We start from the raw sequence: 128846 nt of genomic DNA, 5'->3' as shown, positions 1-128846 counted from the left end.
GTCCCTCTTGAGTGTCAACCAGGGGTCCTATGGGCAGCAAAGACTGGAGTCATATAGGAAAGCAAAGAAACTGCTCTGGGATGGTGGCTGAGACTCTCTTCCCCCACATCCCATTACTAGACATTTCTGTGTTGGAGTTACACAGGAACTTGTGGCGGATGCTGTATGTGTTATTATGAACCCCACACCCTCCCTGCCACTGGGTCTGCACCCTGAGGTGCAGTGCATGGGTCAGAGGGGAGGCAAAGGCTTGGCTTAAATAGCTTCTACCAAGCAATTTCCCAAACCCTGCTGATGTCCACTGCACCAGGGAGTCCCCCTCGCTCATCCCTGCTGTGTTAATCCTTCCAGGTTCAATGTGATGGTTTTGCTGGGTCTTCATTTGCATCTCCCTGATAAGAGGCTGCCTATGGGTCATTTGACTGCCTTCTGCTATTCAACAGTTATTCAAATCTTTGCCTGCTTCCAATTTTCTCTTTCCCTTAGAGTTTTCACCAAAGATGAGTCCTTCTCCCTCGTCTGGCTCACCTCTGACCTGGCTCAGGTAGCTTTTGAATAGAGTTGTTTGTGTATGTGTTTGTAAAGTATAAGCACAAGTATGCACGTGTGTGTTTTTTGAGTCAGGATTGCTCACCAAACCAGGAGTTCACTGATTAGCTAGTCTGTCTGGCCAGAACTCTGAGGATCTACCTGTGTTGTCTCTCACTACCAGGATTATGGGCACATGCACTGTACTCCTTATTCTTACTGACGCTGGGGGCCTGAACACGTCCTCAAACTTACAGAGCAAGCATTTAATTGAGAGCCATTTTCCCATCCCAGAACAGCATCTTCAGTCTAAGGCAGTTCCTTTTAAGAGGTATGCTGTTTGGAAGCCTTTACTTAGCTTGAGACCATAAATACAATCTCTTATGTTTTCTGCTAGAAGCTTGAGTTTCTTGACATTGTGGGGGCTTGGGTGACACTACTGGCTGCCATCAGCCTAGTGAGTGTCTGTGTGACAGGCCTGGGATTCTTTCTTTGGTTTCTGTGTACACAGTGGACCAGGGCCACACTGACTTTTCTCCATGTGGATATTGAGTCCCTAGCAAGGTCACTTCAGGGACCCATCCTTCCTCATACCAAGTTCCATGGTGGCTTGGCTGGGTAGCAGGTGCCTCCTTCTGTTTTCTCTCCTGTTCTCTAGTCTCTCCTGTGTTTTTCTGTCTTAGTTTCAACAGCTTATAGCTATCTGCTGGTATAGTGTGTGTGTGTGTGTGTGTGTGTGTGTGTGTGTGTGTGTGTGTGTTTATCTGTATGTCTGTGTCTGTAAGGGACCACATACATGTTAACAAACAAAAGGAGGTCAGAGGACAGCCTCAGCTGTACCATAACTTTGTGTTTCAAAGACAGGGTCTCATGTAGCCCTGGTTGGCTTCAAACTCCCTGTGAAGTTGAGGATGACAGATCTTCCTGGCTCTATTTCCCAAGTGCTAAGATTATAAGGCACAACACCATGTCTAGTTCATGCAGTCTTGAGGCTTGAACCCAGAACTTAACCTAGGCTAGGCAAGAACTCTACCAGTGGAATCACATCGCTTGCACTACCTTGATTTTATGAGACAGGCTCTCTTATTGGCCTGGAACTTCTTGAGTGGCTAGGCTAGCTGACCCAGCATGCTTCAGCGATCTGCCCATCTCTGCCTCCTCAACTAGAATCACAAGCATACATTGCTACTCCTAACTTTAAAAAAAAATAAGTTCTAGGGCTTGAAATCATGTCCTGGAGCTTGCCCAGCAAACACTTGGCCATCTCTGCCGTCTACCCCCGCCATGGGATTTTTAATGATGTCCTAGATGCCTCTAGGGGCATCAGACGGAACTCCCTTTCAGGGAGGAAAGATCTCCACTCTGCATGTGTGTGCATCATGGCTCTCTGGAGACTTTTGAGCTTTCTTCCATGCCTGCTCAGTCCAGCTCTCCCGAGGGATGTTCCGTCTAAAGCACTAAGGGCAACACATGCCCAGATCAGAGTGAGGCCTCTGCCTGTGTGGCAGATATGCCAGGCCAGGACAAGCTGATGATTCCACCCTGGAGGTTCCTGCAGAGACAGAGGTAGAGAAGGATGCTCTAGAGAAAACTGTGTGCAACTAGGAAAGCAGAAGGTCAAAGATGTGTTTCCAATTTCTGTAATCCCTTGATCATGCTTTCACTTTCCTGTGGGCTGCAAGACTTCTCATGAGCTATTCTGGCACCCACAGTTTCACCTGGAGAACTCCTATTCACCCTTCAGAACCCAGCTAAAGAATGCCCCATCTTTGAAGCAACCCTCAACTCTCCAGACAGGCTCAAGAGATTAGTTATCGCCTTTACCCTCTTGGAGTTTCTTTCCAACCCCACTATGTGCCCTTCTGTTCTCCTATACACTCCCCAGGATCAGAGCTTTGAATCCAGGACTGGAATGTTAAATGTTCTGAGAGCCTTTGTGGGGTCTACCTAGAAAAGCCAAGGAGGAGGGGAGAGAGCCTGGGGATTCTTTGTGACCCCCTCCGCCCCTGCACAAAACAGTCCTGTGAGGCCAGTGATTCTAAGCCATCAGTTTATAGCAATGACCCTAGACGGACAATTATTTGCATCTTTGTAGCCCCCGATGGTCACCTGGTCCAAACCTTGGGCCATACTCTATATGTGTTTGGCAGCAGCCTCCTGGTCTCCTAATGGAAGAGGTTGTTCTTACCTCTGCTGAGGCCTCTGAGAACTGCCTGTCTTTAGCCATTCTCCATGCAGCCTAAACCTTAGTGGTTTAGGCTTCTGACCCAAGACTCTCCCTGCATGTGTCCTGTGGGAGTTTGGCCTGGAGCATAGAGAGTGTCTGGAAGAGTCGGGCAGGTGTGGCCATGGGACTCACACAGGCCTCACCCTGTCATTAGTGGGCAGGGTTTTTCCCTCCCAAAGCCATGGTATAGTTGCAGATTCTGGGTCAGCACCTGACTCAGTCACTCTCAGTCTCCACCTCTGCAGCCCCTGCCAAGGTGAGACCACCAGCGCTGGCCATGAGCTGTTGTCTAAGGAGCCCAACTTCAGCATGTGCAGACTGTATGCTGCTTCTGATTCCAGCATACGTGTCCCCAGGCAGGCCTCGTCTCTGGGGGCAGGGGCTTGGCTGGCTCAAGGCTCTTCCTGCTGAGGGCTCCGAGTCTCAAGTTCCCTGTTACCAACAGCCTCAATGATTGGGGTCATGACCACAGCAGTTCACAGCTGAAGAGTTTCTGGATAAACATTCTGGATTGCTGCTTGCTCGCATGGAGATGAGAGTCACATCTTCCAGGGTCACAGTAGCTACTAGGAATCATCATTTTTTGGGAAAGGAATATCCAGTGAATCCACTGTATACCGTAGCTCATTAGCAGAATTGGAAATTGACCTGTGGAGCTACTGCTTTTCCTAACCAGGACCACTGGTTTTGGAAGGTGCTGACATCATCTCGTCTGACTCTGGAAGTGAGAACAGTAGGAAGAAGAATTTTATTATTTTATTTTAAACGTTTATAATTTAACTCCCGAGGAATATGCAATCTGGGAAATGCAGAAAAACTAAAAAGGAACAAAGTCCAAGCATCATGTCATCACATATGTGACAGAAACACAAAGTCACTTTCTGAAGTGACTCCAAACACTGGCACATCAGTTCCTGTTAGACTTTGTCTCATTGCTGTGACAGGGAACCTGACAAGAACAGCTTAAGGAAGGAAGTGTTTATTCTGGCTCACAGTCTGAGGGTCCCGTCCATGGTGGAAGAGCAGCTACAACAACGGGAGGCAGCTGCTCCCATGGAAACTGGAAGATGAACTGGAGCCTCTTTCTTACTCTCCTTTCCTTCAGTCTAGGACCTCAGTCCACTAAAGGCTAATGGCCCACACTTAGGGTGGATCTTGAATGAATCACCTGAATGAATCTAAAGCAGTGCCCTGCACAGATCTGTTTCCATGGTGAGTCTACATCCCTTCGACTAGACAGTCAAGATCAGCCATTTGAGGTCTTTGGTTCATCACTCCAACAGGAAGGATGGACGGATCTGGTTATCTGCTCATCCATTCTCAGACCACTCCTCTAAAGGATCGTCACGGGTTGCTGCAGATCAGAGCTGATGACTAACATGAAGCATAGCTAAATAAAGAGTGAAGGCGCCGTGCGGTGGTGGCGCACGCCTTTAATCCCAGCACTTGGGAGGCAGAGGCAGGAGGATTTCTGAGTTCGAGGCCAGCCTGGTCTACAAAGTGAGTTCCAGGACAGCCAGGGCTATACAGAGAAACCCTGTCTCCAAAAAAAAAAATAATAAAATAAGGTGAAGGAATGACCCTCTACCCGCACTGCTCTCATCCCTTAAAATGGAGGACAAAGGTGATTGAGGGGTTGACATTTCAATATCATCAAAGGCGGGTCCCCCTGTTGACTCTCCCAATCTCCAGACAGTGATTGAGAAACTTAAAAAAAAAAAAATAGAAAGAAAGTTGCAAAAGGTATGAGTGGCCTGTGTTGAGGTAGCTCCCGCCCAGGGGGCGTGGTCTGCACATATCTCCTCCTCGCTGTGGTTAGGCTCCAGAGGTGGGAGATGAGGAGGATCCTTCAGGGGAAGTGGTGTGGCCACTGCTCCTGGAAGCCCATTGACTGACTCCAGCAGCTTCAATTGGCCACACTCTGCCTCTTCAGGAGGCCCTGGAGGTATAAATAACAAAACAAACCAGGCAGGCCCGTTTGGCCCTGTGGATGGCGCCTGGACCCACTGTGAGTATGCAACCCCTTCTGGAAAGATGTAGAGTTTCTAGTCTATAGCTCATGAGGACAACTCCAGGATAAAAGGCAGAAGGATTTCTAATGTGTGTAAGAGCAGCCCCTGGGGGTGTGCTGGGCAGGTACAGTGGGGGCTCGGTTCGTTTCCATGGATACTTACTTCTGAGAAATTTTTAGAAGAAAACTGCACAGGGTGGGGAAAGGGAGAGAAGGGAGCTCTTCAGAAGCAAGGCCGTCCTCGCTGCCCTCTGCTTGCCCCAGTCGGCCTCCGTAGCTGTTTGCTTCCTTCCAGTTGAGCTGCTGAGCCAGGAAGTTTCTATCAACTTACAAGTTCATGGGGGAAAACACTCTCTCTCTCTCTCTCTCTCTCTCTCTCTCTCTGACAAGGTTTTAATATGTAGCCCAGGCTACCCTTCTGCCTTGGCCTCCTGAGTGTTGTTGATATTACATTCAGCACTTAAAAACTATGTTCGAAAAGAATGCAAAGGAAATTCTGCAGGACAAATTAGTAAGGGAAGCCATTCCGGCCTCTGTTCTCCAAGAAGTGAGCATTAGAGTTCTCTTGTGGGGCAGATGTCTTTCCATTTAGTTTTAAACTTGCTTTGAAAAATAATGTCATTTTCATTGCCTCTAGATAATTCTATCTTAAAACATCACCAGTCCCTTAAAACAGGTGAGTCCTAAAGTGTATCCAGGATGCCTTTGCTTCTCTCTTGCAGCACTTTGTTACATCTCTGAGAAGGGTCTCAGCTCCAGAGAGCTCTAGACAGATCCAAGTGTTGCATACTGACAATCTCCAGGAAGGATCTGAGGGAAGCTGAGGCCCCAGAGAGCGCAGCGTCCTTTGGGTATGGAAGGAAAGGTGCTTGGTGTAGGCAGCCAACCTGGGATGTCCCCCACAGGACGGGGAGCTCTGTGGTTGCTTAAAGTTCAAGATAGCATGGGTGGAAACTCGTCAGAAACAGCCATATGCATTGGTCTCACTGGCTAGAGAAGGGCTAGATGGCCAGTGGCTTTGTCAAGGAGGAAAGAGGTGGCACTGTTAGGAGAGAGGTGGGCGTGGGACCCCTTTTCCGAAGTGAATGATTCTAAATCTCTGCCCAGAGAATAGATTGTCTTTACTCAGTGTATTCTGGTTATTACTGACTTCTCTAGCCAACTGCTATTAACCAGAGAAGCATCGTGCAACCCCACCAGTACCATAGTTGGTCCCTGTCCCCACAGGCACCATACCCACAGACATGACCTTCTCTGGGTCAGCAAATGTTTGCAGACAACATTTACACAGGCAGTGAATATGCAGAGTCCTTTTTCCATCCTTGTATTGTGTAAGCTTACCAGTGTGATGGTGATTGCCAGAGAATCGGCATTGTATAGTGACTATCAGCAATGTGGTGATGATTTGAAATGCATAGAGGATGTACGGAGGTTGTGGGTCAGCACCATATCATCTTATAAACAGGAACTGAACCCACCAGGATGCCAAAAGAAGGGTTATACATTCATTTATATGCATACATGGGCACACACACACACTCCAGGTGTCACTGTGGAAGGATAGTCCCTTCCGCAAGGACTGACCACATGCAGGCTTGATGCTAGCAGTGTAACTTGTTCCAGTGGCTTCTTCTCGCAGCTAGGGGTAAATAGGAGGTGAAATTATTCATAGGAAGAAAGAACTGTTTTCTTAAATAATGTGGGATGCAAAGGACCAGGGAATCACAACGCTGTCTCTTGTGTGCCCCACAGCCTTTGGCATCGACTTTCTTTTTCGTGGTTTTATTTTTATATGCGTGATTTGTGTGAGGAACAAATACACACTCATACACACAGAGACACAGAGAGAGCCATGTGCACACTCCAGCCTGCAACCCAATAAGCTCTTGCTCAATTCAAAAGATCTGACCCATCAATTTATTGGGAAATAACCAGTTGCTCTACTATTTTAATTGCCAGAATTAAAAAAAAAAAAGCCTACTTCAGTATCTCACCCATCTGACAAATTTGGGTCAGTTTGGGGGCTGTGGAAATAGGTGGAAGCATGGAATTAGTGTGGGCTGTTTTGGAGTAAAAAGCCAAAGGCGGGCCTGGCCAGGGAAGGGCAGGAGGCCTGAAGTGAGCGTTAGAAATCACAGTGGCAGTGCCACAGGCTTATAGAGGTGGAAGGTGTGGTCCATGGCCGTGTCCTGAGTGGGTGGAGCCTCGGCTGGGCAAGAGCATCTGGTGGGGAAGAGACCAAATTGTGGCCCTTACCCAAGCAGTTTTACACATGAAGATGCCGCTATCCCAAGGGTTTACAGAACACACAGATAAGAGAGGGGGGCTCAGTATCCCAGTGTGAGATCCCCTCCCAGCCCTCACTGCTGTGACCCGGCACTGTAGAGCCCTATAGGGCTGGAAGTGGAGCTCCACAGAGAGCCCTGCGGTGAGAGGGAATGTCAGTCGGGCTCCTGGGGCCCAGCAGCCTGCCAGCAGTTGGCTTCCCCCCACCCCCTGCCTGGTTCAGGCTTCTGGCCTGCCTGCTCTGACTTGCACACAGCTTCCACGTGGCCCTGACTCCCAGGGAGGTTGGCAGATTGTCTGTGGAGAACTTTGTGTCGGCTGTGTGAGTGACGTGGCCTGGCTTAACTTTTCCATTCCTGAGCGTTGGGAAATGGCCCAGGGTGGCAGTCTGCTTTGAGCAATGCAAGCTTCTATTTTAATCCAGGGTGCCTGTGGCAACAGTCCCGCCCACAGAAGCTAGCGCTCCAGTTTTGTTTTGTTTTGTTTTGTTTTGTTTTGTTTTGTTTTGTTTTGTTTTGTTTTGTTTTGTTTTGTTTTGTTTTGTTTTTCAGACAGGGCTCCTCTGCGTGGTCCTGGCTGTCTTGGAGCTCACTCTGTAGACCAGGCTGGTGGTCTCAGACAGAGATCCGCCTGCCTCTGTCTCCTGAGTGCTGAGATTAAAGGTGTGAATCACCATCAATTCAGCTGAGTTCTTTTTCCTTTACTTTATCTAAAGCATCTTTATAGATTCTAGCATTTCTCTCCCATAATCTATTTTTGCCCAGGCCATCACTAATAGCAAGTTAATTTTAATTGTTACTAAATGGGATTCCAGAATGGGTAACGTGTTTGGGGGAAAAAAAAGACTCAGGGAAAACAGGACAGTACCAAATGTATGCCAACAAACAGGTCTGAGGTTCACCTTCCTAAACAAAAATGCTTCAGAAAATTACATCATAGATACAATGTTACATAAAATGGGAGTTACAGAAGGATGTCGATATTAAGTTCAAAGCAGTGTTTCATTCTACAAGCTCATTATAAGTTCAAAGCCACAGTTTCACATGGCCTTGCTTGATCATAGTGCGCACCTGTGGCCTCATCCTTGGACCTGATCTAGAATGAATGTTTTCCCTTGAACACAAATTTGTCCCAAGCCTATTTCTCTTTTTAGTGTAATTATGAAAGCTTATTGCATTTCTTATTATGAAGCCTTTACTTACTGTTATGAAGAGTGGACACATTCTAGTCGTGATTCTAACATTAGTCCATCTTTCTAGCAAACAACTCAAGCCATCTCTTAAAACTCTCTTCCTAAGATCAAACCAGGAATTCTATAAAAATCCTTAATTCATCTAAACAGCATTTATCAGTGAAAGCTCATCTTTATGTTGATCTGCAGGAAGTCTGCTCCATGGGGTGGGCTAATGTGCAGGAATCCTCAGGCTCTGTAAGGAGACAGGAAAAGGCATATCAGCTGCAAGAAGCATTCCTGAGATAAATTCTCTTGGGACCTTGCCTTTCAGAGCTTACCCATCTTGGGACATGCAACAAGGTGGGCCACCTCCAAGAAGGTCACCTGCTAACCTTAGCCTTTCCTAAATGGCTCCTGACACTGGTTAAAAGGAGCCAATTGTCTCAGAAACTTATAAGTCACATCCTGAATCCCAGAGAAGGACAACACCCACCCATCAACTAATTCTGCCCAAAGGGTCAGAACCTCTTAAGATCCTGCTTGGGGACCAGACCAAGGCTGGCTGGCACCTGAATGCCACCCTTGTTCTGCTCCCTCCACACATACTGGTTCCCTTATTTACCCATAGGCTCTCGCTTTAAGATGGCTCTCAGCTGAGTCCTGCCCCCAGCTTCATGCTAGGGCCTTTACTGTTGTGTTGTTTACCATTTCCTATGGGCCATGAACTGGGAAATGGAAATTACAGGGAACAGATGGTGGCATAAGAGATACACATAGAGGCATGGTTTTGCTCTACATAGGAATAGCCCAGAAAATTACTGAATGCCATGTTCTTGGCAGCTCTATGGACCTGCAGAGTCAGAGACAAAGGGAAAACAGTGAATGGCATTGTCTTTAAGAGTTCTCTGAGCCACTGGGAGGTGCAGCATCTGAGAAGTCAGGCCCAGAGCCAGCCAGGCTTGGCTTTTGTCTTCACTGACACTACCCTTTCCCCTTTCCTGAAGAGGCTGAACAAAGGGCTACCAAAGACTGGGGTTTCTCTCTGGAGGACACTAATTTCCTATAGATCATGGGGTCCTCTATAGAAGGCTTGATCTCTGAGAATTAGTCAAGAAAACCAAAGCCAGCTCAAGCCAGCCAACCCCAAGGTGGAAATAAATTGGCTTGGTTTTGGAAAAGTGGAGGCAGGTGGGTACCAAAGAAAGGCTGATTCAGGGACTTAAGATGTCATTAGATGTGACTCTTCATTTCTCTTTATCGCTGTTTTTCTTCTTGCCATGTACATGTGGGAGAGGTGGCTAGCTCTTTAGGTTTGAAGCTATGTCATTAAAGCAATCATACTTAATGGGACTCCCATTAAGTACATCCCTCAGGAAAATCACTGACTGACTGCAGTTGAGTTCCACTCTCACCCATGAAACAGTGGTAACAAGAGGATGAAGTGTTATTCTGGCATGTTCTCAGTCAAGTGTCCACTCTGCAATATTCTGTTATTGTGGGGGCTGGTGGTAGAATGTCCTCAAAGATGTTGAGACACTGCTATCTTAAGATAAAGGAGGGGCTGAGGCTATAGATCAGTGGGCAAAGCACTTGCTATGCAAGCAGAAGGGCCTGAGTTTGGATCCTCAGAACCCACAGAAAGCCAGGAACAGTTGCAAACATCTTTAACCTTAGTGTCCTGTGGCAAAATGCCAGGCAGACATGGTAGAATCTCCAGAAAATCCTGGACAGCTAGTCTGGCCTATACAACAGTGAGCAACAAGAGACCTTGTCTCAAACAAACTGGAAGGCAAGGACTGACTGACTCCAAAGGTTGCCCTGTTCTATAATTGTGCATGCACACACACACACACACACACATGCACGCACGCACATATGCACATGTTCATGTGTATCACATATATGTATGTATGTGTGTATGTGTTCATTCATAAACACAAAGATCAGAGAGAAGAGCTCAAAAGCAAGAGTGGTAGACTAGCAAGATAGCTTAGCCAGTAAAGGCACTTGCTATCAAGTTTGACCTAAGTTTGAACCCCAGGACCACATGGTGGAAGGAGGGAACTAACTCCTTCAAATTGTCCTTTGATCTTCACATATGTGCTGGGGTGGGGGGTGCACACATGCATGAGTGCATACATGCACATGTGTTCTCAAAGCAATAAATAAATAATTGTGAACACACTTTAAAGCAAGAAAGGTGTTGTATGCTCAGGCTTCTCACTTTGGACATGGGAAAAGTAAAGTCTAGCCCCCGAGGAGATGACAAAGATTCGATGCCATCAAGTCTCTCAAATCACTCGGCTGTGGTGTTCAGCACCCTACAGCCGCTGTCTTCTCCCATGGGTCTTCCTGGTGGCTAAGATAGGAGGGAGCCATGGGGTTCTTCTCTTCTCGCTTTAACCTCAGATCTGCTGCTCAACAGGATAATCCCCAAGGACAATGACACGCATGCTGGACCTGGGCCTGTTTCTGGCAGGCCTCCTCACTGTGAAAGGTCTCCTGCAGTACAGAGATGCTCTAGATATGTATAACTCTCCAGTCAGGGTCCAAGAGTGGAGGGGCAAGAAGGATGCCCGGCAGCTTGCTCGACACAACATGGAATTTGGCTTCAAACTACTGCAGAGGCTGGCCAGCAATAGCCCTCGGGGAAACATCTTCCTATCCCCACTGAGCATCTCCACTGCCTTCTCCATGCTGTCTCTCGGGGCCCAGAACTCCACACTGGAGGAAATCCGGGAGGGCTTCAACTTCAAAGAGATGACAGACAGGGACGTCCACGTGGCTTTCCACTACCTTCTCCACAAGCTCAACCAGGAGACGGAGGACACAAAGATGAGCTTAGGCAATGCTTTATTTATGGACCAGAAGCTGAGGCCCCAACAGAGGTTCCTGAACCTGGCTAGGAATGTGTATGATGCAGACATGGTGCTCACTAACTTCCAGGACTTAGAAAACACTCAGAAGGATATCAACAGATACATCAGTCGGAAAACCCACAGCAGAATCAAAAACATGGTAAAAAGCATAGACCCAGGCACCGTGATGATTCTCACAAATTATATTTACTTTCGAGGTAAGGCTAGGGGCATGTTGGTGTGGGGAAGGTAGAGGGATTTGGGTTAGAAACTTGACCCAGTCCTTTGCTTACTCTGAATCTAAATCCTTGTGTCAGGAACAGTCCAGACTCTGCCCTCTCTGGCTGGAAAGTAAATGCCAAGAAGCATAACCCACCAAGGAGCTGAATCCCCCAAGGGATTCATAGGGGGGATGTCAGGGGAGATGAGCATTGCGAACCCCAGATTCCCGTGTGTGTGCTTTCATTGTGGTGGATTATCCTCATTTGCTTTGGTTTAGAAGTTGGAGTCTCTGCTTCCTAGATAAGAGAGAAAGTGAAAGTTGGGGAGGGTTACTCCAAGGTCTAAAACTATTCATTCAGGGCCAGAACCCACTTCTCTAGGGCTTAATGCTATACACCTTGCTTTATAGTGCAAGGTCACCTGGGACAATTGAATGATGGTGGTGGTGGTGGTGGTGGTAGCAGCGGTGGCAGCAGCGCGGCCATTTTGACTGGTGGTGGCGGCCATTTTGGCTGGTGCCTTCGTCCCTTATTGATCTTCAGAGATTTCCTCAGTATAAAGGAGATACTGAAAAAGTATATGGAAGAGTGTTCTCCAACATCTGTACTCACACAACAAACACATATACACAGGTTTTGGAAAAGTAGAAAAAAATGAAGAAGAAAAAAAGAAAAGAAAACCAGAGGCTCACACTCTCCAGTCCCAGCAAGGCCATCACTTGGCTCAGTAATGGTCCCACATAGGGACGCAACATAGGAAGATTGATGACTGCTGAGGGAAAGGGAGACAAGAATGGCAGCCTGAATCACAGAGGGATATGGGGTAATCCAGGCTAGCTCAGCATCTCCATTAGGAGCAGGCACAACAACAGTGCAGACGAAAGGAGCACTCACTCAACAAGGAGCACTCACTCAATAAGGAGCACTCACTCAATACACACTAGACAGACTCCATCTGCTTCATCCCGTAAGTCACCAAGACACTCTCTGACATGCCTGCCACATCCCCACTCTATACATTAGGGACTGAAGTTTAAACACTTGTTCAAAACCATCCTTACAGAGCAGTGAAGCCAGGATTGGGACTTAGGGAGTCTTCCCCCAAGGCTCTGAGAACAGCAAGTTAGAAATGATACAACTGCGAGTTTATGGGCAATGTCAGGGCCTTCTCTAACTAAAGACAGCAGAAGCCTGAGGCTGAGGAGATGGCTCAGGTGGGGAAATGGCCTGTGTCGCAAGGATGAGGACCTGAGTTCAGACTCCCAGCATAGGTATTGAAATCCGGGCAAGTTGGTACAGATTTGTAACCCCAGCCCCGCAGGGTAAGGGGACAGAGACAGGAGCTCTCTGGCTAGTCCATCTAGACAATCCCTGAGCTTCTGGCTCAATGAGGGAGTCCTGACTCAAAAACAAGGTGGGGATTGATAGATAACACAGCATTAACCTCTGACTGTAACACTTGCATGCCCATGTGCGCATGCACACACACACACCCCATCAGTCAATCAATCAATCAATCAATCAATCAATCAATCAATCAAAGGGAGTTTGCAGACAGAGCTCTGCAGCACCGTGTCCCTGTGGTTTTCTTATGCCCACAGGAGAGGGGCGGCAGAATACCAAGGGAAGTATTTTCACTCTCACAAAGCCAAACAGCCTCAGGAACCACAATCCAGCCCTCTGTTAAGATACAAGCTATGGCCATCTGAGCATCAGGGGCCTTAGGGTCATGTACTCTGCTACCTCCCAGCCCTGCAATACTAGTGCCAGGCTCTTTTTGACTGGGTCCCTGGGCCTGTGTGCTTCCCACAGACATCTAGGCATGAAGAAGAACATAGCATCACTGCCCCTGAATCTGGTGGACGGTGGCCAGGGATCAGCGGGGTCAGGCCTCCTCCTTTTCTTCCAGACACCTTTGCCATTTTGTCCGCCTCTACTCCTCAGGCAGGTGGCAGTATGAATTCGACCCAAAACAAACCAAGGAGGAGGACTTCTTCATAGAGGAAGGCAAGACCGTGAAGGTGCCCATGATGTTCCAAAGGGGCTTGTTCGACATGGCCTATGACAGCCAGCTCTCCTGCACCATCTTGGAAATCCCCTACCGGGGAAACATCACAGCCACATTTGTCCTTCCTGACAATGGCAAGCTGAAGCTGCTGGAGCAGGGGTTGCAGGCAGACATCTTTGCCAAGTGGAAAAGCCTTCTCTCAAAAAGGTAAAGTCAGAGCCTTGTCCACAGAGACCCTTGTCTTTCCCCTCTTCCCTCACACTCTCCTCATTTCTTCTCCCCCTAGTCCACAGCCAGGCTCTCTCTGGGGGCTCTGTAAAGGTGGGCAGGAGACTGGAACACATCTAGGAGTTGGTGAGGAGTGGCTATTTGAAGTTTATGCATTGAACTTATGGGAGTGTGGGGGTTCCAGTCTCGCTGGAAGGGGGTGGTCAGGGAAAGCTTCACAGAGGAGGTGGCATTTAAGGTACAGCTTGCAGGCTGTAGGGAAGAAAGAGAAGTCATGGATTCTTAGGCAGAGGAAACTTTAAGGACACTCCGCTCCTCTGAGCAGAGATGCATCTTGTCTCCCAGCCCCCTCTCTCGGCCTGGATTAGCCAAAACCAGGAGTGTCCACCGCTTTTCTAGGAGACTTCCATCTCTCTCTAGGCTGGGGACTTGCCCTCATATGCTAACGGGAAACTTTCACTTCATCACAGTACACGTGATGAGCCAATATCCCTACTTCCCAAGCCCACTTGGGCTCGCTGGTAGTAGTGAAGTTCTTTTGAAGTATACATAGGGAGCCAAGCCTAGACATAGTCAACCCCCTTTATTGGGCAATTTCAGAGGAGAAGGGAAAGAAGGAAGAGGAGATGGGCTATTCTTTCTGAAGCCCCTTCCACCATGGAAGAACTAGGGGAGGCTGAAGGGCTACACCATTTTCCACATCAACAGATAATGCTCCGGGGTACTGGTTAATTCATATTGTTGTTCCACCTATAGGGTTGCAGATCCCTTTAGCTCCTTGGGTACTTTCTCTAGCTCCTCCATTGGGGGCCCTGTGATCCATCCAATAGCTGACTGTGAGCATCCACTTCAGTGTTCTTGACTCTAGCTGCATATGTATCAAAAGATGGCCTAGTCGGCCATCAATGGAAAGAGAGGTCCATTGGACATGCAAACTTTATATGCCCCAGTACAGGGGAACACCAGGGCCAAAAAGTGGGAGTGGGTGGGTAGGGGAGTGGGGGGGAGGGCATGGGGGACTTTTGGGATAGCATTGGAAATGTAAATGAGGAAAATACCTAATAAAAAATATTAAAATAAAAAACAGATAATGCCTAACCTTTCCCTCTTACACCCCAGATTTCCAAGCATGTAGAACACGTCAGAATTCAGGCACCAGGGTCCTCCAACCTGGCTTGTGTAGTGAAGGCAGAGTCTTCACACAGTTTGAAAGCTGTTGCCCAGAGTTCCAGAGCAAAAGCTCGGGGTCTCCTCAGAGGAGACAAAGCTTCCTCTGTGAGAGGCACAAAGCTGCCAGGCTTTTGAAAAAGCTACCTTTCCATCAGTCAGCTTCAAGGGCCCACGCCTTCCTTGGGCTCCCTGCCTCACCGTGCCAGTGGCTTGGGGACCATCTGTCATGCAGTAGCCTGAAGTTTTTTTTTTTTTTTCAATTTTAAAATTCTTATTCATAAATTCTATAGAGAGTGAATGATGTTGAAATAGTTTTTTTTAATATTTGGTCTAAAACACTGCTTCTTTATGTTTTAATTTTAAACATAAAATTTCATTTGGAAAATTTAAGCTAATTTTTTAGTCAACGTGCAAGATGATGGATTCCATGATGATATTTTCCTATACATAAAAAAATCTATGTATGTGTATATATACACATATATGTGTATACATGCATCTCTGTGTATATATGTATGAATATATATATGCATGTATACATGTGTATTCACACATATATGTGTGTGTGTGTATATATATATATATATATACACACACACACACATATACATATGTGTGTGTCTATTTGTGCACTGGTCCCTTCTTCCCCACATAGTGCCATGATATCATGTCACATATGTATTATGCCTGTTAGTGTATCTATGTGAATCTACATTCCATATTTGAAGAAAATTTGCTATTTTGTTTTTCCTTTCTCCATTACCCTCTCTTATTCTCCCTTCTGCTCTCTGCTCTCTTTGAACCCAATCTCCACTGTCTTCTTCTAAATCACAAATTACGTGTGTGTGTGTGTGTGTGTGTGTGTGTGTGTGTGTGTGCGTGTGTACATATTTAAGTCTATATCCACATACACAAGAAGACATTTAATATTTGAATCTTTCTCCTCCTTTCTCTGTTTCTGTTTGTTTTGACAGAGTACCCTGTAACCCAGGCTAGCCCTGAACTCCTCACGTAGCCAAGGATGACACTGAAGCCCCAAATCTCCTGCCCGTGCATCCTGAGTGCTGGGATTACAGGCGCACATAACCGTACTTGGTTTAGATGCTTGCCTTTCTGAGTTTGGCTTTTTTTATTCATTTTCTTGCAAATGTAGTACTCTCTAAAGCTAAGTAAAATTCCACTCTGTGTGTGTGTGTGTGTGTGTGTGTGTGTGTGTGTGTGTGTGTCCATTTTCTGTATCTGTTCGTCTGTTGATGCGGCCTGTGTCTTCTGCGTGTCATCCACGAGAGCTGAAGCCTTGCCACGTTTGTACCATCTCCATATTTGTACACAGACACTGTGCCCTTTCATTCCCCCAGGGACATCATTTGCTTTTTGCTTCCTGACATCAGCAACGTCTGAGCTCTCTTTAGAGCTGACACCAGCAACCAGGTCATTATTACACTTCTTGTCATGCAGTCATCTCATGGAGGTTAGAATAACGGACAGCACACTGTCGTGACAAATCCACAGCAGTCATGAGGCACACATGTCCCCCCACCCCACCCCATGCTGGTAGGTCTGTGCGCGTGGGGGAAACCCCTGATGTTATTAACCACTCTCAGCTACTCAGTTCCCTTCCCCTCTGCTGGTGAGCGATCTGAAACACTTGCCTTTACTTCCTGGCCGGCCTTCTACCTCAAACTCACTTGGCCAGATGTTTGTGCTGTTCTCTTCTCGAAGACTATAGTGACTGAGGGGCCATGCTGCAGAGTCCAGGGTTAGCACCTGGACTCTTTCCTATGGGCCAGCCATACCTTCTCCTTCTGGAGTTCTGCTTGCCCCTCTCCTTTGCTGGCTCCCTTCTCTTGTCCCTGTGTTAGAGCTCAATGCCACAGGGCTCAGTCTGGATCTCTCTGCTATCTAGATTTTCCATCTGGTGACTACAACAGGCAGAAATCTTTCAATACTGTGTCAACCATGAGGCTGTTCCTGCCCTCAGCCTCAGTTCCCTGCCTCCCAATGCCAGAGTCCTGTTAACTCAGGATATCTGATGGGATCATAGTCTCTGTGTGCTCAGCACACACACACACACACACACATACACACACACACACACACACACACACACACACACACACAGAGAGAGAGAGAGAGAGAGAGAGAGAGAGAGAGAGCTCCTGCCCAGGCCCACTTTTCGCCTTTCTCAGTTTTTGGCAATTCCTCTCCATTAAACCAAGCTTGATCCACTGGGCCATGGTTGATCCATTTCTCCCAACCATTCCCACGTGTGTCAGGAAGCTCTATTAACCTCACACTGAAACAAATTGGGTCTCAGCCTCTTCCCTCTGTCTCTGAGGTTCCCACACCAACTGCCTGTCAGTGGTCTATCACCTAGCAACAATGCCTATCCCAAGCATCAGATGCTAAGGGTATATTTTAAGCAGAACTACAGAGCTATTCTGAATCTTAATAAGACCACAGCCTCTGCTCATTCAGAATTTGACCATGGCTCCCTGTTGACTCAGGGAGAAAAATCGATCTTGTCCAACTCCCTTCCTTCCTCAGGGTTGACCCAAACCTCTTGTTTGACCCCTATCATTCCTGATTCCCACAAGTTAATCTATTTATTTTGTTATTGTTGTTCACACTTACTGCCCCCTTACACACTACCAGTATCTGTGAGTGTGACACACTATACTTTTCTGAGCATTGGTTTCATTATCTGCCTTCCTGCCAAGACACAAGTCAAATGCAAGGCTTTTCCTGTCCATCCCCATCAGGTAGATGCTACATGCTTAAAAACTATTTTGTTTTTAAAGAAAGAAAGAATAAAGAAGTAGAAAGGATAGTTTGGTGATTATCAGGCTAGCAAGAGTATCAAGTAACGAGATTTAGTGAAAATCTGGAATGAGCCAGAAGTAAAGGCAGAGAGGAGGCCCAAGGCCACAAGTGTAGTTCTCCTTTGCATGGCTCAGAAGACCAATGTCCTTTGCCCCAGTTGTGAGGCTTCTCGAGTGGGTTTGACCCCAGCTCTGACTGACTCCAGGTTTTAAGCTCTGCTGTCTCTAGCAGCAGGCTTTCAGGGGTCTAATCTGCCTCAGGCTACAGCCCAACCCAGTCTGCTCTGGGGAGATCATAAACACAGGGAAGAATCTGAGACTGTTTCCAGTGTATGTGTGCTCTGGGGAAAGCTGGGCAGGAAGCAGGATGTAGTGAGAGAATATGAGGTGTCTTGAATCCCAGAGTCGAGACTCTCTTATTCCGAGGACAGAAACCCTGTGAGCCTTGATACAGGGGCGATAAAAGCCTCATCCACCATTTTTCTAGGACCCCAGCCTAGATGATCAGAGAGCACTTCCCATCACCCCTGTCCTTCTCTCCTCCACAGAGTGGTGGATGTGTGGGTGCCCAAGCTCCGCATCTCGTCTACTTATAACATGAAGACGGTTCTGTCCCGCCTGGGCATCAGCAAAATCTTTGAGGAGAATGGTGACCTCACCCGGATCTCATCTCATCGAAGCCTGAAGGTGGGAGAGGTAAGCTCTCCTGGCTGGACTGCTGTCTCCTACTCAGGAGTCCTCCTGCAGCCTCAGCCCGAGCTGTGGTCAGAGCTCTGTGATCCCAGGCAAACCACGTCTCAGCCTCTGATTCCAGTCTTTAAAGTAGAATTGTCGCTCACATGGTTTATACTGGGCATGCCCTGAATCTTGATCAAGTGCTGGGACATCTGTCAGACCCATAGCCAGTCTGGATCTGTCCGGAACCTTCTCTCTGGGAAGGAAGGAGGGAGCTGCACCATTGAGACAGGCAGGCAGAGGCTCTGCAGCTGAGTAGCGACCCGTTAATGAGGGCAGGAGAAGAGAGCTATGTGGACGGCATCTTCAGACTTAGCGGACACAATATAAGACTCTCGGTTAAATTTAAATTTCAGAGCATAACACGCAACTATTTCATAACATAAGTATGTTCAGAATATTGCAGGGGAACCTATTCATACTTGGACATAACCATTGCTTATCATGAATGAAAATTTAACTAGGTATTTTATATATTTAGCAACCCAATTTGGGGGTTCAAAGGGCAGAAACAGAGAAGTACAGTGGGTATTAGGCACTGTTCTGCTGCAGTGATAGAACCATAGCCAAAAGCAACTTACAGAAGAGTTTACTGTGGTCTGTGGTTCCTGGGGAACGGTCCTTAAAAGGGAAGGCATAACAGCAGACAGCCAGAACTGGAAGCTGGCTGATCACATTTTGCCTACATACAGAAATACAGAGTGAAAACAGGCAGCGGGGTGAGACTCTAAACTCTCAAAGCCCAGCCCCAGTGACATGTTTCCTCCAACAAGGCTGCACCCCCCAAACCTCTCCAAACAGTGCCACCCACCAGGGACCAAGTGTTTAAATTCAGGAGCCTATGACTACATTTCTCATTCAAACCACCACTTAAGCGGAGTGCCCATCTGAGGGGGTGTGGTCAATGTGGGAGGTGGTGGAATTGTCTGGTGTTGAGTATAGTAAAGGGAGGGGGTCATGCTGTTCTGGGAGAGAACTGTGGTGGGGGATTGTGGGAGGATAGCAGCCCCCACTGCATCTCCTCTCCCCCCATCCCCACAGTCCACTATAACACCATCCTCATGACTATGCTGGCCAGATTGACTATGTGGCCAGATTGTCTCCCTCTCTGGGCTTCCCGCTCTTAGCCTGACATACCCATCCCCCGACCAACCTCTGCAGCCCCAGACTCAGCAGCCACTGACTGTCTCTTGGTTCTGCAGGCTGTGCACAAGGCTGAACTGAAGATGGATGAGAAAGGCACGGAAGGGGCTGCAGGCTCTGGAGCCCAGACACTGCCCATGGAGACCCCACGACATATGAAGCTAGACAGACCCTTCCTCATGATGATCTATGAGAATTTCATGCCTTCCATGGTCTTCTTGGCAAGAATTTATGACCCTAGTGAGTAATAAAGGAGCATTCCCTGTTGGCTTCAGACCCCACCCATTTCCAAGGGTTACACCTCCAAACCCTCTCCAAACAATGCCACCCACCAGGGACCAAGTGTTATGGAGTCCCAACACGGCCCAGCAGCCCAGCTTCCTCTAGGGACTTTGTGCTCTGTACCCATTTATAGCCTCTCCCAAGCCATCAGCACTCCTGGACCAAATGCCAACCTTTACCTCCACTATGCCCACATCTCCTTCATCCCTGCAGGCAGGGAGTGTCTGTGATGTGATAAACTCCACCTCCCCTGACCCATCTGCTAGAGTCAGGTAGATGCTCAGAGGGAAATGGGAACCACAGACAGTGAACCGAGCCTGGGTAGACGAAGGCATTGCTAGGAAAGCCACGGGTTTCATTTTGGAACCTCTCTGCCTCCCTTTCTGACGTGAGGATTGCCCTGCTCCTTGATGAGGCGTTGAGGAAATCAGTGCCAATTCCTTGCAGAATTCATTTTCCATTGTGAGTCCCAGGCTGAGAACTCTGGTATGTGTGCTACATGGCTCGCCTCCCAGAGTGTCCAGGTAGGGTTGTTGCTAGCCCATCCAGACCTCCAGAACACGGTGGAAGTGACCCAGCAAGAAGAGTGCCTTGGGGTGAAGCTGGGGATCGCTGCCAGATTTGTTCATTTCTTTCTGTCACAGGAGGAAGGTTCTGTGGTTCCTCGGGCCTTTGGTCAAAGGCGGGTTCTACTATTGAACCTTTGGAAAACTGGCCCTGTGGTGTCAACTTACGGCCACTAGGGGGCACCAAGGGCCAGGCCAATGGTGTGGGTCTGGCGCGCAGAGGGATGCCTTTATCCCTCTAGCTGTGAATAGCCTGTGTTGGGGGAGGGACACTCAGATGGGCTTGGTACCTTTAAAGCAGCAATTGTCACTTCTTGCCTAGCAGTTCTCGGAACACAGTGACCTTCGTACTTTGGTCACTAAAGCTCAATAGGCAACCAGAATGAGCAAGCCTTGTGGCGGAAATGAAGCTTAGAGTGGCGACGCGGCTTCCCTTGGCATTAGAGTAAGCCTAGCATAGCAGTATTGGAGTTTGTGGTAGGAAGCTCTCTCTGTTGCTATGCATCTCTTCTCCAGCCAATGAGAGGCCAGCAATTGCCTCTTTCCCCCATCCTACCCCTGTGGGATGAGGATCCTCAGAGGCCAGGCCTATGGAGAGGTCTGGGAACGGAACCACTGGGTGAGCAGAAAGTTTCAGAGTCGGCTGCTTCTCTGGGTGGGGGTAGGAGTTGGGGAGAAACCAGTGGATCAGAGGCTGAGCTCCCCTTGAGCAATTTACTACATCACGGTTTATAAGTCGTGGTGCTGCTAATGAGGCACGACCACGTTAGCCACTAATCCGCTGGGTGGCCTAGCTGGAGCCAGAGCCAAGGCATGTACTGAGGGAATAGTGATGGATGGCTCCGGGGACCAGGTAGACTAGAAGAGTTCCGTGAGATTCTACCTTAAGACCCTGGTTACTGTCTTCTGTCACCTCCTCCAGCCTGAGATGGCCAGCGGCTTCCTACGGATATCAACTCTAAATATTTAGCTCCTCTACCCTCCCGCACAGTCCGGTGGGAATGCCCTCCTTCTCCTGATGAGTCCCTACTCGCCCTCCACTCTTACCTCTTCACAGGCTTCCATCCTCTTCCTCGGTATCACCCAAGCAGCCTTTCTTCCAGGAAATGGCCCACTTACAAGTTCATTAGTGGCTGATGGGTCTGAGTGTCCATCCCCCCCTCCTTCCACTTGAGCTGCAGTCAGTCAGTGCTACTAGGTCTCTCTGAGCTGCACACCATGGGCCGGCAGCTGAGGCACATAGGCCGGGCTCCTGGCCCCACGGAGTTACTGTCCAGTCGTTGGGGAACTAGCCACAACCATATCGTGTACCCACGTACAGTTAAGCTCATGTCTACAGTCTCCACTAACCATAGAAACGGCTCCCTGAGGTACAGGAAAGCACATGACAGGGCAGTCAGATCCTATTTCAGGACCCCAGAAAGGGAACCAATACAGTTATAACCACTAATTCCAATTATAGGGCTCAGTTAGATAGTGCTTGCCCAGTATGTGTGAAGCCATGGGTACAAAAATATCATCTTAAAAATGAAGGAAAAAAAAAGGAAGAACTTAAAAGTACAATATTTTCCCAGGATAGTTAATAAGAGACAAAATACAAACTTTGTCTTCCAAACAGAAATTGGACATAAGTCCTAACTTTTAAAAATGACTGTTGCTTATCATAAATATTTCCCAATATGGTTCCTGACCTTCACAACCACATGTTCAATCCTCACTATAAAAATCATATATCTGCATTTTTTTTCCAAAAAGGAAACTAAGGAGGATATGAGGGATCCACACAAATATCAAGAATGGCATGTGCAAAGGCCCTGCGGTCAGCAGCATGAACGAGGAACTAAAATGGTATTTTAGTAGCTAGAGCAATGAAATAAGGGGGGAGTTAGGCTGGAACAATGGACAGGGCCTTATTTCCCACAGAGGAGAACAATTCTAGCAAACTTGTGGCCAGAAGGTGACCCTCTAACAGATCACTATACAGCCTTGCATCTAAGTGCCCAGACTAGTACATGCAACAAAGTGTGTGCTCGGTATGTGGTGTCAAGATGAGATTTCCACACAACCACTCATTTGCAGATAGCTGGTCATCACTCAGTCTCCCCTGTTTTCTGGTGGGCAGGCCTGCTAGCATGGTAGGCGTATCTCTTGGGAAATAGCCAGCCCTACTACTTCACAGCATTTGCAGCTCCACCTCCGTGTGCCTACTCAGGCCGTCCCACCCTGTCTGGGCGCTGCTCACTGCCACCACTGCCTTGCTGAGCTTCAGTCATCTTTCCAGGAAACGCCGGCTCCTCCCGTTCCAAGGCTTCCCAGCCCACCTGGCTGTGGACTGGCTGACCTCGTGAGTGAGTGAGCAAATGAATCCACGGGCTTGACTTTGATGTAACCCACACCTCTTAGTCACTTCTTGACGCCTACACTGCACGGGTGTGTTCATCATTCCTCAAACTCATCAACCTCCATGGTGAAATCATTCCATGTTACTGATAGAAAAAAAAAAAAAAACACACCCAAGCTTAAGGAAACCACATAACCCGCCCAAAAATGCAGAACTAGAAAATGATGAGGCTAGGATCAGATAGAAGTCCTGTGAGCATCCTCACTGTACAATGGTTCACTAATCCATCTACCCACTCATTTTCCTATCCATCCATCTACCCAACCATCCATGTTCTGACCCACCCATTCTTCTACCTATACACCAACCTTTCTAGCCCACTGGCCCATCCATTCATCCATCCTTCATTCAGCCATCCATTCACTGCTCCTTCTACATACCTACACAGCTATGTATCTACCTATGTATGTATTGTGTATGTATGTATGTATGTATGCATATATGTATATATGTATCTATCTATGTATCTATCTACCTATCTATCTTTCCATCTACCTATTCACCTCACTAACCTGTCCATTCACTAGTCTACACACCTGTCTGTCTGTCTGTCTGTCTATCTTAGTCAGGGTTTCTAGTCCTGCACAAAACACCATGACCAAGAAGCAAGTTTGGGGAGGAAAGGGTTTATTCAGCTTATACTTCCCATATTGCTGTTGATCACCAAAGGATGTCAGGACTGGAACTCAACCAGGTCAGGAAGCAGGAGCTGATGCAGAGGCCATGGAGGAATGTTACTTAATGGCTTGCTTCCCCTAGCTTGCTCAGCTTGCTGTCTTATAGAACCCAGGACTACCAGCCCAGGGATGGCACCACCCACAAAGGGCCCTCCCATTCTTGATCACTAATTAAGAAAGTGCCCCACAGCTGGATCTCATGGAGGCATTTCCTCAAGGAGACTCCTTTCTCTGTGATAACTCCAGCTTGTGTCAAGTTGACACACAAAACTAGCTAGCACTTTGCCTGCCTGCCTGCCTGCCTACCTGTCTATCTTTCCAGCCACCTGTTCATCTCACTGATCTGTCCATCCTTCCACCCATCAATCCACTCAGCCATCATGCACCCACACACCTGTCCATCCTACTGGCCCATTCTTCTATTCACCTGCCCAACTCATTGACTAATCCATCCACACGCGTACTTACCCGCTCATGCATCTCTCTGTCCATCCACTGACCCACCATCTTCCCACTAATCCGTCCATCCATCTGCCCACTATGTGTCATAGATTGTCCCAGGAACTTCAGTTATACCAGCTAACAAAATCTACAAAGACTTCACCTTCATGGAGGTTTTAGTCAGTTTGGAGAGGCATAAAATAAACAAGGTATGCAATAAAGAAGACGTTTAACAGCAGGCAAGAGTGGCTGGCTGGAAGTGTTGGTGTCATATGTTTGTGGTGGTGGTCGAGGGGGTCATGAGCCAGCCCTAGGAGCAGGGGATGCTCATTTCATATTGCAAAGTCTGTTGCACTGCTGGACCTAGGTACTGGTGACACGAGTATATGCTGCATATTGCTGCCCTGGACAGAAAAGTCCTTAGAATGTACATACCTGACATCAGAATCCCAGCAAGAGAGGCCCCTTTGATGCTATCCAGCAGGCTTTCCATTGGGATGCAGGAAGCCATGGCACAGCTTTTAAGTGTCTCTTAAACACACAGGTGCCAGGCCGGGACTCCAGCTTCCTGTTGGTGTCAGCCTAGCCCATAGCTCCACCTGCCCGCTGAGGTCATTTCTGTGGGATGCACCAGGAATGGCAGGCCGATGCATTGGCAGGGAGGATCACCAGTGGGAAGTCCCAGTGCTCTGCCCTACTTTTTCCAGACACTCTCTGTGTGGCTTGAGCCTGGGCTCCCATTCTCCATCTGTGAAGCTACAGGGTGGCATCAGAAGATTCCTCCCACCTGCAAGCAACCATTCTTCCAAACGTGATAGGGAATGAGCAGCCGTAACTGACCATGTACTATGAACCAAGACGACGTCCCAGACATAGCAAAACCAGAAGTGAGGGAACCTGACCAAGCACAGCCCTGGAGGAGATTACTACATGGCCCTCCTCCTCTGCAGCTCCTAATGTTCTACTCAGGACCAAGGAGAGAGCTCCCAGTCCTGCTGGTCACCAGAGCAGTGCCAAGGCAGCTTTTGTTTGTTCTTTGGGATGCCTGTATTCCATTCACATGGTTTCCCAACTTTCATTCCTCTCTGACCTACAGGCACAGTTATGGCTGAGCCACCTCCTCTTTTGTGTTAGTGGAGTTTTATACCCATGAGCCCACCTCAAGTGGAAGATATCTGATATCTAGCCATTTGAGCACCACAGCTCAGGAACCCATAACCCCAAAGAGTAAAGGCTGCTTCCTTTTACTGCAGAAGTGTTGGGAGCCATGATACAGACCAGATGTTATCATCCTAGGAAAAAGAACAAGATTTGGAATTTGACAGATAATTGTTTGCCTCTTCATAGAGTACAGAACAGCCTAAGCCTAACCAACTGTATTATTTGGTCAAGTTCTACCTTTAAAATGGCTAATGTTAAAAAATAAAATTGGGACCGACAAGCTGGCTCAGCAGATAAAGACAGTTGCCATCAGATCTGGGGCCCCAGGACCTAAATCATAGAAGGAAAAATGACCCATCCAGCAGGTCCAGTTATTCGAGGGTCTCCAGAGGACCTTCTCCTAAGAACCAAATGGGGGAGGGAGAGACGGACACCAAATGGGAGGAAGGACACAGAACCAGTTTGAGCAGCATCAAGGTGTCACTGTATTCAGCAAGGCTCAAGGCTTAAATGCACAGGCAAAAGGGGAAGCACTTCTCAGCAGGAGGGATGGGGCAGCAAAAAAAGAGGAAGTACTTCTCAGCAGGAGGGATGGGGCAGCAGAAATGCACAAGCAAAAGAGGGAGTACTTCTCAGCAGGAGGGATGGGGCAGCAGAAATGCACAAGCAAAAGAGGAAGCACTTCTCAGCAGGAGGGATGGGGCAGCAGAAATGCACAAGCAAAAGAGGAAGTACTTCTCAGCAGGAGAGATGGGGCAGCAGAAATTTTTCTTTTGGCCACTACACGGGGAAGCAGGAACTTGGTGGTATCAGGGTACATCTTGTGGTCAGGACATCCGGCGCTGACTTAGGGCTGGAACATTCTGTGGTTGTTCTCGGAGCGGCGTGTCAGTGGCTCACTTTTGACCCCCTTTTCTTCTCGGGGGGGGGGGGGGGGAGAGGCCCAATTCAGAGATCAAGACAATAGAGTTGTCTTAATAGCTTCAACAGAAAAAGAATGAGCTGTCATAAGCTGTCCTCTGACTGAGAGAAGGTGACGTCCGAATCCAGCTACTGCTCAGGCGACAGTACCTAAGCAGCCCCTCCTGTCTCACAGATGCCAACAGGTGCCCCACGGAGACTCTGTTTATGAGTCTGCAGCTAACAGACTTCCATGAGCCAGGGTTTCTCACTTAAGGAAGAGGGTTTTGTCAGTGGCTATTGGTGGCCACATATCCTGTTCCCTACCCACTCCTTTCCTCCTACCTGGCGATCAGAGAACCAGGCTGCAGGTTTGTGCTATGAAATCTCCCTCCCTGTCTTCAGAAAGGCATTAGAAGAGACCCCACTTCTGCCAGCTGAGCCCTGATTCTTCTCTTCAGAGCCCTGCCCTCTGCCATGTCGTCTCTCTAGTGCTCGGGCCTGAATTCTGTCAGTCCTCATATCCCCAGACATGTTGCTCTCTCTCTGTCCAGAGCCTTAGTAACTCTTCTGCTATCTCCCCCTAGTATTCCCCAATAATCCCCAATATTCCTCTTGAACACTTATCAAGCGCTTTTAAAATATTTATTTTTATTACTTCTAAAAATTCTATGTGTGTCTCATGTGGGAATGAGCATGTGAGTACAGCTGTCTGTGGAGGCAGAGGCACTGGATTCCCCTGAGCTGACATTACATATGGCTATGCACCATCAATACTTCTCCCTGACTTGCGTGTGCATGCGGTGATGAGCCCCAATCACTCCCCTCCAACAAAGGTAGTAAAACCTAAAAGAAAGAAATAAAATCAATTAAAGAGAAAAAAACATAATTATATATAGAAAAAAAGTAAAATTACCACAGGCAGAAAGTAATTAGGTGAACAGTGGCAGTATAAGTGTGGACCTGCGAGGAAGGGAGACCTGTGGTGTCCCTCTGGAGGGTTACCACGCTAAAACAATAGTACACTGTAATGCAAGGAATTGCGACTTCTCTAGGCAACCCAGAGAAAGGCTGAGCCAATAGCACCAGCTGGGGAGGGGGTGGGGTGGGGTGGGGCTTATACATCAACAGTCAGCTGAATTAATGCCCCGGCTTCCGATTCATTGTCTTGTACAAAATCGTAACTCTGCTTCTGAGAGGACTGAGAGAAGTGGGGAGTCTCTCTCCCCGATTCAGACAAACCGGAACTAACCTGCTCTCCTTTACCAATCTGTTTCCTAATTGTGTCTAAAACCGTGAGGCAGTTTATGAACCTCCATGAACTGGGTAAGAAGGTAGGCTAGGCCACCCATCCTCAGTCTGCCAGTTAAATAAGCAATGATGAAAAGCAGGAAAAAAAGAGAGAGATTCACTCAATATGGCCATATTAGGAAGAGCGACAAGGAGATTAAGAACCCTCCCAATGGGGGCTGGCAAGATGGCTCAGTGGTTAAGAGCACCAACTACTCTTCCGAAGGTCCTGAGTTCAAACCCAGCAACCACATGGTGGCTCACAACCATCCGTAACGAAATCTGATGCCCTCTTCTGGAGTATCTGAGGACAGCTACAGTGTACTTACATATAATAAATAAATAAATAAATAAATAAATGATAGATAGATAGATAGATAGATAGATAGATAGATAGATAGATAGATAAAGAAAGGAGCCCTCAGCCGGGCGGTGGTGGCGCACGCCTTTAATCCCAGCACTCGGGAGGCAGAGGCAGGCGGATTTCTGAGTTCGAGGCCAGCCTGGTCTACAAAGTGAGTTCCAGGACAGCCAGGGCTACACAGAGAAACCCTGTCTCAAAAAAAAAAAAAAAGAAAGGAGCCCTCCCAAAGTCTGTCTTTGGGGTCCTGACAGGAGGCTCTGGCTTAAATCTAGGGCAAGATATATATATATACATATACATATACATATATATACATATATACATATACATGTATATATATACACATATATATAACTAAACAGCTGCAGTAAAGGTATGACCCTGCCTATCACTGATCAGCCATTGTCCAGGTTCCAGTCTGTCCTCTGAGGTGGTTTTCTGATAGGTTTTCAGAACTGTCAATCTCTCCAGCCTCCTCCAGCTGGCACCAGGCTTCAGCCTTTTCCTTCTCTCCTGGGCCATGGTAATGTCTTGGGGTCCACTGCTTCAGTAGTCTGATACCCAAAGAAAGGGGACAAGAATCTACAGAGAACCCCTTCATTTATGCCAATTACAGAATGACAGCAGAGTGTGTCCAGATTAACCCCAGTGAGTCAACATGGTGGGTCTAGCCTGGGAAAGCTCTCCGGAACATAGTAAGTCCATCACCACCCTAGGCTGAGCCCTCTGCCTTGAGGAAATCACAGAAGCGCATGGTCACAGAGATCCATGGTCACAGGGCTCCATGGGCAGAAACTGTTAGGTTTTAGGCTGGGGGAGGGGTGAGGTTTGAGTGAGCCATTCAGAGCGGAAATGTCCTTCAATATGGGCTGGTGGAATGTGAAGGACAAAGAGCTTCAGTCTGGCCAGGGAAAGCAGATCCAGCTTGTGCAATGATTCTCATGAGGGGAGAGAAGAGGGGAGACATGTTTTGTAGAGGTCAGCTGGGATCACCAAACTAGACTAAGAGGCACTGTGTTTGCTTGTATTTCTGGCAGAGGTAGGTATTTGGGGACATGTCTGGAAGACATGTCTGGAAGAACAACAGGCCTGGCTAGTTTGTGAAGGACAGTGGTAGCCAGTCTTGTCTGTAGCCCTTCTCCATTTAGGGATTTGACTTCTGGAAGAGCCTGCTCCAACAGAAAAGCTATGTATAGGCAACAGGTTCCCTACTTATGGGACCTGAGAGAAACAACAGGAGAATCCTAGTTCTAGAGGTCAAAGGTGGACCCTGTGCCTGGACCTTGAGTCAAGGCAGAAATATTTTTCTCACTTATGTACCTGACTATTTAGCTTCATTTGGTTAACTTTTATTTGTATATTTAATCTTTGGCAGTTCTAGGGCTTGAACCCAGTGCCTTGCTCGCATTAAGTAAGTAAGTACTCTACCACCTTAGATACGGTCTTAAGTTTTGGGATTGTTTTGGGTTTACAGTCCTCTGATATCATATTCCATAGCCACTGAACACTAGTCACAGCAATGGAGTAAACACTAGTACCAGGCCAGTGAGGGAACTGTCAATGTTATTGGAAAACCGCCAGTTTCATAGTTAGCATCCTTCCTCCTGCTCCAGGATCCCATCCAGGGAGTGTGACATCCTGGATGACACCCACAAGAGTGTCTCCAGGGCTGTGAAGAGGCTGAAGGTGATGGGGATGCACCAGAGTCACATAGGGTGAAGCTGAACTCATAGGGGGAGCATCTGTTTGGTTTGGGGTGCTCAGCAAGTCCTATGATTAAGTCAGTGCTTTCTGAGAGGTGGGGATCTAGTGTCCACTAGGCAGGGACCTGAAAGGGGGATCAGGTGGCATGCTGATTGTTAGGACCTAGGTAAAATGTAAAGGCCCAGGTGACAATTACCTGGCTAGGCTGCCATTATAAGGAAACTTTCTTATGTTTCTGCTGTTACCAGGAAACTTTCTAATACCAAGATTGATCACATATTCTGTTATGTTCTGACTTTGGAAACCAATCCCAATAGAAGTCAGTAGAAATGTTTTGTTTAGTTGCCCACTCTACTGACTGGTTTTGTGTCAACTTGATACAGCTGGAGTTATCACAGAGAAAGGAGCCTCCCTTGAGGAAATGCTTCCATGAGATCCAGCTGTAAGGCATTTTCTCAATTAGGGATCAAGGGTACGAGGGTCCCTTGTGGGTGGTGCCATCCCTGGGCTGGTAGTCTTGGGTTCTCTAAGAAAGCAGGCTGAGCAAGCCAAGGGAAGCAAGCCATTAAGTAACATTCCTCCATGGTCTCTGCATCAGCTCCTGCCTTTGAGTTCCTGCCCTGTGTGAGTTCCAGTCCTGACTTCCTTTGGCGATGAACAACAATGTGGAAATGTAAGCTGAATAAACCCTTTCCTCCCCAACTTGCTTCTTGGTCATGATGTTTGTGCAGGAATAGAAACCCTGACTAAAACACCCACTGTGGTTTCACATTCCACCTTGTCACTGGGGTATGGGAACTCCACTGGACAGATGAAGTGGGGAAGGCCAGGCTGCATTTACCCTATGCTGCCATCACCATCGGGTGCTGGGCTCTTGGGAAGCACTATACACTGCTCAGAGGATGGGAAAACAGAGCCTGAGGGGTGGGGACCTCAGTCCAAGTGAGAAACGGCACAGGATGAGTCCGAAGAGTCACAGGTTCCCAAACTCCCTGGCATTCATACACCACTGAAAACCGAATAGATGATTTGGGAACAGAGGGGGCTCATGGGCCTTCAAAGATGAGCGAGCCCAGGGCTCGGGAGGGGGAACTCTGGCTTATCTTAGCAGTGCAACTGTCCAGGGACATGGAGGGGCCTTCTGCAAGAAACTTAGGCGACTATCCTGTAGACAAAGGCTTCCTCCATGGCCCCAACAGTGGTTCTTGATAAAAGAAGACAGTCCATGCTTATCCATACTGTTCATTGATCCATGAAAAATGGGTGCATGCCACTTCTGCAGGGTATACCAGAGATTAAATACCTTTTGCAGGAAGGAATGTTCGGGAAGGGAATTTTATTGACCAAACTCTCAGGGCCCATCTAGATACCTCATTAGCATGGAAAACTCTGTTCTGTGCAATGTGACTACTAGTCGCATACTTTATGTGGGGAGCTGTGGTCACATGTTCCAGGCCAGGAATCTGGCCAGAGGTGGGTGCAGTGCCTACTATCCTCATGTAAGAGGTGCTGGGGCTTCCAAACCTACTCAGCTTTACAAAGTTTCTTGTCTTAGTCCATGGCCCCACAACTCACAATAAGCTTGGACTGGAACCAACCATCCAACAGCAATTCTTGCACCCATGTATAAGCTTTTATGGTATAAGCTGCCCCTGGAATAGACCCCAACATAAGAGAGACACCTGCACCAATATAAGTAACTATTTGGAATAAGACTTCCCTTTTGGGTAGTGGTTGAGTAAAGTTTAAGTTCCCAAGGCCTCCCTAGAAACTGACATCCTACTTGAAAGAGACGTGTATGTAGGTAACTGACATCCTCATTGGCAAAGTTAAGACATAAATATTAGGCAAGTCCCATACGGGTAGACAAGTTAGGACATGAATATTAAACAAAGCAAGTCCCTTGCCACAGTTGAATCCCCCACCCACAGAAGCAGGATAGATGTACACAAAGACGTGTTCCTAAGGAAATTTTCTAGCCCTAAATCCTGACTGACAAAATAACTTGGCACAGATGTTTGTGGATTTGGGGCTTAAAAACCCTGTAGGATCTTAAGTCAGGGCCATGGTTCAGTTCCCAAACCTGGACCATGGCCCTAGTAGACCTCAGGCCTGAGGTGTTTGTTCCATAAACTATTCGGTCTTACTGAGATGGGTGTTCATGTGTTTTGTGAGGCAATTCTTGGACCCCCAACTCTGATTCCACATCCCCACAATGCCTGTTTAGTCTCAGTGCCCATCAGGACTGTTCCAAGGCCTCTTCGTCTCACACAGAGAGAGCTGGGTGTTTTGTTTGCCACAGAGTCCTGTACAGATCCCTGTAAGTATCCTTCTAGGATGAAGGTCATCTCAGAAGAGAAATCCCCTCTGTTCCATCACTCACAACAGGTGGAATTCCTCAGGACCTGGGGTCTATTGAGACCCAAACCTTACCTCATCTCACCTTCGGTTTGTCCCCAGTTGTTAAGGTGAGGTGACTGCTGGGAAGACTAAAGAGCTGCACTGAAGAAAGAGGTCACCAGACGCTCTGGGGAGCACCTCACACTGGGCAGCTCCACAGTGGGGACAGTGGCCTCGGGTGCAGAGCTCAGCAACCATCCGACATGAGGCTTCTGGTTGAGTGGTGTTCTGGTTGAGTGGTGTTCAGGTTCAGTCTTGAGGCAATGATCTGCTCCCCTGTTGGCGAGGAAGGAAAGGTGAAATACAGATACTAAACAGAAATGTATAAACATAGTAGCCCAACCTAACTATATTTACTATGTTTATTCATGTGTGTGTGTGTGTGTGTGTGTGTGTGTGTGTGTTGGGCACACAAATACCATAATGTGCATGGAGAGATCAGAAGACAACTTTCGGGAACCAGTTCTCTCCTTCCATATTGGGCCCAGGGATTGAATATAGGTCATCAAATTTGCCAGCTAACATCTTTACCTGTTATGTCACCAGCCCATAGGCATATTTGATCATTTATTTACTTTTAAAATTGTACATTTTTACATTCTTTGGGACAGAATCTCTCTATTATATGGACCTGGCTCTCCTGAAATGTGCTATGTAGATCAAGCTGACTTCGAATTTACAGATATCCACCTGCCTCTACGTAATGACTTCGAGAATTGTGCCACCATTAAAGGTGTGTGCTACCATGACTGGCTGCTACAGCCACATTTTAGGGCTATGAAGCCAGAAAGAAAGACATATAAAGGAGACAAAAAGCCAAGTTTACTTCAGACATTCGTAAGAAGGAGCAGAGTATGTGATCCTGAAAGACTGCAGTGAGAGGGGCTGAGTTGTAGCTAGTGGATGGAAAGGCAGATGTCAGGTGAGGAGACAGGGAGGGTAGTCTAATAGAATCATGAAAAATCACATGGAGCAAGAAAGAAATGACAGAGCTGCCTTCTTTGTATTGATTACATGTATTGTCTTTATTTTTTTTAAAACACAGATTGCCAAGCATTCGGTTTTCTACCAAACCATACATATTTGTTTTTCATTCTCTGTCCCCCTTCCTTTCATGTCCAGTATTCCAATTACACATGTTAGCAATTCCTATTTCCCCTCAAGATCACCTTAGCACTTTTCTTGTTTGCTTGTTTGTTTTCTTGTTTGCTTGTTTGTTTTCTTGTTTTCTTGTTTGTTTAGTTAGGCAGCTGTCTTCACTTTGGTATGGTCCTCTGGTACATTTTGTTTCCTTTTTAAAAAGTTTTCTTTTACTTTTTATTTAAGTCTATGAGTATATCCCACTGTGTATATGCGCCCATGAGTGCAAGTCTCAAGGAGGCCAGTAGAGGGCACCAAATCACCTGGAGCTAGAGTTACAGACTGCTCTGAGCTGTCTTGTGACCCTGGGGACTAAACTCTGGTCCTTTGCAAGAATAGAAAGTACTTTTAACTATTGAGCCTTTCTTCAGACCCATCTTCAAGCTGATTGATCTTTTCTCCTGCTGTTTTGGTTTCACAGTATACATTTTTTTCTCAGATATCAAATTTATCCTCTCAAGAGGATAATAGTTCAAGTTGATTATGTTTTGCATTTTCCCTTCTGCTATAATAACATATTCCATGTTTAAGCATATTTTTAACAGTGAGTGGGGCTAGAAAAAAATATCTTGAATGAATTCCAGACCCCAATAGACCAGTAATATGGTATGTATGGATGTTAGCTTTTGGTTTCTGACAACCAAGGTATAATTCATATAACCACAGAGGTTAGGTAATAGAGTAAGGGACTAGGGGAAGTAAAGGACTCCTCAGGGGAGGGGAAATGGAATATATAGTTATGCAGAAACAGAGGTGAGGGTGATGGACAGAGACTGGAATGGGAGAATCAAATGGAGAGGAAGAAGGAAGAGGGGGTAAGTTAGAAATAGGTAAAACTAAGGGTCAGTTGAGGGGTTACATGGACACCTGGTACAGTAGAAGCCTCTTAAAATATATACATATAAGGAAAAAATCTAAATGGAATCACCAACTAACAGCGGAAACAAAGCCCCAACTAGACATCTCTCACCATGAGCTGAAGCCTCCAGTGCCAGAAATAGATTACATCTAATTGAGTTGTTGGCCAAAGGGGCCTCAAACAACCCAGACTATTGCCAATGTTATCAATCACTGTCCACAAAGTGATAGTAAGGCTCTACCTAGAGCCTTCACCCCTACTGACTAGTGTTCATGATACTCAAAGGTACTCCTGACTGCTACCAGAGGAGAAAGGTAAACACCAACCCAGCTACAAATCCTTGAGTCTACAATGGTGACCAGCCTGCATGATAAGCTGGTCCAACAAAAGTCATGGAAGTAAGCAACGATATCTGATTAGATTTAAGGCTCACTCCCGGAGATGGAGCCCATGCCTGATACTGCTAGGCAGCCAAGAACCTAAGAGTAGATGGGGACCTAAGGGAAAACCAAGCCCGTCACCACTTACCACAACCCACTTACCACTGTTCCACTAAGTGAAGATACAAATAAAATGACTCCTGATGTCATTCTCCTAGCCTCATAGATCAGTGCCTCTCCCAGCCATCATCAGAGATGCCTCCTCTTACAATAGATAGGGGCAAATACGGAGACCCACAGTTGAAACATGAGCAGAGAGAGAGCTTGAAGCACTCAGTCTGAAATACAATGGGCTCTTCAGAAGAGGTAAGAGTGATTGCAAGAGCCAATGAGGATGGAAGACCCCAGGGCAGCAAGGCCTTCTAGTCACAACAGGAGTGACACACATGAACTCACAAAGACTATGGCGGCATGCTCATGGCCTGCAGAGCTCTAAGCCAGACAGGGTCCTAGAACCAAGAAGGGAAGTAGACACAAGCCCACACCCCTGCTCAGAAGCTATCTCCAATGGACAACCACTGGCAAAAGAACAAAACTTTAGTTTTCCCCATTGGAGTCTCACTGGATATAGAAACCACAGTTAAGGGCAGGGCCGATGCCAGGCAGTAAATGGCCAACACAAAATGAACTCAGTGGTATTTTTAGAGGTGTTTTTGTTTTTATTGGGGGGGGGTGTTTGTTGGTTTTTTGTTTTATTGTTGTTTCTTGGTCTCATGATGGTTTCTCTCTCCCCCCTTACAGATCTCTTGTTTATATGTTATGTTTCCTAAGTTATAGTTTTTATGTGATGTCTCTGTGTGTGAATGTGTGTATCTCTGCATCTGCATTTTCCTTCTATTTCCTTTGGCTTTTTTTCTCTGTTTATTTGTTTTATTCTATTCTGATTTGTTTGGTTTTATCTTAACATATTTTATCTTTTTTTAAAAAAAGAGTGCCTGTTTGTTTTATAAAGAGAGAGAAAAGGAAAGAGTGTGGACTTGGGTGGTTGGGGAAGTAGGAAGATTCTGGGGAGGAGTTGGGGAAGGGGAGAGTGTAATCAAAATATATTGTTAAATAATTATTTTCAAGAAAAAACGTTATAGTACACTTTAACAGACTGCTTTAAAATCCTGCCTGTGAACGCCTTACTATCAGCCATGACTGGGTCTATTCCTCTTAACCTCATTTTTGATTCTACAAGCAATTTATCATCTTCCTGTTGTGAACCAGAGATCTGTGGGAAAGCCACAGCGTATCCCAGTGCTTGACTTGGGATGGCTAAAATCTCACAGTTGTGAAGAAATGAAATGCTGTGGATCAAGAACCAATGTTATCTCCAACTCCCTATAGACCTCCTCATAGGCACTTATCGTCAGCCTCCGTATCCTGTTAACGACTCAGCTGGAACGCACGGTGAAGCTTGCCAGACTTCTCAACCTTTACCAACCCCAAAGCAAGACTGGGACTTCCCCACCTTATAGCTTGGCTGAGGCTCCCACAAGGTCACTGGTACAGGAACTGATCTGTGACTTTCTTTCCCTATGTGACAATTACATGTAGCCTGGTCCATGGTGATGGATGCCATTAAGGGTCATTTGGATTTGTCTTTTCTGGCCATGGCTAAGGATAAGTGATTTTCATATTTCCTCTAAAGCACAGATTGTTATTTTATGCCAACAGTATTCTTTGAATGTCTAGAGATTTGGGGTTGGATGTTGGACATTAGAACACTCTCACTGTCTAACTTTCAGAAGACCTTTACAGTCTTCTGGTACTCACTTTGAAACACACCTAAGTTACTTGCAGATCTGCTTGGCCCTGTCAGGGCATGCATTTGAACTCTAGGACTCGTTCAGTATGACTTTAAACCAAAATTAGTTCAGTTCCAAAGGCAGGATGTGACTGACATTGGGCTCTCGACCTTAAATATGCAATTTTCTATGTCTCATTGGTTCCATACATTTTCATCTATTTACTTGGGGGTTGGAGGTGGGTCTGTTTATGCAAATGTATATGGCCAATCTCCATCCCTCTGTTTTGGATGAAAGTGTAACCCAAACTTCACACATGCATTTCCTGTAACACTGGAACTTTGATGTAGCCAGAGTTTTCATCATTCTGGCCTGGAGCTCTTCCTGCCCATTTCCAGTCATCACCACTCCTCAGAGGCAAGCTGCTCATTTAACTCAATTTTACTTCAGTCACCCGTTCAACAAACACTCACAGAACACTTAGTGTTGGCCTTACAGTGGGTATGCAGGGAGGACAAGACAGGCAAGAGCCCTGACTCATGCGGTGTTCAATACCACACAGAGATGTGAAATCACAACAGTGGTAATTGTTTTGCCAACAGGCTGAAGGTGACATAGAAACATCCACAGACAGCCATTTCCCTCCCATGGGTCATCAGAGACAGCTTCCTTGAGGCAGTGATGTGACTTAGGATCTAAACAACAAATTGGAGTTCACTGGGAGAAAAGTTGAAAAAAATACACTCCAGGGATAGGGTTCAAACAAAATTAAAGTGACTATCCTAAAATAGAATTCAAGGAGTCAAGATTCAGGAGTTCTGGACTGTGCAATGGTGATGGTGTTGAAGAGGCCCCATTGTGGCAGTTGAAAGACAGGTCAGAGCATGGGGGTGGGGGTAGGCAGGGGAGTTAGTGAGACTCTTTTGGGAGACAGTACCACCTAACAAGAGTTATAGCAGAACCTTTATCTGCATCTGCATTGGTACTGCCACCAGTCTACCTGAGATGCAACTGTGCGTAGACTCTTCCTCATTCTTCACGTCTTAGCTTGAGGTAAATTGACCAGGCTGATGATGGATGACACTGGGAATGAGGGAGAGGCAGAGCAAGGATGGTCCTGAGGCTCAGGGAGTCTGGTGGATGGGTACCACTGATGCAGATGCTGATAAAGGTTTGTCTGCAACTCTCATCAGGAAGCCGACTGGGAAAGTTGATTCCAGTTTGGTCTACTGTGCTGGACCTGGTTTTTAGCATCAGGAGGCACTGGCAGATAGGCAGTTAGCAGCACTGAGAGTTCAGAGAGAAGGGACCTGGTTGCAGATGAAAAATGTTCATCATTTGCATTGTTTCATAATGAAGCTGTGGGTGGGGTGAGATCTGTCGGAGAGAGGTGAGAGCTGCCAGCCAGATGCTGAGGCCTGCTGGCTTACAAGGATGAGCTGGAGGACAGGACCCCATTAAGGGGAGGAGGAAAAGGAGGAGGAGCACAGGTTTGAACAAAATCCAGCTGCCTAAGGGCTGAGCGGAGCAGGAGCTGAGGTCGCCCTTGTTGTCCTACAGGGAAGTCAGGTGAGGTGAGCACTCAGACACACTCTATGGCTGTACATCTGGATCTGTTTTTCTGTGGTTAAGAGCCAGACTGTGAGTTAAAAGTGACGGTTCAGGGTTAGGGACACTTGCGGACAGACAAGGTGGCAGCAGAACAGACAAAAGGGGGGAGGTGGCTTTTGATTGTGGGTTCGTTCTTATGGCTACTCTCAAGCTTGTTTAAAGCCAATATCCATGCTGGTGAGGAGAAGGAGTTTTGAGGACAGAAGATGGAATGGGAGGTTCTGGGATGGTGACAAGGGGGATGGAGAGAAAGCATCCTCTCCTGTAGGAGGCTGAAGATGGTCTGTCTATGATGTGAGGTGGGAAGAAAGGCTGGCTGAGGGTGATCACGTGTGTGTGTGTGTGTGTGTGTGTGTGTGTGTGTGTGTGTGTGTGTATAATGGCTGCATGTGTCCTATGTCTGGGTGCAAGTCTATTGGAGAGATGTCTTCCTTCAATCAGTAGGAAAGTAACTTGACCAGGGATGAAGGCAATGTCCCCAGGTGTGCTGGACAAAGAGGAGGCACACAAATGGGCTCTGCCAGGCTAAGCACCACCAGGGTAGGGCATCTTACAAAAGCTGGGTCGTCAGGTGGGAAAGGGTATGTATTGTTGGATGGAATGTTCTGTACCCAAGCCAGGTCAGGAGCTACCCGAAGCTGGGAATTGTGGTCACCTAGAGGAGAACAGAGTAGCCAAGAACCTGCAGGTGATACTGGGTACAGTGGAAAAGGGAGCGTACATGATGGGAGTCTGCCTGTCTCTCCTGAGCTCTGAGAGAACTCTGAGGAACTAGGGAGGGACATGGCAGCTCCACATCAGGAAGCTGGCCTGTCAGTAGTGTGACGAGTGACAGAAGAGCAGGATTTGGGTAATAGCCCTGAGAGACAATAGAGGGAGGGGTAAAAGCCAGGCTAATGGGAGGGATGGGCCCCCACTGGGCAAGCCCAGGAAAGACGGGGCCCCTGTCACCCCAACAGGTGGAGCTCACTGGCAGGGTGCACACATACAGCTGTGCTACAACTGGGCAGGGAAGAGGGAAGGCTTGGCAGGCCTAGGAGAGAGACAAGAGTTGGGACTGCCCTGGGAATGCTGGATCTGTCCTCTGGACAAGTGAGGAGGGAGTGGGGATGGGTTTGAACCTTGACAGAATGAGCCTTGGCAGGAGTTCTTTTCAGAGACTATAATACCCCAGGTTCTTGGGGAATTCTATACTTTTCAGGAAGGGTCTCTTGATTTCCTTCCTCTGAGCTCTACACTGTGTGGCAGCTTGCCTGAGGGCAGGGGGCAGAGACAGCCTCTTTCCAGGTATACACCAAAACTCTTTCTTTAGCTTCAGCCCCTCTCTAATGGTTACCAATAGTAAGGGACAATCTTTTTTGTTGCTTCCAAGTACAAAGCAAGAAGCAGCTACTTCAGCTACTCAATATAGCATTGAGTGCTATGCAGACATCACCTTGCTTTCCATTAGAGAGACCCTCTGTGTCCAATGGGGGACAGTGGGGTGATGGGGAGGTGAACTGGTACTGCTGGGCAGGGGGAATGGCAAGAGGCTAATGGGAGGGAACTCACAGTAGAAGGTTATTACTGTCAAGTATGGGCGAATGGGTGGGCAGCTCTGAGCATCGGGACTGAAGGTAGAGGGCAAGGCCAACCATTGGAGGGTGTTTGCCTACACTGACAAGAGGCTCTGAAGGCAGAGATGGTCAAGATTCTGGGGAATGTTCCATTGAAGGGCACACAGTCAGAGAGAGACAGAGTCAGAGAGATCATGAGAGTGCAGGAGAGAAGGAGGAGAAGAGAGAAAAGAGTGGGCTCTGGAGCTCAGTTTGCAGCTGGGCTGTCACCCTGTAGTGTGGTCTCTGGGACGGAAGAGACAAAGCTCTCATGGTCACCATAAGCTCAGCCCAGAGCAGACTGATAAGAAGCCAGGAAGTGAGGTCTATAAGTATGGCTTAGAGACATCCCCAGTTCCAGACAGGCCTATGCAAGGCTGCAAAGCCAAATCAGAAGTTTGGAAAAGGATTCTCCATGTAGATCTTGTAAGTTGTATCACATCAGATGCTGCAGGGAGTGTTTGGCTATCCCATGAGGTCAGGTGTGGCACGGACAAGGAACTATGTGGATATCTTTGTAACTCTGAACACAGGGGCTCCTATCATTTCTCTTCCCCACATCTGATGAAATAATTCTATCACTTGTTCTAGAAAAGTTTTACAAGCTCATGACTTTGCTGGGACATGTACTGTTTCCTTTTCCCCTTTATCTTGGCCCAGATCCCACACTGCCTTTCAGCCCACTATCTTCATCCTTCACAGAACCTCAGAGTCAAGACACAGGGCCAGAGCACCTCCTTAAAAGTATGTTAAGGCAGAAACCTTACAGATGGTGTAGGGGTGATTTGGAAACTGGACAGGGTTGGGAGGCCTAGAATGATGGCTGCACAAAATTGTCCTAAATCAAATTGTCAGTGTCAGTTAAAGCAGTAGTAACAGTGAAAGCCATGCATTGAACACCTACTGGGCCACTCTCAATCAGTCAACATGTAAGCTGGACTCCTGTTTACAAAACCAAACCTGAGGACTGATTCCTTGAGGGACAGGTTCCTTGCTCATGATGCATGTCAGAGCTGATGTAGACCTAGCCCTGTTCTACTGGAGTTTCTTACTGTCGCTCAGCTATGTAGACTTGTTGAAAGAGAAGATGGCAACAGATCAAGTTGTTTTTTCATATTCTCTCTCTCTCTCTCTCTCTCTCTCTCTCTCTCTCTCTCTCTCTCTCTCTCTCTGTGTGTGTGTGTGTGTGTGTGTGTGTGTGTGTGTGTGTGTGTGTGTGTGTTCCCATGCATGGGAAGGTCAGAGGACAATCTTGGTTATCACCTCATGAGTGGTACCATCCACCTTACTTTTGAAACAGTGTCTGTTGCTGATACTGAGTCCATCAGGGAGGGTAGACTGGTTGACCAGCAAGCCCCGGGATTCTGCGAGTCTCTCTCTCTCTGTCTTTCTGAAGTAGGGATTACAAGGTCACATCAATATGCCAGGCTTTTTAAGCCTGGCATGGGAATTGAACTCAGGTCCTCCTGTTTGCAAGGCAAACACTTTCCTGGCCAAGCCCTAGGTTTGCAGATCTTTACCTGCTTTATAATAAGAGGATGAGGCAGCAGTCTGAGATCAGAAGTCATTCAGAGTTCTACAGCTACAAGTCATGGTGGTACCTACCTATAATCTCAGCCCCTGGAAGGTGGAGGTAGAAGGGCTGCTAAGAACTCCAGGCAAGCCTGAGCTCCATAGTCAGATTCGGTCTCAAACTAAGAGAAGGGAGGGAAGAAAAGGAGAGGGAAGGGAAGGGGTTGAGATGGGAAACACAGAACAGATAGCTCCTGAAAGTTGGAGATTCCTGGTGTTTTGAGCAGCTGGCCCCAGCAGGGGCTGCTCAATCCACCCCCAAGCCTCCACTAGGAAGACCTTGGAGTGTCTTTCTAGGGGGGACAGTCAAGGAGTGGGGGTCAAAGTGTTAAAAGGAATTAAGTTTGGCCTAAATGTTTTTCCATACAGAGTGCTCTGTAACTCAACTTGTTATGTAAACAAACTGTAACCCATCAGTGTAACAATCAGGAGTGGCCAACCACAGATGGCCAACTGTTCAAAACACTGTAAGATAAGGTGCTCACAAGCCAGCTAGGCTGTCCACAGCTCACTTGTATTTTCTATAGGTCACCTGCTGTCACTGTGAGTTAAACCTGTCCATGTCCTTTATTTGCTTTATTTGTATTCTTTGCTTTCGGACTCCCCGTATGTAGCCAGCTTGGCATGAACTCATGATCCTTAGCATCTCCACCCCCATCCCAGTTCTGGGGTACAGGCCTACCCTATCACATATGTCTGTTTCTTGCTCAGACAAAGTCTAACTATATAATTTTGGCTGGCCTGGAACTCGCTTTGTAGACCAGGTTGGCCTCAACTTCACAGAGATCCACTTGCTTCTGCTTCTAGCTCCTGGGTGCTGGAACTACAAGCTGGCCTTCTGTCTTTTGGGGGAAACAAGGTCTCATGGAGCCTAGGCTGGATTTGAACCCCTAGGTAGTGAAGGATAACCTTGAATTTCTGATCTTCCTACTTCTACCGCCCAGCAATGCTTGGGTTGCAGGTGTTTGCCACCATGCTCAGCTTACGTGGTGCTGAGATAGAACCCCAAGGCTTAGTGCAGGCTAGGTAAACATCCTACCAACTGAAATGCAGCCCCAAGCTCTGATTTCCATGTTTTCAGAGGCATGTATATGATGGAAATGCACATCGGTGGGAACAGATGGGTAGATCGAAAGGCTGGAAGCCACTTCTGACTTTGAGGATCAGGATTGTGGTCCTCGTGACTGCAAGACAACACGCTTTCTCGTTCCTCATAGTTTTAAGCATACATGGAGGAAATCAGAAGTCATAAAAAGCCCAGGGGTCGGAACAGAGCCCTGGCTGGTATCCCAGTTAGCATCAGCCTCACCTGTGACCCATGCCAAGTTACACAACCACACCTTCATGAGACCTTATTGCTCATTGTAGGATCAGAACATACACACTACTGCTTCGCGGAGTTTCTGTGAGGCTCAAGGGAGACTCCAGAGAAGAATGGGAGGTCCCCCACCTGGTCCCTGAGCTTACCTCCTGACAATGGGTCCCTTCTATTTTACAGATTCCCTTCCTTCCAAATGGGCACTTCTTCCTTTTACCGAGTTCTCCTATTGGTTGGCTTCTGTGCTCCAATATTCTGCATGTTGTCATCCAATCCCTACAACCGAGAGTCCTCCCACCTTCCCTCTATGAAGAAAAACCCGGCCTCCCAGGTGTCTCCCAGCAACACCAGATTCGCCTTCCTCCTGTACCAGAGGCTGGCTCAGGAAAACCCAGGTCAGAATATCCTCTTTTCTCCTGTGAGTATCTCTACCTCCCTGGCCATGCTGTCCCTGGGGGCCCGCTCAGCCACCAAGACACAGATCCTCCGGACTCTCGGCTTCAACTTCACGTGGGTTCCGGAGCCCACCATCCACCTGGGCTTTGAGTATCTCGTCCGCTTGCTGAACGAGTGCCACCAAGGCCGAGAATTGAGGATGGGCAGCGTCCTCTTCATCAGGAAGGAGCTACAGCTGCAGGCCATGTTTCTGGACAGGGTCAAGAAGCTTTATGGGGCAAAAGTCTTTTCTGAAGACTTCTCAAATGCTGTCACTGCCCAGGCCCAGATCAACAGTTACGTGGAAAAGGAGACCAAAGGGAAGGTGGTGGATGTAATCCAAGACCTTGACTCTCAGACAGCCATGGTCCTGGTGAACCACATCTTCTTTAAAGGTGAGGCTGATTTGTCCTTCTCTTTCTCTTTCCTTCATTTCTCTTTTCTGTTTTTTAACCCTTTCCTTCCCTTTTTATGTACTTGGATCTCTTTGGTTTGATTGTTTGTTGAGTAGGGTCTTAATGCATTTCAAGATGGCCTCCATCAAGCTACGCAGCCGAGGATGGCCTTGAACTTCTGATTCTCCTGCCTCCATCTCCTTAGAGCTGGGGTTCTAAGTGTGTTCACCATATCCCATCGACGCAGTGGGGACTGAACCCAGGGCTTTGTGCAAGCTACACACCTCTGCCACCAACAGAGACACGACCCCAGCCCACCCCTGATTTACATTTCTTTTCCTTTTGGTGTTGTGTAGTTAAGGAAACGGGTGTGTACAACAGATGTGTGTAGACAGCAGGGTGTGTCTGACTCCTCATCAGCGTTGCAAGTAGCTACCTGTACATTCTTGGCTGTCTTCTTTTCCTTCTTTCTAGCTGCCATTCATCAATTAATATGGGACCTCGTTTATCTCTGTGTTAGCATGAAGCAAGGGGCTGTCCTAAAGAGCTCTGCTAAGCAAGGAGGGCCTCAAACTGTCCTCTGGAACTATTGAGAAAGAAAGAACTTGTATTTTGGCATTGACCATTATACTACTTCCTGGACATTTCACAGCAGTGACTTTAAAATGCCCTGTCTGGTCATTTTAAAATTCCAGCCAATGGTGAGAATAGTTTTAAAGATTTGGAAGTGTAGACAAACTGCTCTGTCACTCACTGTTTAGAGCTTTGCTGTTACAAAGCCATTGTCATGAAGGACACTGATCTGAAGCCGAATGTGTATCAGCTTTGAAGGCACACAACTCTGAGTTTGGGGTCTACCTCTGCCCCCTTCTTGTTCCACAGTCCTAAGTGTGTTTCTGAGAAAGATCTGCCAAGGGCTAAGTGTCCACTCTGGGCCGGTCTCTGCCTCTTGCCTGGGCAATCACTAAGCACACACAGCCTCACAGGACCATGCCTGGAGTTGAGTGCCTGGTCTTCAGAGCTGTGTGTGCCACTGTGTCATGGTTCCTTCCTTCCCTCCATCCTCCCATCTTCCCAACCTCCAGTCCATCCAATCAGCTATTCACCCACACATCCATTTTCCTATTAACCAATCCAGTCCATCAATCTGTCTAGCCATCTACCCACGCATCCTCCAAACACAAAATAAGAGGGCAAGGAAACTGACCTGCTTTCCTTTGTTGATGAGATACCTTCATTTGCTATATATTATCCTGTTTTGGTTTATTTCTAAAGTCATATGCACAGCATAAGGCTGTTTTAAAGTGTCCAAGTGTTAAAGGGTCTTCAGTTTTGCTGGCATCTTCAACAAGGCTACACTGTGATTGGAAGCATAGACAAGCTGATGACTGTTACGCATGTCTGTCTAGAGCAGAGGTCCTCAACTTCTGAGTTACAACCTCTTTGGGGGTATCAAATGACCCTTTCATAGGAGTTGCATATTAGATACCCTGCATGTCAATATCTACATTACGATTCATAACAGTAGCAAAATTACAGTTGTGAAGTAGCAGTGAAGTAACTGTATGACCAGGGCTCACCACAGCATGAGGAATGGTATTACAGGGTAGCACCATCAGGAAGGTTGAGAACCACGGGGCTAATCCTCGGCTGTTTGCTAGGATGGTGTATTAAAGAACACTGTTCTGAGCCCAGATGAGCCTCAGATTTGAAGGTGGATTTCTGTAATTCCACAGCTCATTTTCCTCCTCAGAAGGAAGACTCCATCTCCTCAAGAAAATGAGCTCCCTCCCACAATCCCTGCTCTTCCCCACTGTAGACCAGTAATCGACTCTGTGCCTCTGCAACCTGCCTATGTTAGACAATTCACATGTCTAAGTGGCAACTGAGATAGGATTCCAGGCCATGTCATCCCCTGCTTTTGTGTGTAGCTAAGGTTCATCCATACTGTCTAACATTTATCAGAAGTCACTCTTTTTCTAGCCAGTTTCTGTTTTCTGTACTTTCCCTTTCTTTTCTATTCTTCGTTCTCGTTGCTAAATGCTAATTTGACACCGTGAACGGAAGCTAGACATTGCTCCTACAAGGCTTGGATCCAAACATGTGAGCTAGCTCCCATCTCTCCTTCATAATAGCAGAAAAATAGTTATCTGGACAGACAATACTGTGTGTCAGATGGTAGGTATGCAGGCTGATTTTACTTCAGGCTACTGTGAATACCTTACTGTGACATTAGTGAACACTCATTTTGTGTGGATGTTGTTTTGCGCCTTTCTAGTGTGCATCCAGGAGAAAGACTGCTTGGTCATATGGTAATTCCACTCTCGACTTTAAGAAGCTGGGAGCTGTGTCTGCAGAGCTGACAGCAACAGTGGCTCAGGAATCCAGTCTTTTTCATGTTCTCACTGCTATTGCTTTCTTTTCTAAATTTTAGTTTATTTATTTAGTATGTGTGTGTGTGCGTGAGTGCACATGCGCGCGTGTGTGTGTGTGTGTGTGTGTGTGTGTGTGTGTGTGTGTGCGTGCATACGTGTGCGTGCGTGCGTGTATCAAAAGACAACATATAGGAGTAGTTCTCTTCGTCCATCACCAAGGACTGAACTCAGGTTGTTCGGCTTGGCCAGAGGCACCTTTGTCTAGTGAGCCATCACACCAGCCCTAGTATTTCTTATTATCCATCTGTCTGATGACAGCCATGGTGCTGAGCAGTGGTAACTCATTATGGCTTCGCTCTGCATTCCCTAATGACTAATGGTGTTTTCCCTCTTGCCTCGGGCTTATTGGCTCTGTAAACAGTCTATCTCTGGGCAGTAAAATTTTAAGCTCGTTCTTTCCATCTCAGCTTTCGGTTGCATAGCTGAATATATTCATACAGAAGATAGGGTACACCTCACTGGTTGTCACTTCACTGTTAGTGTCTGTTTATCTTCTCTGCTTTTCTTTCTCTGTGTCTCCATAATGCCATTCTTTCTGTTGAAATATTTTCGAGTTTACATTTTCCAAGCTTTTAATTCATTTTTCTTTCACTCTCACTTTACTTTCCTAGGGTTGACCTGGGGATGGCAATTGGCATGGGATTTTAATGTAGTTCATGTTGACACCAATCATGATTCCAATAGTTGTAAATTTTTAAATCAGTGGTTACATTTCTTCCTTCTCTCTAATGTCATTGTCATAAATCTTACTTCTGCACATGTGTGCTCAACAATATAGATTTATTATGATCAATTAATTTTGTTTTAAAAGGAATTTGTTTTATGTTATGTGCATGAGTGTTTGTCTGCATGTATGTGTACCACAGTGTGCTGTGCCTGTAGAAGCCAGAAAGGGGCGCCAGATCCCATAGAACTGGAGTTATATTCAGTCATGAGGTGTCATGTAGGTGCTGGGAACAGAACCCAGGTCCTCAGCAAGAGCAATCAATGTTCTGGACAGCTGAGCCATCTCTCCAGCCTCAGAGAGGACAACATAACAGGAAAACCTGTTTGTCTAGATTTCTTCTTTATTTAGGGGCAATGTCTCACTCTATAGTCAAGAACTTGCCTTCTCCATCAAACTGGACTTGAACTTACAGCAAGCTCTCGGCCTCTGCCCCCAAGTGTTGGAATTGTAGTGTGTACCACTACATCTACCTCCCACTCACGCTGTCTCCCATGTTTCACATCATTTCTTTTCTGGAGTGAATCCCAGTTACTGTCCCATCCCAACCACAGAGGCCTCTAGCACTGGCAAAAGCTCACTTGCTTTGGTTTGGTCCTGCTGCTGTTCAAGACTTGTATTTTCTGATAAGAAGCCATCTGCTCATGGTGTTGAGGTCGTCTCACATGTGAAGTTTCTTCTTTGCCTTTTGACTGATTAAGATACCTCTAAGTATGGAATCCTTAACTGCGTCGGAAAGTTTCTATAAACTGAGTTTTGGGAGCTTCTGAATGGTTGCTTCTTCCCGTGACCACCCTCCCTCCCTCATTCCTTTCTTCTGCTTTTGGGAGTTCCACGATGTGTATATTGCTCTGCCTGAGGGTATATCCCAGCTTTTCACCTTCCTCCATCTTTGTCTCAGTATCCCTCATCTTACAGACTTATTGATACATTTTCTAGCTCAGTGTTTATTGTCTTCTGTTAGCTCTCATCTGCTGCTGAGTCTCTCAAGTGAAACGTTCATTTCTGCTACCATATCTTCTAATTCTACTCGATGACTTCGAATCATTTCTCTAACTGCAAGCAAAAGCTTATTAAATACAGTTTTTTAAAAAGCTCCTTGAGGATGTTCAAAATAGCTGCTTTGGCACGTTTGATTAATGAGGCCCATATCTGGCTCTCCTTAGAAACACGTGCTCCCCACCCCCTAAAGTTTGGGGCATATGTTCTTGTTTCTTTTCATATCGGATTTTATTTTGTTTGCTTTCTTTAAAACATTTAAATTATTTATTTTAGCTGTGTGTAAGCACATGTGTGTCGTGTGTTGAGTATTTATGGCTGCCTATGGAAGGGGACATCAGATCCCCTGGAACTGGAGCTACAGGCAGTTGTAATCCGGGACCTGAACTGGGTCCTCTGTAAGAGCAGTGAGGGTTCCTAACCTTAGAGCCATCTCTCTAGACCCTTCGTATGTTGTTAATAATGTAAATCTATTCTAGACATGAACTACTTCCCCTTCAGAGGGTTAGTCGCTGTTGTTCGTTGGAGCAACCTGTAGCTTCCTGTTTCTTCAGAATAGATTCTTTAAAGTCACAGACGTCTTCTTAGCTGGCAGATCTCCCAATCTTTGTAGAGGATCACTGTGTGTATTACGACTTGCCATCCACACTCTGCTCGCAGTCTGTAATTTTGACTCACCCTTTATTTTCTGTCTGTGCACCCCGAGGCCAGCTGTCAGTGAGAGCTCTGAATCGCCCAGATAGTTTCGAAGGTGCCTACAGCTTTACTCATGTCTGGGGCCTCTTTGTGTTGAGATATGGGGGAGGTGTCCAAATCTCCTGTAAACATTTGATTCTTTAGATGTTTATTTATCTCTCTGCCATCTTATCTATTACCCATCCTCCAGCCAGGAAGTGAGGACACTTGTTGCATATGAAATACACTCCCACACCTCTGGGTAGAAGACAGTAGGCACCGAGTGTACCTCAATCAGTTGTGAGGGGAGGCTCCCCGTTACGATTCAGCCATTTGCCTTGAATGGCCTCTCCTTGGGTCACCACAGCTGACTGGGACCATGTTTAGAGAAGGGTGGCTATGCAGAGGGACTTGCTTTGTCAATTTTGCTGACAGGACCTTCCTCCTGTTTTCTGTTTGCCCTCCTAAGCAGTGCGGTTAGTGCATCATTTGTCTTGACTGTTAAGCATTGCTGGAGGTGTTTCAGAGTTCCACCTGCTTGTCTTGGCACATGTCCTCGGGGAGATGATATTTGCCTTGGCTGAAGCCCAAGTCAGATTAAATACTGGCGGCTTTTATAAGTCATTCTCCTGGTGTTGCAGGAGGCAGGTCAGATAAAGACAATTCCTTGAGAATGAGTCTAGGACTGTTTTTGTTTTGAGAATATGTTTTCTCTGTGTAGCCTAAGATAGTCTCACACTCACAATCTTCCAGGCTTGGCCTCCCGTGTTCTGGGATTGCAAGTGTGAGCCACTATGTATGGCCTGAGAATGAGTCTTTAGAGTATTACAGCCCCATCTGGATATCACTGTAAATGTGGGCTGTGATTTTTCCAGACCATACAGAAGGAAGAATGAGGTGTGGTACTCAAGCCTGTTGGAATGCCACAAACTTTACCACTTCTAACGAGACCCAGTTTATTTTCTTTAATATCTTGTTTCTCAGCTGTAAGAATCAGAGGATTTTCAGAGTTCTAAAGGAATTGATTTTGACCACTGTTGGCAGGAATGTGTGTGTGTGAGTGTGTGTGTATGTATGTATGTATGTATGTATTATGCAAGTGTGTGTATGGTATGAATGTAGTGTTTGGTGTGTATGTATGCATATGTGGTATAATATTTATTGTATATGTGCAAGTGTATATGGTCTGTGGGGGTATACATAGTATGTTATATATGTGAAAGTCCATGTAGTAGTGGGGATATGTGGTATGTATGGTATATTTGAGAGGGTATGCAAGTACATATATGGTATGTGTTTATGTGTTTGTGTGTGCAGGTGGTATATGTGTATGGTATGTATATGTATGTAGTGTATGTGTGTTATGTATATGTGAGGAGTGAATGTGTGATATATGTGATGCACATGTTTGTCTCCCTCTCCTTCTCTATGTGTAGTGTATTGTATAGTGTGAACATGTGTTATGTATACATATATACATATATACATATATGCACACATACACATATACATATATACATATGTGTATTATGTGTGGTATAGAGTGTGTGTATGGTATGGTGTGTGTGTAAAGGGTTTGTGCATTGTGTATGTGTGTTATAGGTATGTGCATGGCGTATGTGAGATGTATATTATGTACATATGTGTGTGTTGGGGGATGTATGGTGTAGTATGTGTGGTAATTTACATATGTGTGTTTGGGATCAAAGTCTGTGCCTTGCAAAGCTAGTTATCGTGGTTTTTATGGAAAATTGAGTGTTTATAGGTCCTCATCTGCCTGTTTTTACCTCGCAGCTTTCAGGGTTGTAAAGCCCCCTCTTCTTCTGCATTGACTTAAGCCCTCCCTTCCTTTGCAATGATGTAAACCCTCTCTTCTTTCTCCATGCTAGCCAACTGGACCCAGCCTTTTAGTACTGCAAACACAAACAAGAGCTTCCCATTCCTCCTGAGCAAGGGCACCACTGTACACGTTCCCATGATGCACCAGACCGAGTCGTTTGCTTTCGGAGTGGACAAGGAGCTGGGCTGCTCTATTCTGCAGATGGACTACAGGGGAGATGCTGTGGCCTTCTTTGTCCTCCCTGGCAAGGGCAAGATGCGGCAGCTGGAGAAGAGTCTGTCTGCCAGGAGGCTAAGGAAGTGGAGCCGCTCACTCCAGAAAAGGTAAGCATCGCTGTCAGCTTGTAGGGAGCTGTTCATCCGAGGATGGGGAATGTGCTGGTAGCTGTTCAGTGAAAGCTCCTGTGTACCAAGCCTCCTCTGCCTGCCGGATGATGATGTTGGTACTGTGTCCACACAGCACCACATGAACATCACCGTCACCTGGTACACACACAGTTTCCTCATCCTCTTCTTCCATCTTCCCAGATGGAAACAGACACTGGTAACTTCTCTGTCACTGGGACAAAGCACCAACCAAAGGCAACTTAAGGAGGAAAGAACTTACTTTGACTTACATGCCCAGAGGATGAAAGTCCGCCATGGCATAGAGTGTAGGCTCAAAGTAGTAGGCATGGTGACCGGAACAGGAAGCTGAGGGATAACCCCTTTCACTACAAGCATGAAGCAGAGAGTGAACCAGGAGTGGGGCAAAGCTGCAAACCTCACCCCGGTGAAGTACTTCCTCCAGCAAGGCTGTACTTGTCATAACCTCTCCAAGTGACGCCACCAACTGAGGACCGAGGATTCTGATGTCTCTGTGAGAGACATTTCTCATTCAAACCACCACAGTGAATCACCCAGGCCGCACACGCAAAGCTTTTAAGTCCAAGCAGAGTTCACTCCAGAAACCAAGTCTTACTGAATCCCCTGAAACTGTTTTTATAAAAGCAAGTGAGCAAACCAACTGAAATCTTGGTGCTCATTTGTAGACAGAGGAGCACAATGCTGCTAAGTCACTGAAGGTAGAGGTTGCTGAGTCACTGAAGGTAGAGGTTGCTGAGTCACTGAAGGTAGAGGTTGCTGAGTCACTGAAGGTAGAGGTTGCTGAGTCACTGAAGGCAAAGGTTCCTGAGTCACTGAAGGCAGAGGTTGCCGAGTCACTGAAGGCAGAGGTTGCCGAGTCACTGAAGGCAGAGGTTGCCGAGTCACTGAAGGTAGAGGTTGCCGAGTCACTGAAGGTAGAGGTTGCCGAGTCACTGAAGGTAGAGGTTGCCGAGTCACTGAAGGTAGAGGTTGCTGAGTCATTGAAGTAGAGGTTGCTGAGTAACTGAAGGTAGAGGTTGCTGAAGCTGCATTACTCCCTAGAAAGTGGTAGGGAGTACCTGGGAGGTAGCAAGTGCCTAATAACAGCCATGTTGTTAGCACTGTAAATATTGTAGCGAGTACAAGGAGATTGATCATGTGATATGGAAGATTATTGAATATTTATTTTTAGTCTCTTCACATGACTCCGTGGCATCTTCATCCTCCTCCGTGTTTGTCAGCTAAGTGGAAAGGAAAGATGAGGTTTAGAGCAGTAGTCATTTAAGGAAGATGAGGACCAATGCCTGGGAAGGGCAGGTAAAGTACCCAGGAGCTTGTGAACAGAGGAAGCCTGCTTTCATCTGCGGAATACATCAAGGGTGCAGCGATGACACCAGCCACGGGCATGGACATGGAAGATGGGCTGGGTATTTCCAGGCTCCTGGCTTTTTATTCCAATGGGATACAAGACAAAACAGATTTCAAAACAGCAAAAAAAAACTTCTTCCAAGGCAAAATGATAATGCAGATCAAAAAGAAACGGGGTGGCAAGATTACTAATGGACCACACAAGTGAGGCTTCTCCAGGTCCCCAATTCTTGTTTGGGGCTCCCTTTTATGAGGCTCAAGAGGAGGAGGTTGGGTACTAAGGGCATCGCAAGGGTGGTTCTCTGTTTTGATTGATAGGTGAGGTCGGGTCATCAGTCATCTGTTTGCTGCTCACGTCCTTCTCATCATGCATCTTGTTGTGACCATATGCACACTCAGTGATGCACAGAATAAGATGGCAAATACGGAGTTCTCCCTAAAAGCTCACATAATTTGCCTTAGTGCACCCGAAGCAGTCTCAGCCAGATGGTCCATTGCCCACACACAATTCCTGACTGTGTTCTAGGACACGTTACCAAGGAGTTTTTAAGGGAAGTAAATTACTCCATCAATTAACGCAAGTACGTGTGCATCTTTGTGCAGCTTGGGGTTCCCAGGTGGCCAACATTGTCTGGAGGGGTAGTGTGCACAGCTCAGATCAAATGGATTCCAAGCTGTTTTCTTTGTGTTACCTGCCTCAGGGGGAACATGAAGACATAGAGGCTGTGGTGGTGGTGGTGGGGGAGTGCTTCTGATAGAGGCACAGCGCTGACAGAGGCAGAAGAAGGTGGAGACTCAAGAGGCTTGCAGCCTTGTCAGGGTTTCTTCTCCTCTCCCGCTGCACTGGTACCGGGTGAAGGAGAAAGACAAGGCCTTTGGGAAGTCGCAGGAAGGCAGAACACAGAGGGAGCCAGCAAACCCTGAGGTGCCCAGGAGAGCAGGAAAGGAGTTGTCTGGGGTACTAAATGTCGGGGAGTTTTGTCAGATGAGGACTGAGGTATCTCTCCGGGGTCTTGGGCTTTTCTTTCTATGAGCAACTGAGCAAATAAACATTGGCAAAGCACTACAGTTAAGCCTAACCATCTTTAAAAAATAGGAGAAATGCTATTGAATGTGCCCAGGAGAGCAGCCCATGGTAACTGCTCAATAGATGAGAGGCGTTTGCTCTGGGGTAGGAAAGCCATGACAGAGGAAGAAAACATGCCAAGCTGTAGGTTTGTGCTGACCAATGTGGTAGCCTCTGGCCACAAGTAGTCTTCCATATTTAAATTTAGTAAAATGGAATAAAATTAAGAACAGTGAGATGGCTCAGTGGGTACAGATTCTGCCTTCCAAGCCAGACAACCTGAGTTTGAACCTTAGGATCCACAATTTAGAAGGAGAAGACTGACTCCCAAAGGTTGTCCACCACACAAACACACATTCACACACACATACACAAACACAAATGCATACACATAGACACACACACCCTACACACACCTAGAGACACACACACACTACACACACAAACATATACACACATCCTTGCACACATGTGACACTGAGCCTCATCAATCAATCAGTATAACAAATGAATTAATTAAAATAAGAGTTCGACTCATTGTTTTCTATAGGCAAGTGTCAAATTATTCAGTAGCACAGTGGCAAGCATATTGGACAGGGTATATGTAGGTATATTCCCAGCATGGTACAACACTCTGTGGGGTTTTGTCACCCTGAGAGATTATTAAGAAGTCCTTCTAGGCAGGACCAGGTGATGTGGCTGCTACCATCACTTCCTGATGTCCCCACTGGTGTCTGCTGTGGTACCCATGCTGATCGATCATCTCACCTCCGGTCCTTACTTGATTATAGGATCCCTATGTTTTATTCCGATCCCCAGAGATGAGCTTGCTTACCTGAGAGGCTCAGAGACAGAGCAGCCTGGTGCTTTGGGACTGGGGTCAGTGGACTTCTCTGGCACTCAGTAACAGGGCTGGAGAAAGCACCCTCCAGTAGTGCCACATGGAAGTAGAGATCGGGGATATCCTAACCTTGTCTCTTCCCTTTTTATTCTCCATAGATGGATCAAGGTGTTCATTCCAAAATTTTCTATCTCTGCTTCCTACAACCTGGAAACCATCCTCCCCAAGATGGGAATCCGCGATGCCTTTAACTCAAACGCTGACTTCTCCGGAATTACAAAGACACACTTCCTGCAGGTTTCTAAGGTAAACTGATGGAGATGTGTGCGAGAAAGTCCACACCAGAAGGCACAGCTAAGGAAGGACTCCCATCTTACTGCGAAGGTCACAGTCTGGAGAGGGTGAGGTGTTTAACAGCCAAAGGAAAGGCCAAGTCTTGTGGCTGCCAGGCCTGGGACACCTGACTCACAGATACACATAATCCCTCTTCAAGAAAATAATCTGTGCTTCTTTTAAAAGCAGGTCTGTTCCTAGCAAGCAACACAGTTGCCACATGCCTGAATTGGAAGAACAGATAGGCATCTAACATCTCTTCCTTCCCCACCATCATTGAATTCCCAAACAGCTGTTAGGCAGCTGCTGCCCAGGTGTCTTTTGTACCTGTGGATGTGGCTTTTGTCCTAAAGGGGGAGGGACGGAGCTAAAAGCCAGATATTTTGGTCCTCGTGAGAAATTATTGAATTCAATTCCCGAGTGATACAGCAATTGTTGCATCTGAAATCGCTTAGTCTGGTAGTCTAAATCGGTGTCCCATGTCCTCATGACCCACAGAAAGTCTCTTCATTTACTGGGTTGTCTGTCTAGCCTCTATCCACATCCAAGTCCATACTCATCAGGTTTTTTATCTGGTTAATTTATGTTTACTTATGTGTTAATTTGACAATGGTGGTCAGATATTGTTCTGAGGACATTTTTGTCATTGGTCACCAGGGAAAAAAGACTGAGAGGTCCCCCATGGGACATAATGAGCCCAATAGAACTTTACCCACTGGGAACACTCCTATGCACCTGAAAAGCTGTCCTCAAGGCAGTTCCCAGCCCATGGTGTATCTTTGACGTTGGTCATAGGCTGAGAGCCTCTTCCCTAGAAGAGAAAGCAGTATCAGCCTTTGGTAGCAGAAGGCTCAGGACACAGTTTCTCTGGGACCCACTGACACCTGTCCTCCCATTTACAGGCTGCTCACAAGGCTGTGCTGGACGTCAGCGAGGAGGGGACAGAAGCCGCAGCAGCCACCACCACCAAACTTATAGTCCGCTCAAGGGACACCCCATCTTCTATCATTGCCTTCAAGGAACCCTTCCTGATTCTACTTCTAGATAAAAACACAGAATCCGTTCTCTTTCTAGGGAAAGTTGAAAACCCCAGGAAAATGTAGGTTGGCGATGAACTGTTGGCTGGTCTCACACTGATCATGCCCAAGAAATAGGTGTGTGTTGGAAGACGCTTACAGGGTGATATCAAGTCTCGCTTCCTTACTTGAGGCCCCCTTGACCCCAACAGGAGCCTGTTGGCCCTCAGGATTAGCACACTGGGGCCCAATCATAGAAGAGACAGCAGGGCCTGGTCACCCTGCCAGTGGCCCCTCCCACCTGTTTTCCCATAAAGCCTTTTCCTGGAATGTGGCAGGTCAGGCAGGGCTCCATTCTAAGAGTTCCAGGGAGCTCTTAGAAATGATGACACACAGGAATCAGTACCTTTGCTTTTATGGCTGGCTCCCAGCACTGCATTCAATAAACCTAAAATGTGGACTCAGTGGTAACAGACCCCCCCTTCCTCCCCCATCACCAGGGCCCTAAGCTGAAAATGAGGGATTGCCCACTTCTGAGTGGCTGGGTGACATTCAGTGGTGACGTTGCGGTAGCTATGTGGTGGGTTCATTCTCTCATTTGCTCAATTGAGCTCTTCAGTGGCTCCTGGCATGCTGGGTCTAGGAGAGAGAGAGAGAGAGCATTCAATATCGAGGAAATGTGCACAAAGAGGTTGCAACAAATTAGGGTAAGTGTCAAAAAAGCTGTGTAGGATAGTGGGGACACTCATAGGAGAGGCATGGGAGGGGCAGTGGGAAGACCCTGTGGTTGGAACAATGTGTGTTATAGGCGTGCATTTACCTAAATGGAGAGAGGGTGACACAGGAACACACACTGCCTGGGAAGCCGCCTAGGTCAGGTAAGGGATGGGAATGGGAACCTCACTGGGTTTCTTAAGCAGGAACATACCAAGTGTCAGTGCAGAATGGGTTGAAAAGACCTCTCCAATGTGGCCACCTTTCTGGCCCCAAGACTGTGGCTGTTTATATTGACAACAGCTTGGCATATCCTGAAAACCACACTGAATGCCCCCCGGGGCCCTGGAGGTAGAGGCAGCTCCCTGCCTTCACCTCCACTGTCTCTTCAGCCCCGCCCCCACTGCCAGGTGTCCTGTGCAGGCTCCTGGCCACTTCATTTCACAGCACTGGCAAGTCCCCTGCAACCTTTAGCAAAGCTCAGGTTCCTTTTCTGAAGGCACTGGTGTCCCCCATCCCCACCTCCCACCCCCCACCCCCCACCCTCCACTCCCATCCCAAAATGCTGGATTTACCAGGCTGTTACATAGGGAAAAAAAAAAAAATCAAACCAGAGAGATGTATGCAGGCTTACAGAAGAAAGTTGGGTGGCAGCGCCCTCTGCTGGGCAGCAAGCAAAGTGCAGGTTGGAGGGCTGGAATGTTGTTTGTGAGGTGTGAATGGGAAAACCTTGTCCCCATGGGCTGGTCCATGAGTTCAAAATCATCGGTAGCAGAACACCAAGATTGACTAAGCTTGGCATGACTGTCCTACCAAATTTGACTAACAGGTATTCTAAAGGCAGATAGAGCTAATAGAAATCAGGATGACATCATCTCCAAAAGGCATCTCAGTGAACAGTCAAACAATAGATTCCCAGTACTGAACCCAGAGTACCAGGCTCTAGGCTGTTCATGCAGTTCCAGAGTCACTTGTCCGATGTCTCTAGCTGTGATGGTCAGGATTGACTGTCAGCTCTACAGAGAGCATTCGTTACTCTCGCCTTTGTGTCTACGTATGCAGTGCGACCAGCTGCCTCAAGCTCCGGCCACCGAGACTTCTCTGCACTGTACCCTTTGCTTTCTTACGCTGGTTTTTCCAGGTTGTTTATTGGTCAGGACCACAAGACGAGTAACTATTATTCTAGCCAGCCTCAAGCTCCAGCCACCGAGACTTCTCTGCACTGTACCCTTTGCTTTCTTACGCTGGTTTTTCCAGGTTGTTTATTGGTCAGGACCACAAGACGAGTAACTATTATTCTAGCCAAGCTCTATGTCCTACACATCAGACATCTCCTCGATGAGCCGTCCTTCTTTGTTTAAACCTTTTGCTGTCCCCACTTCCTGTATATTCTGCTTGAGCAGGGTGTGCAGAACATGGTCTCTTCTGTGTTAACCAGCCTTCAGGATGCAGAGCTGAGCTGGCTCCGTGGCAGCTACCAAAGCAGCTTAGAATGTAAATAAAACAATGGCTGCCCATTCCTGTCTGTGTAGGAATATTTTAAATATTGTAAACCATGCGGGGTACCCTGGCTAGGGCACGGGGCATTCGGAATTTCTAAGTGGATGTTGAATCAATCTGCAGGCCTTGAACTGAACTGAGTACCTACTATGCGCAGAAACAGTCCTGAGGCTGGGGTGTGGTCAAGAATCACTCCCACATTGTGGAGTTTACAGTGAGGTAGGAGGAAAGGGGAAGAGTTAACACTTGCTGAGACGAAGGCTGCTCACATGGGCTGAAAGCACTTGTGTAAATACCAGCATTGGGAAGACCACCGCGTGCACCGTTATGGCTTCAGCTTGTGTCTCTGTCCTACAGGGCACAAGACACCGGTAAGAGCTGCTTCTGGGGTCTGACACTGGGGACCTCATGAGCAAGATAGTACCCAGCATGCAGGCAAGATGCAGAAGGGACCAAGCTCAGGAAAAAGGGCTACAGTTCAGGCTCTTTGAGACAGAATGGAAAGGCAGCCCTGCCCCATGTCGACTGTGCATCCTTTAGGACTCTGTTTAATCTCCATGTGCTTTGTCCCTACTCTAAAGAGCCCACACCTCACCCCACCCAGCCCCATGTCATCAAGTTGCCCAATGAGCAAGCACACTGAGAATGCTAAGGAAGACTGGTCCCAGATCACCAGTGCTCAGGGAGCACTGTCCATGTACTGGTGCGCTTACGGAGGCTTTTGTCTAGAAGATGGGGAGCAAGGATGGTTCTGATAAGCTGGGAGCTGTGGAGAACAGTGGGCATTTATGCAGACTGTCTTCCACCCACCTCCCCACACCCCACACTCCCATTCTCAGAGGCACCCATGACACCTGATACCCACCATCTACCATCCTTCCTGGAGCTAAGAATGGGCTACAGAAGAGCCTGCTCAATGGTGTGAGCTTGCTTCCGGGTGATAGCACGCCTCTTCTCTGCAGCCTGAAGGAGCCCACATATAATGGCAACATCACTTGCTTTGTGATAGCTGTGAAGATTGGCGTGATAACATGAAGCAGGCATTTGGCCCAGGACCTAACGTGTGGGGTGGCCAGTGTTCAAAATCATAAGCCACTTGTTCAGAACTGGCCTATTCATCACATTTCCTTTCTCTGCTGTTGTGGTTAGCCATACCATACTGACAGAGAGTGGGGGTCTCTTTTACTATTAATAAGGTCTGTTCTTAGACAACTTTATCCATGTATGCAATGCATTCTGGTTACTCTCTCCTGCCTTCTCACAGCCCCTTCTCTTCCTTACAAGTATTTCTCCATAATTACTAGTTTTTGTTTTGTTTCATATTTCATGGAGTTTAAATAAAGCCATCTGTGTGACCCTGCCTGGTACTCTCAGCAGTGGGTACTTAGCTGGGTCACATGTCACCTCCTCTTCCAGAATCTGTTCATTACCAATTGGTCATCAATGTGACGAAGTAAGTTTCTGTGTAGCAAATGTGTGTATCTGCAGCACACCCATGTGCCTGCCCTGTGCCAACACAACAGGCACCAGCACCAACTGTGTGGGTTATTGCCACAAAGATCCCACAGACCAAAAGCATTCTGCAAGCCAGCTTGAGAAGAGTGTGATGACACACTGTGTTACAAGCATGCCCAGAGTAAGTGACACAGCCTGGGGCAGAGATAGATGGAGGGGGTGGTTTTCTGAAGTAGGCACTGGCGTCTGTCTGAGAAGCAGAAGGGGCGGGAATGTTATTCTAGGCAGGAGACAGAGTGTGCAGGAAAGAAACGGGGCTCTTTTGCTTATCAGCAGTTGTTTGGGGTGGGGCAAGAGCAGAGTTTCAGGGGTGGGAGGTGAGGTATGAGCTTGGCAGAGCAGTGACATCCTGTGAGCATCTGGGAAAAACAGGCTCTCTGGAGACTGCCAAAGGGGAGCCGAACACAGTTCAGAACGGAGAACAGGTGGGCATTGCCAGGCCTGCAGTCAACGTAAGGGAGAGATGAGGTTAGTGCTGCCAGGGCTGGGATCCAGTGCTCCAGGGCAGGTTCTGTCACAGGCAGAGATGCTTGATCATCAATAAAAACCCAAGGCTTTGCTGGTCTAGCCAGTGTGAGGTGCCTGTGTTGGGGGTAGACCCCACAAGTGAGCAGTCTAGAGAACCAGGCAGCCAAGCAGGACTCAAAGCGGCCATTCGGGGAGCTGGGAGTCCATACCTGCCCTTGGTTCTAGGAAGTGGTCGATGAGTGGAGGGGAGATTCCTGGGAAAGAGAGAAGAGAGGCTTATTAGTGGGTGCAGCCAATTCTGTCATACTGACTGCCAGGATACCCAGAAAGTCAAACTACCAGGAAGTTACATGCGTTGAGCACCTCTGGCACACTCTGTCATGTGTCGTCTCCACTCTCTCTGAGGGCAACCTGCAAAACAAAGGTATTTGCCCCTTACAGAACAGGAAGTGGATCTCAAAAAGAGGGAACAGCCTTTTGAGTGGTGTCATGGTGGTGTCGTAGGAAGCAAAGCTTTACTCTCAAAGCATACAGTGCTGAGGCTCGGCTGGAAAAGACAGTACCAGAGTCCTCAATAAGCTCCAGTGAGGGGACACCAGAGCCTGGTCCCAGGTGAGGGCACATGGGCACGTGGCCTCGCCTCCCCACAGCTCAGGCCTGACTCCACCTCTCCCACACCGTGTCTTCTGCTCCCCACAGGACCCTGCATACAGCCAGGGTGGGAAAAGAGACAGAGGGCAAATGTCCATTCTCAGTTTCCCTGTTGAAATCCAGGTGGCCAGGCGTGGCACAAGCACGTCCACCCACTCAGCTGTTTGCAGGTTCTGTGTGGCAGGAACTTGAGAGCATCTCCAGCTCTCTCCCTGAGAGAGAGGGTCTGAAGAGATATTCAAGATGAAGAGAGGAGCTGAAAGTTACCAGCTGTCTCCTTTTTAACGTTACAATGTTATTAGTTTTATTGAGCTGTCTCCTTTTTAACGTTACAATGTTATTAGTCTTATCAGATCAAGACACGAGTTCAGTAAGAAAGCTTACAAGGGGGCTGGAGGGTGTAGCTGAATTGGTCAAGTGCAGCCCTGGAAACCTGAGGTCAGATTCCCACCGTGCAGGTTAAATGCTAGATGTGGTGGTGCGTGCTTGCAATCTCACTGGGAAAGCAGCGATCCCTGGGGTTTTTTGGGCAGTCAGCATCGTCCAACTAGTGAAGCCTAGGACCTAGTGTAAGACCCTGCCTCATAAAACAAGGTGGATAGCTCCTGAGGAATGACACCCTCTGGGTCTGCCCTCTGTCCTCCACATGAACCTGGCACCCCCTCCCCTCAACACACTCACACTTACAAGCAAGAATACAAAGTCACCTCTGTCTCATCAAGGTGCCATCATCTCTTAAACAAAATAAACCTTGGCATCAGGTGTGTGTGTGTGTGTTGTTGTTGTTGTTGTTGTTGTTGTGTATGTGTTTGTGTGTGTGTGTGTGTGTGTGTGTGTGTGTGTGTGTGTTCACAAGAGTACAGGTCCTCTGAGAGTCCAGAGAAGGATGTCAGATCTCCTGGAGCTGGAGTTACAGGCAGTTGTGAGTCACTCGATGTGGGTGCTGGGAACCAAACTCAGGTCCTTTAAAAAGGCAGTATGTGTTTTCTGCTCCTGAGCCATGGCTCCAGTGCCCACTACCTAGTCTTTCAACACTCACTAACTTTCTCTCCAGCACCTTCCACCATCTACACAGGTTAGACTTAATGTGCCCAGGAAATGATGGGATGCTTGGTATGGTGGCAACAGCTCAGAGAGTGACTTGAGAGCAAGTCACTTGGTGTCGTGCTTCTCTCTGTGAAGTACTGGGGGCCACACTTCCTCGAGGACTCACTGGATCCTGGTTCCTACAAAACTCCTGTTTACATGCAGCATCTCAAACACTCCCTGACCCCCATCACCACCAACGGCACAACACCCTCAGACAGAATGGGGCACAAGTCACTTGCTTGTTTGTGGGACCAGCAGCCAGGACATACACTGTAAAAAAAAAAAAAAAGTCCTATTTATCCTATTTGCTTTCCAGTCAGTTCCAGGAACTGACCTGACCAATATCGACCAGTCTGCTGTTATGGTCTTCCAACACTATCACCCTGTGGGCAGGAGGCATTACGGGACTGTGGAGCTGGGCCCACCTGGGTGACTTCTCTGTGAGTATGCCCTGTACCCAAAATGAAGGTGGGCTATCTATCTGTCTGTCTGTCTGACTGACTGTCTACCTACCTATCTACCTACCTACCCTACCTACCATCAGCTTTAGAGGGAGAGACAGGGACAATGAGTCCTGCCTCTAAATCTTGAAACTACAGGTTTTCAGGCACCATATCTGGAAAATTCAGCCGTAGGGAATCTTGATATATGAGCTGCCAATAATCCTGGCAAACCAACACAAAAACAGCTGGAAGCTAAGTGACACCTTTACCAGGAACTCAGTTATGGCAACAAGCCCATGCACAGAAGCCCAGGTCTGGAGCTGAGCCCTGTCAATTCTAAGCTGCAGTTTCCCTGTGTACACAGCTGGGTTAGAAGTCTCTGTGACTCGAGGGTCTCAGGAGCATTAGTTTAAAGGACAGACAGCAAACTGTCCCAGCATCGGAAGAGGACTGTGGCTTTGGCATTTCCATGGCTTCCAGGTGTTTGAGTCGCAGGTGGGAAGCAGCAGTAACACAACCATCGCTTACCCGGGATGCCACGCCCATCGATGCTCGCTCTCCCCCACGCATTTGTAAACACCTCCATCTGCAGGCCAGTGATGCAATGTGCCCGATGTACCCAGAACTTAAACAAACACTTAGAAACAAGAAGGTTAGAACTCAGCCACGGGCTTCTGCTTTTTCTCCGAGAATCTGCCTGGGGACAGAGTTAAGTGCACTAGATCTCCAGTACACCCAGCCTAGGTAGAAATGGGACAAAGTCTCCTGTAGTGTTTTTCTTACTTGCTGGTACTTTGCAAGTTAGACTTCATAAATCACAAGAGAGGAGTGACATTGCCACATGGATTTTGCAAACGGAGGCCCTGTGTTGCAGAGATAGTATCACACACTGTGTAACAGCAGAGCCCCCAGTTCAAGCCCAGACCAGCCTGGCTACAGTTCAGTCTTCCTTGGAAACCACATCCTTCTGCGAGTCACCTTGGGATGTGGGGTAGCAGGGTCAGGAAGGTGCCGAGATCAATGGTCACGAGTGGCTCCCTCAAATTTTCTGCCCTTACTTTCTTTACCAGGGCAGACCAATTACTCAACATCATTATTCAACCATCATTCCACGTCTTCCTCTGGTCTTTCCATCTAAGGAAAGTCCCAAGCATAACACACTGTTGTTAAGCTCCGTACATGGAGCTGGTGCTGGAGGGAGGACCTGACCCTAGGAGATGCCAGCCTTACTTTAGCCAGCAAGTTGCTCTCACCTTTTGCAAACATGTGGCGCCTGTAATCTGGTTGAGCACCCGGGGGCCGTGTTCCATCTGCCTCTCCCCTCCTTTCGCTCCAGCAGGTGACACTGAGCCAAAGGCCACCATATGAGCAAAATGCACAGAATGTGTTGATCATGGTGTGGATGCTTTCAGGACAAACTAGGAACAAAGATCAGCGTGTAGCCGCTGTGTCATTAAAAGGTAGAAGGGCTGGTTTGAAGGAATGCAGGAAGGTCTCAGGGTCCAGAAGACTCCAGGCTGAAGAAGGGTAGGGGCAGTATGTCCTCTGCAGGACTGTGGGGGTGAGGGACACCTGTGAGGGAAAAGAAGGAAGTGGAGCAAAGTGGGGTGAGCCTTGCTTTGTTCACCCTGTAGGCTCTGCCCCTCCACCGCTGCCCTCACCTTGCCCTTCTTGCTCCTACCTCTCCATGAACCCTGTCAAGGTGACCAACGGCTATTCTGACACATCTCATAACTTAAATTAGAACATAAGACACTTGGCACTTGCATGAAGGGGGTTGCCTCTGCACAAAGGAGCAGGGGTTTAAACAGAAGTTCTTTGCCTTGCACTTCTGGAAACTGGAAGTCTAACATTACCATCAAGGTGATAGTTGTGCCCTTCAGAGACTGTGCAGGAGAACCTATTCCAGGCCCCTCCCTGACCCCTGATTGCTATAACCTTCAGAATTGTGTGGTTTGCACTGGGGTCTCATCTCTGCCTGCATCTTCCCCAGGATCCTCCCGGGATACTTCTCAGAAATCCAAGTCCCTTCTTTTAATGACACTAGTCATGCAGGGTTAAGGCCCCACTTAAATGACCCCATCTTACGTACTTATATCTGTAATGTCTTCATTTATAAGCAAAGCAGCATTATGAGGTTTTAGGTGCTGGGAGCTAGGCAAATGAATTTGTACAGGCAAAACTCAATTAGTAATAGATGTTTTCCAAGCCCCTGCATCCTTACACACAGGTGTTTCTGTCTCTGCACACAGTGTAGGTGGCACCCCTGCATCCTTACACATGGGTGTTTCTGTCTTGGCACAGAGTAGGTGGTTTTCATGGAGTGGAGCTGTGGAAATGGAGCCCATCCCTCCTTCAGCTCTTCTTCCAGGAACCATCAGTCCTCTTCCTTCTGAGGCTGCCCTCATCCCCTCATCGCTGTGGGCTTGATTGCTGATCCAAGCTAATGTAAACCTCAGGTGCATGGCCTCTCCCTGGATGTCACCTCCACCATGCCCTAAACCAGTGACTCTCAGCCTATGGGCTGCAACCACAGGCTTGGTGGGGGCTCACACATCCGATATCCTGCATACCAAACATTTACATTACAATTCATAGCAGCAGCACTATTACAGCTATGAAGTAGCAATGAAATAATGTTACAGTTGGGGGTCACCACAACATGAAGAACTGCATGAAAGGGCCACAGCATTGGGAAGGTTGAGAACCACTACCCTAAACTCTGAAACTCTTGGGGTTGTGTTAATTTCTTTAACCCACAAGATACTCAGTGTCTGGCACACCTTTAGATATTATATATAATTGCAAAAACAACTGGATCCAGAAGAATGCAAAAAATAAATAAATAAAAATAAGATGGAAGGAAAGAGGGAGAGAAGAAAAAAGGAATGAAAGATGGAGCAAGAGAAGAGAATGAACAGGGGAAAAGAGGGAGAGGGGAACAGGAGAGAATGGGGGAAAGGAAGAGACAGGGGGGATGAAGGAGAGACAGGGGGGAGGAAGGAGGGAGGGAGGGAAGGAAGAGGAAGAGAGGAGGAGGGCGTAGGAAAGGAAGAGAGAGAAGGAAGGAGGGAAGGAGGGAGTGGAGGAGGGAGGGAAGGAAGGAGGGAGGAACAGAAGGAAATATGGGAGGAGAAGGGAGGAGAGGAAGGAGGGAGGGAGGAGTAGAAGGAGGGGAGGGAGGAGGGAGGGAGGGAGGGAAGGAAGGAAGGAGGAAGGCTGGACTGAAGGATCTATTTTTCCAGCTGGAATCCCAGTTGCACACACATACACCCCTCCCCTTCCCTTGTTCTCTGCAGTAAGGGATTAGGTACAGATGGTGGCTTTAATGTAAGATCAGGGGGCAATGGTGTCATCTACCAAGAAGACCAATGTGTTACTCATCTTTTCAGATGATGGGGCCAGTGTGGCTGTGGCTGTGGCTGCTGGTAGCCGAGGTCCTGCTTCCTGTCCGTTGTCAGCCATTTTCTGCCCATGGAGATAAGAGTCTGGGGGCACCTCAACCAGCCAGCCACCAGTCCCTGGAGCCAGCACCCGCCTATCACAAGGTCACACCCACCATTACGAATTTTGCTTTGCGTCTATACAAGCAACTAGCAGAGGAAGTAGCAGGGAACATCCTCTTCTCCCCCGTGAGCCTCTCCAGCAGCCTGGCTCTGCTGTCTCTTGGAGCACATGCTGACACCCAGACTCAAATTCTGGAGAGCCTGGGCTTCAACCTCACAGAGACCCCAGCAGCTGACGTCCACCAGGGTTTCCAGAGCCTCCTGCACACTCTTGACCTCCCCAGCCCCAAACTGGAACTGAAACTGGGACATTCCCTGTTCCTAGACAGACAGCTGAAGCCTCACCAACGCTTTCTGGACAGTGCCAAGGAACTGTATGGAGCTCTGGCCTTTTCTGCCAACTTCACAGAAGCAGCTGCCACAGGGCAGCAGATCAATGACCTAGTGAGGAAGCAGACCTATGGGCAGGTGGTGGGCTGTCTCCCGGAGTTCAGCCATGACACTCTCATGGTTCTCTTGAACTACATCTTCTTCAAAGGTGAGTCTTCTCAGACAGAAATATGGCCCTCTCTGTAAGTAAAGGGCCTGCCAGGTGTGGATAAGACAGTTCCTTAAGCTTGTGGAGCTCATATCTCCTGTGGAAGTAGCAAAAGAGAAAAGACAGTTCAGAGGGACGGTGTAGATATGGATCACAAAAGTCTCAGCAGAGACCCTGGCCTGGGTGTAAGAGTCGACTTTCCAGAAAGTGTGTATCTATTCAGTGTGGAGGCACATCCCTCCACTCCTAGAGGCCGAGGTAGGAATATTTATTACAAGTTGATATCAGCCTGGATTGCATAGAGAGATTGTGACTCGAATGAATGAATGAATGAATGAATGAATGAATGAGAGAGGGGGTGGGGAGGCTAAGGAGATGGCTTCTCTTGCCTCAGCTTCCTGAGGGCTGACTTTGCAGGTGTGGGCCACCATGCCAGCTTGAAGCTCTTTGCAGACACTAAAGCATCTGGTCAGAGAGGGTGGACCTCACATTCCCACATAACCTGAGCTGTGCCGTCCGAATCAGGCTGCCAGTCCCAGCTTTATGGCTCTAGAAATCAGACTGCTTCAATCAACTCATGCCTACCACCTTACTAAGAATTACATGCTTCTTATTCATTCCTGATGACTTAAGTGACAGTGCTTTAGGGGCTCAGTAGTTATGACCACTGGTTGCTCTTCCAGAGGGCCTGGATTCAATTTGTGACAACTGTGTATAACTCCCTATCCAAGGGATATGGTGCCCTCTTCTGGCCCCCTTGGGTACTGCACATACATGGTACGTAGACTTACAAAATAAAAATAAAATTTTCTTTAAAATAATAAAAATTATACCTTGTGGGAAGGCAGAAGCACCCTGTGTGTGTTTTGTAGATAAATTCTCTCAGTTCAGCATAACCATAGGTCACTTGGCCCAGGGAATTGCTCTCGTGCCTCCTAGCTTTGGGCCCTGATATTTAAGACACTCCAGATGATGTCATCTTTCTGCATGACCTTGTGGATGTCTCCCCGAGTTGCTCTCTTGCCTATGTGCTCATGGTTCCGTGGCTTTTTTTTTTTTTACCCTCAGCCAAGTGGAAGCATCCCTTTGATCGCTACCAGACCCGGAAGCAGGAGAGCTTCTCCCTGGACCAGAGGACGCCGCTCCGAATTCCCATGATGCGACAGAAGGAAATGCACAGGTTCCTGTATGACCAGGAGGCGTCATGCACTGTCCTCCAGATCGAGTACAGTGGCACCGCCTTGCTGCTGCTGGTCCTCCCTGACCCTGGGAAGATGAAGCAGGTAGAGGCTGCCCTCCAGCCAGAGACGCTGAGAAGGTGGGGCCAGCGGTTCCTGCCCAGGTAGGTGCCCCAAGGTGCTGCCTGGTCTTGCTTAAGAGCTGGGGCAAGTCTGTTCAGCTTTAGCCCCAAGCACCCATCTCCTGGATTTGCGCACTATCTCACCCTTGACTTCACAGATGTCTTCTTGTCTTTGGGCTGCAGATTTCCTCAACCCTTAAAACAAAGATATGCTACCTACTTCGTGGGGGTGTGGGGCACGAGGAGAGCCAGTATCTGAGTACTTAAACTAGTATTAAAATATAAGTGCTTTCTAGGTTGTCTTTTCATCCCTTCTTAGGGTCTTTTCCTCTTACTTCCTTCTTTTTCATAATAATTTAGTATCATGAGGTAGCTAAGTCTGCTAATAATAATAATAAATAATAATAATAATACAAGAACAATTACTAAAGATGACCAAGTCTCCTGGAATCTGGAGGAAGGAGCTGATGCAGAGGCTATAGTTGGGTACTGCTTACTGGCTTGCTTCCCATGGCTTTCTCAGCATCTTTTCTTATAGAACTCCAGACCACCAGGCCAGGGATGGTACCACCCACTGTGAGCTGGCTGTGATAAATGTAGTATGAACTGAATGGTCTACAAGTGGGCTATTCCCAAGAGTGTTGGTTATTAAGGGAGCCCTGACAATTAGCAAATAAATAAAGGGAAAACATAGTAGCCTCAGTGAGATGAGGTAGATTTACTCTGAGTTAAAAGAAATTTCTGCATTCATCCAAGGGGACATGAGAGTCTGATGGTGAGAACGGAGAGGCAGGCCTTAGGTTCAGACGCCACAGCCCTCTCTCTGGGTCAGCGGTTCTCAACCTTCCTAATGCTATGGCCTTTTAATACAGTTCCTCATGTTGTGGTGACCCCCAAACATAGAATTATTTTTGTTGCTACTTCATGACTGTAATTTTGCTACTGCTATGAATTAAAATGTAAATATTTTCAGAGATAGAGGTTTATCAATGGGATGGTGCACAGGTTAAGAATCTCTTCTCTAGGTGCTTGCAGCAACACCAGGGGGTGGGCATCTCCCTGGGGCATCTGTCTGCCTTTTTCTAAGAAAGGCTCAGGCAGGTGGAGCAGGGTGATGGTGGCTTGCACTGGGACGGTGTCGATGAATGGCTATAAGGTACAGTTGGGAAACTGAGCCCGAAGCACCTGCAGATGACTCAGATGTGGGGGTGGGATAAACAAACAGTATTTACTCAACCTGATACCCCGTGCTTCTAATTAGTGGCGCCTTGCGAAACTCTGGCTAGTGCCTGGCACCTCGAAAGCTCTCCACAAACACAGGGAAGATAACACAGACAGCTTTGTCTGCCAGGAAACTTCTCAGATCCAGCCATGAGTCACATGAGGTCTATGTGGAGGGAGGTTTGGGTGGGTGTAGGTAGTGGGATATTCTACCACAGCAAACCGTGTCACAGGAAGACTAATCATCCCACAGGCTGGGATACCCTGCTCTCGCTCACAGCCCAGGCGGTCAGCAGCCAGGGCCCAGGCAAGCCCTTTTCTCTGGTTCTCTGTCTAGTCTGTTGGATTTGCACCTGCCAAGGTTTTCGATTTCCGCAACCTACAACCTGGACGAGATCCTGCCCCTCATTGGTCTCGGCAACCTGTTCGACATGGGAGCTGACCTATCAGGAATTATGGGGCAACTCAACAAAACTGTCTCCAGGGTAAGGTGGGGGACGTGAACTTGGGGACGAGGGATATTTTTCTTCCAACATGAAGTACATTAAAAAAAAACAAACAAACAAAAAAAAAAAACAAGATCCCCAGTCCTTTCCCTAGACTGACTTTTCAACACAGTCTTTACAGATTTTATTCATGAGCAACTCCATTTCCATCCCCCCTTCCCTAGATCTGCACTAGGGAGGCAGGGATGTAGGGTTCTGTAGAATGCTTGAGGTTATTCACAGAGCCTGAATTATGCCAGGTGAGGGGTAGCAGTCTTTTATTCCAAATAATTCCCCTTTGGGCATCGGGAGCTCTATCTGTCTTTATTATAGTTATAGAAAGTGATAGAGTGGCAAGGAGAGGTGGCCCAGCGGTTAAGAGCACTAACTGCTCTTCCAGAGGTCCTGAGTTCAAATCCCAGCAACCACATGGTGGCTCACAACCATCTGAATGAGGTCTGATGCCCTCTTCTGGGGTATCTGAAGACAGCTACAGTGTACTTACATATAATAAATAAATAAACCTTTGGGCCCGAGCAAGCAGGGCCGGAGAGAAAAGAAAAAGTGTCTGAAGACAGCTACAGTGTACTTACATATAATAAATGAATCTTAAAAAGAAAAGTAATAGAGCATAGACAGGTGGTGTAGCTGTCAGCGTTGCTATGGTAACAAACCTCCCCCCTACATCCCAGTACATTAGCACAACAGAGGCTTATTGTGAGAATCCCTTCCCAGAGGAGATGGAAATAATGTCACCTATTCTCCAGTAGGTCCTACAACAAACCAAAGTAAAATGTCATGTGGGGAGCCACTGAGCCTTTTAGGCAAGGATGAAGGGTTACTGGCAGGAGAATAGGTGACCCCAAGTCAGCTTACATGAAAAAAATCTTCACTCAGCTTAGATAAGAGCCCTTCTTCTGTCAACCTCGACCCACGTGTAAATAGAGCAGAATTGTGTACAGATGGCTGAGAGGACCTGCTGGAATCTCAGATGAGGAGCTGGACGGCTCTCTTCCTCCCTCCATCTGTGACGGAGTGTCAACACTCAGCCATCCCAATTCTGACAGGCACGTGTAGGCAGGAACAAATGGTCTGATAAAGGTGGTAGCAGCTTTGCTCGGAGGACTGAGCTCTACGAGGCCTATCTCTTGCAGACAGTGCATTCACAAAGCAGCCTGCTGTGTAACACTGGCTACAGATCTGTTCCTTGTGCGTTCTTCCAGGAGGGAAAAGAAAGGGAAAATCCTTCTCTCAGAGGAGAAGAGGGAGACAGGAGAAATATACAGTGGCTTGTAACCTTTCCATCCCCCACAGGCCTACAGTGGCTCACAGCCACTGCCTAAGAGCAGGTCCCCTGTTCAGTCAATGGTTAGAGGCTGTGTTCCCTCTTGATGCAAGACAGCACAAGCCTCATGGGATGGACAAGCATTTGTAATCCTCTAACGGGAACTATAGTCTTCCCCAGGAAAGTGGTCCAGGCTCTTCCTAGAGCCTAGCTTGCCTCTTTTTCTTAGGTCAGAGATGTCCCTTGTCAATAGTCTTTGTTAGGGCCTTACAAGGAATGGACTCTGTCTTGTATTTAGCTCTTAACCCTCCAACAGAGAGCTAAATGCACACCCAAGGAAACAGGGATGTAGACTTGTGTCTGAGCGTGTGTGTATATAAGGTATGCCCGTATGTGCATGGGAGGGTGTATGTGTATGTGTGTGTGCATGTGAGCCTGTGTGGTGGACAAGAAGAAAATGATAGACTTCAAAGAATGTTCTGCAGTGACCTTGCCTGCCTTGGCTATCTTTCACAGACCTTTTCGGAGGTAAAATAACTCAAGACTATTTTCCCCACTTCTTTTAAAGTCACAGAGTCCTTTCTTGCAAAGAAGTTGTGAAATGAGACCTTTAATATTCTATGCTTAGGGCAATGTGGGGCTCAATTCTACCTAGCACATTAGGGCCTGCTTTCGGCCACAAGCCATTTTGAAGATGAGAAGCCAGAGAGAATTAAGAAAGAGTAAGTGAAGTTCCCTGTGGACCTATATGCCAGGAAATGCTCTGCGAGGTGGCTGCTGGGTTTGAGTCTGCATGGCACTTAGCTCCTCAGTGGGGCTGAGGCCACCAGGTGTCCGGGTACTCAGCTGTGGGAGGTGACATATATAAGTTGGGGTTGTTTCGTAGGCAGGGTGGACCCAAGGGGCCCTGAGACATTGTCCAAGGCTTGGGGAAGGTGACCTCTGCCCTCAGAACCATGAATGAGTGCTGACTCTGTCCTCTTCTCTCCCAGGTGTCACACAAGGCCATAGTGGACATGAACGAGAAGGGAACTGAGGCCGCAGCTGCCTCTGGCCTCCTGTCCCAGCCCCCAGCCTTGAACATGACATCAGCCCCACAGGCCCACTTTAACAGGCCTTTCCTGCTTCTGCTCTGGGAGGTGACCACCCAGAGTCTGCTCTTCTTGGGGAAAATGGTCAACCCAGCTGCTGGGTAATTGTGGTGGGGAAACCACAGGAAGGCTAGCCCAACCTGCACGGCAGGACCCCTGTGCTGCAGTTCTAATAAATCTGAATTTGGCTGTGCAAAGTCCCTTGAGCCATGCTCGCAGGAGGGCAATGTCCAGGGCAGCTTCACAACCCTGCCACCTGCGTTGCAGATGTCTGCTAAATAGCCTTAGGGTGAGGGATATGGGAAAACGCACCAAGGACACAAGGGAATGAGCAAGCCAGGTGACATCCTCCTGCCGTGTTACCTTGAGGTGAGGGGAGGCTGGATCTGGGGCTGACGGGGGCTTCAAACCACGTGCTGTGAAGCAAAGGGGTGTGAGAAGGGACAAATTTCACCATCCATCTAAAGCATGAGAGGCAGAATTGAAGAGGCAGACAAGGAGCCTCAGAGGCAAGGGGTGTCCCAAGGGTGAATAAGGCCAGGAGGATGGAGGTGGGATAAATGTGGGGGTGTACTCACTCAATACATACATACATACATATATACATACATACACGTACATACTTATGCATATGTGTACCTTTAAAATCTAGGCCTCGAGAGTAAGGGAGACAGCATCTGCCCTTTAGTCTAGCTAGTTCTCTCCATACAACCATTTATTCCAGTTCCATGTGGGTTTTTTTTTCTGCAAACATCATGATTTCGTTTTTCTCTACAGCTGTACATAGAACTCCATTGAGATATACTCCACACGTCTTTCGTCCATCCATTTGTCGATGGGCAGATGCGGGAGGAGCAGATAGCTCCGCTTCCCAGATACTGCGTGTAGAATAGTGATAAACCCAGAGGCTTGGCACTGACATTTTAGTCTATGGCTCTGCACCCCTCAGACAAATATCCTAACCCCAAGTTCTCAATCCAGCTCTGCACAGCCAGAGTGGATATCAATAAAAGGCTCAGTTACTGAATGTTAGATGATATCTGGGCTGGAAGGGAGGTGCCTTGATTTCGTGTTATCTAAGATTAGATTAGTGGGCAATATTGCTGGTTCACTTCATATTTGAGGGGAAAGGTGTTTCTCATAGTAATTGAAATTCAGTCAGATAAGAAGAATTCCCAACTACCTTTAGTACACACCTTTCATGTAGAGAGAGGCACTGGAAGACATCAATCCCACACCTATTTGCCTATCAGCAAAGGCTCACACTGCCCCCTGCAGGCTATAGGGGTCATTGACACATGCCAGAATGACTGGCTGGTACTCTGCCCCCTAGGTTAGTTGAACAGAGGAGTCCTTGTAAGAGGGTAGAGTTACCAATATGACACAGATTGTCTTGGTAAATCTGAAATTCAGCCATGTCAAATAACTTTTTTATGTAATTATTCCCTGTGACATACTTGGGCCATATTTATACCCAAAACATTTATTCTTCTTGGGCGCTATTCAAATTAGTAAGTTGCCTTGAGTTTGTATGGAGGCATAGAGAAGCCCACGTGATCAACACTCTTTAGTGCATCAGAATGAAAGTTACACAGGGCTGAAGGGCAGGCTGGCCCCCTCATCGGGACAGAAAAGCAAGTCGATAGCTCTAGTGCAGAAGTTAGGGCGTTTCCTAGACTGCCCACTCTGAGAAATAAACACGCAGAAAGCTGAGAAACACTTTACAGCCTCGGCAGAGAGCATCATGAACACTTGGGTTTTCTCGTCGGTAAATTATATTTTCCTTCCCGGCTTCCGAAGTTGGATGAGACTCTTTTCATGAAAAGGCAGACAGTTCCAGTGAAGTTCACAGCAGGGTAGAAAGGGGCTCTGAAGCCACCACCCAGGCTGGAGAGTCTCCGAGGAGCTCTGTGGGCAGTTGGAGGTGGTTGGATTGAGTTTGACCAGGTCAATCTTTCAGGAATAATGACGTTTGGGCATTTCAGATCTTGTCCTGATGTTTGTACGGAATGATTATCAATGTGGTCAGTCACCCAATCAGGGCAAAACCCCAAGCTGTGCAGTCGATATTCAGCATGCTGCGTCCCAGGTTTACTCATGTCCACTGCTCCTGCCTTGCCAAAAGCAACTTCTACAGCAGTGGGATTCATGGTGAGGTAGTTAGCGCACCCACATGTATCTGAACCCCGACATGTCCTTCAGGGTCTTCCCAGGGACAAACTCCCCTGGACCCTGGTGAGGATGAAATCTGGACTCTGCCTTAAAACAGAGTCTACAGTGAAGGAGGAGAAGAGGAGGGGGCTTTCATGACAGAGGAGGGTTCATGGCCCTAGAAAAACAAGGCACAAAGAGACACGGGTATCACCCTGATGGTGAGAGGCGAAGACAGAAAAGAAGACATGAGCTCATGGAAGGCCTCCCTTGCAGCAACGATCACATGTGCCACTCCATGCATAATTCCATTTTATTTCTTGGTGTTATGATGATTTTTTCTAGATCTTTCCTTCATTGACATAAGTTCATGTGCATAGTGTTGAATTTCATATAGAAGTAACTTTAAGCACATCAAGTATGCTGACCATGGGAATGGGTGGGTAGGGAAGTGGGGGGCGCTATGGGGGACTTTTGGAAATGTAATTGAGGAAAATATGTAATAAAAATATTAAAAATATTAAAAAAAAAGTCTAAAAAAAAAAAAAAAAGTATGCTGACCATACTCACCCCCGACCCTTTCTCTCTGGTCTTTCTCCACCTATTCCATCACTAGTCTCTTCTCTCTCTAAGCTCCTTCTGCTGTTGTTACATAGTTTTTTTATCTAAGCTGAAGGAAGAAGGCCAAGAAGAGGTTGTGTTAGTGATTCCAGTGGAGGGGGTGGCCTTAAAGAAAGACTGTGCAGTCCAAACCTGGACATATCCCAGACTGCTGGATACAGGGAAGTTGGGAAGAGCAAAGAGAAAGAATTATATATATATATATATATATATATATATATATATATATATAATTAAAGAGAAAGAATTGTATATAATTAATTAATATAAACAATAACACACATATATATGTGTGTATGTATATTATATATATATGATAAAATGAATCTATACAAATTTAGGGCTCATAAATATATATTTGTCTTTCTGAGTCTGGTTTTTATTTCCACTTAAAATATTAATCTCCAGTTGCACCAGTTTTCCAGCAAACGACATAATTCACTGTTCTTTAGAGCGGAATAAAAAACTCCATTCTGGGAGCTAGAGAAAGCACCCAAGGAGCTGAAGGGGTCTGCAACCCTATAGGTGGAACAACAATAGGAACTAACCAGTACCCCCAGAGCTCGTGTCTCTAGCTACATATGTACCAGAAGATGGTCTAGTCTGCCATCAGTGGGATGAGAGGCCCCTTGGTCTTGCAAACTTTATATGCCCCAGTACAGGGGAATGCCAGGGCCAAGAAGTGGGAGTGAGTGGGTAGGGGAGTGGGGGGTAGGGTATAGAGGACTTTTGGGATAGCATTTGAAATGTAAATGAAGAAAATATCTAATGAAAATTTTTTTAGAAAAAAACCTCCATTCTGTGTGTGCAGTGCAATGTCAGTTATCCATTGACAGGCACCTGGGCCAAGCCTATTGCTTAGCTATTGTAAGTAGCACAGTAGATAAACTATGGTATGTTGACACAGAGCTTTCCTAGAGCATTTTCTGTTTCAGTGTTTTGAGGACCCTCTATAGCGATGATGTCCACAGTGTCGGGACCAATTTACAGTCCCTCTAGTACTGTCTGGGGGTCCTCTTCCCCCACACACCCACCAGCATTTGATGTTGTTTGCTTTCTTAATGACTCCCATTCTGACTGGGTACTCCAGGCTTTGTTCCTCTTTGTGATCCCCAGTGCTGTAACCACCCCACAGCACTCACCACAGGCAACTTCATATGTAGTTGTGACCTGAGGTGTGTGATTGGCTAGTTTAAGTCACTGTTGTTTTGATAGAGTTTAACCAAACCGTTTGCAGCATTGCTGGTCACTGTCTCTGTATTCGCCAACATTTGACTCTATGAAAACTGCTTCTGGATGGCAGTGACTCATAGTCACAATGGCTCCTCTGCAGAAGCGCCCCACAGCTGGAAGAGAAACAGAAATTGTGCATAAATAGCCTTCAGACTTCAAAGTCGCCCACCATTCAGGATTCCTTCTCTGGCTTGTTGTATTGTTGTCTTCCATTATGAACTTGTGGGTTTCAGAGCGCCTGTGTAGGCTTTGTCTTATTAAAAAGACTGTCTCTGCTCCACACAATGCAATTCTCATCTGCTGAACTCTGAGAGCACTGTGTGCTTCCATAGCACTTACTGCAGCGATGTGTGTGTGTGTGTGTGTGCTGCGATTGTTGGCTTTTCATATCTGAGTCTCTGAGCTCCTTCTGGGCAAGGAAGACATCCACATCACTAATTTCTGTCACTCGGGGTGACTACAAGGGAAGGAAATGCTTTAAGGTGTGATTGATGAGTTGCAAAGCCATTACAGCTGTGGGTAACAGGGGTCAGGCATGTTTTCCCCTTGCATAGAGAAGTTCCTAGCAGGCTGTGCATGTGATGTGAGCTTGTCCTGGCTGTGGTACATATCTAGAGTATTGCTGTTGCAGTAGCAATCAGGGACTAGGCATAGACATGCAGTGGAAGGAGAAGAAAGCAAGGAGGCAGGAAGCTGAAGAAGAAAAGTCCAGGAGACATTGTGGTAATGATTCCTAAGGAGGGATGATCTTAAAGAGAGACTGCGCAGTCCAAACCTGGACTGATCTCAGCATGATGGATACAGGGAAGTTGGGGAGAGCCAAGAGGAAGAATGAAGATGCCCGTGGCTGACTCACTCACAAGTTTCACCAAGCAGCAGATTTTTTAACTGCAGAGACCAAGAGTGTAGGATGAGAACATTCTCTGAAAAGCACTGAAGCCTGTATCACCTCTGGAAGAACACTAAGGGTTCCATCAAGCTGCCCCCAACACTGGAGAGGAAAGCCTGCCGAGAGCCTCTGGCTTCACAGGACTGATGCTGGAGTGTGCGCTCTAGCAGCAGGATCTAACAGGTTCCTGCCAGGATGCTGATGGAGGCCGAGGCTTCACAGTCAAGGGTCTCATCAGGAAAACTCGAATCTGACAGATCCGGAAGATGTTTCATCGGTTCCTGCTGTCGGGTGAGTATTTATACCCAGCCAGCAAAGCCAAAAGATCTTAGCATGGTGGCATCAGGAGGTGGGGCTTTGAGAAGTACCATGATCAGGAGGGTGGAGCTCAGAGGATAAACCTGGTGCCCATACAATAAGAGACACAAGAATTTGCTCACTTCAACTGCCCTCACTGTGTTGAGGATGCCAGGGTGGGGCCCATCTAGTACCAGATCTGTAAGCACCTTTGTCACTAATTAGTTGGCTGGGGTCATTTGGCCCTGCCCGAGAGATACACATCATGGGTAAGCAGCCTTTATTTCCTCCCAGCCTTTCCTGGCAACAGTCGCTAAGCAGAGGCAGCAGACAGTGGCGCCCTCTAGTGTTACAGTCTGTGCTGGCCTTGGGGATCAACGCCCTCAGCTCCAGGCAGAAGGCATGTTTCAGTGCTCAATCTTGGGTGTAAGATGTTTGCCTGGGATATCTCTGCCGCTCTCTGGATTTCTTCTGGTGACTGGGACGTGCTGAGTCTCTTTAGTCTTTATCCCCCTCTTCAGTGTTGGTTGGCTCACTCCTGTCATCTCTAGTTCGGCAATAAAGGAGAATCACCTGGCATACTCATAAGTGAGTCCAAGCAGCCTCATCCTGTTTGGAGCAGTCAGAGCCTTGGCTCTTACAAGAAATCACAATCGCTAGAAGTCATGTTCTGATCCAGTCAAAACCCTAACTCTGAGTGCCAGTCATCATCATTAGGGAGTTGATGTTAGGACGAATGGTGATCTTACCTAACCTATTACCAGTCACAGAAATCCCAGTGTGGGTGGCACAAGCTCTCTGACCAAGTCAGAAATGGTTACAAGGAGAGAGAGAGAGAGAGAGAGAGAGAGAGAGAGAGAGAGAGAGAGCGCACTGGCTAGAGCTACATCTTCACAGGTCAGGGAGATCAGCTTCCTTTAGTATTTGCAGAGCCATCTCAAGGACTGTGCAGAATGCTCAGGAATGCCAGTATATTTGCAGGGTTGTCTAGTTAGCTGTGAAACTGCCGATCCTTTGCTCAGGGCAGCCAGGGTGACAAGGAACAACTCAACAGCTGCCAATTAGGAAACCAGGTTGCCTCATTCCAAACATGGCATGCCTGCTTGTGTCCGTCCGGGAAAACGGACATCAAAAGCTTTGCTGACAGAGAACTTGTCATTAACACTGAGAGTGGTTTTCACAGATTTTAACAGTGCCCAGTGCCCTGGGGAGAGGTGGTCCACTCACCCACTCACTGCCCAGCCCCGGAACTCTGGCTCAAACATCCATTAAGGCAGCCTGCCTCTGTTCTGTCGGGATTTGAAAACCAGTGCCTCTGTGTGACTGGGTTTCCTAAAGCACAGAGACCACTCTTAATTCTAGGCCCAAACCCAGCTCCAGCAGATTTGGTGACCTATGAGGGCCCATGCCACACAGTGGGTACCTTCTTTGTGTGATCTCATCATGTGAGAGGCAAGGAAGCCACCTTGGTCCTCTTTTGCACAGGCCATGAGGATTCCAGCCTTGTGGCTGGTCACCTCTCAATACCATGTCACTGGGAATGAGGGATTAGTGCGATACTGAGATCATACTGAGAAACAGCATAGATGGATTAAGACATCCCTCCTAGCCTATTCTCTGCACAAAGACACAGGTTCTCTTATAAACAGACAGACAATATACCTGGCAGAAGATCACTTAGCTTATGATTCACAAAGAATGCTAACCCTCATTCGACCTTGAACTAAGCAGGGCATCCATTTATTCTACAGTGACTCATTAAAAGCACAGCTTTGTGCCAAACACTTGTTTCCTATGAGGCAAAAGGCAAAACCTGCCACATTTTCAAAGAAATCTGTCCCTGGAAAATGGAACCTTGCCACTAGGTGGATTTAATGATGGAATCAGAACTGCATTAGCCCTAAGCACTCTGAATGGGTGGGAGAGGAGGTCTGAGACGGGTCGAAGATCTTCCTTGAATGCTGGGGTGCAGCCTTGACACAGCACAGGATCAGGGTTCTCAACTGGAAGCAGGGATATGTGGAAGGTGCGTAAGAAAATACACAAACAACTTCTCGGGTACAAGCTGACATGCAAGTTTTCAAGGCTTGAATCTCTCTCTCTCTCTCTGTGTGTGTGTGTGTGTGTGTGTGTGTGTGTGTGTCTTTTATTGTTACTCTAAAAGCAGGTAGAAATGTATAATCATTACCAGATCAAATTCAAAAGAATGACCACATCTCACAAAGAATTAAGAATTACAATTGTTACCCAAAGTTTCAAGTTTCCCCCCATGCCCAGGCCTGTGGCCATAATAATAACAATTGCAAACTTATCATTACTTAAACTTTAACTTCTGACTTATTCTACTTCAGAGCTCAGAGCTCCGATGTCAGCAACTTGCATTTCCCTGTGAGGGTTAATGATGAATGGCACTGGCAAAGCTGCCAGGCAGTGGCCAGAGAGAGTCAGGTTAACCCTTCACTCGGCAGTCCCGCTAGCTTCCTGCTTCTGCACGTTGCACACAGTGACTCTCCCAAGAGTCCCAGGGTTTTGACTTAGTTTTACTAACATAGAATTTTATGCATTCTATACTTTCTTATCCATACACATCCAAAGGAGACCAGGAAACACTCTCAAATGTGCAAAACTCATTTCATGACTTCAATAGCTGTTTCCCTTCTGAACTAAAGTATCCCGTGTTCCTGTTCCCTTATTCCATTTTCACTTTATCCCAGGATTATGACTCTCGCACGAATGCTTTTTCATAACTCCAGTAAATTCCTTCACTTTCTGGTAATGGACCCTATCTGACTCTAACAGTACGTGACTCTGTTTCATTTTCTAGTATTTCTAAACATGATCTCTTCGAACTTTCTTTGCAAGTCAAACATTAATCCGACACTACCATTGTGCAGTTATTACATTGTTTCCAAGATGAGAACGCACTGGTCATTAGGAATGTGCTGTGCTGTGCCCCTGTCTCAAGTTTTGATTGTTTAAGAATCATTACATCAAGAAATATCTAGTTTCACAGAATTCACCAGAGCAGAAGGAGAAGGAAATAGGAAAGTCAGATATAATAGAATAATTATGCACACCAAGGCCAACTGAAAAGCAGTCACGCACAAATGAAATCTATACAGCCGTTGTCCATGGCTAGGGTTAGGAGAAATGGGAACAACTGTTTTTTGTTGTTGTTGTTGTTGTTTCTTTTTTTACAAATGAGCTACCCAAGGGTTTCTGAGATGCCTTGATCCAGGCCTGCTTCAGAGAGTTCCTTTCTTCTGATGGCAGGTTCCCTGAGAAAAGTGTCCCCCACTTCTTAGGGTCCCAGGCATCATCCATGTCATGGTATGCTGGGGCACTTGAAGCCCTAAGTTATATTTCCATACCATCCACAGATGATACTGCTCCTGGGACAGTCCACAACAACAATCCCAGCTTCTAAATGTGTGGTGGCCTCTTGTCCATACCTCCTTGTGATGGCTCTCACAAGGCACAGATTATAGATGTCAATTTGACCATGTTGGTGGACAAGATCTCTGGCCATTCCACATTCTTCTTGAGTTATTGCATACTTCATGTTTGACACATTCATACATGTAAACCATGTATTTTAATCATATTCAGTCTCTATTTCTTTCTTTTTTATTTTTAAAATTTTTTACATTTATTATTTTATCTTATTTTACTAGATATTTTCTTTATTTACATTTCAAATGTTATCCCCTTTCCTGGTTTCCCCTCCGAAAACTGCCTATCCTCTCCCCCATCCCCCTGCTCACCCACTTCTTGGTCCTGATATTTCCCTACACTGGGACATTGAGTCTTCACAAGACCAAGGGCCTCTCCTCCCATTGATGACCAACAAAGCCATCCTCTGCTACATATGCAGCTGGAACTATCGGTCCCTCCATGTGTACTCTTTGGTTGGTGGTCTAGTCCCTGGGAGCTCTGGGGTTACTGGTTGGTTAATATAGAACACACATGATATGCACTCACTCGGAATACCCAAGATACAATTCACAGACCACATGAAGCTCAAGAAGAAGGAAGACCAAAGTGTGGATACATCGCTCCTTCTTAGAAAGGGGAACAAAATGTCCATAGGAGGAGATACAGAGACAAAGTGTGGAGCAGAGACTGAAGGAAAGGCCATCCAGAGACTCCCCCACCTGGGGATCCATCCCATAGACAACCACCAAACCCAGACCCTATTGTGGATGCCAACAAGAGCTTGCTGACAGGAGCCTGATATAGCTGTCTCCTGAGAGGCTCCACCAGTGCCTGACAAATACAGAGATGGATGCTCTCAGCCAACCATTGGACTGAGCACAGGGTCCCCAATGGAGGAGTTAGAGAAAGGACCCAAGGAGCTGAAGGGTTTTCAGCCCCATTGGAAGAACAACAATATTCCTTTCCTCCCAATATACCCCTTCCTGCTTTCATACTTTTTCTTGTATGCCCCACTGGGTTTACCTAGAGCTTTTCACATGAATGAGCGTGCTTGGGTGTGGAGCTAGTTACTGGGATGTTAGCAACTAAACAATAGCTACATCCCTGAAGAAAAATGCTTCCCCTCCCCCAACAGCCATCAATTGCCAAAATCTCCTTGCTAGGGGTGGGGCCCCACGTACCCCACCCCATTTATGATGGGATATTAACAGCTGAATCTGATACAGCTCAGCACAGCATTTCCAGAGAACTCAGTTTTGATTGCCAGCACATGGTGACTCGCAAACATTTGTAACTCCAGTTCCAGGGACTCTGACGCCCTCTTATAGCCTCCTATGGCATCATGCACACACACATAGAACACACGGCATACATGCAGGCAAAACACATACTTGAGGAAGAAACATACCACCACCACTACCACCACCACCACCACCACCACCACCACCACCACCACCACCACCCACACTTGCTGGCTGAGTTTTGGTCAAAGACAAGAGAGAAAGACAGCTTTGGTCTTTGACCAGGTGCTTTGATGGGGGCTGACTAATGTAAAGTGATAACTACTGCCTGGGCAGGGCCAGAAGCCCAGGGGCAGCCCAGCATTCACTAATGAAAAGACAGCTTGTCAAATAAATAGCAACCTCTAATTAATGGCCAGGTTACTTGTTTGAACCAACCAGGAAGCAACCAGGAAAACTGGAGTTTGAAAACCAATCTCAAAATAAATTCTGAGGTCAAAAGCAGAAACCAGGTGTATGTGTTTTCAGGGGTGTGGTGGTGGTGGGGTTAAGTTGGGAGGGGGGAGGGAGGGCAGATCTTCAGTCTCAGTAGCACATGATCTACTACATAACCAGATCCGGATCAGAGAGTAGGCCTCCTCAGGTGAGAGGACATGAATCCAGGTGGCCTGCAAGGGGTGTGGTTCACACAGAAGGATGGGACTTGAGAGAGATCCTCCTGAGGGACCAGAGTTCAATGGCGGGGGAACTGGGATGCATGCGTGACCTTTGCCAGGCATTCCCTTTGGCTTGTAGAAATCCAGATGGCTTGGTCCTTACTCAGCCAGGCTCTGCGACCCATTGCTTCCTATTCCCACGGCTCTCCACTTAGGGACGCTTGTTCCTGTTGGTGCAGATGCAGAGACCCACAGAGGATGCCAGCAACTCTAACTAAGTGGAGCACAAACCTGGCCTTCTTGCTGAAGGTGACGCCAGTATTAGTGCTGTCAGCTTCACAGGCTCCAGACTCATCTGGCAGAGCAGCCTTGGAGCTTGAGTCTATGAGGAAGGTTCTAGAGTAAGTAGGTTCTAAACTAAGCAGGTAGAAAGACTTACCTTAAGCATGGGCGCTATTGCCATGTTTCAAATTGGCTGTTTTGGTTTGTTTGCTTGATATTTGGGAGAATTTTATTTTATTTTATTTTATTTTATGGGTATTTACCTATGAGTATGTTTGTGAACCTGAGACATATATGCAAGTGCATGTGCTTGCAGAGGTCAGAGAAGGGTGTCAGATCCTTTGGATCTGGAGTAACAGATGGTTACAAACAGCCATGTGGACTTTGGAAATTCAACTGGGGACCTCTAGAAGAGCAGGCAGTGTTTTTAACCATGAGCCATCTCCCCAAGCCCATCAACCTGTTTCCATGAGTGGAAGGCTGCCCAAGGCGAGGTAACTCAATAGAATAAAAGGTTTCTTGAGTTCCTAATTCTGGAGGTCCAAGGTCCTTTTGACAGACAGCATCAGAATAGCAGTAATACAAGTAAAGGGAGAGATCACATTGCTAAGAAGAAACCCAGGGAGGCTATAGAGTTGCCAGCTTGTTCACCTCTACAGATCTCACTCAGGTCTACCAGAAGAACCTTAATTCTGACCATGAGCAGGCCCCTGTGACCTAAACACCTCTCATTAGGCCCTTCCTCATAAGGATTTCACTGGTTCAACAATGACACTCTTAAGACTCAAGACTCATGAGCCAGAGATCTCTCAATAACCCTTGAGAGGGGTGAGGGTGGCAGCATCATAGTGATGGAGAGATGTCATCATGTTCTGCATTAATCCCCAGGTGAGACCACTAAGATGTCCAATTGGGACTGAACCAGGAAAGAGGGGGCAAAGAAGGACTGATATTTTATCTTGAACAACTGAAGGACCAAGCTGCAGTTACACAGATCACTAGTGTACAGTCTCTCAGGTCCAGATTCTGTCATCACTGCACCCCCTGAGAAAACAGATCTGATACCTTCACATAATCTTTCCTTTGCCCTCTGGCTTGATCCCAAACTCTGCCACCGGAGACCCCAGGAGACACTGTAGGGGCTTTATTTTCTCAAACTCAGTGTGCTTCCTAACGACAGACTCCTGATGGTCACCCAGCCTCTGCCTGCAGATATACTGATGGCTGCCGCAGTAGGCCCAGCCGGCTATGCACAGTGGGCATCTGTACCCGATGTCCAGCTGGCTCCCATAGCCGCCCACTTGATCCTAATCTAGGAACACTTAGAACAGAAACACTTATACTTGATTTCCTCTAGAACATAAAAATGCCTCTGTTAGGGCTGGAGGGATGACTCTACAGTTCAGAATGCTTGCTCAAGGCTTCTAATGGTGAGACTGGAGCAACAACCCAGCCACAAAACCTTTGAACTATAACCTGCCCTGCCTGTTGGGAAGTGCTGAGACAATGGTGGCTCAGGGCTTGTGGGCGTGGCCAACCAATGACCCGTCTACTTAAGGCCCATCATGCCATGAGAAGGAAGCCATCCCTACACTGCCAGGATAGCTAGGAACCAGAAGCTGGATAGATCTAGGATAAAACAAACACCAATGGCAAAAACATCAATGAAATGATTCCTAATGATATTCTCCTATGCTCATAGATCAGTGCCTAGCCCAATTGTCATCCAGGCCTCCTCCAGCAGTTGATGGAAGCAGATTCAGAGACCCATATCCAGCCAGGAGCGCTCAGGGCACCCTGATGAAGAAGAAGAGGACTGTAGAAACCAGAGGGGTCAAAGACACCAGGAGAACACGGCCCTGGTGTCTTTGATCAAATTGGATGCCTCTGGTCTCTGTGGGCACCTTCATTCACATGTACACACACCCAGAGATGCATAATTAAAAATAAAATAAAAAGTGTCACTGTTCTGTCATGTCCCCCGAGATGTGATCATTATAGACAGCAAACTTGTCTCTTCCCTTTACACGAAAACCACTGATAAAACTGTTTTATGAGGCCGTGACCTGACCCCTTGGCGCATGAGTCCTGTATCATCTCTATGGTTTCAACTGGGTTGTTCAGGGCCAGTTCAGTAGCAACCTACAGAGATAGGCTTTCCAGCCATTCCCTACTGTACAGGAACTTTACCCTGTGTCTTCTCGTGTTCCAGACAGTGGATCTTTATCCTTTTGAAACTGCATACCTGATATGGGTGCTATAAAAATACCTTGGGGTGGTGTGGAGGAACACAAGACAAGACCCACTAGTTCTTGCTTGAGTCACCATCTGATAAACCCAGCGCCTCCGCAATGGCTCAAGAATCACCTAGCACAGCCATGGGACAGACATTGCGTAAGGTTTAAAGCAGTCAGACAATCAAACTGAATGGATCGTTGACTCATAGAACTGAGTTTAGAGACATCACCATTTTCTCATGTCAGGGCTACAGTAATAATAGCAATAATAACAAATGGGCTGAATTTTAAAACAGGGGCATGGACTTGACTCAACTTTTCATCCTAATTTGAAGATACGATAGTGAATAAGAGAAAAACACGAGGGGAGACAGAGGTGGGTCTTGGTGGTGGTCACGGCCAACACAGCCAGCCCTATGTGGAGGTGGGGTGGATCCTGGAGACTGACAAGAACAGTTTCTTAGATGCCCACAGTGGGTGGAAGATAAAGTCTCCCTGAATTCAGGGTCTGCTATCACTAAGGATGGCCTTGTGGGGTGGCGATTGGGGCACAGGCATGGCATCCACTCCTAGGTAAGCTTGTCACACTCTCTGCTACCTCACCCGTGCAGAAGACTCAGTTTGTACTAGGTTTTCTTTTAAGTTTAAAGAGTCCATACGGCACTTGCGATCCAAAAGTGACATTTTGACTTTATTCTACCCAACAAAATGTCCTAATATTTAACCACGTTTTTTTCCTTAACTACAAGAATCTCCCTGTAGTTTCTAGGGAGAGCTCTTCCCTGCCTCAGGGCCTCTATAGATGATGTCACCCCCCCCCCCCACGGCATGATTTCCCTTCCAGTGTGAACCTTGGCTCACTCCCTCAGGAGTCATTTCCCTAATCATCCTGCCTGAACTGGTCTCCCACACACTTTCAGACTTTCTACCTCTGCCTTTTCTCAGTTTCCCCCATCGCAGGACGTAAGCCTTGTGTTATCTGCTTACTACCTCTGAAGACTTACTTCTCTACTGCTTACTGGCACACTTTGCAACACACCTCCTTCTCGGGTTGCCTGTAACTCCCATACTCTCACAAGCAGCTCTTTCTAGCCTCTGCCCCTTCCCCTCCGATGTTCCCAGAACTTCCCTGCAGGCGCACACTGTGGTCATGCTTCCATTTTGACCCAAGAATCATCAACCAACAGGCACCTCTCTCCTTCTATCACAAGGGCACAACCCAGCCCTAATGAAGCCCTCTCCGTGTCCTCTGTGAGCCCAACCCATACCCACAGGAAATGGACACCAAACAACAGGACTCTTATGATTGGTCCCACTCTAACTTCATAATTACTGAAATCCCTTAAGCATCCTCCCCAGTTCTGGGCCGTCCATCCTCAGTTCTCTAATCTGTTCCTTTTTTTAGTTTTCTAAGTAACTATTTCTTATATCTTCTGTTTCCTACGCCAAAGCTATCTCCTCCCCCCCCCCCCCCACTCCTGCCTATTCTTACTCTCAGCCTATGTTGTTATTTCTTGCTACACTGTAACCAGACGGGAACTTCTAAAAGCTCCCTCTCAGTCCTTTTCTACATCCCGACACGGAAGCTTTGGACTCTTCCCTCTCTCTCTGCAGAGGATGAAACATCTCTGCCCCCAAACACCGACAGCAATGACTCTTGACCACACAGAGACAGCTGTGACAAGTCCCCTCTCCCACTCCCAAACCCACCACAACTTCCTTCTCTACCTGAACATTTTTTTCTCTGTTAACAAATACTTTTTCCCTGAAGGGACAGGTATCAGGTGCCGTGGGATGCACAGAGGTGTATAAACACATTATCAATTTCCCAGCACACAGAAAGGTGGATCCACCTGACCTGCAGGAACCTTCAAGAATTTGTATCTAAAAATAGTGAGGCTGGCACTGGCTCAGTAGTCAAAAGCACTGGTTGCTCTTCCAGAGGACCCGAGTCAGTCCTCAGCACCCACGTAGTGACTCACAGCTGTCTGTAACTCTGATACCGGGGGATTCAAAGCCCTCTTCCGACTTCCATGGGTACCAGGCACACAAGCAGTGCACAGACTTATTTGCCATCAAAACATCCAAATACATAAAAACCAAATTAGAAGCTGTGAGTCTTCATTCTGTATGTAGCCTAAGACTTGGCTTCTAATCTTACAACACCACAGGAAATCAACTCCTAATGTTGACCTGCTTAAAAAAAAAAAAAAAAAAACCCAGCAAAATGAAAACCTTAATTGGGCAAATAAAGAGGTGCATTATTTTAGCTAAATGGCATTTTTAGGACCAGGGGTATTCTGTGGCTCTATAATGAGGTGGCTTTAGCAAAATCCCCGTATCCTTCTGTCTTCAACCTGGTAGATGAAGTTCTATTCAGTCACAACATCATGCTTTTAGGGGCTTCATCATAAAACATCTTGTGCAAACTGGCAGTGGGGGTGGGAGGACACCTGAGAAACACCTGTCCTTCCAGACATCACGGATGAGATGTCTGCTCTTTATAGCTTCACATCATAGCACAATACCCCCAAGTAGAGCATTGTGAGGTAAAAAGGCCAAAGACTCACTCAGGGCCTCCAGCACTTCAGTCCAGATTGGGCAGACAGGGTCTCTTCTGAATGACTCCAGACAAAATATAGACCCACCATCAGCTTGGCTGGGAGATATTGCTTCCCATGAGCCTCAAAGCAAAGGAAAACCAGACACTGGTAAGTGTAACATGTCTCCTACACCCAACTCAGCCGTTCTTTCTTCTAGAAGTTTCCACTCAGCCTGACATCTAGCATCCAGAGTACCATAGTACAGAGACACTGATGCTCTGGTATGAATGCCAATAATTCCTTCGATGAGGTCACTTTGTCATCTCTGCAGTTGACAAACCAGACAGTCATTTAAGGTGATCTTGTCCCCTGAACATTGCTCAAGTTTGTGTGTTTCTCTGTCTGTGAGGATGCCAAGTTCATTGCTGGTTGGGTCCAGGAACCAGGCATTGCTTTGTTGGTGGTTGCTAGGCTTGCTGACATCCGGATCAGACACTGGGAGTTTATCAGCTTATCACTGCTCTTTTCCTGCAGCACACTTGTCCCTTTTGCCTCAGCTGAGGTCCTGGCTGTTTTCCCCAGCCTCAGAGGCAGAGTGGTATGACTTACAAATTATTTAAGTACCAGCTGCTAAGTTCACGAGCATGGTATGTGTGTGAGTGAGTGTTTGTGTGTGTATGTGTGTGTGTGTGTACGTATGTGTGTACATCTATGTGCATGTGTGTCTGTGTCTGTGCCTGTGGCTGTGTTTGTGTATCATCTGTGTGTGTGTGTGTGTGTGTGTGAGAGAGAGAGAGAGAGAGAGAGAGAGAGAGAGAGAGAGAGAGAGAGAGGAGAGTGTGTGTATATGTGTGTGTGTTTGTGTGTTTGTGTCTGTCTGTGTTTGCATCTGTCTATGTGCGTGTGTCTATGTGTCTGTGCCTTTGTATGCATCTGTGGTGTGTCACTGTGTGTGTCTGTGTGTCTCTCTGTGTGCATGTGCATTGGTCTATGTGCATGTGTGTCTGCCTGCGTGTGTGTCTATCTGTCTGTCTGTGTCTGTGTGTCTGTGTGTGCATGTGCATCTGCTTACGTGCATGTGTGTGAGTGCATGTGTGTGTGTTATTACTCATCTCAGAGATTCCACATTCAGAGATCACTTACTGAAGAAATGACTTCTGCTGCTCCCATCAGCAGGCAAACATCTCCTTCCTGGGGAGTCTGGAAGCCAGATTGCCACACCACAGATGCTAAGCATGTGACATTGACTGTAATGTCGCCATGTCTCCCAGCAGTCCATTGCAGGACAGTGCTCACCCATGGCACAAGAGGAAATAGAGATGCCGAACACTCTTGGAAGCTGAATTGCCAAGGTGCTACTCTTGGCAGCCATGGAGAAAAGTGTCAGGCAAGTCGTAGGTGAGAGTCCCACTTCCTGCCCCAACAGCTGACAAACGCTGAAGATGAAGGCTGCCCTTATACTGAGAGCCTCGCTGAAGCCAAGGTTAGCAGAAGAGCGAAAAGTTGCAGCAACATGTGGAGACTATCAGTCTATGGAGATTAAGGCTTTGCAATCCCAGGGCTCAGAGGGACCCAGCCCTATAGAGTCCCATGGACTCCTGGGCATGTGTGTGCACTACACACCCTAGTACAGGAAGATGTGCAAGCAACGTCTTTGATGCTTCATACATGAGTGGCAGTGCTGGGATTATCACTACTCCGCAGCAACTTTTCTCATTCCGGTAACAGAATAGCTGAAAACAGTGGCTTAAGGCCAGAAGGGTTCATTTTGACCGTAAAAGTCCAGAGCCCCAGCACATAGCATGGTGCAGACAACAGTCAGGATGGGTCTTTTGACCTATACTAAGACAATTTGGAAACTTCACAGACATGCTCAGAGCTTCAACTACAAGATGATTCTATGACCCATCAAACTGACAGTCAACGACAACCATCATAATCTAGAGTCATGGTTTGAAAAAGCACATCAGGATACTGTTTCAGAACTGTCCTAAGAGAGGGAGGTTTGCAATCCTCAAAGAGACAAGTCACAAAATCCATAGTGTCCTGCCCCAGGTGTCCTGCCCCAGGTGTCATGCCCCAAGTGTCCTGCCCCAGGTGTCATGCCCCAAGTGTCCTGCCCCAGGTGTCCTACCCCAGGTGTCCTACCCCAGGTGTCCTACCCCAGGTGTCCTGCCCCAGGTGTCCTACCCCAGGTGTCCTACCCCAGGTGTCCTGCCCCAGGTGTCCTACACCAGGTGTCCTGCCCCAGGTGTCCTGCCCCAGGTGTCATGCCCCAGGTGTCATGCCCCAAGTGTCCTGCCCCAGGTGTCATGCCCCAAGTGTCCTGCCCCAGGTGTCCTACCCCAGGTGTCCTACCCCAGGTGTCCTGCCCCAGGTGTCCTACCCCAGGTGTCCTACCCCAGGTGTCCTGCCCCAGGTGTCCTACACCAGGTGTCCTGCCCCAGGTGTCCTGCCCCAGGTGTGCTAACCCAGGTGTCCTGCTACAGGTGACTGATGACCCAAATGTTTTACAGGGAAGCAAAGCTTCCAAGCATGGATCTCCAGACATTGCCTTTGCATCTAAAACATGACTTTAGACATACAAATACTACATTCTCCAAGGTCTCTCCACAAGAAGAAGGTCAACAGGTTAATTTCCAAAAGCCAAGCCACGCCAACTCCCAGGCCGTGCTGACTGTCCTGGAGATGTTCCTGGTAGAAGCTGCAGGAAGATAAACATATTATCCTACGTTCTCACACCAGGAAGCAACTACACAAGATCTAAGCCCAGTGCCAGCAGAGTCTGCTGGGCAGCGGTCTGCTTCCTCAGGCTGTGTTCCCAGGCAGGAGTTAGTAGGACCACGGAAAGGCACCATTTGAGGATCATGAAAGAAACAACCACACATTCCAATGCAGCATCCATTTGATTAAGTCAAAATGAAGTAAAGGCCTTTCTTACAGCGGCATGCTGTTCTTGTAGAAACATAAGCAATGTATGAGAAGATAAAGAACAAAGTCTTAGCGGCTCTCTAAGTTTGTGTTCTGGGATAATCACCACTTTGTCTCCTTCTGAAATCTTCTATACATATACTGTGTGTGTGTGTGTGTGTGTGTGTGTGTGTGTGTGTGTGTACACATGTATCTATACCCTTACCCTTTACAGTGTTATGAATTTCTCTGTTTTTTTGTCCTCACCTTTTTGGTGGCTGATGCTTGAGACAGGGTCTCAATATTTAGACCAGGCTAGCCTAGAATTCAGTATATAATTCAAGCTGGCTTCAGTTTTGCTCTGATCCTTCTGTTTTTGTCTCCTAGGTGTTGGGATGACAGGCATGTGTCACCACACCCATCCTGTTCTTTCATGTCTCCGTGTTCAAAGCAAAAGTCCAGGAGCAACGAGAGAGAAGTGGAAAGAGAGGCACACTGTGGGCATCCCTCCACCCTATGGCAGTTGCTCCTATTCACTCATGCTCCTTAAGGACCCCTACCTTAAAACCTTCTATGATCTTATTCTTACATAAATACAACAGAACCACAAGGGGTTAACCGACTTGTCCATAGTGAACTGAGTTCCGAAGTTTCTGGCTCTGACTGTCCTCAAGGTCCATACTATCTGGCCTTCATGGGGTGTCTCCAATGGCATCATTGTCCCAGAGTACATTGAATATGGAAGGAGATCTCCAAAGTCTTGTATGGGGCTGATAATGTGCCTGCCTCTGTGTGTGTGTGTGTGTGTGTGTGTGTGTGTGTGTGTGTTTTCTGTTTTGTTCAGAGGAGCGGTTATGTAGCTGTCTCCTAAAGAGTAGATTTGGTATTTACTGCCTTCTGCATGGTAAGAATGCCTTAGGGGAAAAATGCAGCCCTCAGATGTAAGAGCAGGAGACAGCATGGCTCAGGTCAGCATGCAGCAGCTGAGGTGCAGGGATGAAGGTGGCCCAGAGAGATCACTGGTCATCCTAGAAGGCCTCTCTGAACCTCCCCTACAATGCAGCTAAGACAAACTCCCCTTACAGAGCCCCTTGGGAAAGAAGTGCTCTGCACAGCAATTGGCTAAGAGGCTTGCTGTCAAGGAGGCAGGGAGCGGGCTGATTTCCTGGGAATATGCTAGGCAGATTCTGGACTGGGAGGTCAAGGTGAAAGCCAGGCTGGGTGGAGTCCTAGGCAGAGAAGAACGCCCACTCAGTGATGCAATTGGCCTTCCCTGGCAGTGGCTCCCATCCTCCCCGCTCAACCCTCCCTCTGCTCCCCTACCAGGGCCTGTTCCATTTCCGAGAAGAGGCCACATAAGGAAGCAGATTCGGCCATCTTGTCTGCCACCTCCTCCTCTCTAGTCTTCCCTCCCAGCTCAAAGAATAAGGCATAAAAGATTTTGTTTAATCATTACTTTTTAAAGCCTTTAATAAAACGAGTTCTTTGCTATGTCTCCCTGGCTATTATAGAGTAACTGAGAGTGTGTCTCATATAAATATCTAACGTCCCAAATGCTCTCTTTCTAGCAGAAGAGGTGCCAACCTTAACCACCCAGAAAGAAAAACACCGTCTTTCTTCCCATCAATTAACTCTGTCTCTCAGTCGTCTCAGACAACCTGCTCTTTGCTTAGCACAGAACCAAGGCGTCAGAGAACACGATCCCCTAACTCTGGCAGCTTACAGTTGAGAGACTCAGCCAAGTGACTCACGCCATCATCTTTCGGGTATTTATCAGGTTACACTGTTTTGTTTTGTTTTTTTTCTGTCCCTTGTGGTGATCTAAGGCTACATGCTGGACTCCAGTGAGCCTTCCCTGCCTCATCTACAAGGTAGAAATCAGAAGAGAGTAGACCTGAGGGCTCAGTGTGAGGACCAGGATCCACGTGCTGCTCAGAAGGATGTCTGTCCTGTGCCACATGCCCAGTAGTTGTCAACTACCATGATTATGCTAGAACAGATATGGACAAAGGCTATGGATGCAGACAAGAGGGAGAAAAAAGAAGGGTGGGCATGCGCTGTCAACTGTCTCCACAATTGTTCTGAAAGGTGTGCCATAAAACAAAAAGGCACCTAAAATGGCCGCAGAATGGTCAGCCAGCCAACCCCTTCACAGCATGTTCTGGAGGTCAGAACAGGCAGAGCTGAGAGAGAACACCTACCGGTGGGGGTAGATTGCATCATTCCCTTGACTTACCCTCCCCCCACAGGGTTCTGCCCCGCTGCAGAATGGCAAAGCATCTTGCCCAGAACTGACTCTACCAGAAGGAACAATACTAGTTTGGTCAGTAAGCCTCTATGCCTGGACACTCAAGCAGATGGTTCCTGCCCTGTTGACTTACAGCTGCTCAGCTTCCATGAATGACTTCCTGCCTTCCCTGGAGAACTCTCTTTGCTCTCAGAAAAGTGTCCTTGCTTCTTGACCCCAGGGAACAGCAACCCAGCTTCCACACCCAGCCTGTGACCTCGGACGTGTTGTTCATCTATCCAGCTCCCATATGAAACCGTCTGTGCCTCGTTTTGACTGCACTTCTGACTTTTCTTTCTCAAGAGGTAGAAATGGTGTCTACTCCCTCGGACCATGCCAGTTAATAACTTTTAGGACAAAGGCCTGACAGACAGACAGTGCCCCATGAGTGACAATCATGATTCACTAGCTGAGGCCCCATCTTGGAGTCCATTTGAGGATATGTGTGGTAAAATGGCAGCAGGTAGGGACCTGGTGAAATAGAACAAACAGAAATAAATGTTCAAGGTCAACAGCAGAAAGTCAACAAGGTCAATCAATGGAACTTTTTCAAGCCAAGGTCTGAGTTGGGCAAGTTCTAAGAATTGAGGCCTGTGTTGTTTGAGCCACCCCCCGCAAGGCTTGCAATGGTGCGTAACAAACTCCAGACAACCACTGGCTGTCCCTTGGACTCTCTGGAGAAGTACTGCATGCCCTGTCCTACAAGAGGTTCACCAAAGATCTCGCATACACCCCCAAGTTCCCACAGGGGTGAGAGAGCTGGTGTCGCTGCCTCAGTACATGGCATCCAGAATGTAAGCTGGGGTCAAAAAGAAGACACACACACACACACACACACACACCACCTAAAGTGTTCCTATTGAGCAAAACATGACCAATTAACCACCAAGAAGAAAGCTGGGATAGGTTTAGTCTCTTCAAAGCTGTAATAACTACCGTGGTCCACGATTTAGTTTTTGTTTTTGTTTTTGTTTTTTTTTTTAATCCATGTAGATATTTTGCCTGCATGTTTGTTTTAAATTGCTGTATGCCTGTTGCCTTCAGAGGCCAAAAGAGGACATGGGATCCTCTGGAACTTGAGTTACAGACAGTTGTGAGCTGTCACTTGGGTGCTGGGAATTGAACCTGGGCTCTCTGGAAGAACATCCAGTAGTCTTAACAGCTGAGCCATCTCTCCAGTCTTTGATCCAGAACTTCAGATAAACAAAGTTGAGGTATGGAAAGGGCTTGCTATAAAAACTCACTAACCATATGCCAGAAAGATTTTGTTAACAGGACCCTGACATAGCTCTCTCTTGTGAGGCTATGCCAGTGCCTGGCAAATACAGAAGTGGATGCTCACAGTCATCTATTGGATGGAACACAGGGCCCCTAATGAAGGAGCTAGAGAGAGTACCCAAGGAGGTAAAGGGGTCTGCAAAACCTATAGGAGGAACAATATGAACTAACCAGTATCCCCCCCACCCCCAGATCTGTGTTTCTAGTTGCATATATAGGAGAGGATAGCCTAGTCGGCCATCAATGGGAGGAGAGGCCTTGCAAAGATCATATGCCCCAGTACAGGGGAATGCCAGGGCCAGGAAGTGGGAGTGGGTGGGTTGGGGAGCAGGGCAGGGGGAGGGTATGGGGGCTTTGGGGATAGCATTTGAAATGTAAATGAAGAAAATATCTAATAAAAAAAGAGAGAAAACTCACCAACACATGAAGACACAAATTTCACCAATTTAAAAAGGAATTGAAGCTTCCAGTGTCTCATCCCCCACTCGTGGGGTTAATGGCATTGTTATTTACGGTGCATAGACTAAACCTTTCTTTTTCTACTTGAGGAAAAATGAGAAATAAAAGCAGGAAGCTGTGAGTGGCCTGCAGTCAGTTCCAGAAAAGAGTAACTACTCCTTCATAGGAAGTTGCCAGACGCAACAAAACCAAAACCAGAGCAGGGGAAGCTGGGGATTCAGATGTTGGAAGATGCCAAGTGGAGGTAGAGAGTGAGCTGCCTCAGTTCCTTATCAGAAGATAAAGCTGGACCACTCCTAAATCAGATACAGTGCACACTCCATCAATAGAGTGGCCTCTGTGTGAAATGCCAGCTAACACAACTAGAAGGAAAAACTCATCTCCTTCGGGGCTGAGCTATGAGAAGCCCTCCACACAAACAGGTCTGCCTGGCATTAGTCATACAAATGCTCTGCCCATCACACATGGGAGGGAGGTGGGCACTTCCTGCTCCCTGGGGCCTGACTCCGAGGCCTTCTGAGTAATTCAAAGCTGAATAGGAGTTGAACCTGGGAAAGGGGACTATCCCCCTAGCTAGGGGTCACACTCAGCAGGTGTTCTGCTCAGAACTTGTAACTGCCTGCCGAGGTTACAACCCACTCAAAGACCAAAGTGACATCCTTAGTCCTACTTCACAGATGAGGGGACTAAGCATAAGGAACTTAAGTGGATTTGTCTAAAGTCTAGCAAAGAGTGGAGGAGGCAAGGCCAGAGCCCAGTGCTCTGTAACAGACACCTAGGAGTGTGTGTGTGTGCGTGTGTGTGTGTGTGTGTGTGTGTGTGTGTGTGTGCGTGTGTGTGTGTGTGTGTGTGTGTGTGTGTGTGTGTGTGTGTCTGGGGCATGCCACGCGCCTCTCAGGATGCTATTCCCAAGTCTGCCATCACTTTCCCTTACATCTTTGATACAATTGACCTGCCTTCCCCCAGCCCATCCCTCCTCCCCTTTTTGCTACAGACACCAAGCTCAGTGCTCAGCCCCATCCTTGAGCCCACGCACGTAGGCAGAACTGTGTGTACAGTTTCCCTAGCATCGTCATACGAGCCTTTTACCTCCAAATCAGCCTAGGTGTAGCCACAGATAGTTCTAGAAAGAACCAGTAGACAAGACTTTCCCCACTGTAGCCTGGGCTCCCCTCAGGCATTCTGCCCGCCTTTCCATACTGGTCCTGAAGAGAAGGAGGACTGGGCATGGGGTTCCTGACCGAAATTGGTAGGTTCTCCACCTGAAGCTCCCCCACCCCCACCCCCAAGCTTGCCTCAAAGGTTTCCATTTTTAGCCTTCTTCATTTCTTTTTCAGATGGCCTGGGTCACCTACTGTCCTTCCTGATGCACTTAGGATATGAAAATACACCCATTATGCAGCACGCACACATGCATACATGCTCACACACAGCATGAACACACACACACACATCATGCACACATGCATACATGTACACACACAGCACAAACGTGTGCACGCATGCATACATGCCATACACACATCGTGCACATACACAGCCTGAACACACACACACACATGCACACCCCTGCCCCAACCTCGGGGGCTCAGCTGGGCACAAAAGAGTGGCACAGCCCTCTTGATGCTTCAGCCCCAGAAAACCTGGAAAGATGTTGGGCCAAAGCTCTATGCCAGAAGAGTGAAATCCTTAAGCCAGGGCCACTGTTCCTCTTAGAGAGGCGACCAGTCCATTTACAAGTCTGTGTGGATGAGCCCATGCTGGGTCATACTGCGTGGACACAGCCAGTGCAGTAGGTGGCACCCAGTATTGCTTGGGCCAGGAAGGGCTAGTCTTAATGTGCTCCTAGCACAGGGCGAGGCCCCTTCCTGCCCTAGCTCCTGCCCCTCCCAGATCTACGGCTGCCACCTGAAGCTGATCTCCTCCCTGGCAGACAGACACTGGAGACACTTAGCAGACTGGTACCCTGACACCCTTGGGAGTCGAGAATCTGATCCTGAGGAAGAGTGGGAATCAGCACCTACCAGAGGTGCAGGAGGCGTGGCTACCCTGGATCTGGCCAGGATTCTCAGGTACAGTGCTGGGATGTCCCACTTGCCTGCAGGCTGCAGTCTGCCTGAGGGCGCAGTGCTTGCAGGGACACAGTAGAGACTACCTCCAACTGGTGCAGTCCATCTAGTGCAAAGCTATGAGGGTCAGCTGGATCACAGGAATGGACATTGTATGGATGGAGAACAGAGGCTCAGAGATGGGAGAACACGCTCTGGGTGTGCAGATAGCATTGCACCACAACAGCAGTCTGGTTCACCAAACTCTTAGTAGTTGTAAAATAGATACCCAACCATACCCAACCTACAAGGGACCAGAAGGAAGGCAGGTGCTGTGGGAAAGGAACAAGACGTGTGGGAGGGAGAGCTGAGCTGTTTCCTGTGAGGGAGGCATACCTCCACTGGCTCCCCAGATCTACAGAGGGTACTGAGTGACATAATGTGTGTGTGTGGGGGGGTGATCCCACAGAATGCAACCCATCCTATATCTCCACCCCCACCCAGTGGCACCAAGGAGTCCTAGTATTGATAAGAGCATCATCCCAAATAGCTGTCTGGATACCTTGAGCCCTAGGCTCCGAGTTTCCCTTGCTGTATGTAGTTCTTGCAGCAGCTTTGTGCCATCATAATCCGCATCTTAGAGATGGAGACAGGGAGGCACCGGGAGGTGAAAAGGTTTGTCTGATGGGTTGAGGTCTAGCCTCAGGCGCTGTAGGATCCTGTGGAACATCTATTAGGCTGAGTCCTAAGGTGGATCACAGGGGAGCCAGTGAGTGGCAGAAGGTGGAAATGTGACCATCACTTATCCACCTCATTCTTGCTGTACCCGGCCAAGGGCCAGGAGAGCAGGAGAGCTGGAAGCATGGGGGTCGGGGGGGCGTGGAGGGTGAATGTGACCTCACCACCTGTGCCCATCACAGGGCTGATGGGATGTGATCGAGATTTTGAAAAGGATCAGAGTACAGAGCCCATTTGCCTCAACTCTGACCTCTTCCAACCAAACCAGATAGACTTTCAAGAGCTGTGACCACCCTCTCCGTGCCCCAGAGCAGAGAGACTGCTCCTTCCTAGTCTCCCCATCTTGAAGGAAAGTCCCCATACCAGCTTCCTGGAATCAATGTGGAACAGGCCCAGCTCAGAGGAGGGGAGGGTGGGGAATGGGAAGGCTGGAAAGAATTTCTTAGACTGAGACAAACGACTTACAATGTGCCTGCTTTCCTCAACTTCCTGTACCCATGGCAACCATGCTGGCAACCAATCTGCCATTCTGGAAATGTCTCTGGTTCAGAGAGGTCAATTAACATGTCTAAGGGCAGCCCAGCTCTTCCTTACAGAGCTATTCTCTGTCCCCTAGCCTGTCCCCTGGCCACTGTGCTCCAGCCTGTCAGGAATTTCCTGTCAGCCACAGTCCATTCCCCTGCAAAGGAAACAAAGAATTCATATCTATAAGTGCAAGGGGAGCAATCTCTTTGTTTTGGTCCTATGTCTCCATTCGTCAGGTGGGCACATAACCTACTCTGAGCCCCTGGTGGAGGCAGTGAATCTTCAACCCCAGGCATCTGGAAGCAGATGTCTTAGTAAATATTGACTTTGCTTGCATGGGAGCAACCCAAGCATTCCCCAGGAGAGTGCAGGACCAGTCAGCCATGCTGTGTCTTCCTAGAGGCCACGTGACTCAGGACACCAGACGCACCTTGGACACCGGATGTTGTGTTTGTTGTGTTTATGAGGGATGGATGTTCTAACTGCTTTGCTTTAGGACTCCTTTGATTTAGGAGCAGAGAGAGCTGAGCTCTGTCCCGAACAGTGTGGGTGGTACCTCAGTGAACAATCAATGGACTTAGCCCCTCTCTGTTTGCTCTACCAATAACTGTGGTGACATTGGTTAATATTCACTAGCAAACTCCCCCACAACCCCCTTGGCTCCCACTGCTTAAATACAGACTAGGACAGGGCTCTGTCTCCTCAGCCTCCGTCACCACCCAGCTCTGGGACAGAAAGCTGTGAGTATATTTTTCCCTGGGGAAATATTGCTGGGACAGCAAGCTGTGAGTATATTTTTCCCTGGGGAAATATTGGAGGGGCCCCTGAGTCTCTGCACCTCCCAAGCAGGCAGCCCATCTGGGAGCAGGATAATACAGGGAAGATAAAGTAAATTGCACCTGTGGCACCTAGGCCTCTTGTTGCCTTGGGAACATCAATCCCTAGGCTCCCTTCTTGAACCTCGCTGCACAGTAGATAGCTAGTATCTTCAGGTGAGAGGAGACAAAGACGTGGAGGGGCCAAGGTGCAGCCACAGCCATTTCCATGTAGACAGTGCCCGCCCTTTGCTGGCCTTTCCTGTGTGGCCTTTTCCAGCCCCGCTCCCACCCCCCTGCATCGTGGATAAGCAAGGTAAGACTAGAAGGACAGTGGGAGCTGTGGCTCTCCAGCTACACCTGAGATGCACATACTAGGACCTCAGCCTGTAGGTCATGGTGGCTGTCCCAAGCATAGTGGCCTGTGAGATCTGTGTGTGTGTGTGTGTGTGTGTGAGAGAGAGAGAGAGAGAGAGAGAGAGAGAGAGAGAGAGAGAGAGAGAGAGAGAGAGAGAGAGACTTGGCTTGAGCCAACTTCCTGAGTGAGCGTGCTAAGGTGTCCCATCTCTAAGCAAAGCACTCATGTAATATTTCAGCTCCATAACCCCTCAAGGAGGCTACTGGCTTATTCCCATTTTACAGATGAGGAGATGAGGATAATAGTTTGTCCCAATCATACATAGCCTACCATTCAAACTGAGGCAGCTGCTCCAGACTTCAGGCTCCTGACTTTGCTGACTGAGACATCTTCCCCTCTGGGCTGTAGCCTTGGATAGCTGCTAACCTCGCTGCTCTATTAGGCAAGAGAGCTTCATTCCTTCCCTCTGGCCAGCCTTGCTCTATGGAGATTGGTTTGCTTTATCATCCTGCTGTTTTGTAATGTAAGCAGAAGCGAGGCGGCCAAATTCCCAGGATACAAATATCCTGAAAAAGCCAGAGGTTAATGAGGGGTGCTTCTGGGAGCTCTGCATATTGGCTCTCTGAACCACTCACATAATCTTCCTCCGGTAACTGATGTTCCAAAAGTAAGGGGTGTAGGGTCACACAGAGGAGCAGCAATCTAGCCTTGGATCTGTCATTTTAACACTAGTATGGAGTGGAGCCTCAGTAGCCACCCTCTGCTATCTATTTCAAGTCTTCTGGCTTCAATTTTGTACATAGAAAAGGGCTAGAACCTAGAACTAAACTGTGTGAGATTGAACACCAGCTCTTTTTCCAGCTGGTTCTGTGGGGTTGAGAATGTGGCTTAGCCTGTCTGGACCTCAGTTTTTCTCCCCATAAAATGGAACTAATGTGAAGGGAAAGTTAGATGAACTGGGTATAAAACACATTTTGTGAGCATGTCCAAAAGGACTGCAGTTATTGCTTGTGTTTGCACAGTGCATGACTGCTATCGGGCGATGCACATGGGGGTGATGGGACATGCACCTGACCCAGGACTGGCATTGCCTAGCAGGAGACCATCTGTCTGTGCTAGTTAATCGTGACTTTGTTCCTGCCATGCCCCATTCTTTAGAAGACTCCTCTGTGCAAACAGGAGGCTTAAAGAGTTGAGGTCATTTGCCCCAGGGCCACTGGCAACAAACGGCAGAGCTGGGCTTCCACAGATTGTGGCCTGCTACAGTTGATTCTCTGGGTCTGCTTGGGTTACTCTTAGTGGATCATTCATTTTCTCTCTTAGCTACAATGGTACAGAATGAAAAGGGGGAGGTATGGCCCCTCTCTTGCCTCCCAGAGGCCACACCACCAGCCTCTGAAGTCAGAATGTCACCATGTGTGATCTACAGCTTTTTGGCTTCTGTCCTTATACCACAGGATTTTAAGCTTCTTCCTCCTCTCCAGTTGTCTGTCTGTCTTCCCTGGCTCAGGGACCTGGAGGTCATACGGGGTCAGCAGGGAGAAAGCAGGGCCCAGGACCCTGAGATTTGAAGGAGCAGGATGGGATGCAGAATGTACCTGCCTGGACGCTTGAGACCAGAGTCAGGGCCTGTGACACTTCACATCCACTGACATCGTGATCTGATTAAGAAATACCTAGGGCAGTAGCCGAACACTAAAGGCCTTTCCCAAAGAAGAGCAACTGAAATTGTAAACCTGCTCCAAATGTGGGTGCTCCATCCCATGAGTGGGAGTCCCAGACAAAAGGAAAAGGAAGCAGTGAGCTGAGCTCTGGCCCTCCCTATCCTGTTTCCTCACCCTCTGAGGTGAGAGCCAGCAGCTGCTTTGGGCTGGGGCCGCCAGCACACCTTTCTACCAGGAAGTACCATATCCCCTCAAACTGTGACCGAAACAAACCTCTCCCCACTTAAGTTATTTCTTCTCAACAATTTGACCCAGCCCTGGCTTTCTCAAGTCTGAGACCCAAGCATATTGCTGTGTCAGTCAAGGATGGGGGCTAGGAGGGTGTCTCTCCAGCCCTCAGCCCCTTCACCATCGAAGGAGGAAAAGGGAAAGATGGACGAGAGTGTGATCACCTTAGCAGGGCCCCCTCTCCTTCCCCATGCTGGCCTTCCCTCCTTGAGGCTCAGCAGCCCCCAAACAGAGTATGGCATCTCATCCCCCCCCTCACCCCCACCCTGCTAAGCAGAGATCCTTGGCACTAAGTCCAATGTCTGGGATGAGGAAATAGTTCAGTCAGTCCAATGCTTAACACCCAAATCTGAGGACCAGAGTTTGCTCCTTAGAATCCAAGGCACAAGCCGAGTGAGGAGGCGTGCTTTTGTAATCAACCCCAGCCCCCGGGGAGATGGACACAGGAAGATCTCTGCCTTGCTGTCAGCCTCTGGCCAGAGATCACTTGGTATGTTTTCTTGCCACCCTGTGAAAGCCCAGCCTCTTGATGAAGGTGGGGAATTTCCACGGGGTTCGCCAAAATCCAAACAAGAAGTAACAAAAACATCAGGAATGGAAATATACAGAACTCAATTCAGTTTCGTCTCCAGCCCTAACACACCAGCCTATTTATGAAAACGCCAACATGTACTGTGTAATCCGTGTTTGGCTCTCCAGATTATTTACAGTGAAAGGGCAGAAAGCACGGTGGTAGCTAGAGAGACGTCTGTGCTTTGTTGTGCTATAACGTTGGAAAGATACTTTTTACAGGTCAAGGGCAGGCAAAATTCAATATTTCTTGTCTTCAACTTTCCCCCTTCAGGTTTGCAGATCTCAAACTTGAGGGTTTCATTGTATTAAGATGATAATTCTATCTATGGGTCTAGGGAGTGTGGCTCTCTTGGTAGACTGTTCACATACGACACATGAAGCCCAGAGTTACATAAAGAGGCCATGGTGGTACACACCTGTCATCCCAACACTCTAGAAGTAGAAGTAGAAGTAGAAGTAGAAGTAGAAGTAGAAGTAGAAGTAGAAGTAGAAGTAGAAGTAGAAGTAGAAGTAGAAGTAGAAGTAGAAGTAGAAGTAGAAGGATCAGATGTTCAGGGCCATCCTCATCTAGATGGTGAGTTTAAGGCTAGCCTGAGACATATGGGGTTCTCTCAAAGGAGTAAAATAAAAAGGATGGTGATTTCATTATTGAACTAATAGCTAACTATGTGGTATGGCTGCCTGAAGATTCTTCATAGATGTGGCCTCAGCTTCCCCAATATGATGAGAGCATGGGGCTGTAGACTAGTAGCCTGTGGCACGTCAGAGTAAAGAGAATTCTGTAGAACCAGGAAGGCTGGGGCTGGGGGTGTGATCTTGATTTTGGCTGTCTGCAGGCAGAGTTTGCCCTCTCTGGTGCAACTCAAGTCTTGCTTCACTTCAGCCACGCAACACATTGCCCTTCTCTGCCCCCTTTTTCCAACCTCTGAGCTTGCAGCATCTGCCACCCGTCCATCCCCAAGAATGCCCTTTGGGAGCTTGTCCATGGAAGATCTGATATGGCAGAGACTTAACGCCCTGAGTTCTCCCAGGCCCACCTTGTAGGAGAGGGAAGACAAGGATCAAATCACTTGTCCTGGCTCACACAGCTGGAGGGTGACAGAGCCTGGGTTAGAACTTGGGGCTGTGATGAATAGATCTCCCCACCACACACATATCCCATATTAAAGCAGAGGCACTAACTTCTGCTCTTCCAGAACTGTGATAGGAATGTTGACAAGATGGCAGATGGGCTGCCCAAGATGAGGCCAGCCCAGCCTTGGGTTGGGATTACAGAGCAGAGCAGAGACAGTCCCTCTTTCAGGGAAAGCCACTAGGGACTGAGGTTCCTTGTAAGGGCTGAGTGTGGACAGTGCCTGCATTCCTCCTCCTCCTCCTCTTCCTCCTCCTCCTCCTCTTCCTCCTCCTCCTCCTCTTCCTCCTCTTCCTCTCCCTCCCCCTCTCCATCCCCCTCCCCCTCCTCCTTCTCCATGCATTTATTTTTATCTTATGTGTATTAGTGTTCTGCCTGTGTGTAGTGCCTAAAGAGGCCAGAGGAAGGCTGCAGATGCCCTGAAACTAGTTCCAGATGGTTGTAACCTGTCATTGGAGGTCCTGGGAATCAACCGCAAGCCCTCTTCTAGAGCACCAAGTGTTCCTACCTACTAAGCCATCTCTCCAGCTCATCTGGCTAGTTCTTCCCAACCTTAGACTTCCCTGTGTGCCCAGGTCACCAACATTTATCTCCTCTCCTGTAAGGATCACCACTACATCAACATGCTCTCCCTGGGGACCAGAGGTAGCAGTAGCACCCTCCCATGAATTCTTCCAGTTTCGAGGGATTGTTAATCCAGACCACAGTGTTCCTCTTGTAATTATTGACAAGACCACTTCTCACCCGGTGCCTTGGTTTCTTCCCTACAAAATGGGTTGGGGACCTGTGCTTCAAGACCATTTCAGGTGGAAACTGAACTGTTGAGAGAATTGGTGAGGAACTAGATCATCCATCAGTGCAACGTCAGTCTGCTGTGCTGTCACTTGTTAACTTCGAGTGCATAGCAAACTGAAGGACAATAACAGCTTCCCTGCAGGACCCTGGGAGTTCACACATGTGAGGGCTCACGACAACACTGGACAGATGGAGAGCATCCTATCTGATCTTACTTTGTTTTCACACGTGCATTTGTGTGATGTGTGAACAAGTATGTGCAAACACACACCAGTGCATGTGTGTACAAAGGCTTCAAGTTGATGTTGGATGTTTTCCTCAGCCACTTTCCACCTCATTCATCAAAGTAGTGTCTCTCATTGAACTTCTCACAGAGCTTCTTCAAGATTCTGGCTAGCAAAGCCAACCCACTTGTCTCATGGATGTCCTGTCCCTTACTCCCCCCTCCCCTATGCTGGGATTGTAGGTGGCTACTATGTCCCTATCTTATGTGGGTTCTCGACAGCTAAACTCCTATCCTCACACTTGCCTAACAAGTGCTTTAGCTACAGAACTGTCTCCATTTTTAAAACATTTTTTTTCTTCAAAGATAGCAGTTCAGAACAATGCTTAATCTAGGCTGGGCATAGTGTCTTTTACTAGACCACCACAGTTACTTTTATATTGTGTCAAGTGGTAGCTGATAGGAGTCACCACAGCCCTGACCTTGCATCTCTTTCTGTGTCTTGCAGGAAAATGACTCCCTCCATTTCATGGGGTCTACTGCTTCTGGCAGGCCTGTGTTGCCTGGTCCCCAGCTTTCTAGCTGAGGATGTTCAGGAGACAGACACCTCCCAGAAGGATCAGTCCCCAGCCTCCCATGAGATCGCTACAAACCTGGGAGACTTTGCCATCAGCCTATACCGGGAGCTGGCCCATCAGTCCAACACTTCCAACATCTTCTTCTCCCCAGTGAGCATTGCCACAGCCTTTGCTATGCTCTCCCTAGGGAGCAAGGGTGACACTCACACGCAGATCCTAGAGGGCCTGCAGTTCAACCTCACACAAACATCGGAGGCTGACATCCACAAGGCCTTCCAACACCTCCTCCAAACCCTCAACAGGCCAGACAGTGAGCTGCAGCTGAGCACAGGCAATGGCCTCTTTGTCAACAATGACCTGAAGCTGGTGGAGAAGTTTCTGGAAGAGGCCAAGAACAATTATCACTCAGAAGTCTTCTCCGTCAACTTTGCAGAGTCAGAGGAGGCCAAGAAAGTGATTAATGATTTTGTGGAGAAGGGAACCCAAGGAAAGATAGCTGAGGCGGTGAAAGACCTGGACGAAGACACAGTTTTCGCCCTGGCGAATTACATTCTCTTTAAAGGTAAGATGGCAGAACCAGCTTGACTTGGCGTCCATGGAGACACCCATACATATTCTCGAGGACCAGTTTCTGAGCTCTCACGCCATGCTGTGGTATTGCCCCATCATGTTCCCTACTCTATGATGTGTAAACTCTGACATCTTTCAAATTATCAATTAAGCTTAGGAATTGGCTTCAAACACCAAGTCCACTGACTTCTTTGAAGGACTGATTGGGGCCTTGGTTGTCCTAATGTTCACCTCCCCTACAAAGGAGAGTTGTAGAATGTGCAGTCCTTCCCTAGCTTCAGAACCAACTGTCCTGGTTGTGATGGTCTGAAGAGAGTGTCATTCCATGGAGTGTACTTGATCAGCCCCTCTGTTGCATACCACCATTATGACCTCTGGAAACATTGGCTCAAATCTGGCCACTATAATCTATTAGCCTTGATATTGGGCCAGCCATTTTACCTGTTTAGGGTGTGACTGTCCATATTACAAGGGACAAAGTTAGCTGACTGCTGTGTGGGGATGAAAGAATTAGAGAGGTTACCCAGTGCACAGGACATAAGCACCTGATCAACTAACATCCCAAGCAGGGCCTCCAGCCTGGAAGTCATTAGGTCAAGACTCTCCAGAGATTGGAGTCAAAAGCAGAAGCTACTCTGGCCTTCATGACCCCCTTGCCACCAACAGAGTCCTGTGGAGGAGACTATCAGGCCCGCACAGCTCAAGTCCCAGCACTTCTGTGACAAGTGTAGGTGTCAACTCCACCCCAACCCCTTCACCAATTCCTATCCAAAAGGAAGGTGAAGTTAGGATTCCTGCTGTCCTTCTCTTGCTGACAGCCTTGATCTTGGGTCTCTGAGAACCCAGCTCACTCTGACAGCTTCAGAGATGGGTCGCTGAGACCTGTGTCCACTCCAATGACCTTGGTGACCGGTTCCCTGGAGCCTCTCCCACTCTAGTGGCCTTGTTGATATGTCTCTGAGACTCTAAGCCATTCTGATGGGTTCTTGTTGGTGGTTCCCCAAAGTCCCCACCTACTCCAGTATTCTTGATGGTGGTGGTCTTATACAGCAGATAGACTTCTTCACTGAATTCTTGAATGTAGAAAGGGGCTTGAGGTGCCAAAAAACATTTGTCCTGAGTGATGACTGAATTGCCAATGAATGTGCCACTCCTGATAAGAAGCTAACAAATAGAATTGTCAGGAATTCCATTTATAACCCCAAGTCACCTTTCTATAAGTATATAACAATTATATAAGATATTTTCTAGGCACAATGGGGATGGTAGCTCTCAGCTTCTGTGGTCTGGAAAGTCTAAGTCCTCCTTGAGTCCTGAGTTACCCTCACCAAAGTGCCTGGGCAGCCTAGAAGGCTAGTAGTGACCCCCTGTGCACATGAAAAGTCAATGGGCTGTGTCACCACCTCATTGGCTAAGGTCTGCTCTCACTCTCCCCTCTTCAGGCAAATGGAAGAAGCCATTCGATCCTAAGCACACTGAGGAAGCTGAATTCCACGTGGACGAGTCCACCACGGTGAAGGTGCCCATGATGACCCTCACGGGCATGCTTGACGTGCACCATTGCAGCACGCTGTCCAGCTGGGTGCTGCTGATGGATTACCTGGGCAACGCCACTGCTGTCTTCCTCCTGCCCGATGATGGCAAGATGCAGCATCTGGAGCAAACTCTCAACAAGGAGCTCATCTCTAAGTTCCTGCTAAACAGGCACAGAAGGTGACGCCCAGACAGAGACCTTCCCTGAGTGTCCCAAAGGACAGAAAGTGCTTGCAGAGGGTGGTCTCTAATCCAAGACCACAGCTAAGTGTACAGGCCAGAAATAGAGCTCTCTGGGCAAGTTTGCAGGGCAAGGCTCTGTTCCTGTCAGTCCTCAGTGGAGCTGCTAGGTCTCCAGGACCCAGCTGTCCTAGAGCGTGCTCCACAGATCAGAGGACCTGTGCACTCTGAGTCCGGGCTCTGCTGCCTGTGAGAAACCGTGAGCTACATGGAACTTCTGGCAGTCCTGAGGTTAAGTGTAGGCAGAGGTTGTATCCTTTCTTCCCTGTCAGGCCTCTGATTAGGTCTAAAACCCATAAAAGTGCAGAGAAGCAGATAAGGTGGGTACCAGATCCTGAGGGCTGGTCAGACCCTATTGGGCCCTTCTCTTTCCCTGTAGTTTAGCTTTCAGCCCTATGAGGGTGAGGGGAATGTCACTCAGCTGCACTGACCCTAGCTCCCCTGAGAGAATCAGATCCAAGGGGGATCCCTTGCTCAAGAGGAGGGATTGACCAAACACATCAGGGCATAGTGAGGTTTGGCTCCCTGTAAACACCCTGAATCTCCCTGGAGGGCTTCTTGAAGAAGGTGGCATTTCAGGGGCTTCTAGGAGCTTGAGCTTTGAAATCCCACTGATTTCACCTTCTCTTCTGCTGGAAGGTAACCATGGAAAAGGGAAGCACGTGAAGGTGGTTTCATGTCCTGCTGGGTTAGTGGCACGTTCAGTGTGAGAACCAGCCAGAAATAATTCCACAACTGGGTGGGTCTTGACAGAACCCAGAAATCTCATGAAACTCCTATAATTTTAACTCTTACCTACCCACCAGGTTAGCCCAGGTCCACTTACCCAGATTGTCCCTCTCTGGAAACTATAACTTGAAGACACTCATGAGTCCACTGGGCATCACCCGGATCTTCAACAATGGGGCTGACCTCTCCGGAATCACAGAGGAGAATGCTCCCCTGAAGCTCAGCAAGGTGACCATGGCAATGTCCTGGGTGACTGTAGGGCAGCACAGGATTTGGAGGTAGTTCAGAGCAAGCCTGGGGAAGAGGAAAAGGATGCAGACAGATTCCAGGCTAAGCTCTTTCTGAGGACTGTCAGGATTCACTTGGATAGGGTGTGGTCAGATGTCAGCTGGGAGGGTCTTCTTATGCAGATGGAATTATGGGCCCTTCCCTGAGCTGCTGCCCCAATCCTTGGTTTCATCATTATCTGGAGAATTTGACTTTTGGACTCAGATTACGTATGTTCAGATAGAGGTTTAGGCCTGGTGACCTCAAGAGGGTGCTCTGGAATCATCCATTCCTGATACTTAGCGCTATTAGTGAAACCTCCATTTGAAAGTATGATTTCAGAGAAATTAAAGGCAGTTCAGAAGGGGCAGAATATTCTTAAGAGTTTGGACATCAAAGGTCATTCTCAAAGCAGTGTCACAATATGCTCACAGCTACACACTGAACAGGGACACTTGCATAGAGGGCATGAAGTTCCTCTCTCTGAAGCTCTGAGCTGCATCCCAGGCCATGAGAGATGGAATCAGGAAGGGAGAACAGAGGAATGAACCAAGGCAGGTGAAGAGTGGGAGAGGAGGAGAGTTCTTAGGTGGTCACTGTGAAAGGGGTCTGGGGGAAGAGCAGGAAGAGATGGAGGGAGACACTCCCTACTGAAGTCCTCCTTGGGTGAGTCCCATGTGAGATCTAGCTCCAGCCAGGAATGGTAACCACCCTGCCAGCAACTGGGCCTCTGCTTCTCTCTCCACAGGCTGAGCATAAGGCCGTGCTGACCATGGATGAGACAGGAACAGAAGCTGCAGCAGCTACAGTCTTACAAGCCGTTCCTATGTCTATGCCCCCTATCCTGAACTTCAACAAACCTTTCATTTTCATAATAGTTGAAGAACACACTCAGAGCCCCCTCTTTGTGGGAAAAGTGGTAGATCCCACACGTAAATGACCACCCTAAGAAATCATCCTTCCTTCTGAATTGGGTTCCCTTCCATTAAACACTGACTGGCCTGGCTCGTGCCTGATGCTATAGCAAGTCTTTGACTCTGTGGGTTTTTTTTTTTTTTTTGTGTGTGTGTGTGTGTGTGTGTGTGTGTGTGTGTGTGTGTGTGTGTGTGTGTCTTTATGCCCTGAGTTTGTTGTGGACTTGAGATCATAGTATGTCTTGATATATCCTCCAGCCATGCAAATAGGTTGTGGGTAGAGGACTGTGGCTGAGACGACAGACTCTGGTCTTGGAAACATCTGCTATATATATATATATATATATATATATATATATATATATATATATATATAATCTGGAAAATGGAAAGGACAACACAGTTCATGCTCAAAGACTCAGGGTCCAGCAAGAGCCCATGTCCTCTAGTGATTTCTTTTCCTCTGTCCTCTGCCCCAGGCTGGTATTCCTCCCACTGCCAGTGGGGCCACAGCCCATGGTGACCGCCACGGACTCTCAGAGCTGCCAGTTCAGGGGCCAGCTGTCAGCTTTGCCATCTTCCTATTCCATCAACGCAGGGTCATGTCCCCTCCCATTCCAACATGTCACCTCACCATGGCTGGCCCCTCCATCTTACCTGCAATTTCCTGAGAATGGCTAGGGGAGATTGTTGGCCAAGGCTGTTGTATGACTTTTCCCAGAGAGATATGAACAAACGACTGCTCGCCCCAGACAGGGTACCAATGGTATCACTGCATTCAAGTCTAGCATGGTGAACCAATATGTTTATTGCAGGTAATTTAGATGGCTCAAGTGCAACTGCATCACTGAAAATCCCACCCCTAGCATGAGTGACAGCTCACGATAGGTGCATCCTGGGAGCACCGTTGAACAACTTGGCAGAGAACCTGCAGAAGACATTTCTTTCCCCAGTTATTGCTTTCTGCTTTCATGTGGTCAGGGAGGGGCTTGTAGGTCAGGGAGGACCTACCCCACACTTTTTATAGGCTTCCTGAGCCTTTTTCTCTTTTGCTGTATAGGGTCCTCCCATCTCCCTCCAGAGGAGAATGTTTCAGGACAAAGGGAGTCGCTACACAACCGAGCCTGTCTTCCATGGAGCAGGAGCGGGACCCCAACCTGCTCCTTGTTGTTTCTGTCTGCCAAGGTGTTTAGGAGAGGGGCTCACACATTTCCTAGAAGCAACCCCTCTCCCAGTGAGCAGGGTGGGCATCTCTGGGTCTCAAGTGCACAGGCATAACAGGCCTGGTTCTATTTACTCCGTGTCCCCCATCTTCATCTTCAGTTACAGGACCATGGTCTGTGGGTGGCTTCAAACGGCCATCACAAGGAGAACCCAGGGTTTCTCCATGATCACTTCTGTCTCTCAAATAACATCCATGCCCCAGCTCCTCCCTTCTCTGTCCTCCTCACTGTCTTTCAGAGATAGTCACATCTCTATAGCTGCAGCAGGAGGCTAACTTGAAAACCATCCTGGTCACCAGGCCAGACAACCCCAATGACTGCAACATCTGTAAGCCCATTGGATGGAGCAGAGTGGACCTGCTGTCCGACTCTACCAGAATGCTCTTATTTTGGAAATATCCTGCCCATCCTAGGCTGATTTAGGAATCCTATCAGCTACTCTCAGATCAAGAATAGACAAATAAGCAAAGCCTAAGTCTCAGAGCTCCCTGTGAGTGTAAGAGGTCGCATCTGTGCAGTTTCATATGGTTTAGCCTATTGCTGGGTCCTGACTGTTGTCTGAACAAAGGGCATATTCTTCTCAGGGGCTCCAACCTCCTCAGTTGCTTCTGATGACAAAAACTCTAGCAATCACCTCCAGGAAGGATTTGAACCCTGAAGGCCCAGTGATCTGTATTCTGAGGTCCCTGCTGTGTGTCCTGACTGAAGTTGGGAAATGTCTCAGAACATCACTGACGATCAGAATTTGAATTGACAGGAGGTTCTGGTTCAGGAACTGCCCCCCTAAGACCATGACAGCAGGCTGGGGGGCAGGGGCGGCTTTGTTGTTCACCTTTCTGACCGGCTGCAAGTCAAGCTGACACCCCAGCTTTTTACTCAGCTGGGGTCCTGTGATGGCCACACCATGATGCTGGCTGCAGACAGGATGTGCTCCCATTCACCCCATCTGAAGATGAGGACCATGAGGTTCTAGGAGGTTGTTTCCCTTCTGCTAAGTCATGTGACTAGTAAGGAGCAAAACCAGTTTCCTGGGAGGCACTGGCTCCTAGAAACCTCAACAGCTCCGTTCACTGCTGTCTGCATACGGATCTAGTCCCTCCACACCCTGGGAGCCACACCAGGGCATCTTCCTGCAATACCCACCCCAACTTCCAGGGAAACAGCACAGCTCCTACTCCTATCCATCTATGTTGCCGGGTATTTTCTGACCCGCAGTGTTGCAGGTTAACTGAGCTGCTCTGTGTAGCCAGCCCAGGATGCAGGTCTTCTAGTCCCAGGTCTGCCTGCCTGCTGTCCTCACACCCCATCTACCCAGCATCCAACCTACCAGCTACCTCAATTTCTCTGGCCCAATTGAAGCTACCAGCAGAGTGGCTGCGGGGACTAGGTATTCTAGTTTTGTTCCTCCACAGGAAGGGATGCCCTCGACTCCGGGACAGGTGAGACGGAAGCATAAAAGCAGACTTGGTGTGTGGCGACACATTAATGGCCTTACATGCTCTATCTCTGTGTGGTGTGGCCCTGTCTGACAGGCTGCTTCAGGACACTTTGAGGAGGAAGGGAGGGAGGCACCATTAGCTAAGTCAGAGGGGGATGCTTTTCCATGCCGAGCCAGATGAACTGGAATTTCCAGTTTTCAGGAGAAGCCAGTGGGCTCTGAAATCCCTCCCTTCTGTTCAGTTTTATTTTATTTATGGTAACCGATACCATGGGTCTGCTCCACTGTGCCAGAGCTTATTGTAGGAGCTCAGGCCAAACCCATAATTTTTTCATTAGTAGTGTACCTATGTCCCATCCTGGGGTCAGAACCCTGAGGATCTGCTCACCCTGAAGAAGTGATGCGTTATGGCCATGGGTCCGTACGGAACCTGGCATGGGGTCTGCATACAACTCACTCTTTGAGAGCTCTGAGAAATAAGCTACAGCAAACACCTGCCGCCAGCCCTCAGGGACACCCTGCATGCAGGGCATGGTTGTTGCTGTTCTTGTCTGGTTTACCAGCAGTGCAGTAAACAACCCCTTGCCAGCAGCTCCTTTTAGTAAAAGCTAGATTTTAGAGACCACTTGGTGGTGCCTGGTACAGGGCTCAGGGAACGGTCCCCTCTCCTGGGGTGAGCTCCCTTACCACCAAGGACACAGAAATAGCCAGGTCAGGAGACACACTATAGCATTACGTTGTTTGTGTTACCTGGGGCAGGCTTTTCAACTTCTCTGTGTCTCTGTGTTCTCATTCGTAAATATATTGCTATCCCTCTTTGGTGCTTCCCTGAGACCCGGAATCTCTCTGGATTCTGGTGAGGTGCAGTCTTATCCCATGAGGCAAGCACATGCCACTACCTCAGCCAGCTTGAGTCTAGAAGCTCCACTCTCTACAGGCATAAATTAGTCATTCTGACTTCAGTCCAATCACAGACTAAGTTTGGTGGTACCAGTTTTATACTTTGTCTCTAGTGGCCACTACTGGCCAAGGCCAAGAGACACCAGAAGCAGAGAAGGTCCCCGGAGAGGCACTTCTTGGTCTTACATGTCACTGATAGTGTCACACTGTCACTTGAAGAGCCATGAGAGGTTCAGCATCAAGACATTCTAAGGTAGGAGTGGAGGGAAAGGAGACCTTCCCTCAACCCATCTCTGTGCCACCAGGATGGCACCTTGGCTCCTCCTACATGGGGCAAGTGAAGTGATAAAGAACTCAACCTCAGCTGGATTCAATCACTGAGGCCCGGGTTCGTTGTGGCTGAAGCACACTCCAGCCTGTGATGACTGTGCAGCCAGCCAGAATTCATTATAGCCACTCAAGGACTTCTTCACCTATTAACCAAAACCCAAATGATGGCAGGGCTCTGAAACTGATGCTGAGAGGGACTGGGAAGACAGTGAGACACTCTGTGTAAGATGGTTAGGGCCTGAGCTCACAGCACCTGTCTACAAGCTAGGTGTGGTATAATCCCAGCACTACAGAGGTAGACATATCCCTGGGGCTTGCTGGCCAGCTGGCCTGGCTTAATTAGTGAGCTTTGGGTTCAGAGAGAGACCATCTCAGCAGAATTAACAGGAATGGAGGACATCACTCAATATTGGCCTCTGTGCACATGCATGCTCACATAAACAAGGGTAGGCAAAGACAACCTGCCATAGGGGGTTCCTTAGAACACCCTGGCAGTGCGGAGTACCAGGCAGGGGCAGACACTACAGAGTTTACACTGAGAGAGGGCAGATGCCCTGATCCCTAGATACTCAGGTGCCTTTGCTATGAGCAGTCAGAGGCACTCTGCCAGAGCCAATGTGCTGATTGTCATTATCTGAGAACAGAAGGACCCAAATTCATGAAATGTTTAGAGATGAGAATAGATCTAAATTCCACCACACTACTGACAAAGAGAGCACACAGAACAAACAAAATCAGAGATGTGCAGTAAGGAAAACCTCCTTGCCTATTCCCTCAGCTAGGACTCCCAGAATGCATGGATTTAGTAGCATAATTGAGTTTGTTTCTGATGCATGACAGGTTTATTTTGTCAACTTGACAGGATCTAGAGTCACCTTGGAGTGATCCTGAGCCTGTCATTCAGGGAGGTCCTAGCTTAGGTTAGCTGAGATGGGAAGTCCTGCCGAAATGTAGGTGGCACTTTTCTATAAAAGGGTGAGGGTGGTCACCTAGGAGACTGCAGAGTTCAGTCCTTACTATGAAAAAGGAATTGAACCACTGGGAAAGACAGAAGACCAAACCACAGAGAAGGAGAAACAAAAGCTATGTCTATATTTGGTGTGGGAGAAACCTAAGTCTGGAGATCCACTAAACAGACAGTGTCTTGGGGGTTTCATAGTGCCCCTGGGTCCTCCCTTCTCCCCTTCTGGTCCTGTTTAGATTCTTGCTCCTGTACCTCTTGCCGTATCTCCTCAAAACATTTTTTGATCAGAGGGAACCATGTTAGGAAGTCCACTTCCACTTTCCTTGTCTATCTATGTCTCTCTAATTCTCCTTTAACCCTGTGGGACTCTAGATTGTGTAAAAGGAGGGAGTAGGCTCAGTACCAGCATACATAGCTCTCTGCATCCTGATTATGTATGCAGTGTGACCAGGTACCTCAGGGTCCTGCAGTCATTCTATCCACACAGCGGGAGGATGTAGCTCCTCAAACTGAGCCAAAATAAAGGCCTATATCCCCCCTCCCTCTCCCTCCCTTCCTCTCTCCCTTCTTCCTTCCTTTCAGTATCTTTTGTCAGCCTTTTGTTTCAGCAACAAGGGAGAAACTTCCTGTATCAATCACTGCATGAACACCAGAGATATGTAAGAACATAGGAGCCCAACAAATGTGCCTCCTGCTCAACCACCAAGTTCATGGACCCTTGGGACAGTCACCTGAGTCTACTGATGTAGGACCTGAAGCAATGGCTCCATTTCCACCACCATTTCCAGGTGTCAGTCCAGGGTGATGTGTGATTGTCTTGGACTTAGTTCCCTCGCCGGGCAAACAAGACTAACCCTGGGCTCCAGGAAACTGGAATTTCCCCAGGAATTTCACCTGCTAGGGGAAGGAAAAGGTCACATCTGTCCTGGGAATAGCTAGATAGGGGGTCGAGGTAACCTGTCTCCCAGGAAAAGATTTTCTACAGCTCTGAGAAATTATTACATTGCCCTACTGGTGGGAGCTAAGACAAGGATAACAGGTGGGGCCATAGGATAATGGGTGGGACCATAGGGATAATGGGTGGGGTCATAGGGATAATGTGTGCAGCCATAGGGATAATGGGTGGGTCCATAGGTTGACCCAGGCTTCTTTGCTTAACCAAATCCTCATTTCAAGACCCTGGTGAGCTAGGGTCAGGAAGACTATCTCTGGGCTTCCGTTCCCTTTTCTAGTGTGGATACCAAAGAAATAAATCTCTTGACTTTTCAATAATACTCAACTGTTTAATTGGCCTATTGGGGACGAGTGGGCACACCAAGCTTGTTAGGATTGTCAGGGTCCCCACTCTAAAGCTAAGTATTCCCAAGCTAATCAGGACAAGGCACATATTTTGGGTGCCAGCTGCTCAAAGCAGGTTTACTCCAGAAGGTGCCACGCAGCTGCTGAAGTGATGGCACCTGAGGGGATCTTTCTTGCCCTTCCACTTCAGCAGGCTTCCACCGTTTTCCCACCTCTAACCTAGGAAAATCTAGAAGTAAGAACATAAGCTTTCTTTTAGGCTCTCAAAGTTTGACCCTTGGTAACTTCCTTCTTACCTCAGGCACCTCAGCTTTGTCATCCTTCCGTTTGCAGGCTCCTTTGAGGTACCTGAGTTATTTTTAAACCATTTTGTAGACTTGTTAGAGTTTACCTAAGCCGCTTCCATTTTGCTGAACCCCTTACCTGTCTTAGCTCAGAGGAAGCCCCTTTGAGCAAGGTTGGCTTTCTGTTGTATAACTTTGGCATCTGCTACCTACTGGGGAAGGTTGATCCATGTTAGTCTTTGCAGGAGGGTCTTTATGAAGCCATTGAGGGGTCTGTGGTGGACATTTGAGACAGAGAGACAAGGCTGACCAGGGGCTCTCTACTGTGATCTGTCAAACCATGGAAAATATCAAGTCTATCGTGATGCCATCTGGGACAGTGGCATAGGATCATTTTCTCAGATGATTAAGTAATTAAAAGACAGAACAGGAGGTTCGAGAAGTTTCTTATTTCCATTTTTATTGCCAAGGCAACCTATAAAAGAAAGCATTTTAATTGTAGGCTTGCTCACAGTTTCAGGGGGTGAGTGGATGGCCATTATTATTGTGAGAAGCATGGCAGCAGGCAGGATGACATGTATGCATGGCACTGGACCAGGAACTAAGAGCTTATATCCGATGCACAAATGGAAGACAGAAGCAGAGATGGAGATGGGAGACAGGGGGTGAACTGCAATAGCTTGGACTTCTCACACCTCAGAGCCCACCTCCATTGACATGTCTCCTCCAGTGAGGCCACACCTCCTAATCCTTTCCAACCAGCTTTACAACCTGGGAACCAGAGCACTCAAATATTTTATTCAGGGTAAAAGTAAGGGAAAGTCAGCTCTTTCGAAAAGAGGGATCCAGAATGAGAACCCACCTTTTGTCCCAGCCAAGGAATCAGTTAGTTATGGATCGGTTATAGTTGTTATATAGAGCCCTTAGAGCCTTGCCTTAAAGACACTAGGTTTCAAACTGACAAAGGGAAATGGACTTACTAGAGCTTAATCAAACCAAGGAGAAAAAGAATTCCAGTTGCTCATGGTCTTTTCCGTAACAATGTTAAGAACTCAACAGGAGATATGTAGCTGTGCGGTGGTTTGAATGGGAATGGCTGCTATAGTCTCACAGATCGAAATGCCTGGTTATTAGGCAGTGGCACTACCTGAAGAGGATTAACAGATGTGGGCTTCTCAGAGGAAGCATACCATTTGGGATAGACTTTGGGGTTCCAAGAACCCAAGCCAGGCCCAGTGTTACCTGCAGATCCAGATGTATAACTCCTGGCTCTTTCCCCGGCACCATGTCTGCCTGGATGTCACCATGCACCCTGCCACGATGACAATTGACTAAGCTTATGAAGCTGCAAGCCAGCACCAATTAAATGGTTTACTTTATAGGAGTGTCTGTGGCCATGGTGTTTCTTCACAGCAAAACTAAGTAAGACACTACACAACACAAGCCAGGACATACACTATGTCAGCCCAAGTTATCAGAATTGTGTGAGATCTCTTCTGGGAAGGTAAGTCCCTGTCACTGTGGCTAGCATCAAGGCTTCCAGCTTTCCCTTAACCCAACATGGAATTCCTGGGAAACTAATTATTTAGAGTCCATTGTTTCAATAATTTAATAACAGAAGTCTTTTTCTTCTAAATTTCTTGTCTCCTGTCAGATTGGGTACAATGTGTACCTACTGCCTTCTCTGAGCCACAGTTTCCACGACAATACCTTCCACTTTACTTTCCGGTCTGTGGCTCTAATTGGTTGGCTGAAAAGACAGCCAGGCCCTCAGGTTATAGTGGTGCATGGCACAGTCCCATGGCCAGCCCCAAAATCAGCCCCAGGCTCTCCCTAAAAGTCCCTACCACCTCCCCTCCCCTGAAATCAGCTTGTAAGTGTCCAGGGAAAGACTTCAAGGGACAGCCAGTGTTACACAGCCAGCCTGTTACCTTCCTGCTGGCCTCAGCTAACTACACAGTAATCCCTTCACCTTCCTCCTCTTGAGTCCTCAAGGTGGGCATTGCCAGCCTCCATCTCCTGGGCTCAATATCCCATTCATACATGGAAAACCAAGGCAGCCAGCTCAGCTACTATGGACGAAAGTCAAGAGAACAAAGGTCTTGCTTTATGTGTCAGCACACAGTAGGCCCACAGTGTGTGTTGGGAAGGTAACTGGCTTCTGGTCTTGGATCTCTTGCCTTTTTCTGTTCTCTGCTTAGAGAGACAAGAAGCTATCTTGGGCAAGCTTACCTCCTGCCAGGCACATGACCTGTTTCGGGGATTCTCCTTAGGGTTACCCATTCTGAGCCAGAAAGCCAGCCATGGGCTTGGTGACTCGTTCTATGAACATGTACTCCTCCAACTACCTTACAGGAGAAAGGAGACTTTCAGCTCTGGATTTTCAGAGGTAAATTACAGAGTACAGTCTGTGTCCTTGTTCCTCTTCCTTTAAGCTCACTTTCCTCCACAGGGACACACACCTTGATCTCCTAGTGAGAACTCCTAAACCTCAAAGGAACACTAACTCTTAGGATAGCTGCCCCACTCTGTCCCCTCTTTTTCTTTTGGGTTCATCAGCCCTGATTAGTCCTAATTGTTAACAGTTTGCTAAACCCACAACCCCACTTCCCCCATGAACTGCCCTGAGGTTGTATTTGAGTGTTCTTCAGGACACGTTTGCAGTTATTACATTTACACTACCAGAAGAGTGGCCTGCTGTCCTCTGTGCCCAGCTTTGAGTAGCAGTCCAGGTCCTGGGCTCAAAAGAGGGAATTGGAGAGAAACTGGGGACAGAGGGAGCTGTCTGTGGCCTAGAGTTTCCAGATTCTGGTCCCTATCAAAGGGAGGATTCAGAGATAAGATCAAATAGGGAGGAAAGATGGGAGGAAGTTTGTTAGATTCCAGTCACACATTCAGGAGCACCATGGGCTTCTGAGGGAAGTAGCATCTCCTCACCAGGCCTTTAGAGAGCTCATTTGATGGATACCTCAGTGGAGGGTAGGATTGTCCAAGGGGGAGGTGCAGAAGAGGCGAGTTCTATAAATAGCTGTGAATTTTCCTGGAAAAAAAGTTTGCTCTCCATTTCTGTCCTTATATGGAAGCTACAGATGTGGCACGGCATCAGATGCATGATGGGAGAGGCAATCTTGCAAAGCTAGTGACGCAGAGGTATTGTTAAAATAAAGCAAAGGATCGGTCTTGTGGGTCCACTTGGGTTGGGGTGGTGTCCTGTTATAATATGGCTTCGCACTCTCCTCAGCTCTCAGCCGCTGTGGGATTTGCCCCCTTTGGTTTATTATTCATGTCAAGTCTACCTTGTCAGGTCATGTAGTACACGTCAGTACCATGGGAGACTTCTCTAGCAGCACACAGAGCACATGATCAGAAGCTACAGGCCTGTCTGGCCCCAGTTCATCCTAATCTGCTTTGTGCCCGTAAGCAAGTTACTTACTTGTTCTGAACCATATTAAAGCCATTTTAAAAATGAAGAGAGCAAGGTGGCCCAGAGGTAATGATTGTAAATGGCTAAAGCCCCAGGGCTATGTCATAGGCTCATGACCAGCAGTAATCGCCAAATAGCATTAAAAGAAGAAAGGAAGAAAAGGAAAGAGAGAGGGAAAGAAGGAAGGAAGGAAGGAAGGAAGGAAGGAAGGAAGGAAGGAAGGAAGGAAGGAAGGAAGGGAGGGAGGGAGGGAGGGAGGGAGGGAGGGAGGGAGGGAGGGAGGGAGGGAGGGAGGAAGGAAGGAAAGGAGGAAAGAAGGAAAGGAGGAAAGAAGGAAAGAAGGAAAGAAGGAAAGAAGGAAAGAAGGAAAGAAGGAAAGAAGGAAAGAAGGAAAGAAGGAAAGAAGGAAAGAAGGAAAGAAGGAAGATACCTCTATGTGGTCTACCATATGATAGTTGGGAGAAAAGGAAGATGTCAGAAGTACATGCCATCTGACAGACTTTGACTAGATTTTATCACAGCTGCTCTGAGCTCTGACTGTGCATTGTGGGAACAATCTATCCTCTTTGGCCAGTAGCTTCTCTGCAAATTACATAATGAGGACAAAGTAAAGCCACTCTTGACTGCTATGAAGCACAGCCAGTGACTGATGATTTCTGCTAATTGTCAACTTGTGAAAACAACCTAAAATCACTTGGCATATGAGTTTCAGTGAGGAATTGTCTAGACTGGGTTGACCCATGAACTTGCCTGTGGAGATTATTTTGATTACATTAATTGAGGCCATCCATTGTGGATAGCACTGTTCCATGGTGAGCTTGTCTTTGGGTATTATCTTGAGTGTGTTCATTGAGGTCGTCCACTGTGGGTGGCACCATTCCATAGGCTGGGAATTCTGGACTGGGCAAGGATGGAAAAACATGAGCACTAACATGCATGTATTCATTGGTCCTTCCTTCTGATGGTTCATCCAATATGACTAGCTGCTTCAAGTTCCTATAGCCTTGACTTCCCCACCATGATGGACTGTACATTGAACTGTGATCTACAGTAAACCTTTACAACATTAAGTTGCTTTTTTTTTTAGAGTATTTTATCACAGTTACAGAAAAGTAACTAAGACATTGACCTTGAACATGAACCTTAATCTCTCTGGGCCTTGGATTCCTCATCAGTAAATGGTGGGTAGTAGTCATCACCCCACAGAACAGTGACAAGAAGGCCCAGGACAGTTCTAGACATTGCAAATCGGGAGGTACATTTTCTTTCTTTTCTTTTCTTTTTTTAAAGTATAGAATAGAGTTTATTCAGGGCATGGGGAGGGGAGTTAAGAGAGTAGTAGAGGCAGAGAGACGCAGAGAGAGGGAGAAAGTAAAGAAGTAGAGACTAGCTATGGCCCTGAGCAAAAGGAGAAAGTGGGAAGGGAAGGGGAAGGGAGAGGGAGCAAGAGAGCAAGAGGCAACAGCGGGAGGTACATTTTCGGTTAACAATTAGATAAACTAGGTAAGGTTTATCTCGCATCATAGAGATAATATTGGCCTACAATTCTGCTTCATGATTAAGTGTCCTTGCAGGCATTCTTGTGGTGCAGGTCATCAAACAGCAAGAGATAAGCAATGTACCGGTGTCCCCTCTGCCTTGCTTGTTTCACTACACAGTCACTATTATTCAATAATGGTTTTGCTCTGATGACCTTATTTAATCCCAATATCCCTTCAGGCCCCCACTCCAAACACAATAATTAGATTAAGCCTGTCCCATGACAGTTCTAGACATTGCAAATCGGGAGGTACATTTTCTTTCTTTTCTTTTCTTTTTTTAAAGTATAGAATAGAGTTTATTCAGGGGATGGGGAGGGGAGTTAAGAGAGTAGTAGAGGCAGAGAGACACAGAGAGAGGGAGAACTCCCTCTCCTAAGAACTCATACTACAGATTAGACTTTAAGGAGTTTTTGAAGGAGAAAACACATTCATTAAAGCAAATGGTGTTATATAGAATAGTTAGAACAGCTGTGCAGATGGATGTCGCTGCTTTTATATGTAGAAATCATCATGGACCCTGACTTAGGACTTGTGTCCCCATCTCTGTCATGCAGGTCAATGCCATCCTCTGTCTCACAGGGAGTCCTTTTGCTGGCAGGCCTGTGTTGCCTTTTCTCTGGATCCCAGCCTCAAGATCCCCTGGAGATAGATGTGGAAGAACATGACCATAAACATAAGGGCATCTGCCCTGCTACCGCGTCTCCTACGTCATCATCCAGATAACCTTCAGCTTGTATCAAAAGTCTGATAGCTGGACAAAACATACCAACATCTTATTCTCCCCACTGAGTATTTTTGCTTCCTCCTTAATGCTCTCCCTGGGGACAAAGAACAACACCTATGACCAGATCCTGGAGGGACTGAACTTCAACCTGACAGAAACACCTGAGAATTTCATCCACGAATGCTTTCAGCAACTTACATTTATCCTCCAACAGCCAGACCACAGAGAGCAGATGACAATGAACAGCAGCCTATTCACTCACCAGAACCTGAAGCTTACAGACACGTTTGTGCAGGATGTCAAGAGGCTGTACCACTCAAAGGTCGTTATACCCAAAGAGCCCAAAACCAGATCAATGAGTATGTAGAGGGTGTACCATCCAGGCTGGCTTGAAAGCCATGATCATCTGGGTTGGTGTGCCATCAGGTCCGTTAGGAGAAAAACTCCATTTTTCTTCTAACAGTTTCTTTCCCTTTGTCTCCATACCATTTTCTTTGAGCACATGGCCTGTGGCTCATACTACGGTTTGGCCTTAGTTGTCTTAGCTGTCACTGCCAAGGTGAGACCTATCCTGATTGGTCTGATCTTACCCTGCAGTGGGAAGGACATAGACGGAAATTAAGGAGTCGGTTCCAAGTGTTTTTGTTTGTTTGTTTGTTTGTTTGTTTTGCTAGAAGGATCACTTAGGCTGAATTTGCCAGGAGTGCATTTTCAATTCAATTTGGTTTTACTCATCATTGAGCTGCTGTGACAATCTCTAAGAACATCTCCTGTTTAGGGCATTTTCACTACAAACTATTTTCCCACAGAATATCCACAGATTTCTAAGGAATTACAAACTAAAGAAAGTTTAGCAATTTCCAAAACAATCTATTCTTCATTGCATACAGTATCACATTAGGACTTTGAAAGCAACCAGTGTCCAGTGGTTTTAACTACTAGCGTAGCTGCTGAGAATACAGTTCCCAGATCAGCTGCATGTCTGTGGTCCAAACAATATCAGTATAAGACTGAAGAGGCTATCATTAGCAGAAGTTTTAGTTCAGATGATAGTAGATTCGGCAAGTGTTTTGCTAAACTTTGAGTCTTTGGAGCCTTCTATGTTGGTAGAACAGAAATGCACAGAGACCAGTAATAATTAGTGATTTTTAATACTAATTTAGATTTTATTATTCAAGTGAAATTTAATAACTTTAAAGTTTCAGACTTTGGACAGGATTATGATGATGGACAGGATTAACGGTATGAGTGGCCTTGAGTAGATTTTCTGTTTGCAATAGGAGAGCATTCCTCATATAAACAATAGAAAAATTGCTGGATGAGTTGAAGCAAATGGATCAGAAAAGGGTTTAAACAACAATGGATCACTTCCAGAAACCTTTGTCCCCGCACACACGGGAAAGGGGACATGTTTACAGGAGACATGAAGTACAGTAGGCTCCTCTGAAGGGGCCATCTAAGGCTACGAGAGGTGCCATCCAGGAAAGGAGCTGAGCGGAGAGGCGAGCCGCCTGACTGTGTTGGGGAGGAACACAGAGGGGAAGGCTTCTATTGACCACTGGGGTTGAGGTTGAGGGGGGCATGGGAAGCACATGACCACAGTGAGGCTTTCTGGGGATGAGGCTCACACATGGGGTTTGGCTTCAGCCTGGGTTGGGTACAACCTCCCTCCAACCTACCTTGGCTTCTCCCCCTATAGGCTGTGCACAAGACTGTACTGACCTTCGAAGAGGAAGTGACAAAACCCACAAGGAACACCAGTTGGAGTAAGAGGGACTCGCCTCTAAACCTATCTATCCACTTCAACAGGCCCTTCCTACTTGTCATTAAAGATGAATACACCAATTGCCCCCTCTTTGTGGGGAAAGTGATCAATCCCACAACAAATGATTGATTTCAAGGTCCAGTCACCCTCACCACCCTGTTCCAGCTGTGTCTCTGTCTTGCTGACATTAAACATGGGGTAGTTTCGCCCATGCCTGAGTGCAACCAGCAAATCCCTCTCCTTGTGGTGTCTGTGTCTTCCTGTGTCCCCTGAGGTATGTGGGGTCTCCAGGCCACAGTGCATTGAGACATCTCCTGAATCTGTGTTTAGGAGACCCCCCATGATGTCCCATCTCCAGCACTGAAGGGAGAAGATCGTGTCCTCTTCTGGTTGAATTGTGTCATCTCACTGGGCCTGGACTCTCCATCTCACCAGGACTTTCTTGAGAAAAGTTGGAGGTGTTATTTGATAGAACTCTTCCTCCTCTGTGCTGGAGCAGGACTCCAGCCTCTGTCCCTGTCATTTCTTCTTTGCCAGAGGGGACTCATACACCCTCCAATGAACAGAAAAATCTTGGGTCTTAGCCTTTTTTTCCTTCTCAAGCCAATTAGGTCACTAGGCCTAAAGTCATTTCCTCTGTCTTCTCTAGTCTTTTGTATATGGATAAATCTAGAAGGTCCTTAGAAGGGGTAGGAAAAGCAGGTCCTCTCTTGTTCCAGAATCACCTTGCCCCGCCCCTCACCTGGGCAGTGCAGAAGAGCTGGCTCTGCTGGCTTGGGTGCTGGAGAGCTGGCCCTACACCTCTCTGGCTGTGCAGTGGTAAGGGCTCAGAAGTGCTGGCCCTGCCCTGACTGGCTGCGGCAAGAGCAGGCTCCACACCTCACCTAGGCAGCACAGTAAAGCTGGCTCTGTTGGCCCTGAGGGTGTGAAAATAGGAGAGTGGGCCTATGTCTCAACTGGGTAGTGCAGTAGAGCTGGTCCTGGTGGAGTGGGCATGGAAGAGCTGACCTGGGGGTGGGGGGGAATAAGAACAGGAGATCTGTCCCTGCCCCTTGCTGGCTCTGTCACTCTGGTAAGCTGGACTCACCTTCACCTGGGCATATTAGGAGAGTTGGCCCTGGTGGTGCAGGTACAGGAGAGCTGGTGGACTGACAGATGCAGCGGCCACCCACCCCAGCATCCACCCTATCTATGAACTGCTGGAGCATGTGAAGGGGCTGATCTTGCAGAACCAAAATTGCAGGATCTCTATGACACACCACCACAACAGGATGTCCTAGAGGAGTCCTGATGAGGATTCAGTATTGATGGTGTAACAGAAGCCAGAGGCCTCACACCAGACCAATGACTCACTGCAATTAGCATCTGTACGTAAAGCTGTTTGGGCAAAAGGGTGGCTATGGCACACACTGCAACCTGCTGCAGCTTGGTTTTGTTTGTGTTTTCTTTTCAGGAGGAGGGTGTAAGGGTGGAGGACAGATATGGGGGACAGATTGAGGTGCATGATATGAAATCCACAAAGAATGAATAAAAAGCTAAAAATAAATTAAATAAAATCCTCACAAGTCTTAGAAAAACTATGAAAGAATTGGAAAATAAAACTACAACAACTCTGAATAACCTATCTCCTTCTTTTTCCTCTTCCTCCCTTCCTTTCTCTTCCTCCTCCCCTTCCTCCTTCTCCTCCCCCTCCTTATTCATCTTATTGGGGAAGAAACTCAGAGTTTCATAAATATAGGGCAAGTAATCTACCATTGTGTTGTACTCGGGCCGTTTAATAGTGCATACACATAAAGTTATCTTCTACCAAAAAAATAAGAAAAAAAAAAGAAATAAAAAACGCAAACCAACCAAACAAACAAACTAAAAATTACTTGCTTGGCAGGTAACTGTCTACTTGGGGCCATAGATGCCTCTTGACAGACCTAATTTTTATAGCAATTCTAACTTTAGTCCTTGGTCCCTGCCCTTTCCAACAAAGTTCTTCTCCAACAAAGACTATAAGCTTTCACCTCCCAGAGTGTCACTGAATTTTTCATGGCTGAAGACTGCCAACCCCTATCCCACCTAGAAGGGACTGTAACATTCCAAGCTTGAGACTGTCACCGCCCCTCCCTCCCCTTGGAAGAAACCTCCTCCCAAACTATCTCCTCTCGCTTCCAAAGTTGGGAAGTGTTGGATGGTAGCCTCAGGTCATGAGGAGTTAAGTCAGGGTGTACAGGACAATAGTCCCTAGCCATAAAAAAAAAAATGGCTTAGCCCCAGAGTGACCCATGCCAGGCCTAGTATCTCTCTCTGCATGCAGATCAGGATGTAGCTCCCAGCTACTTTCTCTGGCTCCATTCCTGCTGCCCACTATGCTCTGGCCATAATGACAACTAACCTCTGAAACTGTAAGCAAGCTCCAAAGTAAATGCTCTCTCTTTTAAAAGTTACCTTGGCCATAGTCTCTTCACAGCAGTAGAACAGTAGCCAAGACAGTCATGACTGGATGTAGCACTTAGCAAGTGCTTTTTCTGCATATACCAAGGTGGTTATATAACTTTTATCCTTATGTTGGTTAATGGATCATGTTTAGCGACATGTATTGAACCATCCTTGGAAAGCTCGTTAAAGTCCTTTGTGGTCATGTTACCCAGCATCCCTTACCCATCATTCCCTTCCAAGTTCTCTTGGATCTGATTTGCTAATATTTTGTTGAGAATCTTTTTTTTTCTTTTACGGTATTTGTTAGGGTACGGGGGTTAACTCTCATATGTGAGGCTTTCTAGGGAGTAGTTGGGATTCCAAGTTGTCCTTCAAGCATCACAAAAATGATGGAAAAGAAGAGAAGCAGTGGCTTTTGATGGTCATTGGTAGGGGTTGGGTGAGGTTTGCCAAACACAGTTTGTTCTGACACAAATAGCACAGATCTCACCTCAGAGGGAACAGTTTACTCTGGAGTCAAGGATGAGTGTCTGTGACCTGGGAACACAAGTTAGCTTACCCCAAAGACATGTCACCATGGAAACAGTTTCATGTTCTCTCTGTGTGTGTGTGTGTGTGTGTGTGTGTGTGTGTGTGTGTGTGTGTGTGTGAGAGAGAGAGAGAGAGAGAGAGAGAGAGAGAGAGAGAGAGAGAGAGAACAAATAATGCTATAAATCAGGAAAATTTTTTAAAAGTTTGATTTCTGGACTTCAATACTTTGATAGCTGGACCTTGGAAGTCATCCTCAGGAGGAGGAAGTGGCCAAATAAGGGAATAGACCTTGGTGGTTAGCTTTAGGAATGCATTTTTGTAAATTCAAAAATATATATCTGTTAACCTATTTGTCACAAGAATGCTAGGTCAAATAAAGAGACTGGGGGGAGGGGGCTACAAAAGAGGCTAAAGAAAACCCAGGATTATGTACCTCCTGACCTGTAAATGCAGCCACAAAAGCTCTAACCAGGTGATCAGCCTTGAGGAATCTCTAACACAGGACTTCCCCTCCCGCCCCCCGCCCTGAGAATTTTAGTTCACAGTCCTCTTGTTGAATAAGTTTTACCATGCCGCCTTGGGTGACCTGTGTTTTAAATCAGATTTAAGCACTCATTATGGGTAGAGCACAAACAATAAGACTCTAAGGTCAGGTCCTCTCACTGCGTCTCAGGCTGGGACATTTGTGGGAACTTGAGGAGCCTCAAGGCACAGAGCGATCAAACCATTATGTGTTTGTACCCAACTGAGCCAATAAAGTTATTTCCCACCCAGGAATTGGGTATGCTTTGTCAGCCATTCTTATGCAGTGGCTTTACACCATGGGGTGTTCCCCCTGACACTTCTATGGAACAAGTGTCTTTCTGTCCAGCCTCCCCCCCAGAACCCCTAAACTAAGGGTGGTGAGGTTGCCATAAAGAAGAGAGACCATAGAAAATCACAGCATTGGATAGGTTTGCTTGTCTTAGGACTTCATTTCTGTCCGCCATCTTTGAAGAGGCTGTAATGTTCTCAGCTGTCTAGGGTTTTTTGTTTGTTTACTTCCCTTTAGCAGTTTGAGAATGTCTTTTCATCCTCTAGGGAACCACAAGGTTCCCACTGAGACTTCTGTTTTTAGTCTAAGGAAGACTCCCTTACAGGAAACATCCCCACTTGCTCTCTTGCTGCCTTTATGATCCTTCACCTTTGACTTTTAACTTGTTTGGAATGCGCTTGTGGGTGCAGCTGGGAGTCTATGAGTTTCATAGATCGGGAGTCCATGTTTCTCTCCCAGGCGAGGAGCCTTGCCCTATTTCATTAATTACGTTTTCTAGTCGTCTCCTCTCTCATTATTATCACCATGATGGGAATATCTATTTCTATAGCAGAGTATCAACAGCCTTGTCAGATAAACCTATTCTTGATTCTCTCACTCCACAACTCATAACTGGCTTATGTGCTTAAGACAGGTCATTGGGAGTATATCTTAACGGTAGAGACATGCCCGCCATGTGCAAAGATCCAAAAAGGCATTCTTTTTTTTTTCTGCTTGATCTAGATGGCTGTTGTGACTCTCAATGATATTTTTTAAAAACACATACATTGACTTCTTAATCTACAAAACCTGTTGATTTTTTTCCATGATATCTGTGACTTTTGAAGTTTCTCATTTGGAGCTTAACCATTTCTTTAATCGTTCACTGAGCTGTTCATTTGCATTCTCTTGTGTATTCCTGAGTACTCAGGAGAATATCATTTTAGAGGGAACTTTCAGGATAGCATTTGAAATGTAAATAAAGAAAATATCTAATTAAAAAATGTCTGACAAAAAATAAAATAAAAGGTTGCAAAAATATTTTAAAAATAAAATAAATTCAATTTTCAAGAATCGCTTAAATTCCTTTGAGATGGGGAATCTGGAATAGGAAAATTCCTTTGTCCCATTGGAGACACCATGCTCCCTAACTTTTTCTTCCTTGTATCTTTGTGTGTCTGCCTGCTTCTAAGCAGCATCTGCATTCTCCAACTCTGTGGGCTTTGATTAATGGCAAGACTCTATTTCCTATGGGTCGGGCTGGGTGTCTGTGAGGTGTGGTGTGTTAATTTGAATCCTAGATGCACTTACCAGTGTGGTCTCTGTGCAGCTCATTTATAATCCTATCAGCAGTGTTTATGGCTGCACTGAAGACCTCGGCTGTGGATGTTTGTTTTTTTCTGGTTGAGTTTGTTTGGTTGGGTTTTTGTTTTGTTTTGTTTTGTTTTTTGATTTCTGTTTTGTTTTACTATGGTAGTGTTAACACCAATGAGATGTTTTGGGGCTCTTTTGTTCCCCCTGGAGAGAGATGATGGGTCCACAAGGAGAGCCTCTGCAAGTGCTGCTCTCTAAAGGATTTATGTTTTTGTCAGTGTCTGGCAGCTGGGAGGGACAGTGGTAGGCAGAAGGGAGCTGTGACACATGACACCCTCTAGTGGTACAATCCGAAGCAGGCCTTGGGTACTAGGAACCCTTAGGAGATAGTTACTGGAAGGGCTCATCTCCAAATATCCCCCACCTTGCTGAATTCTGGTGACTAAATGTTATAAGGCTTTAGTACACTGTGCAAGGGTTTATTTTCATCAAATCAAAGTTTTTCTCAGCCCACTGGCTGATGCCAGCCAAACTGGTCACAGTCAAGAACTCCATGGCTGGTTCTCCTGGAAATTACTGTCTTTTGACCTCACTGGAAATAAGCCTACCAATTTCTTCTCACTACCTGTTCTGCAGCTATAATTAGGAGCATAAAAGTATGGGTTCACATTTGACAACTGAAGATGATCCTCTTGGGCCCTAGGACTACACACCCATTGAACATAAAGAGGAAGCTAAGCATGTAAAGTCTTCAAAGAAGATAGGCTTGTAGGACATAAGTCATGTAATAGTGAGGTATAATTGTCAACTTGACACACCCTGCAATCATCCCTGAAGAGTCTCACTAAGGATTGCCTGGGGGCACATCTGTAGGGGATTTTCTTATTTTAATTAAGGCAGGAAGTCCCAGTCCACTGTGAACAGTACCATTCCCTATGCATAGGGCCCTCAACTATCTAAGAGTGGAGAAACCAAGCTGAGCAGAAGCAAGCAGGTAAGCATGCATTCATTTCTCTCTGCTCTTGATTGTGGGTTGGAAGCTCCTGCCTTGACTTCCCCACAGTTATGAACAGCAATCTGAGACTATGAGCTAAAACAATCTCTTTCTCCCTTAAATTGCTTTCTGTCTCGGTATTCTATCACAGCAAAAAGGATGAAACTTGTAGCCAATGACAACGTCTGTCTCCACAATGACTCTTTCTTCTTAGCAGCTCCTACATTTCCAGCCTAACACTCTTCATTTCCTCAAGGGTGACAATGTGTGAAAAGCTTCACCAAAGACTTACAGTGTAGGAAGAAGTCAAAATGATTGGGGTTGGGGGTGAGCTCATGCTAAGTTGACCCAAACAAGCATGCAAACAAGCAAACGAGACAAGGAATGTTTGTACTAAGTCCAAGTCCTTTGGGTGTTTGCAGTAACTACAACCACAAAATTCTCTGAATAGCCTTAGGTTTCCTTTGTGGCAAAAACATGTGAAATCAATAACTTTTAGAGAAGAAATGTGGGGTCAGGTCCACAGCTGCACACGCCATATTTGAAAGCATGATCCATAGGAACCACTAGGTGATGCTCTTTCCATGCCTGAAGGTTACGGAGACCAGGCCTGTTTTACCTACATGATTTAGGACTTTGCTACTAGTCTCTCTCTTCCTCTTCCCTCTCCCCTCTCCCCTCTCCCCCTCTCCCCTCTCCCAATTCTCCCTCTCCCCTCTCCCCCCTCTCCCCTCTCCCAATTCTCCCTCTCCCTATTATCCCTCTCCCTCTCTCCTCTCCCTCTCCCTCTCTCCTCTCCCTCTCCCTCTCCCCCCCTCTCTATCTCTCTCTCCCCTCCCCTTCCTCTCCCCCTCCCTCTCTTTCTCCTTCTAAGTAAGTTTCTCTTGCATCTTTCTAGAATGCCATCCTTAATCAGGTGGTCAGCAAGTCACATACCTTTATCAAGGTCCCAAGCACGCTGAAGTTCTAGGCACAACTTTACTAAGATCTTGTATGTATTAGACTACAATTTACATATTTATTGATCTAGGTTCTCGTTTTCTTTGTAGAAAGGTCAGTCTGAAGCACATATACCATCCAAGTATGCCAGTCACTTTTGGGTCAAAGTGAATTCATTTGAGCATTTCTACATTCTGTTCTTCCAGTAAAAGGCCCAATCGAAGCAACTGGATTGTAACCAATCCTAGGCAGAAATCTACCAAATTATGTCCAAACAAGATAAGATGTGAGTGCATTAAGCTAACCTGATGTCATTTCTTCCTCCAGTTATGAATACAGCTGACCTCATGGAGGAAGTGGCCTTAACTTTCTTACTTAGGTCACCATGATGCTCAGTCAGAGAAGCTCTTTCATGCTCAAATATTTTTGCTCAATTTAACCAGTCATAGGACATTTACCCAGCCGTGTACCTGAATGTAGCTAGAGGATTTTGGTAAGGAATTTGTAAGCAGGGTTTGTAGCAGTGTAATTCACAGAAAATGTCCATCTGTATATGAAGGAAAAGCAAAAGGTCCCCTTTAAGTGACCGAAATACATCCCTGAAGCAGCCAAATTTATAGAGTGATGGAATTTATTTTGCTCACAGTTTTGATGTTTCCATCCAAGATCAAGCAGCGTGATCTGCCTAGCTCTAGTGAAGGCTGCATATCACAGTGGGAACAGACAGAGATAAGGCAAACCAGAGAGAGTGGTTTGTCCCACAATCCCCTTGGTGAACCTTCTCCCCAAAGACTTAATGACCTTTCACTATGCTCCATCACAGGATGTGGGACATTACTATAGATGCCTTTGCTGGGGGGGGGGGGGGGACTGTCAACATTCAGACTACCAAGGTCTCTGCTTCTAGTCACCACAGGTCTCTGTATTTCAAAAACCTAAGCAGGTTTATTCTAATCCCCCAAGAGCCACAACATCTTAACGGTTGCAGGACTGCTCAAAGCCTAAGCACACTGTCTCAGTTGAGACTCAAGGTAAACTGAGCTGATGCCCTGCAAAAGACCAAACTAAGCAACACACTTCCAAGATACAATGGTAGAGCAGGCACAGGAGAAAAGTCCTATTTCTAACATGATAAAGAGAGAGAAAGGAAGGAAGAATGACTCAGACGCACATCTGAAAGCCAGTAGAGCAAGCATTGAATCTTAGGAAGTCTGGCTTCCGGGTCACATTGGGTAGGATGTGGCCCAAGGGCTTGGGCCACCCTGCCCCAGTGCCTTTGCTGCTTGAATGCCTATGGTTCCTCCCTGG

General features: G+C 47.4%; 4 protein-coding genes, 2 long non-coding RNA genes and 1 pseudogene across 10 annotated transcripts; 6 read left to right on the top strand and 1 right to left on the bottom strand.

Annotated features, from left to right (window-relative positions):
• The first annotated feature begins 10668 nt into the window (after window positions 1-10668).
• On the top strand, window positions 10669-19659 carry LOC110307471 (serpin A12). The gene is made up of 4 exons (XM_021179701.2): window positions 10669-11302; window positions 13250-13520; window positions 18082-18229; window positions 19471-19659. Exons 1-4 carry the CDS (start codon window positions 10669-10671, stop codon window positions 19657-19659), a joined length of 1242 nt encoding a protein of 413 aa, XP_021035360.1.
• Window positions 19660-37185: 17526 nt separating this feature from the next.
• On the top strand, window positions 37186-55034 carry LOC110307428 (serpin A9). 2 transcript variants are annotated; one of them, XM_021179672.3, is made up of 5 exons: window positions 37186-37335; window positions 42043-42692; window positions 49415-49688; window positions 53143-53290; window positions 54220-55034. In XM_021179672.3, the coding sequence occupies exons 2-5, from the start codon at window positions 42059-42061 to the stop codon at window positions 54418-54420; spliced, it is 1257 nt and encodes a 418-aa protein (XP_021035331.1). In that variant the 5' UTR covers window positions 37186-37335; window positions 42043-42058; the 3' UTR covers window positions 54421-55034. The 2 variants fall into 2 exon arrangements, with proteins under 2 accessions (XP_021035331.1, XP_021035330.1); XM_021179671.3 differs by having other exon boundaries at window positions 37186-37340.
• Window positions 55035-60638: 5604 nt separating this feature from the next.
• On the top strand, window positions 60639-70336 carry Serpina11 (serpin family A member 11). Its single transcript, XM_021179399.2, has 5 exons — window positions 60639-60710; window positions 64106-64757; window positions 65826-66099; window positions 67616-67763; window positions 70041-70336. Exons 2-5 carry the CDS (start codon window positions 64106-64108, stop codon window positions 70242-70244), a joined length of 1278 nt encoding a protein of 425 aa, XP_021035058.1. The 5' UTR covers window positions 60639-60710; the 3' UTR covers window positions 70245-70336.
• Window positions 70337-70787: 451 nt separating this feature from the next.
• LOC147001319 (uncharacterized) lies at window positions 70788-97599 on the bottom strand. Of its 2 annotated transcripts, none has more exons than XR_015045260.1 (3): window positions 75094-75298; window positions 74054-74257; window positions 70788-72468 (listed from the first exon to the last, which is right to left on the bottom strand). It is a non-coding gene; the product is annotated as an uncharacterized LOC147001319 (long non-coding RNA). The 2 variants fall into 2 exon arrangements; XR_015045259.1 differs by lacking the exons at window positions 70788-72468; window positions 75094-75298 and adding exons at window positions 85752-85865; window positions 97473-97599 and having other exon boundaries at window positions 72890-74257.
• LOC110307407 (uncharacterized) lies at window positions 85831-90270 on the top strand. Its single transcript, XR_003838412.2, has 3 exons — window positions 85831-85892; window positions 89022-89131; window positions 90206-90270. It is a non-coding gene; the product is annotated as an uncharacterized LOC110307407 (long non-coding RNA).
• LOC110307406 (alpha-1-antitrypsin 1-3) lies at window positions 94443-106761 on the top strand. 3 transcript variants are annotated; one of them, XM_085830636.1, is made up of 5 exons: window positions 94443-94730; window positions 102326-102957; window positions 104408-104678; window positions 105545-105695; window positions 106483-106761. In XM_085830636.1, exons 2-5 carry the CDS (start codon window positions 102330-102332, stop codon window positions 106672-106674), a joined length of 1242 nt encoding a protein of 413 aa, XP_085686762.1. In that variant the 5' UTR covers window positions 94443-94730; window positions 102326-102329; the 3' UTR covers window positions 106675-106761. The 3 variants fall into 3 exon arrangements, with proteins under 3 accessions (XP_085686762.1, XP_021035310.1, XP_085686763.1); XM_021179651.3 differs by lacking the exon at window positions 94443-94730 and adding an exon at window positions 96445-96709; XM_085830637.1 differs by lacking the exon at window positions 94443-94730 and adding an exon at window positions 96910-97100.
• Window positions 106762-118609: 11848 nt separating this feature from the next.
• LOC147001318 (alpha-1-antitrypsin-related protein pseudogene) lies at window positions 118610-120669 on the top strand (annotated as a pseudogene).
• The last annotated feature ends 8177 nt before the right edge of the window (window positions 120670-128846 follow it).

The sequence above is a fragment of the Mus caroli genome, unplaced genomic scaffold, assembly GCF_978045245.1.
Source record: "Mus caroli unplaced genomic scaffold, Mus_caroli_1 scaffold_14, whole genome shotgun sequence".
Lineage (NCBI taxonomy): Eukaryota > Metazoa > Chordata > Mammalia > Rodentia > Muridae > Mus > Mus caroli.
Note: the sequence above shows the minus strand (reverse complement) of the source record. Positions and strands in the feature narration are given on the sequence as shown.

What these genes read in the sequence shown, in the direction of transcription:
- LOC110307471 (XM_021179701.2), top strand. Translation starts at nt 10,669, where the DNA reads ATGACACGCATGCTGGACCTGGGCCTGTTTCTGGCAGGCCTCCTCACT. An exon ending in AAATTATATTTACTTTCGAG is followed by an intron (nt 11,303 to 13,249) that starts GTAAGGCTAGGG and finishes TCTACTCCTCAG; the next exon opens with GCAGGTGGCAGTATGAATTC. An exon ending in GAAGCCTGAAGGTGGGAGAG is followed by an intron (nt 18,230 to 19,470) that starts GTAAGCTCTCCT and finishes TTGGTTCTGCAG; the next exon opens with GCTGTGCACAAGGCTGAACT.
- LOC110307428 (XM_021179672.3), top strand. Translation starts at nt 42,059, where the DNA reads ATGGGCACTTCTTCCTTTTACCGAGTTCTCCTATTGGTTGGCTTCTGT. An exon ending in GAACCACATCTTCTTTAAAG is followed by an intron (nt 42,693 to 49,414) that starts GTGAGGCTGATT and finishes TCTCCATGCTAG; the next exon opens with CCAACTGGACCCAGCCTTTT. An exon ending in AGCCGCTCACTCCAGAAAAG is followed by an intron (nt 49,689 to 53,142) that starts GTAAGCATCGCT and finishes TATTCTCCATAG; the next exon opens with ATGGATCAAGGTGTTCATTC.
- Serpina11 (XM_021179399.2), top strand. Translation starts at nt 64,106, where the DNA reads ATGATGGGGCCAGTGTGGCTGTGGCTGTGGCTGCTGGTAGCCGAGGTC. An exon ending in GGCCAGCGGTTCCTGCCCAG is followed by an intron (nt 66,100 to 67,615) that starts GTAGGTGCCCCA and finishes TTCTCTGTCTAG; the next exon opens with TCTGTTGGATTTGCACCTGC. An exon ending in TCAACAAAACTGTCTCCAGG is followed by an intron (nt 67,764 to 70,040) that starts GTAAGGTGGGGG and finishes CTTCTCTCCCAG; the next exon opens with GTGTCACACAAGGCCATAGT.
- LOC110307406 (XM_085830636.1), top strand. Translation starts at nt 102,330, where the DNA reads ATGACTCCCTCCATTTCATGGGGTCTACTGCTTCTGGCAGGCCTGTGT. An exon ending in GAATTACATTCTCTTTAAAG is followed by an intron (nt 102,958 to 104,407) that starts GTAAGATGGCAG and finishes TCCCCTCTTCAG; the next exon opens with GCAAATGGAAGAAGCCATTC. An exon ending in CTGCTAAACAGGCACAGAAG is followed by an intron (nt 104,679 to 105,544) that starts GTGACGCCCAGA and finishes CCTACCCACCAG; the next exon opens with GTTAGCCCAGGTCCACTTAC.